Source organism: Gorilla gorilla, chromosome 16 (assembly GCF_029281585.2).
Source record: "Gorilla gorilla gorilla isolate KB3781 chromosome 16, NHGRI_mGorGor1-v2.1_pri, whole genome shotgun sequence".
Classification (NCBI taxonomy): domain Eukaryota; kingdom Metazoa; phylum Chordata; class Mammalia; order Primates; family Hominidae; genus Gorilla; species Gorilla gorilla.
This window is the reverse complement of record NC_073240.2, coordinates 89987487-90128178: the sequence shown is the minus strand read 5'-3', so window position 1 is coordinate 90128178 and position 140692 is coordinate 89987487. Positions and strand designations below refer to the sequence as shown.

The window sequence follows — 140692 nt, the reverse complement described above, 5'->3', positions numbered from 1 at the left end:
TCTCCTGCCTCAGCCTCCTGAGCAGCTGGGACTACAGGCACCCACCACCATGCTCGGCTAATTTTTTTTTTGTATTTTTAGTAGAGACGAGGTTTCACTGTGTTAGCCAGGATGGTCTCGATCTCCTGACCTCGTGATCCGCCTGCCTCGGCCTCCTAAAATGTTGGGATTACAGGCATGAGCCACCACGCCCAGTACCCCCTTCTGAATATTTTAAGAAGGGCATCTTGCCAGTGGACTCTAGTCCCAACTTAGGTCTCAACACAGCTAGGAGGGGAGATGTGTGACTGTTCTATTTTGTTTGTTGGCTAGTCTGACTTAAACACTTATTACTATTACTATTGTTATTATTTTTTGAGACAGTCTCGCTCTGTTGCCCAGGCTGGAGTGCAGTGGTGCAATCGTGGCTCACTGCAGCCTCGACCTCTTGAGATCAAGCGATCTTCCCACCTCAGCCTCCTGAGTAGCTGGGACTACAGGCATGCGCCTGGAATATTCTTGTATTTCTTTTTTCGTAGAAACAGGGTTTTGCCATGTTGCCCAGGAAGGTCTCGAACTCTTGAGCTTAAGTGATCCGCCTACCTCGGCCTCCCCAAGAGCTGGCATTACAGGCTTGAGTCACCGCTCCCGGCCTGAAGCATTATTATTATTATTATTATTATTATTATTATTATTATTATTATTTGAGACGGAGTCTCACTCTGTCACCCAGGCTGGAGTGCAGTGGCATGATCTCGGCTCACTGGGACCTTTGCCGCCTGGGTTCAAGCGATTCTCCTGCCTCAGTCTCCCGAGTAGCTGGGATTACAGGCACCTGCCACTGCGCCTGGCTAATTTTTGTATTTTTAGTAGAGACGGGGTTTCACCATCTTGGCCAGGCTGGTCTTGAACTCCGACCTCAGGTGATCCACGTGCCTCGGCCTCCCAAAGTGCTGGGATTACAGGCGTGAGCCACCGCACCCAGCCAAAACACTATTATTAAAATCACTTATTTGTAAACAGGTAATATTTGCACATGATAAGTACAAATCATTTAGTAAAAAGTCAACGGTGACAGGCTTGCTTTGTTTTATTCCCTTTCGGCAAACAGGTACCCATTTCCTCGCATTTTGTCTATGGTGCCTTTCTTGCAACAAAGGCAGAGATGAATAGCTGCTACAGAGACTCAGGGCACACATATCAGAGAACATTTTCTATTAGGTCCTTTACAGAAACCTTCGCTTTTTTTTTTTTTTTTTTAGTATTTTACCATTTCAGACAATGTTGCTATACTATCTTTGTATATCTGTCATTTTGCACATGGGAGTTTCTGTAGAATGAATCTCTCTATGTGGCAATGCTAGGTCTTAAGGTGTCAGCATTTGTCGTTTTGATAGGTGTTACCAAATAGCCCTCTAGGGAAGTTGAACTAATTTATACTGTCTTCGGCGAAGCATGCTTGGACCTGTTCCCCACAGCCTCCACTAACCTTGTTAACATCTTGATACTTGCCGATCCGAGAAGGGAAACACGATGCTCATTGTAGTTTTAATTTGCATCCATCTGATTATGAGTAAAGAGTTAGCATCTTTTCAAGTCTAAAAATCTTAAAAACAAAACTCCTGAACTTTTCCTGCCCAACAGACTCAAGACTCGTGACCCGGCCGTTGGCACGACGCGGGACGCCGGTGTGGCAGTGGCGGAAGAGGCAGATATCGCGGACCACCCCCGCGCCCCCCAATTCCTTTCAACCAATTCCCTCCCAGCCGCGGAGCTCCGCCCCCAGTCCGCCTCTGGCCAGCTTGGGCGGAGCGCACGGCCAGTGGGAGGCGCTGAGCCGCCTGATTTATTCCGGTACCAGAAGAGAAGGCGCCAGAACCCCGCGGGGTCTGAGCAGCCCAACCTGCCCATTCCAGCGCCCGCGTCCCCGCAGCATGCCGCGCCCCCGTCTGCTGGCCGCGCTGTGCGGCGCGCTGCTCTGCGCCCCCAGCCTCCTCGTCGCCCTGGGTGAGTGGATCGCGCCGCCCTCTGCCCCTCGCCCCTCCTCCCCGCGCTCGGAAGTTTGCCCGGCGCCCGCCCTCCACCTCCACTGTTGACAAACTTAGACAAAGCCCCGGGGACCGGGCCGGGCAGAGGGGCGGCTTCTTCCGCTGCACCCTGGCGGGACAGGGGGATGCGGCCCTGCCGTCTCTGCGCTGGGGCTTTTGGGCTGGGACTCGGGACATCGGGTGACAGCCCTGCCGCCCCCAGGGATGCGGCTTACAGATAATGACAAAGGAATCCGCTGTGTCGGGCCTCTCTTTTCCCTGGTGAAAAATGAGGCCAGGGAACTGCGTTTGACTTTCGAACCCCTTCCACCTGGGAGATTCTAGGACTCTAGTATGGATAAGTCTTGTCTGGATAACTTCGTCCTGGCCATCTCCCTGTCAACTCCAATTGGCTGGACAGTTCATTGGATTTTTGCGCTCCCAATTGTCCGTGCCTGGTCACATAAGGGAAGGGCTGGGGAGTCGGTGCAATGGACGCAGGCCGTAAGCGGGGCCCGCGAGGGGACCCAGAGGCTTCGAGGAACTTGGAAGAGGGCTGCCTGCTGATGGGAGTCTCCTGACTCCCTCCCTCCCGCGGCCTTGGCCGGCTGCTGTATCTTCCCTGGTCCTCCTCCGCCTCCCAGGAGGCCTCCGGCGGCCAGCTGGGCCCCTTGCAGGCTGGACTTGCGGATGCCCCGTGCCATTCACCGTGGAGCGCTGGGAGGGGGTCAGGGCCAGGACTCTTTAGGCGGCCCCTCCATCATTTTCTCATTGAAATGGGATTGACCGAAGCAAGGTAGGTAACAGCTGAGCCCCAGCCCTATGTCCTGTGATCTGCCTGACCCTCGGGGCTAGAGCTTCCAGAGTGCTCCAAGCTCCCAGGAACTTGGGAGCTCCTGGCCCTCCCCGGCCACCATGAAAGACAGCTGGATCTTCATAGCCCCTTTCTACTCTTCCCTGTACCCCCCAACCTGAACTCTGGCCAAATGTTACTGGAAAGTCCCCGAAAGAGCAGGACTCTGAAGTCCCAAAGATGTTTTTATACAGGGTGATCTGGCCTTTTCCAGAAGGAGGAAACACCATACCTATCTTACACACAGGTAACGTGGCTGGGTAGAGTACACCTTTCACTTTCCCTTTTTCCCACTGGACCGTTTTGCCCTGGAGCAGTGTAGGGAGAGGGCCGGTGCAGTTGGGAGGGAAGAGTCCATTCCCAACCGAAGCCTCTGTCTGTGTCAATGCTCGCCCCCGCCTGCCAGGTCAGAGGAAGGATTACCTGCTATTTAAAGCCAATGACTAATAGCTCCTTGGGAGCCACTTTAAGCTCCTGAGGCCCCTGGAGGGGGAGCTCTGAGGGCAGATCGCTCATTAATGGTGTTGTTGCCTTCCCTGGAGTGGGATGAAGGGGCTTTGAGATTTCAGGAGGACTCTCCAGCCTTAGATGGGTGACTCTGAGGGGGAGGCAAAAAGGTTTTTTTTTTCTTTTTTCTTTTTGAGATGGAATCTTGCTGTGTCGCCCAGGCTGGAGTGCAGTGGCGCGGTCTCGGCTCACTACAAGCTTCGCTCGCTGGGTTCATGCCATTCTCTTTCCTCAGCCTCCCAAGTAGCTGGGACTACAGGCACCCGCCACCACGCCCGGCCCGGCTAATTTTTTGTATTTTTAGTAGAGACGGGGTTTCACCGTGTTAGCCAGGATGGTCTGGATCTCCTGACCTCATGATCCTCCCACCTCGGCCTCCCAAAGTGCTGGGATTACAGGTGTGAGCCACCATGCCCGGCCAAGGCAAAAAGATGTCTCATGTCTTGCTCCAAATGACAGATTTGGGTGTAGGGTCTGGGGTAGCCCTTCTGGGATGCTAATGTCGGCTAGAGGACTCCTGTTGGGCCCGACCGACCCACCAGAGTCAAGGGATTGAGGACAGGCCCTCCTGTTCCTTCTCCTGTGTTCTCCACCACCGGGGCTGATAGTGTACATCTGTCATCCAGGTTCCCATCCAGAAGCCCTGGTGGCCTCTCCAGCCCTTGCTCCCTGGTGGTTCTGAAATCACCCTTCCTTTTCACTCCTCTGCCCTGACTTCCTCTCTCACCATGCTCTCCTGCTCTCCACCTTCACCCTCTTCAGTGGGATTTCTGCATTTCAGCCAGAGGGACCTGTCTGCAGCTACCAGATGCTCCCCACCCTGGGGGAGCTCAGCGGCATGTCTGCACATGGGCCTTTTCAGCCTTCTTCATCCCGCAATTGGAACTGACTTTCCCACTCCCATCTCACACTTGAGAATCTCTGTTTCTTGTTTCTTGTTTTTTATTTTATTTTTATTTTTTCTCCCCCCTGGTGGACAATGGTGAGGAGGGTGAAGGAAGGTTAAAAGCCACTGCTCTACGGGATGAAAAACTAAACTTGTCATTCTTCAGATCGCTCCCAGTCTGGCCCCAGCCTACCCTTCCAGCTGCATCTAACTGTGCTCCAACATACCACACCCTCTGTGCATCTGCTTTTCTTGGAACATTCTTTACTCATTGCCCAGTCTGGCACCCCCCTTACTTTGTCTTCTAGACCCAGCTCAAATATTCCCTCCTCTGGGGAACTTCCAATTCCCCAGCAGAAATCATGCCTCCAGTGACGGTCCATGCAGGCTTCTGGAGCATTGGGCAATCTTCCTCATCTGTGGACTTGCTGGCCTCTTTCCCCTTGGCTTCTTGAGGCCTGCGTTGCATCTGATTTCTCTGTCTCAGGGGCCTAGCATGGTCATTGGCCCTCCCAGTGTTTCCTGGATGATCATCGTGCTGTTCCTGAGTCAGGGCTGCCGTTGGAGGTGACATCTGTGACTGCAACGTGTGCCTGAATTGGTGGGCGGAACCTGCTCGATGGGCCAGGACAATGCTTCCTTCCACTGCCCCTGCCTGAAAGTCCTCATGGGCCTCCTTTGCAATCAAACTGCTGCCAAGAGACCTGCCCTGGACCTTGCCTGCCTCTCCAGACCCCAGCTGCCAGCTCTTCCACCAGTGGGCAGTGGTCCCCAGCACCACGGCCATTGTCAGCCAGCACTTTTCTGGACACTCCCAGGCCACTTGGAAAGCTGGGCGCTTCCCTTATGTGGGCCGATTCACCTACACATGGACTCCCTTGGCTCTAGGTGGACTCAGGCTCCCTCCAGCACACTGGGGAAGAGGGAGAGGAAGAGATAATGGGCTGAGTTTGAGTGGAGGGTCCTTTTGGGCTGGACCCATCTGCTACTTCTCACCTGTGTCCCCAGCTCCTTCCTGATCATCTGCTCATCTTACCTGTCTCTGTCCCCAGATATCTGTTCCAAAAACCCCTGCCACAACGGTGGTTTATGCGAGGAGATTTCCCAAGAAGTGCGAGGAGATGTCTTCCCCTCATACACCTGCACGTGCCTTAAGGGCTATGCGGGCAACCACTGTGAGACGAGTGAGTATCTGGGGGTGCTTGTTGCCTGTTTCTAGCAGTAGACCCTGAGCCACAGCCCTGGTGGCATAGGCCATATGCTGGCCTTATTCTCTCCCTGTGATCCCCACCGCAGTGGAGGTGTCAAGGCCTCCTCTGGGGAGACTGAGAGAGAGAGACAGAGCCTCAGTTAGACCGAGGGGGGAAAAGGGTCCTGTTGTTTCTTCCTTCTTTCTGCCTGGCCCTCTTTCCTGAGACTGCCGGCCAGGCCTGATGCTGATGCAGAGGAGTGAGGGGTTGTGGTCACCCTGGAGGTCACGGGAGTGCTGTTTCTTGAGTCACCATGAGCCAGACACACAGCATTAGGGTTAAGTCGCAAGGATTTTTCTACCTAAGAGGGGAAAACAAACACGTTCTTAGTCTTTTGAGGCCCAGGAACTCAGTAAATCAGCCTTGGTTTCAGAGTCTGACAGTTCCTGGCCCAAGTTTGACCTGCAGCCTCATCACAGAGCTCGGGGAGAAGGGAGAGGCCTGGGCCAGCTGAGCCATCCCCACGCGGTCAGGTGGTCAGAGGCCCTGCATGCCCAGAGGGGCTGTCCGCGTGTGACCTGCCTGGTTATCCACTCGGCCACAGAATGGCCCTAGGTGGGGTGGCAACAGCAGTTCCCATGCTGTCCTCCCTCCAGGCCCAGCTGGAGTCCCTCCCACTCAGTGCTCCCACCCCACTAGGACTCCTCATGGGGCAGGCGGGTTGCCCACATGTGGGCCCAGGGATGGGTGGAGCGGGGGTCCTAGGTTTCTGAATCCAGCAGGTCAGTCGCTGAGCATCTTGGGTAGGGGACAGGGGACATCTTGCCCTCCTCAGGGAGATGTGGGGATGGGCTCTGAGGTTTGCTGGCCTCCAGAAGGAGGGGGCGGGGGGCTTGAGCCAGCTGGGTGGCAGCAGGGGCCCTGGGAGAGAGCAGGTCAAGTGAGTAGGATGCCTTTTACCTCCCAAGTGGCCCTGGGGCCTGTGCCTTGGACCCTGCCCTGAGGCCAGATGTGTTTGAGATCCTGGTGGAAGAGTGTGTGTATGGTTTGGGGGACGGGTTGCTAAGGCAATCAGAGCCCTGGGTAGGGCCAGGTGGGGCCACTAACAAGTATCCTGGGAGCTGAGGTAACAGTGAGTGTGCCTGAGTGGGAATTACCCACCCTGACTTCTAGCTTCTGGGCCTGGGATCTTCCCCAGGCTGGATATGGCTACACCCAGGAAGAAGGCAGGGATGACCACACAGCGGAGGAAGCCCTCAGAGGGACCTTCGCAGCTCTTCCTTGCCTTTTACGTGGTATGTTTCCTTGGAGCCAACAAGGACCCTGCGGGCCCAAAGAATGCACATTGGACTCCTTCAGGGTGTGAGCGTGGTGGGGTATGGGGATAGTCCTGGAGGCAGACTGGGGTCAAATCTCAGCTCAGCCACTGGCCGAACTCTGGTCTTGAGGCTCTGGCCTCACTTTGCGCCTTCCCCTCCCTGCTCGAGTGCGCTAACACCGAGCTTGTCTGCGCCTGTGATGTTGGAGGAAGACTAGATCTGTCTGTGGGTTCTCTGCTTGGCAGCTGGAAGGCCCAGGCACACGCTGGGGGGATCCCCAGATGATGAGAGAAGCTTGGCCTGTAGGTGGGCCTGGTAGCTGTCCTGGGTTCCTGGGACCGCACTGTTGGAGTGATGGTGAGGGGGGTGGGGCCTTGGCCATGGGCATGTTCACAGATGGCTGGCTGAGGGCCCACAGGTGGAAGGCGCAAAGAGGGAAAGCAGAATGGCATTTGTGCCCCACCCAGAGAACTCCTGCCAGTGGGATTCTAGAAAACTCCAGGCAGATTAGCTTCTTTCTTTGTGTGCAGTGCTGGTACTGTTCACTGCCATCTGAGGTAGCCCTTCTCCCAAAGCCACCCTCCTGAGGAAGCCAGGGGCTGGGCTGAGGATGGCGTCCCTTCCTGGTGGGGAGGGGGGGACACTGAGGAAGAGGGGGTCACACCGGTATTCTGTGCCACCAGTCTAACCCCTGCACCAGACTGATTGCTGCCAGATGCCCTATATGAACGAGGCCACCTCCCACAGCCTGGGAGGGGACTCTACTTTCCATGAGTGCCAATCACGGCTGTCCCCACCGTGCTACCCTGGCTGGGATCCTCTGGCAGCCCTGGGTCCCGGCCTCCCATGACTCTGCCCACCCCCCTCATCCTCACCACCCCCGGCCACATACCTTTCCTTGGCACCTCGTCCTGGGCACTGCCTTCATTGTCCCTTTGTGGTCTTTGTTCTGAGAGAGGCTCTGAGGTTCTCCCTGGCCCTGGGGCTTAGGCAGAGGTCATACAGTCTTATTTTCTTGTCCGCTGGGTCCCAGCTGGGCCCGGGAACCTGCTGGGGTAGCCACCTGACTGCCACCTCCCTTCCCTCAGAATGTGTCGAGCCACTGGGCATGGAGAATGGGAACATTGCCAACTCACAGATCGCCGCCTCATCTGTGCGTGTAACCTTCTTGGGTTTGCAGCATTGGGTCCCGGAGCTGGCCCGCCTGAACCGTGCAGGCATGGTCAATGCCTGGACACCTAGCAGCAATGATGATAACCCCTGGATCCAGGTATGCCTGGGGATGGCCCTGGGGCGGGGCGATGGAGAGAAGGCTCGATGAATGTTCCTGCATTTGGGGGTTACCCCAGGAGAGTTCATCACTGGGGTTCAGGTGGCAAAGGTAGCAGGTTCCCATGGATGAAGTATCTGTAAGTGGATGGCATCCCTGGGGGAACCTAGTATGGGGTCAGGGTGAGGGGGGAGGAGGCCCCAGGCTGTGGAGGAGCTGTTGGTGCTGGATGAGGCCTCTGGAGGCCTGGGCAGAAGAAGAAAGCCCTTTGTGCGGGCAGTGTGCTCAGCTGCCCCTCCTCTGTTTTGTTTGAGTTGTTCCCCCACCCAGTGGGGGAGTGAAGGGATGGGTCTGCTTGGATCTTGAGTGGAAAGAACCCAGGAGATAAGGGTGCCATCTCCCCTGCCCTGTTTCCAGGTGAACCTGCTGCGGAGGATGTGGGTAACAGGTGTGGTGACACAGGGTGCCAGCCGCTTGGCCAGTCATGAGTACCTGAAGGCCTTCAAGGTGGCCTACAGCCTTAATGGACACGAATTCGATTTCATCCATGATGTTAATAAAAAACACAAGGTAGGTCTTGTTGGGGCCTGAAAGAAGGGCTGTGGTCCATACCCCCTAAGGTTCTAGCATTGACTGAGGACCCCCAGCGAGTCCAGAGAACCCTGGGTGATTGGCTATGATGTGGGTCTTTGGGTGCATCTTGGCTTCTAGAAATTGGGAAACCCAGACTGTGTCCATGTTCTGTGGTTTATAAGCAATAGTCCCACTTTAGAGATGAGACTAGTGAGATTCAAAATGGTACAGTGACCTGTTGAGGGTGATAGTGGTGGAGGAGCTGGGTTTCATTCTGAGCCTTCAGGGGTACACGTACAGTTGTGTAGATTGTATACTGCTCAAGGATGTCATTGCTAAGCAGGCACCATTCACAGTACAGGCATTGTACATTTGTGGAACTCTGTCAGAAAATTGTCATAATAAACTATTTGAGAAAGGAGTGCCTTTTCCTAATTTGCAAAGAGGTACCCTGTAGGTTACAGGTGGCCCTGTGTCAGCTATAGGGGTTTATGCCCAGGCTCCATGATGATTAAGGAAAGTGAGAGGAGAATCTTTGTGGAGGGCCGTGGGGTGGCCAAAGGAGAGGCTGCTGTGTGAGCCTCTGCTGGCTCTTCCAAGTCCTCTTCACCCTCCCAGCCCCACCTCTGCCTCCCAGGTCTGAAGAGGAAGATGAGGTAACCCCAGGGAGAGGGACTGCTCAGATAGACCCCCTTCTCCAGTCTTGTCCCTTCCCTCCTAGGAGTTTGTGGGTAACTGGAACAAAAACGCGGTACATGTCAACCTGTTTGAGACCCCTGTGGAGGCTCAGTACGTGAGATTGTACCCCACGAGCTGCCACACGGCCTGTACTCTGCGCTTTGAGCTACTGGGCTGTGAGCTGAACGGTGAGTGCTGGGGGTGCGGGTAGGGGGGCTCTATTGGCCAATCCTAGGAGGTGGCCCTCCCTGCTGCCTCTTTTCTCAGCCAAACTGAGCTGGGTAGGGCAGCAACAAGGCCCGGGGACCAGGCTTCACTCGGGCAATGCACTCTAGGGGGTCACCTGGCCATAGCAGCCCCACCCAGGTGTTTGCTGTCTGCCAACCCATGACCCAGGGCATTCTGATTGATAGAGAAAAAGACATCAGTTTTCAAAGTATTTTCCCTTCTTCTGGTTGGCTCCTCTCCTGTAGCTTCTAGAACATGTAGCGTTAGGTGTGTTTGGCAGATGTCAACTTTACGAGGGCAGAGAATCTGTCTGTTTTGTTTGCTTCGGTATTCCCAGTGCCTAGAATGGTGTCTGGTTTATAGGTACTCAATAAATATTTGATGAATGAGTGAATGAATGAATGAGGGGCGTGGGGCCCCGATGAATGATTTATTAAGGGTACACATCTGGTAGGTATTAAGACTTGGTCTAGATCTCTGGGCTCCCGACCACACCCATCCAGAGCTTTCCCTGCCAAACTCTTAGAGTCTGCACTCCAGAGAAACACAGGGGCTTCTCACAGGGCTTGGACCTGGTGCTTCCTGCTGCCTTTTCCAAAGAGATTCCCAGATGAAGAGGTGGGGAGACCGTAAAGGGACAGATTTCTGCAGAGCCAGGAGACAGCCTGGGCGAGGTCAGCGTGCCGGATTTGGGCTGACAGACATTAACTGTCTCAGCCCAGCTCAACCCAGCTTTCCTGAGGTCTGGGTATTTCTCTCTCTTTGCAGCCACAATGCCACCTGCTGGCCATCAGTGGAACTGTAGGGCTCGCTAAGCAGAGCTGCAGAGTGGAGGTTCTTATCTTACCCGCTGGCGTTTTTATCTTACCTGCCCTCCTGTGCCCCGCCTTTCCCCTCTGTGACACCTCTTCCTGTTGTCTCATTTCAGACACCACCCAAATACCCCTCAGAGCTGAGTTCAGTGCCTGGCTGGGTTCAGTGTTTTTAGTATGAACTTGAGTGGGTATGCTTCCTCCACCAGGGGCCCTTTGGAGCCGTGTTGTTTCAGTAGGGAGTATAAGACTTTGCCTTCTGCTGGAACGAAATGTAGGCTACTGGGAAAGGACAGAGCCAGGTCTGTGTGCCTCTCCCTGGAGTCCCTGACACTTGCTGTTTTGGCTTGAAGCCTTTGGCCATTAAAGTTGCCTGTATCCAGGCATGACTGGCCCCTGCTCAGGGCCAAGAGAGGGTGAGTCTTGCAGACCAAGGAAGCCCAGGTACCCTGTCTGCTTCCTTCAGGGTCTGGACCACTCCTTTCCCTATAGGCCTTCCAGTCGGCTGGAGAGTGTTGGTGCGTGTGTGCATGTGTGCATGTGTGTGGGTGGGGCTGAGGTCTGGGGGTACCTGGGATTCCACAAGGGATTCCTCTTTGCAGGCATATGGTGTCTTTGGTGAATTAGTTATTTAATTCAATGGATGTTTATTAAGATATTGATTAAGCCCCTCCTGGGTGCTTGGCTCTAGGGAATGATTCCTTGACCTCATGGAATTTGCATTGTAGCGAGGGAGGCAGACTTGAGGCAAGGAGCGGATGACAGAGAGCAGTAACAGCTCTGAAGAAAAGCTAGAGGCTGACGAGATGACCATGACTTGGGGTGAGGGGAGAGAGCAAGACAAGGACTGCTCTGTCGGGAAGGCCTTTGACTGGGGGCCTGAATGATGGAGAGCCAGCCACATGAAAAACTTAAAAACAGCACTGCAAAAAGAGCACTGCAGGCAAGGAATTGGTAAATGCAAAGGCCCTGGGGCATGTTGAAGGGTGGAAGGAAGGCCAGTGGAGCTGGAGCCAAGAGATGGAGGGGCAGCTTGGTGGGTGAAGAGCCCCAGGGACCTGCAGTGTAATCACCTAGGAGCTTCTTAGAAATGCAGACTGAGGCCGGGTGCGGTGGCTTACGCCTGTAATCCCAGCACTTTGGGAGGCCAAGGCAAGCGGATCACCTGAGGTCAGGAGATCAAGACCAGCTTGGCCAACATGGCGAAACCCCGTCTCTACTAAAAAAAATACAAAAATTAGCCGGGCGTGGTGGCAGGTGCCTGTAATCCCAGCTACTAGGGAGGCTGAGGCAGGATAATTGCCTGAACCCGGTCAGAAGGTGGAGGTTGCAGTGAGCCGAGATCATGCCACTGCACTCCAGCCTGGGTGACAGAGTGAGACTGTGTCTCAAACAAACAAACAAAAAAACAAAAAAAAGAAATACAGACTGAAAGCCCCAGCCTAGACTTGCTGAAACATAAGCTTTTTTTTTTTTTAATCTAGATCCCCAGGTGATCTGTGAGAATTACTCCCCTAGTATCTCACTTTATAGATGGGGAGACTGAGAGCCAGAGAGAGGAAGGGACTTCCTAGAGTGCTGGAGCTGACAGTCCTGTCCCTGCCCTGGTGTCCCTTCCAACTGCATTTTACCAGAAAGGCTGTCTGACTTCCTGGGGAGGCTGAGAGTGAGGAGGGTATGAACCACTAGAAGCAGATGATCTGTAGAGGGGTCTGCGTTGAGCACATTGTGCAGAATTGGTGTCCTCTGCAAAGCTGCCCAGGTTTTAGCCTGCCTCAGGCCTCTCCTCTTCTGGGGCCAAGGGACAACCAGCTCTCAGCCCGGGAGCCTCTCTTTGAGGGGGAACATGGTGGTTCCCTGGTGCATCACCATCAGGAGACGATGGTACCATCGGCAGGCATTGTCAACACACCCTGGAGGCAAATGTCTTGAGTGGTGAGAGTACAGGTGGGCAGTGATATAACTTAGCTGGCTCCCAGTACTCTTGAGTGGTGAGAGTATTGGAGGGCAGTGATATAACTTAGCTGGCTCCCAGAGGGCAGGAGGCTCTCCAGTCCCACCGTCCACTCCTGCCTCCCTCAATTCCCCAGAGGGATAGACACTTGTGGAGTGAGGATTCTTCTAGGTGGGAGACACCACCATCATTCTCTTGGGAGTTGTATCTCTTGCCCATCCCCAACTGTTCTATCCATACGCAGGTGCAGACACAAGTGCAAGGCAGCCCAGCACATTCCTGAGTGTTTGGGGCAGGGCTGAGTGAAACAAAGGCCAGCTTCCTGGGCCAGCCCTCACAGGCCTGTGTGACAGCATCCCCAGAACATTTGAGTGTGCGAAGGCCCTCTGGGAGACACTAAGTCAGGGGGCTTCTGGGGAATGGAAATAGAGATGTCTCTGTGCCCCAGGAGTTGTCTGATTTCTCTAACTGCCAGCTGCTGGAGGGCAGGGATGTTGTCCTGTTCATCACTGGGTCGCCACCAGGCAGGCCTTCATCATCTAGCTGGGATGTGTAGCTGGTAGAGGTGACATCATAGTGTGACATTAGGAGTTTGTATGTGACTTGAGCATGATGCTTAATGTCTTTCAGTTTTCTCATCTGTAGAATGGGCTTACTAATTTCTACTTCATTTAGTGTTTTTCTTTTCTTTTCTTTTTTTTTTTTTTGGTGGCAGGTTAAATGACTGAAGTAAGCACTGAATAAACAAGGTGGTTGTTATTAAAGTAGATAGTGACTGTGCCATGGGACGGATGGGAGGCCGAGGCGATGGGGGCAGTGCTGTGAGTCCAGAAGAGGAAGAAATCCTGCCCAAGTGAAGTAGTCAGGGCAGACTTCTTGGAGGAGGTGTCTCCAAAGTCAAGCATTGAAGGAGGGCAGGAGGTGGTGGAGCAGGGGCCTTCCCTGGTGCAGAGGAGAAGGGTGGTGAGTGGGAGGTGTTGGGTGATCTGTGAGGAGCTGAGCCCGGCTGGTTGAGGTGAGGAGGTGGTGGGGTCGGCAGTGAGAAGGTCGCACAGTTGGCCCTGCAAGGCGGATGGAGCTGCTTTCTGTTGCCCAAGAGCGTGACAGGGGCTGGTCAGGATCCACAGAGTTCTTTCTGCTTCATCGCCTTGTGCTCCTGCCCCTGGGAGCTGTGGATCCCAGATCCAGATGACAGCCCACCTTGCTGGCAGGATGCGCCAATCCCCTGGGCCTGAAGAATAACAGCATCCCTGACAAGCAGATCACGGCCTCCAGCAGCTACAAGACCTGGGGCTTGCATCTCTTCAGCTGGAACCCCTTCTATGCACGGCTGGACAAGCAGGGCAACTTCAACGCCTGGGTTGCGGGGAGCTATGGTAACGATCAGTGGCTGCAGGTGGGTCAGCCTTCTTGGGATGTGGGGCTGGGGTTGGGTGGGATGAGGTGGGACTGCCAGATCTTTGACCTCTCTCCAGCCCAGGCTTCTCTTCTGCTCCCCAAAAGAGTTCTGGAAAAGCCTTGTTTTTCTTCGGCTTTTCTTTCTTCTTCCCACCTGTACTCCCTTCTCTTGATCCTGCTTCTACCAAGGTGGAGAAAGCATGTGTGTGTGTGTGTGGATGTGTGTGTGTGTGAATGTGTGCGTGTGAATGTGTGTGTGAGTGTGTGAATGTGTGAATGTGTGTGTGTGTGAATGTGTGCATGAATGTGCGTGAATGTGTGTGAATGTGTGCGTGTGAATGCGTGCATGTGAATGTGTGTGTGTGAATGTGTATGTGTGAATGTGTGTGAATGTGTGTGTGAATGTGTGTGTGTGAATGTGTGTGTGTGTGTATGTGTGTGTGTGTGAATGTGTGTGTGTATGTGTGTACACAAGAGGAGAGCCATTCCATGGGCTGCCACAGGATTGACAAGGCTCAGCCTATGGACAGCAGGGCGGAGGCGGAAGAGGGAGACATGACCCAGGCATCTTGGGACCTCTCCCTTGAGCACAGCATACATATTCTCTGACTCAGTGTCTAAGAAGCCACCATGTGACAGCCCTTGTCTGTCATTGAAACTAGGAAACAAAAGAGAGCCATGGAAAACCAGAGCTTGTTTTATAGATGAGGAAGCCGAGAGCTGGCAGGACGATGATCTGCCTAGTACCCACCTGCTGGCTGGCAGTGAGTTGGGTTTACACCTGGATGTTGGGGAACTGTGTGTCCAGGTGCAGCTGGCAGGTTCTCCAGGGAGGTCAGGGACCGGAGACAGGAGGTCTGTCTCAGGGCCCCATGGAGCACACTGCGGAGCTGGATTCCCTGAGGAGCTGCCTGTCTGTGGACACCCTCAGGACCAGTGTCAGGCTGTGGGCGGCGCCGCAGGGAGCCTCTAGAGCAGTTCATGCCCCTCCAGGCTGTGGCCTCTCCTGTCCTTCTTCCCATCACAGTGCAGTGCAGGTCTCAGGGAGGGGTGGTTGGCGTGGAGTTGGCCAGGGCCCAGACCCTATGAGCTTTATAGCAGTGAGGTACCGAACACCATGTGTGGCAAAGTAGGTGGTATTACTTATGCCCCCCCACCGCTCTTTTTTTTTTTTTTCTGAGACAGAGCCTTGCTCTGTCACCCAGGCTGGAGTGCAGTGGCGCCATCTCGGCTCACCGCAACCTCCGCCTCCCAGGTTCAAGCGGTTCTTCTGACTCAGCCTCCCTAGTAGCTGGGATTACAGGCAGCCACCATCATGCCCAGCTAATTTTTTGTATTTTTAGTAGAGACGGGGTTTCACCATGTTGGTCAGGCTGGTCTCGAACTCCTGACCTCAGGTGATCCACCTGCCTCAAGTCTCTCCCAAAGTGTTGGGATTATAGGCATGAGACACCATGTCCGGCCTTATGCCCATTTTATAGCCAAAGAAACTGAGGCTCACCCAAGTAGTTTTTTTCAAAACTAGAATTCATGCCTCAGTGTGTCTGCCTCTTTTCACCTTACTGGAGATGGTCCAAGCAGAGAAAATGTGGTTGGTTTCTTCTGTAGGTGGACCTGGGCTCCCTGAAGGAGGTGACAGGCATCATCACCCAGGGGGCCCGTAACTTTGGCTCTGTCCAGTTTGTGGCATCCTACAAGGTTGCCTACAGTAATGACAGTGCGAACTGGACTGAGTACCAGGACCCCAGGACTGGCAGCAGTAAGGTGGGTGTCTGTCCAGCTGCCCACCCTTTGCCATTCCTTCATTACTTCCCTGGGAGTTTGGCCTGGGGCTCTAAGGGGAGGGGGGCTGGCTTGGGGTCCTCCTGACACCCGCTCTGCCTCTAGATCTTCCCTGGCAACTGGGACAACCACTCCCACAAGAAGAACTTGTTTGAGACGCCCATCCTGGCTCGCTATGTGCGCATCCTGCCTGTAGCCTGGCACAACCGCATCGCCCTGCGCCTGGAGCTGCTGGGCTGTTAGTGGCCACCTGCCACCCCCAGGTCTTCCTGCTTTCCATGGGCCCGCTGCCTCTTGGCTTCTCAGCCCCTTTAAATCACCATAGGGCTGGGGACCGGGGAAGGGGAGGGTGTTCAGAGGCAGCACCACCACACAGTCACCCCTCCCTCCCTCTTTCTCACCCTCCACCTCTCACGGGCCCTGCCCCAGCCCCTAACCCCCGTCCCCTAACCCCCAGTCCTCACTGTCCTGTTTTCTTAGGCACTGAGGGATCTGAGTAGGTCTGGGATGGACAGGAAAGGGCAAAGCAGGGCGTGTGGTTTCCCTGCCCCTGTCCGGACCGCCGATCCCAGGCGCGTGTGTCTCTGTCTCTCCTAGCCCCTCTCTCACACATCACATTCCCATGGTGGCCTCAAGAAAGGCCCGGAAGCGCCAGGCTGGAGATAACAGCCTCTTGCCCGTCGGCCCTGCATCGGCCCTGGGGTACCATGTGGCCACAACTGCTGTGGCCCCCTGTCCCCAAGACACTTCCCCTTGTCTCCCTGGTTACCTCTCGCCCCTTGTCCTGAAGCCCAGTGACACAGAAGGGGGTGGGGCGGGTCTATGGGGAGAAAGGGAGCGAGGTCAGAGGAGGGCATGGGTTGGCAGGGTGGGCGTTTGGGGCCCTCTATGCTGGCTTTTCACCCCAGAGGACACAGGCAGCTTCCAAAATATATTTATCTTCTTCACGGGAACTCTTGGTGTGGTTCGTTATTGTTTCATGGGAATGGGATTTAAATTGCGCTGGTTTCCCCATCCCCCACCTGTGGTCCTCCCTGAGCCCCAGCTTGCTTGCTTGCTTTTTTTTTTTTTGAGATGGAGTCTTGCTCTGTCGCCAGGCTGGAGTGCAGTGGTGTGATCTCGGCTCATTGCAATCTCTGCCTCCTGGGTTCAAGCATTTCTCCTACCTCAGCCTCCCAAATAGCTGGGACTATAGGTGCACACCACCATGCCCAGCTAATTTTTGTATTTTTAGTAGAGACAGGGTTTCACCGTGTTGGCCAGGATTGTCTCAATCTCTTGACCTTGTGATCCACCTGCCTCGGCCTCCCAAAGTGCTGGGATTACAGGTGTGAGCCACCGTGCCCAGCCCCATCTTTCTTTATGTCACCTGCCTGACTACACATAGCTTCATAGCAGGAGGCTGGAGGCTTTGGTCCAGGGCGGCCTGAAGGAAGTCAGGACTTCCAGGTCCTCAAAACCTGACTTCCCCTCTTCCCTCTGCTTTCTACCTCCATGCCCTCTGGCCCTGAGCCCCACAACTGCTGCCTGGTCAGGGGCCCAGTGAGTGCTGGCAGACACTGTCTCCTGAATGCTTTTGCTCCCTTCCTGCCAGGAAGACTGGCTGGGGCAGCTGGTTTTCCCCTTCAGCAGTTTCCATTCTCTCTGCAACTGGAGTGGTGGGCTGGAGAAACTATAAGAAACTCAGTGAACCTGGGTGCCAGAACTGCGGGAGTTCCTGGGGTGGGTGCAGAGTGGGACTGGAGGAGGGGGCCGGGGCTCTGCCAAGTGGGCATGAGGCCTCCTGCCTGAACACACTGGTTCCTGGTAGGCCACTGGTGTGTGTGCTCCAGGGATACCCTCTCTGCCCTCCCCTGTGTGGGGGTCATCAAGAAGTGGGGGTGGGCCTTGCGGGCCAGTGTCTTGGCGATCTGGGAGGGTGACTTGCAGGCAGAGGCTTGGCTAGCTTGGGAAGGGGTGTAGGAAAAACCACCCTCTTTGTCAAGGTGAATTTTTCCAAACTTTGGGAGCCGTGCTGTGTTCTGCAGGCAGGGGGTGCATCTGAGCAGCAGGAGGTGGGGCTGCCTCTGAGCAGCAGGAGGTGGGGCCGCAGGGCTGCCAAAGGGAGGGCGTGGCTTTGCTGGAACCACATCAGGGAAATGTGTCTGGAAGTGGTTCCTTTCTGAGATCTGCGGTTGCTGGGCTCCTGGGCCTAGCAGGGTCTGAATAAAAGGCCCAGGCCGTGGTCTTCGTAGGAATTGAGGATGGGGGACTCCCTTCCCATGGGGGTCCCTTGGCCTACTGCTTCCCGTTTCAGAGCTCTCTTCTGTGGAGCGGTGTGGACTGGGTTTAGAGCCAAGTCTTTCTGGGTGCTTTCAAGCCTCAGGTCTCCCTCCCGGGGGAGTTTCCTGCCCTGAACCCCTGTTCCAGCATACCCTGGGGATAAACAGACAGTGGGAGAAGCATCTCTGCTCTGGGATGGGTTGGCCACAGCCTTCTAAAAGTCCCCCTCCTGGGACCCTGGAGTGGAGTCCCCTCACTCCTGACCCCCTCCTTCCTTCCTTGGCTTCTCTCCCTCAGCAGTGTCTTCCATTTGCCCAGCTTTTACCATCACCCCTACACATTGACTTTTTTCTGCCCCACGGCAAGGCAGAGGGTGAGCGTTCAGATTCCACCTGCTGGCTACCCCTACCCCTGGCTGGCATGTTCAACTCGACTTAACTGTAACAAAATGTGCTCTCCCTACTGTCCATCCTCTCCCCTGTCGGGAACCTGCAGAGGGACCTACCTTGGCTCCCCTTTGCCCATCAAGCCTGGCGTTCCTTTTAGGTGCAGTTTACCTGTTGATCACAGTTCTTTGTGCTCCAATGTGCCCCTGGCTGTGTGTAACACACACACATGCACACACACACACACTCATGGGCCAACTTGAGCTGTGTTTAGGAAGAGGCTCTGAGCTCTGTGACCCTGTGACTCTTTGACCCTTCCCCCAGCCAAAGCTGAAGGACCTCCTTAGTCTTTTCTGCTGAGGAAACATCGGGCTGTCCAGGCCAGGGCTCCCTTTGGTCTGGACAGGAAAGAAAACACCCTGTCCAAACAGAGGCATCCTGAGTGGCTGCCTGGATGGCTGTGCTGATTAGCAGGATTCCGAAGGGAGGCCCACCCCTGTTGGAGGACCACTCAGAAGCCTGATTGCCCCTGCAGGCTGCAGAGGCATCCCACCCTGTGTCTCCCCTCCCAGCCAGGGCCACTCATTCAAGCCCCATGTGCTGGGGATAGCACCTGCTATGTGCCTGACAGTGAGTTAGGAATCTGGCCAGCGTTTCATGATGGCCAAACTCAGGGGCATGAGGACATCAGCAACCCCTTGCTTTTTTTTTTTTTTTTTTTTTTTTTTTGAGACGGAGTTTTGCTCTTGTTGCCCAGGCTGGAGCACAATGTCATGATCTCAGCTCACTGCAACCTCCGCCTCCTGGGTTCAAGCAATTCTCCTGCCTCAGCCTCCCAAGTAGCTGGGATTACAGGCATGCTCCACCACGCCCAGCTAATTTTGTATTTTTAGTAGGGACAGGGTTTCACCATGTTGCCCAGGCTGGTCTTGAACTCCTGACCTCAGGTGATCCACCGGCCTCCACCTCCCAAAGTGCTGGGGTTACAAGCATGAGCCACTCACTGCACCTGGCCTCACCCCCTTGCTTTCTATTTGGAAAAGAAAGTAATACAGAAGTCTCGCCCCTTCCACAATCAAAGGTGGGGAGCAGCCTTAGCCCCTAGCAGAATGCTGGACAGGGGCTTCCCCTGCTTACTCCCACTGTTTTTGGTATACCAGGCTTTCTAAGGGGATCCCCCCTCCCCAAACTCTCCTATTCCACCCCTACTCTCCTTTCTCAAGACGTGAGGGCCTCAACTCTTGCACACCCCCTTTGCGGTGGTTCCCAGCGAGTCTGGAGACCGCTCAAGCCTGCAGCAACTCCTCCCTTCGAGCCCAGCCCTTGGGAGGGAAAGGTGCGCGTGTTCCTTTAAGGGGCTGGTCTGGCGGGAGCGCGGGGGTTTTTCTGCTGCCGCTTCCTTTCTGCCCTTTTAATTTCCCCGAAATCAGACTGCTGCCTTGGACCGGGACAGCTCGCGGCCCCCGAGAGCTCTAGCTGTCGAGGAGCTGCCTGGGGACGGTACGTGGCTCAGGGGTCGCTGGGCTTCTGGGGCTGTGTGCGGGCCGCGTTCCTCTCTTACCGCTTTGGGTGCCCTGCGGGTCCCCACACCTCCCGGGCAGGGTCCGGGGAAGGGGCAGGAGGCGTGGGCCGGGCACTGAGGAGGCCCGGGCTGAGATGGGCTGTGATCGCGGGCGAGGGGCGCCCGGGGCACAAGTGGGGAGGGAGCGGCGCGGGGGTGCGGGCGCCGGACCCTCGCGCCGGACCCTCGTGCCCACCGTGAGGGAGCAGAGTCCGAGCGGACCCCGTGGCCTCCGAGACCACCGTCCGCCTCCAGCCCCCTTCCTGCCAGGGTCCGCTTGGCTCTCTCCCCTGTCGTCTGTCCAGGGTCGGCTGCCTCCAGTGCCGTCCGCGGCGCCCCAGGCCCTGCCCCTGGGTATCTGTTGGATGCTCCGGGGGCCGCGGGAGTCCTGGGAGGGGCTGAGGGCAACCTGCGAGGCGGCTGGCGGACCTGCGCCTCTGGACCGCAGCTGGCCGGCTCTGGGCGCCCTGGGGCAAAGGCAACTGATGCCTATGGGTTCCAGACCTCGCTCACCGGGGTTCCTGCCCCAGGGACAGCGAGGCCAGAAGGGTAGGGAGGGTGGAGGGCAGAGCCCTGGGTGGGAGATGGCGACCCTCAGGGAGAAACGTAGGCTTGTGCGCAGCCAGTATGGAAACAGCACGGCACTTGGACCCAGTCCTGCCACCAGCTCGTTGGGTGGCCACAGGCAGCCTGTAAACCTGTTGGGACCTTGGTGTCCAGCGCTGACCCGCGGGAGTGCCTGTGCTCCCTGGAGCAGGGGGCGGCGATTGAGAGGGGCCCTGGCTTCTCTCCCTCGACGCCGCCCGGGCCAGCGGATTGGGAATGCTGGTAGGAAACACCTCCGGTTTTCATTCTCCTGGGGGCTGCAGGTTTCAAAGGCGGAGATCAAGCCTTGTGCAAACAGGGACAGGGATGTCAAATTTCTCGCTGGGAGCAGCCCTCGTGCAGACCTCGCAGGCGATGCTGCCTCCTGCTGGTACCTAGGGGACTTGTACTCACGGACGGCCCAGTGCGGACATGCACCTGGCAGGGAGGTGGCACCCACCCTCCCTCCAAGCCCAGGCTTATTGTTCTTGGGTGGAGGGGTCCCTAGGCTAGGGGCGCCTGGGAAAAGCAAAGGGCTGGTCATCAGGAAACCTGAACTTTCTCTAAGTTCGAGATATTTGACAAAGATAACGCCTTGGGTAGTTCACTGACCTCCACCCTCTTGGCCTCAGTTTCCTCAACTGTGAAGAGGAGGCAGTGGTGACCACTTTGTCTCGTAGGCAGTGAGAGAGGAGAAAGAGCCACTGAGATGGTGTAAGACTTCACTGTGTGAACTGCTCACCAGAGTAGTTACAGGTCATATTTTCCCAGTGCTTGCTCCTTATCAAGCATCAAGCAGTATTTTCAGTGCTCTGCAGCTATTCTCTCCCTTAATCTTCACGAGAGTGTTTTCTGTTTGGTATTGTCGTGACTGCCCCCTCCCAACTTTTTTTTTTTTTGAGATGGAGTCTCGCTCTTCTTGCCCAGACTGGAGTGCAATGGCTCAATCTCGGCTCACTGCAACCTCCGCCTCCTGGGTTCAAGCGATTCTTCTGCCTCAGCCTCCCAAGTAGCTGGGACTACAAGCGCCCATCACCACGCTCGGCTAATTTTTGTATTTTTAGTAGAGATGGGGTTTCACCGTGTTGGCCAGGCTAGTCTTGAACTCTTGACCTCAGGTGATCGCCCACCTCAGCCTCCCAAAGTGCAGTGATAACAGGCATGAGGCACTGTGCCTGGCTTGTGACCCCCATTTTAAAGATGAAGAAACTGAGGCTCAGAGAGGTGCAGCGACTTGTCCAATGACAGAGGGTTAGTAAGTGGGTGGAGCCAGAACTGAATGCAGGCAGCCAGTCTGCTTCTAGAGCCTGAAATCTTTGCCATGTTCATTTGTTGAGCACCTGCTACAGGCCAGGGACCAGACATCATACATCTTCTATAATTGTCACCACAGCCCATTTTTTTTTTTTTTTTGAGCTGGAGTCTTGCTCTGTCGGCCAGTCTGGAGTGCAGTGGTGTGGTCTTGGCTCACTGCAACTTCCGCCTCCTGGGTTCAAACAATTCTCTTGCCTTAGCCACCCCAGTAGCTGGGATTACAGGCATCTGCCACCACACCCAGCTAAATTTTGTATTTTTAGTAGAGATGAGGGTTTCACTGTGTTGGCCAGGCCAGTCTCGAACTCCTGACCTCAGGTGATCCACCCCCTCAGCTTCCCAAAATGCTGTAGGATTACAGGTGTGAGCCACCGCACCCGGCCTTAAGTTCCTTTTTTTTACAGATGAGGAAATGGAGGCACAGAGAGGTGAACTTGCCCGAAGTCACTCAGCAGGATGCAGTGTGTCCAGCTCCAATACCGAGCCCAGGTCTCAGTGCCCAGGCAGGACTCCAGAAGATTTGGGGAGCTATCCACTGCCAAGGTGACTGAGCTGGACTTGGTCTTGGGCCTTCCAGCTGGTGGCACCTCTGTGGTGGTCCTGAGGAGTTGGTGGCTGGATAGCCATGGTAGGGGAGCAGAGGCTACCCATCCCTCCCCTCAGTGGTATTGGTCAGGGATGGTCAGAGATGGACCTGGGGCAAGGCGGCAACCAAGTGGCAATTGCCACTCCCGACTCCCACACAGGACTCTGTCCTGTGCACTGACCTTAGCATTCAAGGCTGTGGTTGTCCTCAGCCCCTGAGTTCTCCTTTAGTCTTCTCTGGAGACAGGAAATTTTCTGTTCAGAGAGGTCAAATGACTTTCCCAGGGTCACCCAGCTAGCAGGTGGCAGAGCCAAGACCCAACATCAATGAGTTTAACTTGAAACCTTGGGCCTGTGTGCTGCTCCTCTCTCAGAGAGGCCTGGAAAATGGCCAGCTTCCTCCTAGCCTTTCGTTCTTGGGCACAGGGCTGATCTTTTCTTATAATTCCTTTTGTGTTTCTTTTCTTTTTTTTTTTTGAGATGCAATTTCACTCTGTCGCCCAGGCTGGAGTGCAAAGGTATGATCTCGGCTCACTGCAACCTCTGCCTCCCAGGTTCAAGCAATTCTCCTGCCTCAGCCTCTGGAGTAGCTGGGATTACAGGCACCCACCACCACACCCATCTGTTTTTTATATTTTTAGTAGAGACGGGGTTTCACCATGTTGGCCAAGCTGGTCTCAAACTCCTGACCTCAGGTGATCTACCCTCCTTGGCCTCCAAAGTGCTGGGATAACAAGTGTAAGCCACTGTGCCTGGCTAATTCCTTTTGATTTTCTTGGCATCCCCCTCAATGTGAGGTTACATTACTGCTGAGTTAGCATCCAACAGAGAGAGGTGTTACTGATGTCACTTAGTGGCAGAAACGCCTGCATTTGTTTACCCTTAGGAAGCCCTTTCTCACTAGGGAGCATTTGTGCTAGATGAGCCGCTGTAAGAGGCTGGAAACATTATAAGCAGCAGCTGGGAGCCCCTCTGCTCAAGGAGACTCTAGGTGCCCAGGGACAGCGGGGAGCCCAGGACATCAAGCTCAACATGAAGTCTTGGCCCCACTTCCCTCCTGGTTCCAGGTGTGGAGCCTGAAGGAAGGAAGAGAGGAAACGAACTCTTACAAGGGTTTGCTCTGGGCCACCGGGCTGTGTGTGCCACACAATCACCTCCCTGAATTTGGCGTGGTTCCAGGCTTTGGGGCTGGAGTGGGTTCGAATCCTAGCTCTGCCACTTCCTAGCTGGATGACCTTGGGCATATGACTTAGTCTCTCTGTGCCTTGGTTTTTCCGTCTGCAAAATGGGAACACTACTAGGCTCACATGTCAGGGTAGTGGTAAGGATTAAATGAGAGATACCAGGTGTGGTGGCTCATGCCTGTAATACCAGCACTTTGGGAGGCGGAGGCGGGCAGAACGATTAAGCCCAGGAGTTTGAGACCAGCCTGGGCAACATGGTGAAACCCCATCTCTACTAGAAATACAAAGAATTAGCTGGGTGTAGTGGCACACACCTGTAATTCCAGCTACTTGGGAGGCTGAGGCAGGAGATTCATTTGAACCCAGGAGGCGGAGGTTGCTATGAGCCGAGATCGCACCACTGCACTCCAGCCTGGGCGACAGAGTGAGACTTGGCCTCAAAACAAAAACAAAAATAAAATAAATGAGAAAGTAAGTGCTCAGCTGTTAATACTTTTATACTGATCATAGTAATGCTGTGGTGTGTGTATTTGTTAGGACAAGTGAGGCTAAGCTGTGTTGACAAAGAGATGCAGGCCGGGCGCGGTGGCTCACGCCTGTAATCCCAGCACTTTGGGAGGCCGAGGTGGGCGGATCACCTGAGGTCAGGAGTTCAAGACTAGCTTGGCCAACATGGCGAAACCCCGTCTTTACTAAAAAATTACAAAAATTAGCCGCGTGTGGTCGCAGGTGCCTGTAATCTCAGCTACTCAGGAGGCTGAGGCAGGGAGAATTGCTTGAATCTGGGAGCAGAGGTTGCAGTGAGCCGAGATTGCACCATTGCACTCCAGCCTGGGCAACAGAGTGAGACTTCGTCTCAAAAAAAAAAAAAAAAAGATGCAAAAAAGTGGTGGCTTACATATGATAGGACTCTGTTTCTCTCTCATAGGACAGTGCAAGTGGAGGAGGTCCAGGGCTGATGGGCAGCTCTGCCATTCAATCTGTGGTTTCCATCTCTGACTCTAAGCTGGATACTGTGGTTTCCAGAAGGTTGGGGGAAGGAATACCAGGGAAGGGCATCTGTAATTGTTTTAACTGCCAGACCTGGATGTGGCATGTTATTTCTGCTTGCTGCCATTGATGAGAACTGAGTCACATAGCTCTCCTAGCTGCGAGGGAGGCTGGAAATGCAGTCTTCAGCTGAGCGGTCATGCACGCATCTAGACCTCTGTTACTTTAGGAGAAAACTAGAATGCATTGGCGAGAAATATACCAGGGTGAGTTTTATGATCTCCATTTCGCAACCGAGGAAACTTGCCCAGAATCTCGCAGTGAATAAATAGTAGAGGTGGGATTTGAACTCTGATCTTCCAGTTCCCAAACTCTGTACCAGGTTGCCCCGTTGTGCTTAGGCCTCCCAGTTCTCCATCACCAAGGGGCCTTACAGGTGTCAACAGGAGAATGAATTCCTCTTGGACAAGAAGTGGGGCTTCAGAGTTGGTAGTCTCCTGGCTGCAGTGCACAGCACAGATGGCAGGTCTGGGCCTTGGGATTTCTGTGGTGTCTAAGAGAATGGTGGATTCGGCCTCTCAACTTTCTTTACATCCATTCTCTCCAGCAAGAGCTCCTAACTGTTCTGGAAACAAGAATGTTTCCTCCACAATCCCATCACTCTAACAAGCCAATGCTGTGTGTGTCTGCCTGCCTTCTTTCCTCCCTCCTTCCCTTTCCTTCCTTCCTTCTTTCCTTCCTCCCTCCCTCCCTCCCTTCCTTCTTTCCTTCCTTCCTTTCTCCCTTCTGTCCTCCCTCCCTTCCTCTTTAAGTGTTTCCTCCTCTTCTGGGGCCTGTACACAGGCATTCACAAGACCACATGGTTGCAATCATAGCAGAGGCAATTGTATGTTCTGCTTTGTCTATTTTAACTCACACCCTAAGCATTCTTCCACGTTGCTACATGATAATCATAGTTATGTTTGCAGCTGCCTGCTGTCATTCTGGTCTTGCTGCCCCCAGGTCTACCTTCCACTCAGCCCCTGCAGGGAAGTGTCTTAAGATGTGAGTCTGATCCTGTGACTTCTCTGCTTAAAGCCATCACTGGCCTCCAGGACAAAGGATAGACTTCTGGCCAGGTGTGGTGGCTCATGCCTGTAATCCCAGCACTTTGGGAGGCCGAGGTGGGCGGATCACTTGAGGCCAGGAGTTCGAGACCAGCCTGGCCAACATGGTGAAACCCCGTCTCTACAAAAAATACAAAAATTAATGGGGCATGTCGGCGCATGCCTGTAATCCCAGCTACTCGGGAGGCTGAGGCATGAGAATCACTTGAACCCAGGAGACGGAGGTTGCAGTGAGCTCAGATCTTGCCACTGCACTCCAGCTTGGACAACAGAGTGAGATTCTATCTTTAAAAAAAAACAAAACAGGATATGCTTCTGGGCCTGACACCCAACGCATCCAGACGCTGGCCCTGGTGACCCCCTTACCTCCTCTCCCCCATGCAGCCAGGGTCTTGGCAGGAAGCAGAATTCAGCCCAGATGATTCCAATAAAGAGACTTTAATGGAGGAATGACTTCTAGAGAGTAGGGTGAGGGGACCCAACAAGGAAGTGGGGGACGCAGAGACCAGCAGCAGCAGCAGACACTCTATGGCAGAGGCACTGGGGTGGCAAGGGAGCTGGGAAGCAATGCCCCGTCTTCCTCCTCTTCCCTCTCTGCCATCTTCTCTGCGTGCCTCCCATTGGCTCAATCCCACTGGAAGCCAGAGGGCCTGGGGAACTGGGATAACAGGGACCAATACATGTCAGAGAAGGACAGACGATGGACCTGGTGGGTGTGTGGGGCAAATGGAGGACCTCCTGTATACCCCCAGCACCCCCAGTCTTGGGACTCTTGCTGGCATCTGCACCTTTGTAGTGGCAGTGCCCTACTGGATAAACCTGTCAGTCCTTCTCCACCTGGCAAACTCCTGCACCTTCAGTCTCATTTGGACATTCCCGTTTCTGTACCTCCATCGTGGTACTCAACACACAGCAATCAAGACTGCCTGCCCACGACTCTGCCCCCTCCCTGGACCAAGCTCCTTCAAGGAGTGACCCCATCTTTTAATTGTTGAGAGCACGCAGTAAATGGCAGGTGAGTAGGGCTAGGGTGACATGAGTGAGGCAGTAGCCCTTGGTGTGAGATTTAAGCGGGGTAGGAAGGGAGTTTACTAGAAATCTTAGTAATCAAGACAAAATATTTGAATACAATATTTAAAAAAAAATCAAATCATCAAACTACAGCCCATGGGTTGGCTACCTCTTTTGAGCACCCACCCAAACTGGAATAGCTCCCAAGACCTCTAGCATGGTGTTCAAAAATTATTTTTGAGTTGGGCGCAGTGCCTTATGCCTGTAATCCCAGCACTTTGGGAGGCCGAGGCGGGCGGATCACTAGGTCAGGAGATTGAGACCATCCTGGCTAACGCGGTGAAACCCCGTCTCTACTAAAAATACAAAAAATTAGCTGAGCTTGGTGGCACGCACCTGTAGTCCCAGCTACTAGGGAGGCTGAGGAAGGAGAATTTCTTGAACCCAGGAGGTGGAGGTTGCAGTGAGCAACCTCCACTCCAGCCTGGGCGACAGAGCGAGACTCCGTCTCAAAAAAAAAAAAAAAAGGGTTCACAATGCAGGACTCATCTTTACTTAACATACCCTCTATTCACCCTGATATTTTCTATTCTAGTCTAGTTTATTTGGCATCATTAAAAAGTGCTGCTCATACCTTTCTTTTCTTTTCTTTCTTTTTTCTTTTTTTTGAGATAGAGTTTCACTCTTGTTGCCCAGGCTGGAGTGCAATGGCGTGATCTTGGCTCACCACAACCTCCGCCTCCTGGGTTCAAGCGATTCTCCTGCCTCAGCCTCCCGAGTAGCTGGGATTACAGGCATGTGCCATCATGCCTGGATAATTTTGTATTTTTAGTAGAGACGGGGTTTCTCCATGTTGGCCAGGCTGGTCTCAAACTCCCGACCTCAGGTGATCCGCCCGCCTCAGCCTCCCAAAGTGCTGGGATTATAAGCGTGAGCCACCATGCCCAGCCTGCCCATAACCTTTCAAATTCTGGCTTGAAAAACATTGAGCCTGTCATATCATCCTGCTTAATTTTCTCTGCTGTCTTTTAGCTGCCTGATACTTCCTTCTTATGATTTGTCTCTTTGCTGATCTCCCATCTTGCCTTCGGGGTACAGCTCCCTGAAAGCAGGAACCTCATCTAGCTTGTCACTGCTGTCTTCTTAGCTCCGGGAACAGTGTCTGGCACGCAGGCGGCAGGTGTCCCGCAGTGAGCTGTTGAGCAAGCGGGTGAGTGGTGTTGGAGCAGAGGGGATGTGGGCCCTGGAAGCCAGGCTTTTCTAATTGCCTTGTTTTCCTCCCCTTCCCAGTTTGCCCTGGGGCCCCAGCCTGGCCCGGGTCACCCTGGCATGAGGAGATGGGCCTGTTGCTCCTGGTCCCGTTGCTCCTGCTGCCCGGCTCCTACGGACTGCCCTTCTACAATGGCTTCTACTACTCCAACAGCGCCAATGACCAGAACCCAGGCAACGGTCATGGCAAAGGTAGGCGACCTCCTGCACCCGGCTCTTTGCTCCCCTGGGTGACCTAGACCTCCTTGGCTCTTGCTGTGATCTGCGGGTTCCAGGCTGGGACAGAGACAGCAGCCCTGTTCCAGCAGGGCCCTTGTAGTGGACCATCTTGCTTCTCAGACAGAGGAAGGGGTGATTTCATTTTCCTGTGTTCACCAGCCCCTTCGTCATGGGGCCCAATTCACTTAGGCTTTTTACTTTCCCTAAAAGTCTTGCCAGTTGTTCAAGGTCCAGCTTGAATGTGTCCTCCCCTGGTCCCCCCAGTGGAAAGGGGACCTGGGGTCGAATAAATGTGAGTTTGAATGTTTTTTTTTTGTTTGTTTTTGAGATAAAGTCTCACTCTGTTGCTGAGGCTGGAGTGCAATGGCATGATCTCGGCTCATTGCAACCTCTGCCTCCTGGGTTCAAGCGATTCTCCTGCCTCGGCCTCCCAAGTAGCTGGGATTACAAGCATGTGCCACCATGCCTGGCTACTTTTTGTATTTTTAGTAGAGAGGGGGTTTCACCATGTTGGCCAGGCTGGTCTTGAGCTCCTGACCTCAGGTGATCCACCTGCCTCGACCTCCCAAATTGCTGGGATTACAGGCATAAGCCACCATGCCTGGCCCGAGTTTGAATCTTATAATTCTACCTCTTACTAGCTGTGTGGCCTTGGGCAGGGAACGTTTTAAAGTAGCAGTTATTGTGCACCCATCATGGGTTGGGCGCGCTTCTAGATATTTTGCATATGTCGTCTCCTGTAATCACAAAAGCCCTGATGTAGGCAAGGGTGAAAATATACATTTTTTTTTTTTTTTTAAGATGGAGTCTCACTTTGTTGTCCAGGCTGGAGTGCAGTGGCGCGATCTTGGCTCACTGCAGCCTCTGCCTCCCGGGTTCAAGCGATTCTTCTGCCTCAGCCTCCCAAGCAGCTGGGATTACAGGCATCTGCCACCACACCTGGCTAATTTTTGTACTTTTAGTAGAAATGGGGGTTTCTCCATGTTGGCCAGGCTGGTCCTGAACTCTTGACCTCAGGTGATCCACCCGCCTCAGCCTCCCAAAATGCTGGGATTACAGGTGTGAGCCAATGAGCCTTGCCGAAAATACACATTTTTAACCATTAGTGCAGCACGGGTGCTGACCAGGCTGAATTGATGCTGCCTGCCCTCACAGCCTGAAAGTAGATTCTATTATCATCCCTTCTCATAGATGAGCAAACTAGGCTCAGAGAGTTGATCCAGTTGTCCAGGTCAAACAGCTATTAAAAAGACAAAGCTGAGGGCTGGGTGCAGTGGCTCATGCCTATAATCCCAGCACTTTGGGAGACTGAGGTGGGTGGATCACTTGAGGTCAGGAGTTCGAGGCCAGCCTGGCCAACATACCGAAACCCTCTACTAAAAATACAAAAAATTGGCCAGGCGCAGTGACTCACACCTGTAATCCCAGCACTTTAGGAGGCCGAGGTGGATGGATCACGAGGTCAAGAGATCAAGACCATTCTGACCAACTTGGTGAAATCCTGTCTCTACTAAAAATACAAAAGTAGCCAGGCATGGTGGCAGGTGCCTTTAATCCCAGCTACTCAGGAGGCTGAGGCAGGAGAATTGCTTGAACCTGGGAGGCAGAGGTTGCAATGAGCTGAGATCATGCCACTGCACTCTAGCCTGAACGACAAAGTGAGACTCCGTCTCAAAAAAACCCACAAAAAACAAAAAATTAGCCGGGTGTGGTGGCGTGCACCTGTAATCCCAGCTACTCAGGAGGCTGAGGCATGAGAATTGCTTGAACCTGGGAGGAGGAGGTTGCAGTAAGCTGAGATCACGCCACTGCACTCCAGCCTGGGTGACAGAGCGAGACTCTGCCTCAAAAACAACAACAACAAACTTGTTCCACTTGTTTGTGGAAGGAACGAACCAGATTGCTGGTCTCAGTAATAGCCAGCACCTGCCATGAAGAGCTCACAGCCTGGTTCAGAGACGATACATGAGCCTGCAAGTGCAGGGCTGGGTGTTTCTCACCTTTCCCTCTGCCTTTGAGTAGATGATTCTGCCTGCAGAGGCATTTTCCCTCTTTTGATTAGTCTCCTAGGTCAGCTGTAACAAATTAACACAAACTTGGTGGCTTGAAACAACAGAAATGTATTCTCTCACTACTTTAGGCACCAGAAATCCAAAATTAGTTTCACTGTGCAGAAATCGAGGTGCGGATAGGACTGTACCTCCTGTGGCTCTTGGGGAGAATCTGTTCTTGCCTTGCCTCTTCCGGTTCTGGTGGCTGCTGGCATTCCTTGGCTGTAGCTGCCTCACTCCAGTCTCTGCCTTCATGGTCACGTGGCCTTCTCCTCTTTTATATGCAAATCTCCCTCTGCCTCCCTCTAAACAGGTACTTGCGCATTTGCATTTAGGGCCCACCTGGAAAATTCAGGCTACCCTCCCCATCTCGACATCCTTAGTTTAACCTCATCTGCAAAGTCCATTTTGCTACATAAGGTAATGTTCACAAGTTCTAGGGATTAGGATTTAGGGTATTTTGGGAGGCCATTATTTAGCCGACCACACCCTTTTCCTTCAGAATTTATTTTGTTGTACAAGCACTACTTTATTTATTTATTTATTTATCGAGACAGAGTCTCGCTCTGTCACCTGGGCTGGAGTGCAGTGGCGCAATCTCGGCTCACTGCAAGCTCTGCCTCCTGGGTTCACGCCATTCTCCTGCCTCAGCCTCCCGAGTAGCTGGGACTACAGGCATCTGACACCACGCCTGGCTAATTTTTTGTATTTTTAGTGGAGATGGGGTTTCACCGTGTTAGCCAGGATGGTCTCGATCTCCTGACCGCCTGATCCGCCCGCCTTGGTCTCCCAAAGTGCTGGGATTACAGGCGTGAGCCACCGCGCCCGGCCTACAAGCACTACTTTAATGAGATTTGCGGAATTTAAAAAACTTAAACTTCCTACTCATAGTTTCACTACACTACCAGGCCAACATTTCATTTTTCTCTTTCCCTTTTGTCCCTGAATATGTAAGCAAAGTCATATATAATCCCCGCACCCAGGGGAACCACTGTTAACTTTTTAGGTATCTCTTTCTAGCCTTTTCTTTTTTTTTTTTTTGAGACAGGGTCTCACTCTGTCACACCAGTGCAGTGGTGTGATCTCGGCTCACTGCAACTTCTGCCTCCTGGGCTCAAGAGATCCTTCCACTTTAGCCTCCTGAGTTAGCTGAGACTACAGGCGTGCACCACTGTGCCCAGCTAATTTTTGTATTTTTAGTAGAGATGGGGCTTCACCGTATTGGCCACGCTAGTCTCGAACTCGTGGCCTCAAGTGATCTGCCCGCCTCGGCCTCCCAAAGTGCTAGGATTACAGGCATGAGCCACTGCACCTAGTTGAGCCATTCTCAGCTAGGAGAATGATTTAGAAAACTTTCTCCAACAAAAACCAGCTCATGTCATACATGTGATTTTTGTATTCTCCCTTATCACCTCATAGAATAGAACTCGTTTTCTAAGTCAATGAATGAATGTACATCTACCAGATTATTTTACATGGCTGTATAGTATTTTATCATATGGATGTACATTTTCATTTTATTCAGGTTAAAGCTTCAAAGGTAGTTTACTTAAGAGAGTTGGGAAGAACCAAGGAAGTGGCCTCTAAATGATAGCCCTGCTTCATATCTATTGGACACTTTCTGTGTGCCAGGTGTCCTGACTTACCTGATTTGAACCTTACCACAGCCCTCTGTAGGGACTGTAATTAACCCATTCTACAAATGGGGAAGCTGAGTCTTGACTTCCCTGGATTACACAGCTGGGAAAAGGTGGAACGAAGGGCAAGCCCGAATTGCCTGACTCCAAACCTCTGTACCTACTGCCTCTGCAGAGCAGGACAGCTCTAATCTGAATGAGCCTGAAAGTCCCCTGGAGGCTGGACCCCATTCCCAGAGTCTCTGAGGCACTGGGACCCCACAATGTGCATTTCTGACAAATTCCTGGTGATGCTAATGCTGCTGGCCCGAGGGCCACACTTGGAGACTTCTGCATATGGCAATCTGCTACATTAGGTATAGCTCTTTTTTAGCATGATTCCTCTACAGGGAACCTCCCTGTCTGTCTCCTGCTTACCCATGAGGCTGTCCCCTTGCCTCCACCTTTTTAATTAATTAACTTGTTTTTATTTTGTTTTCTGCAACAGAGTCTTGCTCTGTCACCCAGTTTGGAATGCAGTGGTGCGATCATGACTCACTGCAGCCTTGACTTCTGGGCTGAAACAATACTCCCACCTCAGCCTCCCGAGTAGCTGGGACCACAAGCGTCTACCACCATACTCAGCTAGTTTTAAAAATTTTTTTGTAGAGACAGGGTCTCACTTTGTTGCCCAGGCTGGTCTCAAACTCCTGGGCTGAAGCAATCCTCCTGTCCTGGCCTCTCAAAGTGTTGGGATTATAAGCGTGAACCACCGTGCCTGGCCTCTGTCCCCACCTTGAGTAAATCAAGCATGTCTTGAAGTCTAGACCCAAGAGAATGAATCAGTGAGGTCCCAACAGGGGCTCCCAAGTTAAAGATGAGGCAGCCTTAGCCTATGAACTTGATTCTTTTGTTGCATGTTGAGTTCTGTGTGTATTTGTAACTCTGAGCCATGAGCGTAGTCTCCTTTAGAAGTTCTGCCCTTAGCTCAGTAGGCTGCTCTGTATTTGGGAAGAGTTATGGTGGACAGCTCGACCAGAGAGTAAAGCCAGGGCTGTGCTGTCCTCTGGCCAGTGTGGTGGGGAAGGAAACTCCGACGGATCCCTATCAGGGCCGCTTGTCCTGGCCATGTACCTCATGTGGGGTGGCTCTTGTTGCCTGCTCCATTGGTTAGATTTTATGCATAGCAAACCACCCAAAACTTAGTGACTTCTTTAGGATGACAGCCATTTGTTTAGCTCATGATTCTGTGGGTCAGCATTTTGGAGTGGGCTCCATTTCTTCAGGTCTTGCGGTTGGGTCTTGCAGATGTGCCTGCCCGTGGTGGGCAGGTCAGCTGGGGGCTGGTTGCTGTAGGATGGCCTCAGCTGGGGCGCCCTGTCTCTGTTCTGTGTACTCTCTCATCCTCTAGCAGGCAAGCCTGGCCATGTGCTCGTGGTGGCTGGCAAAGTCCTAAAAAAAGAGTGGAAGCAGCAAGGCCCCCTGGGACCTATGCTCAGAGCAGGCATGATGGATAACAGTCACTTCCAAGGCATTCAGTTGGTCAAGCAAGTGGCAAGGCCAGCACAGATTCAAGGTGGTGGGGGAATAAATGTCATCTCTTGATGGAAGGAGATGCAAAGTCACATTGCAGAGCATGTGGATACAGGGAGGGGTGGAGCATGGTGGCCATTTTTGCAATCTGAGCCTGGAGGAGCCCTGGATGAGGGTGTGCGGTGGCCCTTGCAGGGGTACAGATGTGCTGCAGCAGGTCTCATCTGCACACTCTCTCTCCCCCAAGACCTCCTCAATGGAGTGAAGCTGGTGGTAGAGACACCCGAGGAGACCCTGTTCACCTACCAAGGGGCCAGTGTGATCCTGCCCTGCCGCTACCGCTACGAGCCGGCCCTGGTCTCCCCGCGGCGCGTGCGCATCAAATGGTGGAAGCTGTCGGAGAACGGGGCCCCAGAGAAGGACGTGCTGGTGGCCATCGGGCTGAGGCATCGCTCCTTTGGGGACTACCAAGGCCGCGTGCACCTGCGGCAGGACAAGGAGCATGACGTCTCGCTGGAGATCCAGGATCTGCGGCTGGAGGACTATGGGCGTTACCGCTGTGAGGTCATTGATGGGCTGGAGGATGAAAGCGGTCTGGTGGAGCTGGAGCTGCGGGGTGAGACCCTAACGGGGACTGGGTGACACTGGGACCTGAGAGCAGAGGGGAGAGGACCAGAGAAAACATCCAGACCTCTGTGCTTTAGACATTTAAAAGTACTTAATTCTCAAAACAACCCTCATGGAAGCTACTGTTGTGACCCCCATTTTACAGGTGAGAAAACTGAGGCACAGAGAGGTCAAGTAACTTACCTAAGGTCATACAGCTTGTAAACGACAGAGCTGGGGTCTGAACCCAAGCACCCAGCCTCTAGAATCTGTTCCCCTCTACCCGCTGTAAATCACATCTCATTCAGAGAGAGGAAAACCAGAGCTGGTCCCACAGCTTATTAGAGACAGAGCTGAGATTTAAGCAAGGTTAGCGGGTAACACAAGCAAATGAGGCAGCCCACTGTGAGATGATGGGAGTGGTGGGGACTGGGCATACTCCTGAGCCTTTGTCCTGTCCCCAGGGAGCTCCCACACTACTCAGGCCCAGCTGATGATGCCACGCCAGAATGCAGACCCCACTGCCACATTTTCTGGCTTGACAAGATAAGCTTATATTTTTATGTGAGATCTCCTGATTTTTATGTAAAAACCTCCTTTTTAAAAACAAAACAGAACAAAAAACAAACAAAAAGCCCCCCCCAAAACCAAAAACAAAAACCTAGTGCTGTCCAAACCAGCCACACCCTGCAAGCCGGATCTTGTATGTGGGGTCACTGTTTGATCTTTAATTTGTATTTACCTTCTCTGTCTCTAGGATGGGGCTGTGTGTCCTCACATCTCTCCCACATGTTAGGGAGGCAGTTCAGGGATAGAAGAAGGTGACCTGACTTTAGCCCCAGCCCTTCCCAGCTATGACATCTGGGTAAATGCCTCATCCCCCTTACAGCCCTGGGCCTCTCAGGTGTAAAATGGGGTATCACAATCTTTCCTCCTTTACCTCCCTCAGAGGCAATGAGGATAAGATGTATGTCCTTAAAATGCGTTCTCCGTCTTTGCCACCAGTGTCCACATGGCTTACATGGTGGCTCAGAGGGGCCGCATTCCTCATTCTTGAAGTTGGGATGGCAGTGGAGTTGGGGAGAACCTGCAAGAGTCATTGGTCTGGGGTCTGCAGGGGCAGCCTAGAGAAACAGGGAGCCCTCACCCCATTCCCGGGGCTTCAAGGGCTAGGAATTTGGGGTGGAACCAGGCATGAAATAGTCCCCCTGCAAACACACGTAGAGGCTGCAAGCTGATTGTCAGGGCCCATGGGCTTCTCTGCCACCCAACCTGGCTTTGCCCAGGTGCCTGGCTTCGGCCCTGGCGAGATTGGAGGTTTGGGGCTCAGGCTGTTCCTGGGTCCTTGGCCACAGGGAGGAGATTCCAAAGTGTCCTTCCCAGACCCCTACGGTCACCTCCACTCCTTAAGGTTTCATTGACTTGGTAGAGACTACATCTCAGAAGTTTAAAAACTTTTTATTAGAGTAAAATTTCAAACACGAACATATCTTTTGAGGGCCTGTGGCCCCTATCAGACCCTGGCCACAAGGAGAGAAACCGCCTGCCCCAGACCTCCCTGCCCTTGAGCCTCCTTTATGGAAGGCCCTTCCCCAACCCTCTCCCCACGGCCTCTAGGGCCTCTCCTTCTCCTGAAAATCATCTGCCACACGTGGAAAGTTCCTTGCATTTTCCTAGGAAATTTCCACATTCATAATAACATAGACGATCGGGTCCCAGCTAACGAGTGGGGAGCTGGGAGTCAAACCTGGCCCCTAGAGCCCAAAGCCTGGGCCTGTCTGGAGAAGATGGCACAGCCTCACTGGGGGTCTGGCGACAGCCTTGCGGATTAGGTTGGGGACATTGTTGGGGACATTAATGGACTAATTAATTACCTTAACTCATGGATGTTTTCTGAGTACTGCTGTGAACCAGCTGAGTCCCAGGAGAGAGGCGGCAATGGACAGGAGGTCAGAGGTTTGCTGAGTTTTTCTGAGGGATGGTGTATGTGTGTGTGTTGCAGGCAGCACATGTCCCAGTGAAGGTGGGAGGAGAGCGGGATGTCCAGCCAGCTAGGCCCCTGGCCACCCCTTAAGCTCCTCTTTCCTCCCCCTGCAGGTGTGGTCTTTCCTTACCAGTCCCCCAACGGGCGCTACCAGTTCAACTTCCACGAGGGCCAGCAGGTCTGTGCAGAGCAAGGTGCGGTGGTGGCCTCCTTTGAGCAGCTCTTCCGGGCCTGGGAGGAGGGCCTGGACTGGTGCAACGCGGGCTGGCTGCAGGATGCCACGGTGCAGTACCCCATCATGTTGCCCCGGCAGCCGTGCGGTGGCCCGGGCCTGGCACCTGGCGTGCGAAGCTACGGCCCCCGCCACCGCCGCCTGCACCGCTATGATGTATTCTGCTTCGCTACTGCCCTCAAGGGTGAGTGGAATAGCCAAGCGCGGGCCTGTGCGTTTGGTGGCCACCCGGGACCTGTGAGAGGGCAGCTTCTGGGGAGCTCTGGCCCCCTCTGCTGGCTCTGCTGGTACTGCCACCTGGAGGCCAAGAGCACCAGCCACCCTAGAAGCAGCATCTGGTTGAGTTTTGAGTGCTTTGCTGCTGCTGCGTTATGCAGGGCATAAATCATTGGTTTCTTCATTCATCAAATGTTTACTGAGTGCCTACCATATGCTGGGGCCTAGACTAGGCTCTCGGGAATCACAGACGAATAAAACACAGCCTGTCTTCACAAAGCAGCTCATTTCGTAGGAGGATGAGCAAGTAAAAACAGAAACTGGTTCAGTGTCATATGCCAAGCCCTTGGAAAAGTGTCTGACACATAGTAGGTGTTCAGTAAATGACCGAATGGGCAAGAGACTCTGACTGGTCCAGCCTAGGTGGGGTGCCCACCCACCTAAATAGGGAAGGGTGGTGGGGGAGTGCAGACATGACTGGAGGGACCTGGGTTCTATGGCAGGTGGGACAGAGCTCTCTGGGACAGGGTAAAGATTAGAAAGTGTTCTCTGCAGATGCCTGCAGTATGGTAGCTCTCTGGGCTCAGACGGGTCTTTGAGGCTGGCATCTCTGCAGACCCCGCTGTGCTCTCTGGCTGCCCCCTGCGCTGTCTGGCACTCACGCCCCCTTTCCCCCAGGGCGGGTGTATTACCTGGAGCACCCCAAGAAGCTGACACTGACAGAGGCAAGGGAGGCCTGCCAGGAAGATGATGCCATGATCGCCAAGGTGGGACAGCTCTTTGCCGCCTGGAAGTTCCACGGCCTGGACCGCTGCGACGCTGGCTGGCTGGCAGATGGCAGCATCCGCTACCCTGTGGTTCACCCGCATCCTAACTGTGGGCCCCCAGAGCCTGGGGTCCGAAGCTTTGGCTTCCCCGACCCGCAGAGCCGCTTGTACGGTGTTTACTGCTACCGCCAGCACTAGGACCTGGGGCCCTCTCCTGTCGCAGTCCCTCACTGGCTGTGTATTTATTGAGTGGTTCGTTTTCCCTTGTGGGTTGGAGCCATTTTAACTGTTTTTATACTTCTCAATTTAAATTTTCTTTAAACATTTTTTTACTATTTTTTGTAAAGCAAACAGAACCCAATGCCTCCCTTTGCTCGTGGACACCCCACTCCAGGAATCATGCCTGCTCCCCTGGGCCATTTGCGGTTTTGTGGGCTTCCGGAGGGTTCCCTGCCATCCAGGCTGGTCTCCCTCCCTTAAGGAGGTTGGTGCCCAGAGTGGGCGGTGGCCTGTCCAGAATGCCGCCGGGAGTCCGGGCATGGTGGGCACAGTTCTCCCTGCCCCTCAGCCTGGGGGAAGAAGAGGGCCTCGGGGGCCTCCGGAGCTGGGCTTTGGGCCTCTCCTGCCCACCTCTACTTCTCTGTGAAGCTGCTGACCCCAGTCTGCCCACTGAGGGGCTAGGGCTGGAAGCCAGTTCTAGGCTTCCAGGTGAAATCTGAGGGAAGGAAGAAATTCCCCTCCCCGTTCCCCTTCCCCTCTCGGTTCCAAAGAATCTGTTTTGTTGTCATTTGTTTCTCCTGTTTCCCTGTGTGGGGAGGGGCCCTCAGGTGTGTGTACTTTGGACAATAAATGGTGCTATGACTGCCTTCCGCCATCCCCAGCCCTTTTCTGTGTCTCCATCTCGTTCGGTCTCAGGGCGCAGCCCCCTGCCTGGTGGGTGTGGTGGGGGCAGTTCTAGCCCAGGCTTCATAGGTTGGCTGGGTCAGGTCCCTGGGGTGAACAGGGAACTCTGCGGGCTGGTTCTAGCCTTGCCTGCTCATTGGTTCGCCCGGTCCTGGGTGCTGGCCTAGTGGCAGAGGACCTGGCTTGTGTCTTCACCATCCCCACCCCTTGGCAGTGTGTCTGTCTGTGTGAGGCTCAGCCGAAGAGCCAGAGGTGTCTCTCAGAAGATAGAGGAGGCTCCGCCCTCCAGAGGACCTCAGAGGCCAGGGATCTAGGGGCCAGTGCTCCGTGTGCCTCACCCTCTGCCTCCCACTCCCACCCCCGCCTCGGGAAACTTGACTTGTTGCCTTGCGCAGGAACGCCTCTGCCACTCACCAACCAGTTATTCCATCGGTTCTTCCCTTAGCTCAGTGCTCCCCATAGTGTGGTCGGCAGCATCAGCATCACTGGTTGTTAGAAGTGCAAATTCTAGGGCCCCACCAGAGACCTGCTGAGTCAGAAAGTCTTGGGTGTGGACCGGCACCCTCTGTTGTCACCAAGCCCTTTAGGTGATTCTGATCACGTTCAAGTTTGAAAACCACTGACAGTTGCACCACCAACTAATCAGTTAATAGTTAATGAAGTAATGATTGAGCACCTACTATGTGACCAGTGCTGTACACTCTACTTTGGCCCACTGTTCTTTCTAGAGGTAGAGATGCAAGTATATATATATACGAACAAACAACTGTACACACGCCCACGCCTGAAAAGATACCAGGACCCAGGAACTCACACTGGCCTGCAAGAACCAACACACACACATTCACACAGACTCAATGGCGTGTCCAGTGACTGTGATGAGGGAGGTGTCTGAGGAGGTGGCAGTGGTGGAAGGACACTGCCTGGCATGCGTGTGTGGGCTCAACTCTCAAGGTTTGTCAGGGGAATCTGTAAACAATTGGAATTGTTTTCATTGCTATTCTACAGTGTACTTTATTTTTTTTTATTTATTTTTATTTTTTTGACAGAGTCTTGCTCTGTTGCCCAGGCTGGAATGCAGTGGTGCAATCTTGGCTCACGGCTCACTGCAACCTCCACCTGCCAGGTTCAAGCAATTCTCCTGCCTCAGCCTCCCGAGTAGCTGGGATTACAGGTGCATGCTGCCATGCATGGCCAATTTTTGTATTTTTTTAGTAGAGACAGGGTTTCACCATGTTTGCCAGGCTGGTCTTGAATTCTTGACCTTGTGATCCACTGGCCTCGGCCTCCCAAAGTGCTGGGATTCCAGGCATGAGCCACTGTGCCCGGTCTCTATAGTGTACTTAAGGGCAGAATGCCCAGACCTTTTTGCTAGTAGCTGGCAAGCAGTTTACCTTGAAAATGTGTAAGCAAGATTCACTGTTCTCAGACTGTCTGCAGTTTGTTTTTTCCTTCCCTTCTTATAAATCCTGATTTTTGCCTCTGTTCTTGGATTCAGTCTACCAACCCACCAGAGCAGTGTGATCACAAAGAACCAAAGCATGCAAGGTGGCCAGATGTCTTGCTTGAGTTGCTCTTTGACAGTGCCCACTTGTAAATCCATACGGCACCCACTGACTGACGCACGTCACACGTGACAGGCACAGCCAGGTACACACATGTAGAGACATATCACATGTGCTTACATGCAGATCATCTACCAAACACATTGGGACCCTAGGAAAAATAAAGCACAACAGATGTGACCGTCCCAGGCGCTCTGAACAGACCAGAGTCACAGAGTCACACCAATTTGAGATCATTTGATCAAAACCTGTCTCCACTGCCACCATTCCTAAGAGCCCCTTTGAGGGACTCCGGGTCATGATTGCCTTCTTCTTAAATTAAAAGAGGGAAAAGAAAAGAGATCTCTTCCAATGTCTTTATTATTATTATAATATTATAATCTTCAGTTTTCAAAAATATAAATAGGTGCACGGAACCCTGGTGCCTGCACGGTCCCGGGGGCGGGGGTGGGGAGGGGAGAAGGTTGGGTGGCACCCCCACTGGGCAGGAAGTGCCCCCAGCAGCCCTGCCGAGTTGCCACCTGTTAGGGTGGCAGACCCAGGTGAGAGAGAGGACACTGGAAGAGGGACCCTTGGAGGGAACCCAACTCCCAGGCAGCGGAGGTCCCTCTGATGGCTCTCCCCTGCCGGCTTACCCTCGGCAGGAGGAAGGAACCCACCCCTCTCCCCCAAGGCTTTTCCCTCATACAGATGGTGTAGCCCTCCTGGCTCCTTCTCATCCAATACATTCAGCTGCGGTTCCGAGTTCTTCATGCTCTCAGGCCTCTGCCCCTTCCAGCTCCTTTGGAGCCCTCCTCCCTCCTCCCTAGCTCTCCCTGGAGGTGAAATAACCAACGATTGCACTGCTCTTGGATAAAGTCAGGAAACAAAAATAATCTTCTTTATTTAACTTAACCCCTCCCCTTCTCCCCCTGTCCCTGCACTGGTCCCTGGAAAGGCACGATGGGAAATTGAAGAAATGTCTCTAAACTCAGTCCACGGGTTATAATAAGTTTGCTTTGCTTTGGCATTCGGCGGACAAATTAGATGCGGTTTTGCTGATTTGGAGGGGTGAGTGGGTGCATACACAATGTGGGATTTATTTTTTTCCTTCTTTAATGGGATTCCTTATATGACAAAAAGCGACAAGAAGAGGACACCATCTGGGTGGGATGCACGTCAGCCTGGCAGGCTCCTGGGCTCAGCGTCCTGGGTGCGTCCTGGAAGCTCTTCTCAGTGGGCTGTGCTGGGGCGGCTCCTCCGAGGGTGCCGTGAGCTCCGCTTCTGTAGTCTGCGTTTGTAGGTGGTGGCTAGGGCGAAAGGGAGATGGAAAAATATCAGTGGACCTGGAAAGAAAGTGGGGCGAGCCTAGGCTCTCCCCAGACTACCCTCTCTCCCTTGTGGAAACCAGGACTCAGGCGCCTGAGGCTTTATCAGCTTTCCTGATTTTGATTTTTCTTGGACTTTCCGGCTTTTTCTCCTTCATCCTCCAAGTGAGCCCTCTCCTGGGACAAGTACGTGGCCCTTCTAAGGGCAGTGGTCAGCTATTTGTGACTGAGCAGCCCCCTGACCTCCCTTCCCTTGCTCAACCCTGTGGACGGTGCAGGGACCCCAGGAGAGGGGATGGGGGGAAGGCTGTGCTGGCAGAATCTAACCCTGTGCTCAGCGAGGATGGCCGGGGTGATGCTCACGGTCTGTGCAGGTGATCCGAGGCTCCTCCCAGTGCCCACTGGGCTGGCACCGGATGGTGGGCATGTGGCGCTGGACAAACCCCTCTGTGCACTGGTACCGCACCAGGGAATTGATCTCATACCGGTCCTTCTTCTGCCCGAAGGTCCTGGCATGCTCCACCACAGGGGGCTCTCCACAGGCCACTGAGGGGCAAACACCCTTTATAAAGGGTCTCATAGGGTCTCCTGGGATGACCTATGCTGGTTGTGACCCGAGGCACTGTGGGGGACACAGCCTCAACACCTGACAGTGAGCCCTGGACGTTTTCATGCAGCGCTAAGAATCTGGAAGCCGCTGGCTCTAACATCTGGGTTCCTCAACAATTTAGAACAGCAGGAAGGGAATACAAACGGGGCGGTCTTTAAAGGGATGAAGAAAAGATGAAAGGGAGGTAGAAAGGTGTGGAGGGCGAGAGCCAGGCAGACTCAGGCTTCTTGATGAAAACATCCAGTTCAGGGGAAAATCAGACTGAAAGGAGGCCTGGGGGACACAAGGTGGTGAGCAGGGGCAGTGGGGTGCATCCTACCAGCACCTCAATGTCCACAGACTGAAAGCCAAAGGATCGAGGCCTGACAACTATGACTCTGTGATTGATGGCCTTGGGAATCCCAAAGACAGGGAGGCTCCCCATCTGGGGTCCCTTGTGGGTAACTCTGCTGCTGCTATCCAAGGGACTGTGTGGAGTGTGGAGTGGGGGTCCTGTCTTCTAGCCTGTGACCTCCATGTGCTCGCTGTCCCTGCAAACGGTCCCTGGCAGTGAGCTTGCCCTTGCCATTGGCCCTGGGATGCTGGTGCTAGGAGGGACCCCTAGGTCAGCTCCAGTCTGCTTTATGGACAAGTGAGGAGACACCAGCAGCCAGAAGACAAGGGACTCACCCCAGGCCACACAGCAAGAGCCTCACCTGTAGCTGGAGGTCTTGATCCTATCCTCCCCTGACCCCTCCCAGGTGCCAGCTTACCTGTGCCCTTTTTACACGTGAAGGGGAGGTGGTAATTGCAGGGAACATCATTCCACTCGCCCTTCTCGTGCCAGATCATCACCACACAGTCCTCTCCAGCGGCAAAAAAGTTGTCAGGCTGGTTGGGGCGCCAGTTCTCAAATTGCTGTGGGTGGGAGTGGGGAAGGAGTAAGGAGAGGGCAGGACAGTGCGGGTTGGCCAGCTCCGACTGTCTTCCCCGTGGAGCCTCTTCATCACCTCCTTTCTCTTTTAGCCCCAACTTCAGGCTCATCTGATAGCAGCATAAAAACTGCTGGGAATCTGATCAGGGCTGTTCTAGGGGCCATGGAACCCGGTGGCCCTCTAGGGAATCAGTCACACAGCCTGGCTCAGGTCCTTCTCAGGAGCTCAGAACCCCCAGGACTCACAGCCTCTGTACATGAGCTGATTCCACACCTCTTATCCAGAAGGGCCAACCAGGGCTGACCACATTGGGTAGGGATGGATGGTAGGAACACGGCTCTTAAGTCCAGCTTCTGCCCACCAAGAAGTCCTCCCAAGACTTATCCTTCCAGCCTTGCTTCAGGACAAAGAGAATCACTGGGTGCCCGTACCATTCACTTGGCATCTATGTTGCTTTCTGTCTGTCTCCTTGAGTAGACTCGAGTTCAATGTGGGCAAGAAACCTCTCTAAAGCTTCCGTATACTCCTCATGGTGGTGGCTGTTATTCCTTCATTTCCTTCCTGGCTCCTTGCCTCATGCCATCATTAGCTCAATCTGTCCAGCCCCGGGCTGGGTTCCAGAGGCAGAGATGAAGGAGATAATCCCTGCCCTCAAGGGTTCCCGGTCCAGCAGCTGGTAAGCGGCTGTCTGCATGGGGTTTGAATGCATCTCTCTCCAGCGGTCTCTATCCCACTCCCTGTCCTCTGGGCCACCAGCTGTGCCTACAGCAGAACTCACCATGGGGTGTCCATCTGACCAGCGGAAGTCCCCTTCGATGGTCCTGTCGTTCAGGCCGATCCACTGGTAGTCTTGGGCATTGTCTGGGGAAAGGGTGAGGGTGTCAGGCTTCACACTGGACACCCTGAGGGTGTCTGAGAAACTTGAGCTCACGGAGGCAGAGGGGATGGAGGAGGAAAGGAGGTGGGTGGGCTCCTAGGAGCAAGCCACATGTTTCTCAGGTCCTCACAAGAGGCTCAGCACGTGCATGTCTGGAGTGCACTTTGGGCCACCTCTCCAAGCTGGCATGGACAGGTGACAGCCATAGCTTAGTCTTGGGCTGACTCTGGCTGGCAATGGGTCTGCCCTGGCTGCAGCCACAGCTTCTGGCCCCAAAGACCGTTGTCTTCTCTCTGGGAGCTCAGACAGTGGGAACACTGTTCCCCCTCCCCCAGGTCCCTGTCCTGCAGTCTCACGAGGCCCAAATCTGCTGCCTTCTGAAAGGTGAGGCCCTTTGTCTACACCGCCACTCTCATCTCAGGCTCCAGAGGCCCCGTCGCACTCACTGTTGACAAACTCCTGCTCCTCAGGGGTGACGATGCTGCTCAGGTGTGACTGCTGCTCCCGACACCGGCGCTCAGCATCCACCCAGGTCTCGCGGTCCGGGAAGTGGCGGTAACAGTGGCCCTGGTACTTGTTCCAGCCCTCCTCACATACCTCCTGGTCTGCAACACAGGTCAGGGGCTTGAAGGGAGGGGCAGAGGCCACCAGGGGATGGCAGATGCTGCCAGTCTTATGGCATAGGTTCCTGCATTCACCCCACCTTCCATGCTGTGCCCTCAAGGGAAGGGAGAGGCACAGCTGGAGGGGTTCAGGCTGGAAACTGGTCTGGTCCCTGGGAGCCTCTGCACATGCTTCTACTCTGGAAAATGCCAGGGGCCCTTTCCTTCCCTGATGCCACGCCCTCCCCCCTCACCCTCTCCCAAGCTTTCCTCCTCTTGATGCCTGCTCTGGTGGGCTGGGAGAGGTCAGCAGGCCAGTTAAAAAGAGGTGGGAAGGTGGGAGGTCTTGAGATTTAAGGCAAAACATGGTTCTGGGGCTCTGGGGGGCTCCAGGGAGAGAGGGAGTGGAGCTGTGGGGAAGTGTGTGGAGGCAGTGGAAGCTGGTAGCGCTGGGGCATGGAGCGGAGCTGGCAGTTTCCTTCCTGCAGAACCTTGGGTGGGAACAGAGGAGCAGAAATAAGTCTGCTTGGGGTCTAGAGAAGACTCAGAGCTCTAAGGCTGTTGATCAGAGTTGGCTTTCGTTAAGCACACTGTGCCTGCCTCTTGCGGGGGTCAGATAGCCCACTGGGGGTCTGGGATCCAGGGCCCTGGCTTTTTATTTTGGGGGTGAATGGGAAGAGGGGAGGAGCTTCTCTCCTCACAAACCTAAATTCGTAATGGGTTCTCAGTCTGGAGAAGGGGCTGGCTTGGAGTTCTTGGACAGCCTAGGGGACAGGCGGAGCCATGCTGAGCTGGCTCACTCAGCTTTGAGAGAGCTCATTCTTAGTGTCTCCTCTCAACCTCGCCTTCAGTGACATCATGTTGATAGCTTTAAACTGGCCCTGGTGGAAGCATTTACACCTCAAGAATTGGCAGATGATACAATCAGGGCTCCTTTCTCCTCTATGAGAGCTGGTTGTTAAACATCTGCCAGCACAGTGTGGGACAGAGTGAATTTCAAGGCCCCCCTTCTTCCTTCTTCCCCTGGGATGTCCCAGGTGGAGGGCCACAAACCCCTCAGGCTGCATGGTGGTCTCCCTGATTGGGTGCCACCATACTCTGGCTGTCCTGGAATGGAAGGACCAGTACCCGAGGGGAAGGAGTCTTAGGCTGAAGGGGTGGATGCTTGGCAAAGTGGGGGAGAGACAGTTGGGGACAGTGGAGGGAGAGCAGAACAGGGGGTCAGCAGCTTGAGAAGAAAGAGCAGAGCTGTAGGAGGGGCCGTGGAGGCCTCTGGTGCCTCAGCTATGAACGCCTTCCCCAAGGGGTGAGGCTGCAGTCTGGAAAGAGGTGGAGAGGCCTCAGACTAGCTCAGCACTCTGAAGAGGCCAGAGATATCATCTTAGGGCTGACTTAGGGGATCAGTTTTTGGCCCCTTCAGTGGCTAAGGGCTGAGCTGGGCAGGCAGAGCTGGAGGGTGCAACTTCTCTGGGAGGTGGGTATGGGAGGGCAGGGCTGTGCAGGCTGAAGATTCTTAGGAAACAGAAACAATTCCAGACTGAAAGAGGTAACAGGGACAGAGCCAAGGCAGGAGGCACCGTGGAGTGGTGAGGACTCAGGATTGGAATGGGAGAGGAGATGCAGCCCTGCTTAGCTGGGCCCCCAGGCCCAGGGCTGAGCTGGGTGGCTCTGTCACCATCTCTCTGCCCCATCAGGGTACAGAGCCCTGTGAGGGTCCTGCCTCCATTCCAGCAAAGCCCACTTTTCCAGTCTGGAACCAAATAGCTGTTGTCGGCATGGAAGTCCCAGACTCTTAAACCCTGTGGCAAATGTTGTAGTATCATGGGGAGAAAATCCTTGTAGTCTCTGCTTCCACCCCAGCCAAGACCCCATACACCAATTTCTTGGGGTCTTGGGGTGAGGATGGAGGGTGGGAGGCTGCAAGGGAGTAGGAGTGTCCAGGCCTTTTTTTTCCCAAAAGTCTTAAGTTCCTCTACCAGTCTGTAACCTTGGCAGTGCCTCAAAGGAATATGAAACCCAAAACTACCTCCTCACACTGCTTAGGACCAAAGGGAGACTTCCCAGGAGTTTCACCTGCTTTCTGGAAGTTTCTGGGTATCCAACTTGAGAGTTCATTGAAAAGGATTTTAAGCCCCTACACACTTCCAGTTCTGTCTGGGCCACTGAGACAAGAATCCAAAGGTCTCATCTCCCCTTTTCTGAGCTGGGAAATCCCCGAGATCCAGGAGGCTGGTGGGGAGACTAGGAAGCACGAAAGGTGAGAGAGCTGAGGGTTCAGTCTGTCCCTGGGAGGGTTCCTGGTGCACAGCTCCTTTTGGTAGAAGTGGTGCAGAAACAGAGAGGTTGGCAAGGCCCAAGAGAGGTAACTCAGCTCCTCCCCCTTGTAACACAGTTCTGTTCTCTCTGGCCACCCTTTGCCTTGCACAAGGGAGGGAGAAAGGAAGCACAGGCTGGCATGGCATTGCCATGGCAGCTGTCACAATAGTGATGAGAAGAAGGTGACATGCAGCAGTCCTTGCTCATGCATGACTTGAGCATGCTGATGACACGGGAGATCTCAGGCAGACCAACCACAGCTCTCGCCCCAGGAGAAGAGAAAGGCAGCTTGGCCAATGTGGCACAGTGGCTCCCAGTGCCATGAAGGAACCACAAAGGTCCCATGCCCATGACCACACTGAGAAGATCCGTGGCTGTCATCTGGAATGAGAACCAATTACTCCCACCCCATAGGTTCCTTCAAGACAAGTGCTCAGAATCAGCCCTGTCCTCTTAGTCTGAACCATACACCAACCTCGGTGGTGGCATCAGTAGGTCTGGAAGCCCTGGAGAAAGTAAGATCAGCCAGTGCTCCAGAAAAGGGTTTTCAAGGAGGAGAGCAAGAAAAAGAGTGGGAATCAGTGGGGCAGAATTTTCAGTTGTGGCCCCTGAAATGGCTCTCCAGATGAACCTCGGGGGCCCCAGCCAGGGCCTGGAGCCTGTTGTTAGGAGGGAAAGGTGAGGGAGGAGGAGGGGGTGCAGCAGTTAGTAACATTAGCTGAAGCCGAGACGGCCGTACCAATCTCACACAGGTCCCCTTCGTAGCTGGGAAGGCATAAGCATGTGAAAGAGTCGATGGCATCCACGCAGGTGGCTCCATTCAGACAAGGGCTTGAGAGGCACTCATCAATGTCTGCAAGAAACCAAGGGCCACCATTAGGACTCCTGCCGGCAACTCCGGCCTCACAAGCACTGTGGCCTCCTTTTGAGTGGCCAGTCCTGCTGCTCTCCAGACCCCTGGGAGGGAACTGGCTGGTTTTCCTGAGAACTGTTGCTGCTGCTGCTGCTGCTGCCATCTTGGAGTGCTGAAGCAAAGATCCAGACAAGGGTTTTCTTGGGCGTGTGTGATTCTTGATTGGTAAACTTGGAGCACTGGAGCCGGATTTCCCAGTGGTTTGAAGAGATCTGATATGTCTAAAACCAAATGTCTTCGTGATGGTGAACATAGAGTTCCTCTGAGATGCCTTCTCTTGTGAATATTTTGAGAGACCATGGATTCTGAAGTGGTTATGAACGTGGTGGTGAGCAAGGAAACTGAAGTCAAGTTCTTGAAGCTTGGTTAGAGGTCTTTCTTTTCCTGGCTTCCTTTGTAGTTATGACCCAGAGAAAGAGGGCAAGGCTGTGTGGGGCTAGAATGAATGACCTCGAAATGGTCTGAAGAGTGTAGATCCATATGAAAATGGCAGCATGGGATGTTTGCGTGAGACCCATCAGAGTTCTTGGGCTGCAGACATCTTTGTCTTCAGTAGATATGATTTTAGAATCTCTTATAAAAATGAAGCCTGAATCTTTCTCTCGGGAGAGGGATGGAAACCCTGTCCAACATTTCCCCATATAATCTCCTTTCAGCTTAAGGCCCCAGAAGGTGGCTATCTCCAGGGAGACACAAGTTCTAGAGGGACTCCATCCTGGCCAGTGGGAGACAAGCGTTCAGAGCTACAGAGGTGGTTAGCAAGTGGCCGCACAACAGCACTGGCACCAGTCTGGGATACAGGCACATCCCCATCCTCTGCCTCTTTTCAGATAGGCTCTTCTTCTCTTCTGTTCTTCTGGTCCTGAGATATCCTTTCTGATCAAACTTCTTTGTGGTACTTGAATTGGTAAGTCATTGGCCATTGCCTCAAATTTTCATGAATTAGCCAAGGTGAGAACTAAATCTCCTCATCTGGCCTTTCTGCATCTTGCTGAGAAACCAGAAGACCTGGGAGATCTCTTCTGCTTTCTTTGTATTTGTACTTCAAAGGTTCCTGCTGTTTTATCTCCCCACTTGGTTTCCTCCCCTGGGAACATGATAAATGCTATTATGAAGCTCCTCTTGCCAGGAGATCAGTAAAATTCTGCAGTGAGTGGGTTCCACTGGCTATGGGGCACCATGACATTGGTTTGAAGATACTGAGCCTCAGTATGTGCAGCTGTGTTCACACAACCTTCCAGATCCAATGACATGTCTGTAGGTGGGCTCTGCAGGACAGCGAAGCCCTGTGGTGGGAATAGGATCTCAGAGTCCTAAACATGTGCCAAGACTTAGTTCTTGCCTCCCATAAGAGCAGACCAGACCTTAAAGTCAACCTTCTGATGAGATGGTAAAGGCGGTTTCCTCTGAGTCCTTACGCTGGTGCATAGTAGACATCTTCTAGGCCAGAGGAGGATTTGTGCAACAGGTGGCCTGAAAATCCCCAGCTCTCAGGCATCTTGCTCATCCACGAAGCCCCTAATCTCCAGTTGTTGGGCATCTCTTTCTTCCCATGAAGTCTTTAACTTCATCTCAGGGGGGGCACACCATAGACTAGAACCAACAGTTCCAAGTTGGAACTGTTCCAAGCAAACCCAAAATGCACGGAGGAAGAGACTGAAATCCCAGCATGCACTTGGATTCCCAGCATGCCCCAGGATTCCCAGCAGCAGCAGTAGCAGCAATAGGTCAGGCCAGTTGGCAGGGCGGAAGCTGGGGGCGGCTCTCCTGCATGTTGTCTTTTGTCCATTAGCGTCATTATGGGAGATGGGAAGCACTGGGCAAGGGGAATTAAGCAAATGTAGGTGCTAAAGCAGTTGTACAGAGCAGGGAACAGGAGTGGCCTCTGGGGAGAAGAATAAAACATCAACCCTGGGGCCTCTGGCTGCCCATGGGAGAAAGGGCAGGAAAGGAAAGACACCCCAGCGGAGGTCAGGCTGGGGGGTATCCAGTTGTCTCAGAGGCTGATCGCACAAAACCTGCTCCCAGGCTGCCCGAGTTGGGGTGAGGGGTAGCGTTGCTTTCTTTCTGTGTTTGACCAGGGCACAAAATCTGAGAAGGCTGCGGGGACTGAAGGAACAAATTCCGGGGCTCAGAATTTTTTTTTTTCACGGCCCTGGATTTACAGATGAGGAGGGAAAGAAGGGCCACGATCCTGAAAGTCAGAAAACCTGTGTTTGCAGTCAGGGTAGTTTGGAGAGGCTGAGTCAGCATCTTCAGCAGCGGGCAGAAGGCCAGGTGTCCGGTGTGGGGCTTTCTTATTAGTTGTTTTGGCCTGTGGTGCCTCATCTCCTCTTGTTCTGGCTGGAAGGGCCGTTCTGGCCCTGCATGGCCCACCTCTTTCTGAGAAGGGCAATTAGGACATCTCATGCCTTCTGGAACTGATAGAGGAGTTGGGCTGGGCCCTGCTGTGAATGCAGAGTGATGGATCCTGGATAAGGAGCTTGCAAGTGGAGGGAGGGAAGGGCTTTGGGCAATGGGCAGGCTTCATAGGGAAAGAGAGGAAAGGGAGGAAACCAGTAACTCTCAAGAACCTCCTGTGAGCCAAGTGCTGACTCACACACGTTCTCCTTCATTATCCTTCCAATGGCCAGGTGGCAAGATATCACTATGCCATCTACAGGTGAGAAAACATGTGAATTCTTTAACATGTTTGAGATGTAAAAACAAAACAGAAAAGAAAGAAAGAAAGAACAGAAAGAAAACAAGTGAGGTGACTTGCCCAACCTGGGTGCTGGGGAGACAGAGTGGAAGAGATGGAGGAGTCAGGAAATGAGACTGGAAGTTGGCTTCTGCCCCACGTGGAGGGAGAGAGACACTGGAGTCCTGGACTGTCAGCACCTCCTTACCATTGCTGCTACAGCTACCCAGGGTTCACTCATCATCACTGAGCAGGGACTCTGGGGAGCATCAGGATTCTCAGGGTCCTCTTCCCACTACTATAACCAAAAGGGCTGGTTTGTTCCTGAACAAGGCCCTCCAGCAATATCTCTAACTTGGGAGAGAAAATAACTGAGAGCCCCTGATAAAGGCCAGGGGAGTAGAGATAGTTGCAAAGCATCACGTGGTTGTCTGAATTGGAGACGTCAGGCCTCCACCTTGAAAAGATCTTGTCCAGCTTTTGCCTAGGTCACAGCCCAGGACCTCCAAGTGAGTGAGAGTTTATTTGCTCATAAAAAATGCTGAACGAAGAGCAATGCAGGTGCTAAAACTCAAATGATACTGAACTAAAAGGGTTGCCACTCATAAAGACTACAATATGAATGGAACTCCTCAAGCTGTTCAGTACATACTTGTGCAGCTGTATGTGGTGACTCTAGACATAACTTTCCTGGGCAAGGATGGGGGAAACCTCTTAAGAAATACAGATAAAATTTCTCAATTCAATGGATGCTCTGCATGTTGCAAAGACCTAGGATCAATGAAGATGAACAGACCTGAGTAGATACACTAACTTTCTGGTTGTCTCTTACACAAATGAAAGAGGGATTATAAAAGCATATTTACCAGTCCTAATTTGCTTTTAAGATAAAATAATTAAATTAAAAATATAGGCCCAGCGCAGTGGCTCACACTTGTAATCCCAGCACTTTGGGAGGCCGAGGCGGGTGGATCAGAAGGTCAGGAGTTCAAGATCAGCCTGGCCAACATAGTGAAATCCCATCTACTAAATATACAAAAAATTAGGCAGGCGTGGTGATGTGTGCCTGTAATCCCAGCTACTCGGGAGGCTGAGGCAGGAGAATCGCTTGAACCCAGGAGGTGTAGCTTGCAGTGAGGGGAGATTGTGCCACTGCACTCCAGCCTGCATGACAGTGCGAGACTCCGTCTTGAAAAAAAAAAAAAGATTATAACATATGCTATCATTATTTGTACTATTTCAAATCTTTTGTATTTTAAAGGTTGATCTTGAATATAACTTTAATATCTTGCTTTTTTTTTGAGACAGGGTCTCACTCTGTCACCCAGGCTGGAATGCAGTGGCACGACCATGGCTCACTACAGTCTCAACATCCTGGGCTCAAGTGAAACTCCTACCTTAGCTTCCCAAGTAGCTGGGACTAAAGGCATGTGCCACCATACCCAGCTAATTAAAAAAATATATTTTTTGTAGCAATGGGATCCCACTGTGTTGCCCAGGCTGGTCTTGAACTCCTGGGCTCAAGTGATCCTCCTGCCTCGGCCTCCCAAAGTTCTGGGATTACAGGTGTGCACCACTGTGCCCAACAATATCTTGCTTCTTAAATCAATCAGTTGCCTGTTAAAATCTGCCCAGGAACTTTTTGGTTAAGTCAAGAAGGCATACTTTGCATTTTCACTTGCAACCCTATATTTTCATTTGCTTTGAAAACATTTCTTTCCCAAGGACAGAGGTTTCACTGAAATTCAAACATCTCTCCTAGAGGAAGAGAGAGTGGAAGGTCATAGATCAGAGCTTCAAACCTAGAAACTGAAAAATAGCAGTAAGATAGGAAGGAAACTGATTCAGTTTAAGGTCATGCCCTCCTAACAGAGGAGATAAGAGAAGGCTACATAGCACCAGTGATGACTGGAAATTGGATGTGAGATCTGGTTAGAACAGTATTTTTCATCCTTGGCTGGCTGGCACATTAGAATTACTGGAGTAGTTTTTAAAAATATTCCTATTTAAAGATTTTTTAAAAATACCAATGCTGAAGTTCCTCTTTAGACCAACGGAATCAGACTATCTCAGAGTGGGGCCCAGGCATGATGCTTTTTAAAAGCACTCCAGGTGATTCTAAGCTGCAGCCAGGATAGAAACCTTAGAGTCTGAAGCCTAATTCCCTTGGGTGATGTCAGTAATGGAAGTGGGGAAAGACGCTACTGCTTTTGAAGTGGGTCAGAATAGAATAGTCTTGCTTTTAATTACTAAATAATCTGAGTATTCATTAAACAGATCTTGACTTTTTTTTTTTTTTTAATGGAGATTGGTTTTCACTATGTTGCCCAGGCTGGTCTCGAACTCCTGAGCTCAAGTGATCCGCCCACTTTAGCCTCACAGGTGTGAGCCAGCATGCCCAACCTAGATCTTAATTTTGAAGTCAAAAGTACTGATCGCTAACTTATCAGTTATCGATCAGTAACTTATAATAACTTATCAAGAACTTATTTATGGAAGATTGACTAAAAAAGATGACAGTAATTGTCAATTTTTTTTAAGGACTAAATACAGCTTCTGACCCTCTTGACCAGGTGGAAGTTTTCCCTGAGGATTCAAATATTACTGCAGGAATCATGCTGCATTTTACTCCTTATGGCCCCCCGAGGATACTGATCCATGGTCTTGTTTTTTTTTTTTTTTTTTGAGACAGAGTGTCACTCTGTCACCCAGGCTGGAGTGCAGTGCAACAATCTCGGCTCACTGCAACCTCCGCCTCCTGGGTTCAAGCAGTTCTCCTGCCTCAGCCTCCCGAGTAGCTAGGACTACAGGCGTGCACCACCACACCCAGCTAATTTTTGTATTTTTAGTAGAGATGGGGTTTCACCATATTGATCAGGCTGCTTTCGAACTCCTGACCTCAGGCAATCCATCTGCCTTGGCCTCCCAAAGTGCTGGGATTACAGGCATGAGCCACTGCACCTGGCCGATCCGTGGTCTTTTTAACAACCTGTAGTTCCTGATTCTGGTGCAAGACAATGGTGGGTCACCCGTGGAGACTGGCCACTATCTGCAGTCCTTCTGGAAGCACTTGAACCTTGAGCTAAGTTGAACAAGAGTGACCTGGGACCCCAAGGTACGGTCATGGGAAAAGAGACCCAGGTTTTGTGCTGGGCTGATTCCCACCACTCACTCTTTGGAGATGCTAAAGCTTCTCTTAGCCAGTAGAGTGAGAGATGGGGAAAGGGAAGCAATTTGTATTAAATGCCTCTTCTGACCAGATGCTGTACATGGATGATCTTCACCCTCGCAGCAGCGGTTCTCAGCCCTGGCTGCACATTGGAGTCGCCTGGGAGTTTTAAAAACCTCAATGCCAAGGCCACAGAACCACTTCAATCACAATCTGTGGGGGGTAGATCTCAGGCATCATAATTTTTCAAAGCTGAGAACCATTACCGTCGATCCCTGTTTACAACTGAGGAAAATGAAGGCTGGGCTGCACGTTTTGAATCCGACCACCTTGGATTCCCAGCTCCTCCCCACTCTGGCTCCCCTGAAGTCCAGCTTCAGTTTTTTGAGACCAGCAACTGGCTGTTATGTTCAAGAGGGAGTTTCTTATTTAGCCGAGTGTGTTAAACATGTGAAGTAAGGTCTTGATTCTTGATTCAATCCACTTACTCAGTATAGTTAGGCAAATTACTTAACTCCTCTGAGTTCCAGTCTCAAATGGGGGTAGTTACCAAGCTGCTTACAGAGCCGTCTGGGGAGAAATGGTGGGAACAAAAGCCCTTTGGAAATATACATGATCACAGAAAGGCTGTCCTTACAGCAGAATAGTTACGGCCCACTGACACTTACTTCTACTAATTTCAGGGCTGCCAAGAACATGAGCCTTGCTTTGACTTCTGATGCTAGTGTCAGATTTTTGCCTCAAGTATCAGGTTGAGAAGGATTTCCCAAGAGTGGAGTCACCCATCAGGGGTGAGTGATGGTGGGGTGCAGCTACAGTCCCTGGGGTCACTATGGCCCAGTGGAAATGCTGTCCCCTTCTGCAGTAAGCCCGGGACCTTCCCAGGATAGCCCACCCTCTCTGTCCTTGCAGCCCACACGTTGGGGAATGAGTGAATAAATATCTACCCTAACGCCTGTTTATATATACATATATAGTTACTGCATATGTACCATGTATACAGCATGTTTATATTGTATGATATATAATAATATATAATGATGTATTAATTTGCGTGTATATTAATATGTATAGACACAGAATTCTTCTCTGTGTTTGATGTAAAGGCTATCGAAGGATAATTGCCCAACATGAGGTTTACGTGGAAATGATTGTTTTTCTCCAGGATTCATTTTTTCATTTTTGCACATGTCCTAGGAGTGACCCCTTTTATGAAAGACCCTAGGTCTCTGATTCTTGACCTAGGAGGGAGGCTAGGGATAAGGGCACTGGGGTAGTGGGAGAACTAACGAAAGAACATGAGCTTAGTGGTAACCGGGCATTTCTTTCCTCAAGGTGGTGATGTTGATGAGATGAGATGAGATGTCCTCATGACCACGGGCCTCCCGTGTGTCCGTGGAACAGCAGGTAGATTCTAACCATCTCCTTCCGGGGTCCACCTCAGATCAGAGGGTCCCCAGCCTCTCCACCCATCCCACAGGCTGCTTCACCCATAGCTAAGGACAAACAGGCTCATGGTGGGTGCCTGGGCAGACGCGCTGCTGGGTTACAGCTGCCCTACAGCCACGAATCCCTGTGCTGGATGATTACCGCTGTTTGTGTCATTTCCTTCAGGGCAAGAAGGGGACCCAAACCCCATGCAGACCCAAGCACGGAGGCAACTTGGTGGGGTTCACTCTGCACGATACAAGACGGCCCCACTCAGAGACTCCTCACCAGCAGCGGAGAGGTGTGACCGCTGCATTTAGTACTCACCCCATGCTCAATATTTCTTTGAAGTCTCATCTCCAAAATTCAAGCACATTTTTCATTCCACTCCTACAATAGTCATTGGCTTGATATAAAAATACTTACCAACTTAATTACTTGACTCTTTTCTCCTACACCTAGACATTCGAGAAAGATAAGCCATGTCTGTCCTGTGGTTTCTGCCCCTGACATGTCATCATGCAGCTCCTTCCCAGCCTGAGAAGCCTGAGGCTCAGTGGACCTTGGTTGCCTCCTCCCACCTGGGGACCCTTTGGGGGATGAAGAAGTCTGTCCAGCGCCTCCGCCCTCACTCTCCATGGCCAATGAGGGCCTTACCTATGTTACAGTGCTCGCCAGTGTAGCCAGGGGGGCACAGGCATATGACGTGTCCCTCTGTCTCCTTGCAGGTCCCAGCTCCACAGGGCTCCTCTGCACATGACCTGGCGGGGGCTGCAACCCCCAGGGGAGAGGTTGAGCGTCAAGAACACATTCACCTGGCTACCATGGCCTCCAAGACCTCAAAGTTGGGGCATGAGGTTCCTGAAGTCCACAAGGCTGGCTTTGGGTCAGCACTTTTCTGAGGCCTCTGTCCCTCCTGGGCACCTGGCCCACAGCATCGGGGGGAGCTCTCTAGCTGTGAAAGCTCTCTCAGCACAAAGGAAGGTACAAGGGACCCCAGAGCAAAAAAAAAAAAAAAAAAAAAACAACAAAGGAAAATCAGCTACCGCTACCAATGCCCACTGCCCGGCACTTGGAGTTATGTCACGGTGAGACAATGATGATAGTACAAGAGCCCCTTTGTACACGGATGGGGTTGGGGATGCAGAATCTAAAACCAGATAGCCAAATGACACTTCATAGTTCCTTAAGTTGTGCAGGTTTTAACCCTGCACAAAATAAATATTCAGACATAAACACCATCAGCAGATTTACTCTCTCATCTTACACTCACTCCAGGGCAGGGTGCATGAGCAGAATTTCTAGCACTATCTAAACAGTCATCCTTCTCTCCCTGTGCCAAGTACAGATAGGTGAATTCACGTGTAAAAACTCACGGACTGTAACTCCGCTGTAACGATAACATCACTAATCTTTATAAGTGTGCACTGTATGCAGAGTGTGATGCTAAGTGCTTGCTTTATCTATCTATGTTTATATTCTGCTTAATCTTCCCTGGTAGAGTATTATCCTACTCTTACGTTACAGATGAGGCTCAGAGAGGGGAAGACTATTGCCTGAGGCTGCACAGCTAACCTTTGGTGGAGTTGTTCTTGGAACCTTAAAGCTATGCTGCCTCCTTCTGTGCTACAGTTGGCTACAGTCTGAACTACCTAAGCACATTTAAAGGGGGAAAAAAAATCACAATACCTGCAGCAGTTGATTCTGATTCACGTTTCCATTCTGGAGAAGCTGGGATGGAAGCATCTGTTGGGGAGGTGGCTGTTTCGACTTTGTGAGTCTCTTCTCCTGAGTTCAGGAGGCTTGAGGACTCAATTTCTAGATGCGTCTCTGCAGGGCGCTGGGTCTGCTGGGTCCACTCAGACTCTGGGATGCTGGTGCTGATGACAACGCCCAGCCGCGAGCTGTGACCAGACAGGTCTCCGCTGATTTCAGTCCTGTCTCCAGAAGCCGTGGGAGTGGCTGAAGGCAAGCCTGGTGCCTCTGTCCCCATATCATTGGTGGTGGTGGATTCTCCACTCACTTCTGGGGCAGCGGACGCCTCGCCTTCTTGAAATGTCAAAGTACTGCCGCTCACTCCTAGGCCAGAGGATCTCTCGAGGTCAGCTTTGTGGAATGCAGAGGTGGTTTCACTCAGATCAGGGGACCCAGAATCTTCTCTGCTGGCCTCAGGGGCGGCAGATGCCCCGAACCCAGCTTCAGGATAGGCGGACGTCTCACTGCTAGATTCTGGGACTGATGATACTTCTACTCCAGACCCAGGGAGCACTGGGGTAGCTCCACTAACATCCCCAGCTGTGGAGACTTCTCCACTGGACTCAAAAAGCTGGGGTGTGTGTGTCACAGGGGGCCTTTGGCCTAGTTCCTGAGAAATAGTTGGTTCAGTAACACCCTCCACGAACTCAGAAGTGATTAAAGTAACTTCTGGAAGTCCTGAGGCCTCTCCACTGGTGCCCATGGCTACAGAGGATTCTCCACTTACATTGGTGGTGCTGGCAAAATCCCCACTAAAATATGGAGTACCTGGTGGCTCTCCGCTGGGCTCTACCAGCCCGGACTGCAGCCCACTTAGGTCCAGAAATCCAGAATGCTCCCCAGACATGTCTGGTGCTCCAGAATGAGCACCACTGAGTTCTAAAATGCCAGAAGGCCCTTCTCCTGCCTCTTGGGCTGTTGGAGCCTGGGTTACAGATTCCACCAAAGTTCTGTCTACAAGAGAGACAGTGGGGAAACTAGATGGAGTTCCACTGCCATAATATGCTCCCGAGGGCAGGCTGCTCCCAGTCTCAGCTCTGGAGGATTCTCCACTGACCTCAGCTATGCCACTTGGTAGGCCACTGAATTCTGGAGTCTGGGATGTAAACCCACTGGAATCGACTGTTCCAGAAAACTGTCCACTGACATCCACCATCCCAGGTTTGCCTGACAGATCTGCCTCTCCGGAAGGGAGGCCACTGAGTTCCACAGACCCTAAGCCTTCTTCTTCTTTAAATGTAGTAGGGGCCACTTCAACCAAACTGGTGTCCACAAATGTAATCCCAGAAGATTCACCGCTGCCACTCGTGGCACCAGAAACCAGGTCAGGGACTCCTGATGTTGCCCCACTGAACCCTGGTAACCCTGAAGGCTGCCCACTGAGATCAGGGACCCCGGATGTTTCTCCACTCAGACCAGTTATGCCAAAGGGTTGACTAGTGCCATAAAGAACTCCAGATGCTTCTCCACTAACACCTGGTTGTCCAGAGGACAGCCCGCTAAGCTCAGTCACTCCAGATGTTTCCCCACTAGTGTCAGGAAACCCTGATGGCTGTCCACTGACACCAAAGAGTCCAGGTATTTCCCCACTGACATCAGGAGACCCAGATGCTTGGCCACTGAGTTCAGTTCCTGAAGGGAGTCCACTAGCTCTCCCACTAATGTCCAGCTCACTGGAGGGCAGTCCAGATATTTCTCCTGCACCACTGATGCCAATGGTTCCCCTCCCTTCCAGTTCACTTGCAGTGGAGGCTGTGACCACTTCCACCAATGTAGAATCCACTAGGGAAACAGTTGGGAATCCAGATGGAAGTCCACTAAAGTCAGGCAGGCCAGAGGGTGGGCCACTTCCAAGGTCCACCCCAGAATACTCACCACTAAATCCAGAGGGAAGATCACTTGTTTCTGGAGCTTGCCCACTTCCTAGAGTTCCAGAAGGCAGTTTGCCCAAGTCCAAGTCTCCAGAAGCTGAACCCACCAAGTCTTCTTTTCCAGAAGGCAACCCACTGAGGTCCTCAGCTCCAGAAGCTGAAGTCTCTAGACCCTCCCTTCCAGAAGGAAGCCCACTGAGGTCAGTCCCTACTTCAGAAGCAGAGGTCTCTAGACCTTCTCCTCCAGAAGGAAGTCCACTGAGGTCCCCAACTCCAGAGGCAGAAATCTCTAGAACTTCTTCTCCAGAAGGGAGCCTGCTGAGGTCCTCTACTCCAGAAGCAGAGGTCTCTAGACCTTCTCCTGAAGGAAGTTCACTGACATCCTCTATTCCAGAGGCAGAAGTCTCTACAACCTCTCCAGAAGGAAGCCCGCTGATGCTGATGTCCTCTACTCCAGAGGCAGAAATCTCTAGAACTTCTCCTCCAGAAGGAAGTCCACTGAGGTCCCCTACTGCAGAGGTAGAAGTCTCTAGAACTTCTCCAGAAGGAAGCCTGCTGATGTCCTCTACTCCAGGGGCAGTAGTCTCTAGAACTTCTCCAGAAGGAAGCCCACTGATCTCCTCTACTCCAGGGGCAGTAGTCTCTAGAACTTCTCCAGAAGGAAGCCCGCTGATCTCCTCTACTCCAGGGGCAGTAGTCTCTAGAACTTCTTCAGAAGGAAGCCCGCTGATCTCCTCTACTCCAGGGGCAGTAGTCTCTAGAACTTCTCCAGAAGGAAGCCCGCTGATCTCCTCTACTCCAGGGGCAGTAGTCTCTAGAACTTCTCCAGAAGGGAGCCCGCTGATGTCCTCTACTCCAGGGGCAGTAGTCTCTAGAACTTCTCCAGAAGGCAGCCCGCTGATCTCCTCTACTCCAGGGGCGGTAGTCTCTAGAACTTCTCCAGAAGGAAGCCCGCTGATCTCCTCTACTCCAGGGGCAGTAGTCTCTAGAACTTCTCCAGAAGGAAGCCCGCTGATCTCCTCTACTCCAGGGGCAGTAGTCTCTAGAACTTCTCCAGAAGGAAGCCCGCTGATCTCCTCTACTCCAGGGGCAGTAGTCTCTAGAACTTCTCCAGAAGGAAGCCCGCTGATCTCCTCTACTCCAGGGGCAGTAGTCTCTAGAACTTCTCCAGAAGGAAGCCCGCTGATCTCCTCTACTCCAGGGGCAGTAGTCTCTAGAACTTCTCCAGAAGGAAGCCCGCTGATCTCCTCTACTCCAGGGGCAGTAGTCTCTAGAACTTCTCCAGAAGGAAGCCCGCTGATCTCCTCTACTCCAGGGGCAGTAGTCTCTAGAACTTCTCCAGAAGGAAGCCCGCTGATCTCCTCTACTCCAGGGGCAGTAGTCTCTAGAACTTCTCCAGAAGGAAGCCCGCTGATCTCCTCTACTCCAGGGGCAGTAGTCTCTAGAACTTCTCCAGAAGGAAGCCCGCTGATCTCCTCTACTCCAGGGGCAGTAGTCTCTAGAACTTCTCCAGAAGGAAGCCCGCTGATGTCCTCTACTCCAGGGGCAGTAGTCTCTAGAACTTCTCCAGAAGGAAGCCCACTGAGGTCTCCTACTCCAAAGGCAGAGGTCTCTAGAACTTCTCCAGAAGGAAGTCCACTGAGATCCCCAACTCCAGAGGCAGAGCCCTCTAGGATCTCAGCTCCAGAGGGCAGTTCACCAACCGTAGGAGTGCTGGACCACTCAATTCTCTCTTCATCCCCTGAGGCTAGTCCACTTTCCACAGGCAGGCCTGAGCCCACTGTGGAAGTAAGACCACTGGAGTCAAGGTCTCCAGAGGGCAATTCACTTGCCCTGTCCCCTGACAGCTGCCCACTGAAGTCAAGGTGTCCTGAAACATCTCCACTGCCTATGAAGTCACCACTGACATCAGGGGCCCCAGATTCCTCTCCAGAGCTGGGCAGCTCAGTCCAGCTGGGCACAGGGGGTAAAGGTGTATACGGCTCTTCTGAGGCTGATGGTTCCTCTGAGGGGGATGGCTCCTTGGAGGGGAATGGCTCCTCTGAGGGGAACAGCTCCACTGAGGGGAATGGCCTCACTGAGGGGAATGGTTCCTCTGAGGGGGATGGCTCCTCCGAGGGGAATGGCACCTCTGAGGGGGATGGTTCCTCTGAGGCAGAGGGCACTTCAGTTGCAGAAGGGCCTTCTGTACTTTCCTCTGTTGCTGCGCCAGTGGGAGGCCAAGTAGGAAGGATCCCTGTAGGAAAGAAGGAAGAAAGATGAAATGTGGGTTTATTAACTCTGCCCCATTTTAAGCTCATATGTAGAATCTAAACTCCATTCTTTCCACAGTAAAATTTTTCTCTCAAGAGCTCAGCAACGTGTCCAAATGCTTTCTAATGGAACTGTGTAAAGTGTCTTGGAAATGAAGAAAGGAAAGAAGGAAGGAAGGAAGTATAGGGAGAAAAGAAGGCAGAAGGACAGGGAGAAAGGAAGGAGGGAGGTAGGGAACCGGGAAGCTCCCCCAAGTGCCCACAGGGCCATGGGCTACACAGGTTGTACTTTGTGTGAGATGCGGGGGCCACCATCCACACAACCCACTGGATGTGGGGGCCTGCCCACCAGTGAAGACCACCAAGGTCATCCTGCAAGTACTTCCACATTACCATCTCATTGATTTGGTCCCATGGTTTTCAAAGCTTGGACTCGCAGCAAGAGCACCCTCTGGGAGCTTGAATAGAAAAGCAAATTCCTAGACCTCACCCCAGCCCCACTGATGACCTCACCCCAGCCCCACTGATTCAGCAACTCTGGGAAAAAGTCTGGCATACTGTGTTTTAGCAAGCCCTCCTTGTGATGCTGGGGCTCACTTCAGTGTAAGAACTGTTCATTTTAAGCCATCCTTCTGAGGAAGAAAGGGCCAGGTGGTGATGTTTGTAAACATACAGTGACTTTTTCCAGTTCTGAGAACTCTGTTACAGACAATTTGAAAAACAGAGAAATGAAAAAAGGAAACCCCACAATTCTAACTAATCAAGCCTACATTCTTTGCTTCAGCTCTTCTTTCCTTTGGCATTTGAAAAACAGCCACACTGCATTTTAACCTTGTATGTACTTTGGGGCCTACTTCCCAGATGGGGCCCCTGAGCACTGAGGGTGCTGGGTCCACTGGGCAGGTTTAGTTTGTTCTGGCTGAGAGGAGAATCTTAGAGAGGGAGGTGGGGCATGAAGCATAGCAGTGGTGCCATGAAAAAAAAAAAAAAAAAAAAAAAGCTAGTTGGGCAGGACCCGAAAAAGATTCTTTTTATTTTGATAGGTATGTATGTATGTACGTATGTATGTATGTATGTATGTATCTATCTATCATCTATCTATTTATCTATGAAACACATCAGGATGACCATTTGCAGTCATAATATAACAGTTCCCTCTTAAATAAATTTACATTTCTTTCTTTTTTTTGGAGAAAGGGTCTTGCTCTGTTGCCCAGGCTGCAGTGTGGTGGCACCATCTTGGCTCACTGCAACCTCCACCTCCTGGGTTCAAGTGATCCTCATGGCTCAGCCTCCCGAGTAGCTGGGACTACAGGTGCGTGCCACCACACCTGGCTAATTTTTGTATTTTTAGTAGACACTGGGTTTTGCCATGTTGGCCAGGCTGGTCTTCAACTCCTGGCCTCAAGTGGTCCTCCCACCTTGGCCTCCCAAAGTGCTGGGATTACAGGTGTAAGCCACCATACTCAGCCCTACATTTCTTTTTTTTAAAGCAAGTCAACTTAAAGAAAAATACATGGAGCAAATGACAGTGCAAGTGGTTCCCAGATATGGCTGAAATCAGCAAGGTGGTCAGGAACTGAAGTCTAGAAAACATTTCTACAGGGCTGCTGGAGCCTCTTTCCCACTGGTAACTCCCCACTAGTGGTTGCCAGAGTCCTGTGCAAAGTCATACCCTGATGCCAAAGAGGACTCAGTCATTCTTCTCCTGGTGAAGGGCGAGGAAGGTCACAGGCAGGTGTGGCTGCTGGGTGAGGCTGCTAGGCCAGACTCTCCCCTGCTCTACAGAGGCATCCTAACCTTCTGATATGGAGGGAGGCCAGGCTTTGCATCTCCAATGCCCAGAAGAGCACCTGACACCACCAAATTGCTCTGGAACCATGCACAGAATGCTGATGCATAGTTGGATGAGTTAGTGGGAGCTAGGATATACTCCTTTTTTCAGATGCACATACCCCCAGGGAAACTGACTCTACCAGGTATACACACATACTACTGTATATTGTTTTAAATCAAGCTTTCCCCAGTTGGAAGCTGCTAGATATTAACAATGCTCTGTGGGAGTGGGGGGAGGCTCTGTGGTTCATCTGGGACACACTACATCTATCACCTCCTCTTGGAGACTTACAGTGCACATTAGCATATTCAAGGCTCTGAGAAGGTCTGCAGTGAGGAAACCTGTTAATCTCTGTAAGCCAGCATTTCCCAAACTTTAGTGGCCACAAAACACTTTATCCAACAAGGTTTAGGGACTGCTGCTTTCATCCTGTTAAGTCTTATCTGGTTTAATTGTGACAGAGTTCAGGAAGTTCTGCCTGAGGAGGCCTGGCCCAGAAGAGGGAAATGGAAGGAGGAGAAAGGCAAGGAGACAGGTCACAGTCAGACTTCCAACAGTAACCCCCTCCCTGGTTCTTTCTCCTCTATTAGAGATCCTCCCACAAGAGAGGGAGGGTAAGGGTGTCAGTGCAGGAGGACAAGGTAACTGAGGGCCCTCTCATCAGCACAGTCCTGGGCATTTGGGGGTTCATGCAAGGGAAATAAGGGCCAGAAAAGTAAATGTGTAATAAAAAAATTTTATGAACAAGGCTGTTTTTGTCACTCTGGGGCAGGTCCTAGAGGCCAGCTGAGGTGGCTGAAGTTGCCCATAGCAGCACACCCAGCCAGTGTCAGGGCTGGGGAAACAGCACAAATCCCAGGGAGGGAACCCCCCCCACCCCACCAGGCACACTGTAGGCAGACAGGGGTATGCAGCTTCAGGGTGTGCCCCAGAACCCAAGCCATACCAACCTGGCAGTGGGGATGTGCCCACTGGGGTATAGGCTGGTTCCCATTCTGTCTGGTTTTCTGGCTCGGTGGTGAACTCTAGGATGGCCGTAGTCTCCCGTGAGGGTACAGCAGTTGTCTCCTCTTCTGCGGGGACAGCAGCCACACCAGGAACCACTTGGGTCGCGATCCACTCCTCCACACCAGAGGGTGATGTGGGTGTGCCACCCTCTTCTTCTCCCGGAGAAGGAACCACTGAAATGCCTAAAGGAGATGTGGGTGGTCAGAGTGAGTCCCTCTCTTACCAGTGACCCGTCCTTGGCTGGCCCTTCTTGAGGGGAGCTAGGGGACTCTGAGGTGGGCCAGGCCCCACCTCCTAGTTCAGCAGATGGCTGTTTGCCTTCTCGCTTAGTAAGAGCCATCGGCACCAATGATATAATATCCATATGCACCATCAGCACTTTAGTTCCGGTGATCTGGGGCATCTTCCCCGCAGAATCGACCATATATGCTGGGCATTGCTCTAAAGCCTTGTGTATATAAAATCACTCTATCTCACAACAGCTTTATGAGAGAGATATGATTATCTCATTTTACAGATGGGGAAACTGAGGCACAGAGTTACATGATTTGCCCAGAGTCAATGGCTTACAAATGTCAGATCTAGTCTTTGAATTCAAGCATCTGGTGCCAGACTCCACGCTCTCAACTACTGAACAACGCTGTCGACCTTGGGGACAGGGATTATGTTCCAAGTGTGTCAGGACCAAAAATAGGAGGATGGTACTTCAATTCCATGAAACCATCTCGGCATTTGAAAGCGTGAAGGCAGGATTCATGGGCTGGGGGTAACTGTACTGGTGTGGGGGAAACCAGCAGTGGGCTTGGTCAGCAAGGAAGCTGAACTGTGCAGGATAATACACAAGGCTGAGTTCACGGAGGGTCAGGGGTGGGAGGCTGGGGGCAGCATGGCTGGGAAATTTCTGGGAGGTTAACTGGCTTGGTTTCTACTTCCCAGAGCAGGGAGAGGGGCACTGGGACAAGAGCCTCATCAAAGCCTCTGGGAGAGAATTGGACTTGACTTATTGAGGCTGGCTGAACTTTGAATTTTTTTTTTTTTTTTTTTTTTTGAGACGGAGTCTTGCTCTGCTGCCCAGGCTGGAGTAGAGCAGAATAATCTCGGCTCACTGCAACCTCCGCCTCCTGGGTTCAGGCGATTCTCCTGCCTCAGCCTCCCTAGTAGCTAGGATTACAGGTGCACACCACCAAACTCGGCTAATTTTTGCACTTTTTTTAGTAGAGACAGGGTTTCACCATGTTGGCCAGGCTGATCTCGAACTCCTAACCTCAAGTGATCCGCCCGCCTTGGCCTCCCAAAGTGCTGGGATTACAGGCATAAGCCACTGCTCCTGGCCTTGAATGGGGTTTTAAAAGGTGACCCTGGATGTCTGGGAAACTTGGGGACACTCAAGTTTTTTTCCCCTTAAGTTTATTTGAGAATAATTCTAGATTCACAGGAAGTTGCAAAGACACTCAGTTTTGATGCAAACTATCTAAAACATGGCACAGGCTGTTATTACAATCTACATTCTGGTCCATGCACCCAGACCCTCCATGGACTCTGCAGGAACTCATCCAGAGCCCAGCAATTCCATGGCTATGCCCTGGCCATGCTTACTATATTGCTTGATGACATCACTCTCAGAAGTCCAGTGGTTGAAATGGTTGAAAGTGATGGTTGAAATGGTAGCATATCCATAGCATAGGTCAACAAAAAACTTAAACCACCAGTGCTTAGTGAAGAATAATAGAATAATTTGACTAAACTCATCACAAAAATATTTGCAAGCAGGAGAGAATTTGACAAGAGTGTACAAATTACAGGTTGTACAAAATAAAGCTATATATTATAGCTTTACATATATATATGTATGTGAAATAAAGCTAACATTTATTGAGCATTTACTGTGTCCCAGGCACTATACCAAAGGCACCACGTGCACTTAATTAATTCTTGCAGCTCTCTCTGAAGTAGGAACCATTATAGCTCCATTTTCACACAGCTATTAAGCAGCAGAGCCATAACTCAAATTCAGGTCTGCTTCATTTCTAGTAGACATAAATACCAGCTCAAGTTCTTATTTATCTCTACTTGTCTCTGGGGAACTTTAGAAGGATGACCTTGCCTTGGGGTCAAAGCCTGCGTTGTGCTGGTTTCAGAGCTGGCTCTGCCCCAGAGGGACTGACATTTTCTTGCTCTGATGGATGGGTTACTGGGTGGTGGCAGGATCCGGTGAACCCAGGGGGGTCCTCTCCAGACAAAAGGGGCTGTTGGAGCCGAAGTGAGGCTGCATACCTCGGAAGCAGAAGGCATGGTGCCGGGACAGTGGGTCTGGGAGGCCCGTCTGGTTAGGGTAGAGGTAGACCGTTCTCACGCCTGGCTTGTCCCCACCGCAGGCAGGCCTTGGGGTGACGATGGGGTAGCGGAGGCTGCCGTCGGCCAGCCAGCCGGCATAGCACTTGTCCAGGCCGCGGCTCCAGGCGGCGTATAGCTGGCCCGTGGTGGCCAGCGTGGCATTGTGAGATTCACAGAACTCCAGTGCTTCCTGGAAGGTGAACTGCTCAAGGCGTGTGGCGAAGAACACCTCCCCTGGGGGCAGAGGCAAGGGGTAGAATATGACCCCCCCACACTTAGGCCAGGTCAATCCCTGCCCACCCAGGACAGAGTTCCTCTAACCCTCCTCACCAGGGCTAAGACCAGCCCAGCTCCATCACCCCTTTTTTGACCACTCCCCCTTAGATTTTCTGGGACCCTGGGAAATAGGTGACCACCGCTCTGGTTTGTACTGGACTGGGGTTTCCTGGGACGTAGGACTTTCGGTGCCAAAAAAGTCAAAATTCCCATCAAACTGGGCCGAGTTGTTTCCACAACAACTTCTCCTCCGTCCCTCTTTTCTGGATTCTCCACTCACACTTAGGCACCCCCTCCCTTGGCTAAGCGAGGCAGCTCGCCTGGGCCCCCTCCAATCCCTTTGCACCCCTACACCACTGCACTTATCACTGTGACTGCTGTGGACGTGCTCACCCCACACCCTGGGAACTCATCCAGGGCAGGGGCTGGGTCCCAGCACCTAGCAATGTACCTGATACCTATCCGGTTCAGGGGGAGGAGGGCTTACACTTACTGAACACCTACTTTTGCCAAGGACTTTTCATACATATCTCATTTAATGCTCAAAAAAACCTCTGATGTACATATAAATCAGCTCCATTTTATAGATGAAGGAGCTGAGGTCTAGAGAGGTTAAGTGACTTGCCCAGGGTCTTGAAACAAGTGAGTGGCAATGCCGAAATCTTTCTGGAACACCAGCATTTCCAAAATTGCGTTCAGTGGAAATTTGGTAATTTTCATGGAAATTAAAAGAAATGAAATAAAACAAAATAAAGGTCTGTGGTTAAAAATTGGGCAATGCTGAGTTAAAGAGAGTTAAGGAAGTTTTTCTTTTTCTTTCTTTTTAAATAAGTAGAGACCGGATTTGGCCATGTTGCCCAGGCTGGTCTCGAACTCCTGGGCTAGAGCAATCCACCCACATTGAGGCACCTCTGCCTCCCAAAGTGCTAGGATTACAGGTGTGAGCCACTGTGCCCAGCCTAAAGAGGTTTTTTGTTTTTGTTTTTACTGCAGGACTTCTCAGTGCCTTTGATTTGTGCCCAGGCATTGGGACTCTCCAAGAAGGAGTTGGTGTATATAGCGTTTATTTATAATAAACTGAGATTTACCCACAAACCTCACTGCTTTTTAAAGGGACTGATGCTCCCCTGCAATGCCGGAGGAGACCACATGAAACATTCAGTAGGAGAGCAGGCACTAGATCTGAGGGAGGGGCTGGGGGCCTTCCTTTTTCAGCAGGACCCTTTCCCACCTGGAAAGCTGGGTGGGATCAGGGGTGGGTGGGTGGTAACCCCCTCTCTTCTTTGTATCGCCCTGTCAGCTCCCTGCCCACCCCCTGCCCATCTAGGGCCCGAAATGTGAGAATGTGGCTTGTACCCTCAAGTCTGTCCACAAAGCAGTAGACATCATAGGTCTCTGTTGATGGGCGCACGCCATAGGTCCTGACCCCTGGGCTGCTGTTCTTGTCACCCACGCATGGGGTCCGTGGGCTCACAATGGGGTATCTGCAAAGGAGAGTGGGAGGAGAAGATGAAGGCCTGTTCCAGGGACTGGTAGATGCATGGCCCTGGGCTGAGGCCAGAGGGTACTCAGGGACTTGGACATGTCTTCAGTTGTCTGGTGGTATTCAAACCAGGAAAAAGCCCCTTATGCAGCAAGTTCTCCGAGCAGCCTGGGGGAAGGGTCTGGTGGCTCCTGGGGGATTTCTGGCTTCAGGAGAGAGCAGCTGCATGGAAGGGCACTGGGTCAGGCTGGAGGGGAACGAGGCACTTGAGGAGGGGGCTGCTGCCTCTGTCTGATGGGGAGAAATGACCAAGAACTGAACATTACTCGGTGCCCTTCACCACCCTTTCGGGATATGCCTCAGTTGAGTCACTGATTCATTCATTAACCCACAAGGTATTGGGTGCTCAGTGTGCTGGAGGCGGTGTCAGGCTGTGGCTCCTTAAGCCTGACCTCTTCAATTGGGTTTGGGCTGGGCGAGGAGCATGGCTTCACCTGACGGTCTGGTCCTGCAGCCAGCCGGCGTCACACTGCTCATAGCCTGCTTCGTAGGCAGCCTGGAGCTGCTCCGGCAAGGCAATGACCGCCCCCGTGCGCAGGCAGGCCTGCTGTGCCTCCTCAAAGGTCAGCGAGTAGCGGGTGGGTCCGGGGCGGTAGTGGAAGACGACCCCTGGGTGGGGAGGAGAGAGCGGTCAGGTTCAGGGACCCACAGTGTGCAGTTCCCAAGGCTCCATGGGCACAGAGGGGGGCCAACTCCTGCTGCCTGACATATTGGATTTATCTGGGCAATGCAGGCTGAAATCCCACTTGGTAGCCACGTGGGTGTGATGGTGGATGGCAGCGTCCATCTGCCCCTGCCCTGCGTGGGAACCCCACCAAGGCCATTACGGAACAAGGCCACACCAGAATGTCCTTGTTCATAGACTTGAGTTTGGGAAGCACTGGGCTCTATGCTACCTGACATCCCATTTTCACACATGTATTAAGCACCTAGAACACTGTCATCTTAGAATAGGAGTTGGAAGCGTTTTCTGGAAAGAGCCGAATGGTAAATATTTTAGGCTTTGTGGGCTATGTGGCTTCTGTTACAACTACAGTTATCCTTCGGGATCCAGGATCTCCTCAGATACCAAAATCTGCAGTCTCAAGTCCCTGATATAAAAGTGTAGTATTTGTATAAAAGCATCTCTAGATTACCTATAAAACCTGATACAACGTCAATGCTATGTAAGTAGTGGTTATACTGTATTGTTTTAAATCTGTATTACTTTTATTGTTGTATTGTTATGTTATTGTTTCTTTTCTTTTGGAATATTTTCCATCCACGGTTGGTTGAATCCAGACATGAAGGACTGACTGTATTCAACCCCGCTGTGATTGTCCTCAGTTAGTCATAGACAACTTGTCCACAGATGGCTATGGCTTTGTTCCAATCAAACTTTATTTGTGGACATTGAAATTTGAATTTTATATAATTTTCATGTGTCACAAAATATTATTTTTCTTTTGACTTTTTGCCCCTAACTATTTAAGAATGTAAAAATCATTCTTAAGTCATGGGCCATATGAGAACAGCTAACCCCAGCCCACTGGCCACAGTTTGCTGGCCTTTGTCCTGGGAGGTCAGAGCAGTGAGAGGCCTCAGGGGTCATCCAAGGCAGTGGTTTTCTAGTGGCTCTGTTTTGTTGGGGTGTCTGATGGGGCAAGGAGGGGCCCTGGACAGAAGGAGCCCGGTTGTTCTCCACGCTACTTCCCTTAGAACTGTGTGGCACATGTGCCTGCTTGATACAGAGACTGGATTCCACATATGACCTCATTTGAAATAAATCCCTGGTGGCAAGAGTGTGGACCTGACTAGTCTGGCCTATTGTTTTTGTTCCACAGATGAGGAGAATAAGGTCTGAGAGGAGAGAACATTGTCCCACGTGCCAGGTTAAGTAGAAGGTACAGCCTTCAACTGCGGGAATCCCTTCCCTGCAGGCCAAGTTCTCTCCACCTGCCCCTGGATGCACCCACGGGCAGCTACTTACCCCCTGGCAAATGCGGCTGCCCAGGGACAGCGGTCACCTGCACGACGAGGTCCTCACTGGTGAATGCCGTGGCAGGGCCCAGGCCAGGTGTGGGAAAGCCCCAGGGCCTGGTGGCCTCTCCAGTCTCATTCTCAACCTCAGGGAAGGCAGTGGCCCCTATTTCAGGGGCAAACGTGAAGGGCTCCTCGGGTTCCAGGGGACTGGGGGAGACCTCGAAGATGGGCTTTACAGTAAGGATCACGCTGCCTCGGGCTTCACCCTCAGTGATGTTTCGAGGCAGTGGCAGCTCCATGTCAGGCCAGGTCACTGTCTGGACGGTGATGTCCTCCTCACCCCCCACTCCAAAGAAGTTTTCTGGGATGTCCACAAAGTCTTCACCTAGGGGAGGGGCAAAGACAAGCTTTAGCCTCTCAGCCTGGGACCGGCTTGAGGGGGATGAGGAGTGGGCTGGAGATGAGCATGGCTCCTCCTCCTTCCCTGCTGGGGCAGGAGGGCACCACTGTGTGCCAGGCACCTTGCCAAGCCCATTTCAGGGGTACTCAGCTATCGGCATTCATTGTAGGAGTCCCCACAGTTTCAAGATTGCAAGAGTGCAAGAGCTATCAGAGGGCAAGATATTGACCAATGAGCTGACGGCTCATAAAGATCAGTTCCCACCCCAACAGCCCTTCCTGCTCAACACAGCTGCCGCTTCACTCGTCTCATGAGCACCTTACCAACCATCTGATGCTGTAACTATCCAACAGGACCAGGTAAGTCAGTTATAAGGAGAAATCAGAAAATCTTGCAGAAAGTGCAGTTTGTGAAGTTGATGAAGGTGGCTTTGGAGAACTGCCTGTCTCATAGTCATGGAAAAATGAGGGTCCCATGAGAGTGATACTACTTCCAAAAGAGTGGTTAGAATACCAAAAGGTTAAGAGAGGCTTCGAGGGGGAAATCCCAGCTATTAACCCTCTTCCTGTAAGATCAGGTTGTGGAAATGAAACGTGTAATGAGTAGTCATTGTGTTATCATCACTTAGGACATAAAAGTTTTGCAACTCCTCATTCACGTGATGCATTGTTTCTTCCTCCAAGAATTAGCATGTAATTATAATTATAACCCAAAATGTGTTAAATGTAAGATAAAAACTTATTTGAACATTTTGGTCTAATTTTTCAAAATAAAGTCCCCATCAAACTTTCCCCTACTCTTTTCAATAACATTTTGTGGCCGGGCGTGGTGGCTCACGCATGCAACCCCAGCACTTTGGGAGGCTGAGGTGGGTGGATCACCTGAGGTCAGGAGTTCAAGACCAGCCTGGTCAACATGGTGAAACCCATCTCTACTAAAAATAGAAAATTAGCTGGGCATGATGGTGCACACCTGTAATCCCAATCTACCTGGGAGGCTGAGGCAGAAGAATCGTTTGAACCTGGGAGATGGAGGTTGCAATGAGCTGAAATAGCACCACTGCACTCCAGCCTGGGTGACAGAGTGAGATTCTGTCTCAACAATAATAATAATAATAATAAAGTAAAATGACATTTTGCCCAGCCTGGGCAACATGACAAGACCCCATCTCTACCAAAAAAAAAAAAAATTAGCAAAGCATGGTGGTGCCTGTATTCCCAGTTTCATGGGGGGCTGAGGCAGGAGGATTGCTTGAGCCCAGGAGGCTAAGGCTGCAGTAAGCTATGATTGCACCACTGAACTCCTGCCTGGATGACAGAGTGAGACCCTGTCTCAAAGAAAAACAAAAAAACAAAACACAACAAGACCCATTTTGACCCTCCTTTTAGACATATTCAATTTAAAAAGGCAGATAGCAGCACCCTCCCATGGGTGCCAGGGTCACATGTCAGACCCCCAACATCTTCGCAGGCGGGCACCCCATCTCCCCACTAGACAGATGAGAAGAGTGAGGTTCACAGCCTTGACTTTGCCAGGGTTGCACAATAGTAGGTGACAGAGCTTTGATTCAAACTGGAGAAAACAGTTTGGAGGCTTTTAAGCCTCGTCTGTGCTGATCCGATGAGACAGAGCTAGATACGCTGCAGTCTCAAGAGTCTCTACCTTAGTGCTTCCTAGGAACCAGTGAAAATGGAGGGGTGTCCTAAAAACATGGGGTTCAGGTACCCAGTGGCCCCTTCAAGGGCAAAAACCAACCCTCTCTTTCCAAGATCCCCTCTTCCCTCTAGGACCCCATTTTAGTGGCATGAACTCCCTTCCCACCACCAGCCGTGCCCCACCTGTGTAGCAGATGGCGTCGTAGCGGGATGAGGGGTCGGGGTAGCCCGTCTGGTTGGCGTGCACGTAGACGGTCCTCACGCCCAGGAGGTTGCCACCGCAGTTGGGCCGGGCCTTGGAGATGGGGTAGCGCACGCTGCGGTCGGCCAGCCAGCCGGCGCTGCACATGTCCATGCCAGCCTGCCAGGCCAGGTAGAGCTGGCCCGTGGTGGCCAGCCGGGCACCCAGCCGCCGGCACTCATTGGCTGCTTCCTGGAAGGTGAACTTCTCTGGAGATGTTGCATAAAAGACCTCACCTGTGAAGGACACAGCCATCTGGGTAAGGGTCTTCTCCCCCTCCCCCTGCTCTGCATCCCCAGAGAGATCCACACTTTTCCACGAGGTCTTGGGAGTCCTTTAACTTCCCAAAGCCCTGGTCCCATATGTCTGCATCTCAGATCTTGCCCTTCATTGCTTATTTCTGGGCTTTTGTGTAGGATGACATCAATTTCCTAAAACAAGGGGACCAAGAAACAAGCAGCAAAAGTGGCAGGGAGATTGGGCAAAGGGTGGAGCAAACTTGAAATCTGGGAGGAAAATTCTGCTCAAAAGCCTCTTTGCTCCATTTGCATTCCACCACAGGGGGATCTTTCCTAGGAGTTAAGCATTGCCTACTCAAGGCAAATCCTTTTAAAAAACTCAAATTTTCCTGGGAAAAGCAGGCATCAGACCTTGAGCCCTTGGAGCAGTGGTTCCCAAACTGGGGTCTCTAGACCCTGAAGAGTCCGTAAGAGCATCATTTGAGGACCACGAGCTTAAAAAAAATTTCCCAAAATCTAACAAGGTTGTGTCAGGGGTAAGGGTAAGGGGTGAGGGTGGGGGCGGAGGGCATCCACTCACAGGGGTGGTTCTGGCTACCCCTGCTCAGTGGCAGCTCTAACTGGCAGTTCTATTTGTCTTTGGTTAGCCAAATGTGGGAACACACAAATAACTTGTTACCTAATAGGCAGGTTTGCCCCCTGGGGTGTGAATGCGGCAAGGGGGCTACGGTGGTGAGAAAGCCTGGCCGGGGCCCCTCACCCAGAAAGTGCCAGTTGTCAGCTCTTCTCCCCAGCCTGGAGGAGCTGTGGGCACTGTGCGCAGGTGGGGGGGAGGGGGGGCGGGCAGGGAGGGAGGAGATAGACATTGCAGATTCTGGAAAGTATGAAGGAGTATATGGGTGCAGATGGGGGAAAGGGTGTCATCCACGTGCGTGGGTAACTCTGTGACCAAAACTGGTGCCCTTTACAAAACAGAAAAAGCCCAGGTTCCTCTCCGCTGCCCCCAGCTCTGTCCAGGAACAGAGCTGGGGCTGCCCACAGGGACTCTGGGAGAGGGCGGCTGGGTGGCCAGCTGCCCTGGGAGCTTCGTTGCTGGTGTAGTGTCGCTTGGGAGGGTAAGGCTGGGCTGGACTTTGACAGCATGGTGGACCTTAGAACAGGGATGTGCTTGTCACAGCAGCCAGGGTCTCAGCTGGGAGGGGCAATCCCAGGTGAGAAACCTCCTGTGACATGTGCTCTTGGGTCCAGTGGCGACACTAGACATTTTGCAGATGTTGGGGCCACTGAGACCCTCTCCACGGTGGAGTGCGAGGGGTGCAGACCCGTAGGCCTCAGCCCACCTCCCTCCATGGCAGAGGAGGACAGAGTGAGTCAGGCCCTGAGCTGGCAGCCTGTGTGATCTCAAGTGTCAGTGGGGAGATGGGGAGGGGAAGGTGGCCTTGGGAAGGGAGCTGGGTGCCTCCCAGTGGGCAGGGCAGCTCACCCTCCATCTCCTCGGCGAAGCAGTACACATCATAGGTCTCGTTGGTGTCTCGGATGCCATACGTCCTCACACCAGGAAACTCATCCTTGTCTCCATAGCAGCCTTCCCGGGGAGTGTGGATGGGGTATCTGCCAGGAAGCCGAAATGGAGGTGTGACACTCAGGGGACAAAGGGAAGCCCATGGCCTCTGCCTTTGAATCCTCCTCCCATGGGAGGAAACAGCAACTTAATATTGCATTTGACCATGTCTCTTCTGAATATGTCAACTGCCTATCTGTTTTTACAGTGAATCATGATTAAAGGCAGCCCCCACTACTGAATATTTAGTGGTACAAAACACACTTTCTCTATCAGGGGCTCACATATTTTTTTTCTATAAAAGGCAAGATAGTAAATATTTTAGGTTTTGCATAGTCTCTGTGGTGACCACTCAACTGCCACTGTAGCGTGAAGCACCCACAGATATGCAAATGCGTGTGACTGTGTCCCAATAAAACTTTATTTACAGAAGCAAGGGGTGGGTTGGACTTGGCCTCTGGGCCATAGTTTGTTAGGCCTCACTCTATATCATTTGAGTCTCATGTCAACCCAGAGAGGTAGGTGCTATCATCAATCTACTTTACACTTGAAGAAACTGGGGCTCAGAGGTGTTAAATGATTTGTCCACAGTCACGCAGCTTCCAAGTGCCAGAGCTGGAATTTGAGTCCGGTTCTTTTTTTTTTTTGAGATGGAATCTCGCTCTGTCACCTAGGCTGGAGTGCAGTGGCGCAATCTTGGCTCACTGCAAGCTCCACCTCCAGGGTTCACGCCATTCTCCTGCCTCAGCCTCCCGAGTAGCTGGGACTACAGGAGCCCACCACCACGCCCAGCTAATTTTTTGTATTTTTTAGTAGAGATGGGGTTTCACCATGTTAGCTAGGATGGTCTCGATCTCCTGACCTCGTGATCTGCCCGCCTTGGCCTCCCAAAGTGCTGGGATTACAGGCATGAGCCACTGCGCCTGGCTGAGTCCAGTTCTTTATGCCCCCAGGTGTGGGCTCTTGCTCTATGCTAGAGTATTATCTCATCTTTTTTTTTTTTTTATGGCTATAGTTTTTGTATCCTAAGATCTGTTTTCCTACCCCGAGACTGCAAAGACATTTTCCTTCCTGAGGCTTTGTGTTTCTGGCTGTTGGAGCTATGATGCTCCTGAAATGGGTGATATCATCTTGCCTTCAGAGTGCATTGAGATCCCTGGAGGGCAGGGTCTATCTGGACTGCTCTGCACCTCACTCCTCAGCAACTACGCTCAGGGAAGGATGTACCAAGGGGTTCAATTTATATCTTGCCTTATTAAAAACAAAAAGGATGGAAGGTTGTTTACAAAAATACAGAAGACACCAAAGTTTAAAAGTGAGGAAATCATGGCAAAGAAAAAAATGGGTAGGAAAAATAATGACATGTAGGGCAAGGTTGCTAGCAGTCCCCCATCCCATTTGCAAGACAGAATCACAATAACAAGGGTTTGGTATGGGTCATTGAGCTGCTGTTTGGCCAAGGTATGACCACGGCCTCTATCCTAGGCTGGCCACAGTGTCATGCTGGCACCAGCTCAGTGCTGGCCAACGTTCCACCCAGCACCCGCCCCACTCCCCTGTGGCTGCTGACTCCTGGCCCCCACTAGCTGATGGGCTAGGGCTCACCTGACAGTCTGGTCAGCCAGCCAGCCGGCGTCACACTGGTGGAAGCCGTCTTCGTAGGCGGCCTGCAGCTGCTCAGGCGTGGCAATGATGGCACTGTTCTGCAGGCAGGCCCGCTGCGCCCTGTCAAAGTCGAGGGTGTAGCGTGTAGAGATGGCTCTGTAATGGAACACGATGCCTGCAAGACACATACACGCCCACAAGCGGAAGAGCTGGTCAGGCACAGTCTCTGATCACCGAGGCCCTCACAGAATTATGGCAATAGTCAAAGGGACCTTAGGGAACTGGCTGGTCTGGGCTGATGCATGACTCCCTGTACACCTTTGCACATGATCCTTCTGAATTTGCTGGAACACCCTGTAATGGGGAGCTCACTACTTTATAAGGCATTCCTTTTTAAAGACTTATGATAATCCTGATAATGAGAAAGTTCTTTGAATTAAACTAAAATCTGCCTCGTTATAATTTTTTCTTATCACTCCAAGACCCCCATATTGCATTAAGAGAAAGAGACACTCAGGACGCCCTGCACCCTCAGCCCAGGGCCACCCTAGTGGAAACCCCATTTAAGGTGTGCCCAGGAGTGAACTGTCTTTGACAGAGTCTCCCACTGTACCTCCCCCTGGGAAAAATCTGGTGTTGACCAAAGTCCTGAAGCTAACCAAAGACCTGACTGTGTTCTCCTTGGGCCATGGAGAGAAAGAGACCAGGGAGTCTTCAGCCCTGGAACTGAGAATAAGAGTGGAGAGGGGGAGGGAAAAGACACCAGGATGAACTGTCAGGAGACTGCTCTGACTCATTTCCAGGGTAACCTCAGGCAAGTCACTTGCCCTCAGTTTGCTTGTCTGTAAAATGGGCACGATCACAAGGCCCACCGGATCACAGGATTCTTGGGAAGCACGAACTGTCAGTTACCTGTGACCACAGCCAGGAAGTATTTAATGCTCCGTAAGTCCAGAGAGAATGATATTACCAGCTCCATGTCACAGAGGAAGCAGCTGAAGTTAAGTAACTTGGCTGAGGTGCGTGGAGGAGCTGGTTTGAAGGCCAGCCTGCCTGCGCCTGCACTGCGGAGACTGCTCTGGTTCTTTCTGTGGGTGAAGAAGCGTCTGTCCCTGTGGGAGGCTCTCACCTTTCACCACGACCTCCAGGGTGGCCTCGCTGTCCTCGATGCCATGCATCACCTCGCAGCGGTAGACCCCAGAGTCATTGGAGTGCAGGCTCTGGATTTCCAAGGTGGCGTCAGTGGGGATGGCCGGGTAGTTGGGCAGCGAGACCTTGTCCTGGTAGGCACTGTTGACCCGCACGCGCCCTTCAGTGGCCACCAGCAGCACTACCTCCTTCTCCTTGGACACACGGCTCCACTTGATTCTTGGGGCCAGGGGGGCGGTAGAAGGGGCGGTGGTCACAGGGTGCATGGGGTCGATGAAATAGCAGGGGATGGTGAGGGAGGTCCCCAGGAGGACCCTCAGCGGGGACGGTTGGGGGATGCTGACACTCAGCGAGTTGTCATGGTCTGTGTGGGAGAGGTGGGGTAGAAGAGAGACCTGTTAGTGCCTAGAGAGAACCACCCTGCCTCCCCATCCATCCTTCCAGCAATGCACTCTCCTGAGAGAGCGAAATCCAATGAGTGTGTCTGTCTCTATGATGGGGATGCTCCCGTGTCATGTGGGAATTCCCAGAAAGGCTTGCCACGCCCTTTCCAGAGCAGTGTTCCTCAAGACCCCTGGCCTCTGCACCTTGAGACAGAAACTATGGAGCTAGAAAAGGATTCCAGAGGAGGGAGGGGAGACGTCAGAGTCAGGACCGACTCCCTGTTTCTCAAACTGGGGTACTGCAGTGGGCATCAAAGCATGGAATAAAACAGGACCCATCCCCTTGGAGTGACAGCTTAACTCAAAGATTTTGGGAAAAATTATGTTTGGGTAGAAAAGTAATCTACGCAATTTTAAAGCTGAGACAGAAAACTTCTAAGATGTGTCCCATTTGGGGAGGTCTGCTTTGGGTGCGAGCCTGATTTTGCCACTGGGACAAGTCACTCTCTTCTGCTGTTTGGGAGTCAGGGGACTCGGGTGGAGAAGCATCCAAGAAGATCAGACATTTTGGTGTGCAAACAGTCAGATGCAGGAGAGGTGATGGGATAGGATCAGACTCCAAACATGTTAATATAATGGAGAGTGTCAATAGAGGAGGTGCAACGAGCTTACCAAATCTTGTTAGAAGTAAAAGATCTGCTGGGAATGGGGAAAAAAAAAACAAAAACAAAACAGCTTTCCAAAAAAAAAAAAAATAGCACCTTTCATGGAGACTCATACATTTATGAAACCTGTTCTTTCAGGAGAGCCTACAGGTTGAAATAAAAAATGTTTCAGATATTTGTGGGTTGTAGACACATTACAGGGCAAGGGGAGGGGAGCGAGGAATGCTTAGAGTCCAGGCCTTAACCTTCTGATGTCCTGGACAGTCCCACCGGCCCCTTCCACAGGCATCTTCCTCCGAGCGCTGGGCCCTTGCACCCTGGACATGGCTTGGTTCTAGCAGTAGTGGTTCTCAGGGGAGAACTGAAAGGGACTGTCGTGCCCAGCTCCGCAGTTTTTAAAGCCCCACTCAAACCTAATGAACTGGTTTCCCTGTGTGGGCAGACCACCCCGGGCTACACCCAGGGGCTGCATGGCTGTGGGTCTCCCAGCAACAGTACAAATGAAGGCCCTTGTCCCATATGTCTATGGATGCAAAAGTTGTAAATCAGGCCAACAGATTGTTAAGTTCTATGTCCTATCTTCCTATTTGACCATGGTACCTTTCAAAATGACCTGAAAGAACAGATTTAAATTCACAATTCTTGGATTCCTTGGTGTTTTGCCTTGGGCTGTAGTGGCCGGGTGGGAGCATGGGGAGCTGGGCCGCCTTCTTTTTCCCACACTGACTGCACTGTGAGGGGGTCTCATGCGCTGCTGTGCTTATCTCAGCCCCACAGCCCTGCTCTGCCCACACCCGATACAAACAGCCACTCCTTGGCCCCTCCCTTGGGCCCAGGGTGGCTCCCACCAGGGGTATGGTGTCCCCGTAGGAGGATGGACCCATGCAGGCCCTGGATGTGGCCTGGGCCCACTTGGAGAGGAAATTCTGGGCATCCTGGGACCCCAGAATGTGCTCTAAAGGGGAAGTGCAGATTTGGGCGGACACATTGGCCCTGCTGACTCCCCTTCCTTTGGAGAGGGTTGAGGCTGGAGGATGGCCAGTGGAGGCCTCTAAAATACACAGCCAAGAGCAGAGTCCTCTCTTGTCTGGGCCTAGGGGAGACATACCTTCCCTTCTGGGGTCAAGCCCATCCTGGGGTCAGTGGAAGTTTTGCTCATTTGGTCCAATGCTGGATTAGCAGTAGACCCAGTGCCTTCCACATGCACGAGACCAGGCTGGGGCTTCCCGAGGATGGTTTGCAGAAAAGGCAAAGACCTGTCTGATTCCCTGGGGCTTTTCTCTGGCTGTCTCCCAAGTGACCTTTCTTCTTTGGTGCTCCAGCCGATCCTCCCTCAATGGCCCTTTCTCCACTGGTTTGTCTATGTCCTGCCCCTCCTGCAAGCTCAGTGCACAGCAGTCCTCACTGAGATCCATGGAGGGAAGGAGGGCACCTGCCGGGAGCTCTCCCTACCAGCTGTCGGGGCTTGAGGGCAGTCAGGAGCAGTGTTATCTGAGCGAGGCTCCTGCAAGAGTGTGCCCGTGCATGGGTGCTGTCCCATCACAGTTATGCATGCATCAATAGGGGAAGGGCAGGGCCAGGAAAAGTCCAGGAAAGGGGAAATTATATCCCTGGGACCAGTAGCACTAGGTTCAGTACCCAGTACTCAAACCCAGTACTCATGCCTACTGAATACGTGAAACATGTATAGGAATGTCCTCACCTGAAGTTTCTACAGTGACAGCTGCAGTGATGACCCTCAGAGTCACGAAAACCCAGAGTAAAGTGGTCATAGTTCACCTGGAAGAGGGGAGGCAGAGGCGTTATTTAGACAGTGAAGGCATGGTGAGGTCAAGCAGAGTCATGTGACATATGATGCAAAGTGATAATTCCACACCCAAGGACCTGGAATCATCTCCAGAGAAGGAGGCTGCACGTGGTTTGTGAGATATTTTCTTAAAAAATCCCTCCCTCACAAAACCTTCACAGGTTTCTCAGTTTAATTCCAGGCATTAGGCTAATAAACCTAACCTCCCATCTTTCAGCCAGTGAAGTCTCATCTGAATGAGTTCCTGTGATGGTTAATTTTATGAGTCAACTTGACTGGGCCGGGGCACCCAGACATTTGGCCAAGCATTGTTCTGGGTGTGTCTGTGAGGGTGTTTCTGGATGAGATTGACATTGGAATTGGTAGACTGAATAAAGCAGATGGTCCTCCCTAATGTGGGAGGGTCTAGTCCAATCAGTTGAAGACTGAATAGAGAGAAAAGACTGACCTGTCCTGAGAAAGAGAGAATTCTTTGTGCTTGATGGCCTTTGAGCTAGAACATTGCTTTTTCTTCCCTTTGGACTTGAATTGAAACACCTGCTCTTCCTAGGTCTCAAGCTTACTGACTTTCAAACTGAAACTACTCCAATCATTTCATTTAGGTCTCAAGCCTTCAAACTTGGACTAGAATTACACCACCAGGTCTCCTGGTCTAGCTTACCAACTTATCATGCAGACCTTGGGACTTGCCAGCCTCTATAATTGCATGAACCCATTCCTTATAATAATTCTCTCTCTCTCTGTCTCTCTCGTGTGTGTGTGTGTGTGTGTGTGTATGTGTGTGTCTGTGTGCGTATGTGTGTGTCTGTGTGCATGTGTCCTGTTGGTTTGTTTCCTTGGAGAACCCTGACTAATACAGTCCTTCAGGCCCAGAGAAGTGATGAGTTGCTCAACATCCCTAATGAAACCTGGGCCTGCCACCAACTTCAAATCCGGAGATCACGTGTGTTTTAGAATGGACTAGCCTCCAAGGTTTCAGGCAAGGTTTAGGGGCCTGGTTCATGTCAGGGAAAAGATATTCACCTAGAGAGCTCTTGAGGAGGTTATGGGATGAACGGATTAATATTTTAGGAGAGAAATTAGACCTAGGAAGCTGTAGCTCTCCTGCTAGATCAATGACTTCATGTGGATTAGAAAGACAAACCTTCCTTATCGTCATCTGCTGGAAAGCTGTCATAATAAGTACACAGGTCTGTGACAACCGCAGTGTAAAGGTGCACAATTGGAACCCTGACTCCAGCATAGGTGGACCCAAGAGAATGTACAGGAGACCCATCAGAGCAGCGCTCTCAACCTCAGCTGCACACTGAAATCACCTGGGCTTCAGCCTGGACCGCAGGATTTTTAGAGCTTGGAAGGTTCTAAGGTGCAGCCAAGATGGAGCACCGCTGGCCTAGACACGTGCAGTCCCATTACAGACACCTCCTGTGACCTTCCCTCCACGGTGCATGCCTGGTGATGTTCCCCGAGTTGTTCTGTTGGATGGACTTGCATCAGCACCTACCCTGCCCTTTTGGTTTAAGAAGTGCTTGCATCACAGAGGGAGGGAACCTTGGAGCGGATGGAGGATCTGGGACTAAAGAAAAGAGTGGAGCTTTCAGCAACTCTCGCCCGTGGCATTCCCAGACCTTTGCTCTATCAGAGTCCAGTGGCCCAGCAGGTGTCGCTCTTGGCTCAGTCACCACCGGCTGGGGCCGGATGGATTTGGGGATGAGGGGGGCACCCCAGGAGTCCCTAGGCTCAGGAGGGGTGTTGGGAGGGCACTGGTGTTCCCATCCAGGAACGCCAGGAGCAGGGGCAGGGTGGGCCCAGGACTCCGAGTGACCCTTTCTTCCTGTTGATTGAGTGTGACATCTTTCTACCACCCATGCTACATATAAGAGTCACCCCAGAAATGAAAGGGCTGTCTGTGGGTGCTGCTGGGGGTATGGCGTGAATGCATGAGGCACGTCATCCTCACACTGGAGAAAGTCTGGAAAATCCCAAAGTTCTGAGAAGTAGCCCCTGTGTCTCCCTAGGGATTTTTCTACCTAGATGCTGCCTTTTAAAGAAAAGTCTCTGGCTGCAGGCTGTGGCACCATGAGGGGCTCTCGTTCAAGCCCCATGTGACCAGTTGCGGCTGGGAAATAGTTCCCCAGAGGGCAGAGGGCAAAGTGTCTTCTCCACTCTGGGGAGGGGTCTAGACTTTCCGGCTCCTCTCTTCCCAGAGCCTTAGGGATTCGTGTTCAGACACAAGGCCCGCCTGTTCTTCCCTCAGAACACCCTTCATTGGGAGGTTGTGTGTATGTTTTCGGAGCTGTGTTTCTTCCCTCACTCTCTGAACAAGCTGGACATTGTCCGGGGTTGTAGGAGTGCTCTGTGGGGCTTGGACGGCTTGGTTTCTCTCCCTGGCCTAGACCAGGAAATGGGAAGGAATGAAAAGAGGTGGGGAGGAGGAGAGTGGGGGTAGGGGGATGGGGTGGAGTGGGCAGAGAAACTAATTTTATTTCTTTTTTTTTTTTAAAGACAAACTTTGGAATAGAAATATCGCAATAAATATGCTCTTGTGTTTGTGTGTGTTTTCTCAGCTGTAAAGAAAATAGGGAGAAATTCCATTCTGTCTGGCTTCCAAGTGTGTCCAGGACTCACTGAGCCTTTTATGCGAGAAGACTGACTTTGGCAGCCCCGAGTCCCAGCACGGCCCTGTCAACAGGGAGGCCTTTCTCCATGGGAAGCTGAATTAGGTGCTGACAGGGCGACAGCATAGGTGAGGCAGAGGAAGGGGACGGGGAGCCTGAAATGAAGTGGAGAGGGGAGTTGGGGAGCAGGAAGGGGATGCTGGGTGAAGGCCGGGTGAGAGTCATGTGGTTTGGGTTCATCACCAAGGAATTGACTTTCTCAGAGAGCATTATGTGGAGATTTGGTAGGGGAAAGTGAGATGCTTTTAGCTTGAGCTGAGGCTATGTGTCTGTGTGAGCATGCGTGCATGTGTCCAGGTTGCAGACAAGGAAAACTTCACCTCCTCATCAGCCAAACTCTACCCCATGGTTGTCTACCTGGCCAAGGTCTTGGCCTGGATTCCATCAAATTATGGGATTGAACAGGCAGCTCACCCACTCTCCCTGAATGCGTCTTCCAGCAACATGTGCAGTGGAGACCCCTCCTCGACCTGGGTGGACGCCTACTGCTTAATAATCCAGGACCTGCCCCACGGCTATTTCAAAGACTGAGTGAGATAATGTGACTGCCATCGTCCCTCCTCCAGGCCGGACACTGTTTCTTTGGCTCTGCACCCAGCACAGGCTCTGGCACTCAGCAAGCATCCATCAGTGTAACTTTCCTCCCACCTCCCTGGTTGTCAGGCCTGAGTGAGCCTCTCAGAACTGGGGGATTGGAAGAGAGTTTAGTGGTTGTAGAGAGGCTTCCTGTCCCAGGATGAGGGTTGGACCAGATGACTTTCCATAAATAATAAAACTGCATTCATTTCAAACACAACATTATCATACTACCAAATATTTGGAAAATAGGACAATGGGGAAAAAAATGACCATCATCTACAATCCGAATCCTCATTATTAGTGTTTTGATAGTTTGCCTTCTAGTCATCCAGGCTAGAGTGCAGTGGCATGATCTCGGCTCACTGCAACCTCTGCCTCCCAGGTTCAAGCAATTGTCCTGCCTCAACCATCGAGTAGTTGAGACTACGGATGTGTGCCACCATACCTGGCTAATTTTTGTATTTTTTGGTAGAGACATGGTTTCACCATGTTGGGCAGGCTGGTCTCGAACTCCTGTCCTCAAGTGATCCACCCACTTTGGCCTCCCAAAGTGCTGGGATTACAGGTGTGAGCCACGGTACCTGGCCATTCTAGTCTTTTTTTTTTTTTTTTTTTAAGGTATCTACTTGTGTTTTTCTGTAATTGCAATCTTTTTGCATGCTATTTGTCTTTTCCACATAATACGATGGACCACACAACTTCTTTTTTTTCATTCCTTCACTACTGATGATCATGATGCTTTACAATCATGACCTCCCTGGCATGAATCCTGTATATACAGCTCAGCCAGGTGGTCTTTGGCCTCTGATTGCATGGTAGGTGCTCATTCCATCACAAGGTGGCCCATTCCTTGGCTGAGCAGCTCCAATTGTACTCAAGAACTTTCAAGATTGAGTCAAAATGGCTCACCCACATTATAATTTACATCCAAGAGTTCCACCATCAGAAGCCACCCAAAACACATCCCCTCCTCTTTCATGGGACTCATGGTGAATCTTCAGAGGTCCAATCTGCTTCCTGCCTGCTGTTCCTCCATGGAGACATTCCTGGCCCCTCCAACCAACGCTTCCTCCTGTGACGGCCTTCTGGACCTCTCTTTACCCCCTGGAGCCACAGAAGGTCTAAGCTGTGAGAGACCTTAGTGAACATCAAGCCTAACTTCTTCATTTTACAGATGAAGAAACTGAGGCCCAAGGAGGAGGCTGAGTTGCTCAAGGTCATATGGTACGTTGGAAGTGGAGCCCAAACCAGAACTCAGTGCCAGGGGGCCTGGCCCTCATAATTCCCAGCATTAATGAACTTCACAAGGTAGCTGCTGTGTCTGTCTTGTTCCCCACTGTCTCCCTGGCACCCAATGTAGTGTGTGGCACAAAGAGAGGAAATTGCTGAATGAATGAATGGACAAATGGCAGCCCGTACGTCTTAGAAGTAATCTCCTTCAACCCTAGGCCTTGGGGGGAGGAGGGCTGAGGATGGGACTAGAGGCTCACATGTGATGAGCACCTGGGTGGTGCCCAGCCAAATGAGGTAGACCACTCCCACTTCACATTCAGTAAGTCTCAGCTAGAGACACGCTGCTTCCTTGTGATGTGCATGGCTGTATTGATTAATGATAGCGCTGCAGTGCAGCATGTGATTTTGGGAAGGTCACAGGCCATGTGCGGCCCAGAGGAGGAACAATCAGGGTCACCCCTTCCCAGGGCTCCAAGGAGAACCAGTGTTATGCTACAGCCAATTGGCACCAGCCGGCCAGAGCCCATTTTATGCATCTCTTTCCAATTTTGTGTTCGGTGAATCACACTGGTAGTTTGAAACTGGTTATGATGGATATCAGCAGACACTATCAACGAGGTGAGACTTCTTCTTTTTCTTTTTCTTTCTTTTCCTTTTTGAGAGTGGATTTACCAGCATACTACTGGAAGTAACTACAGCCATGGGCCACATAACATTTCAGTCAACAACAAACTGTACCCACGAAGATAGTCCTGTAAGATTCTAATGCGGCTGACAAACGCCGATCACCTGGTGATCACCTGCTGACGCTGCAGCCATCGTAACGTCATAGTGCAATTACTTCATTTAGTTTTACAAATTTAGTGTAGCCTAAGTGTACAGTGTCTATAAAGCCTACACCAGTGTACAGAAATGTACTAGGCCTTCGCATTCACTCACCACTCAGTCACTCACCCATCCAGAGCAACTTCCAGTCCTGCAAGCTCTGTTCATGGTAAATGCCCTATAGCTGTACCATTGTTTATCTTTTATACAGGATTTTTACTATATCTTTTATAGGTTTAGATAGGTTTAGATACACAAAGGGAAGTATTTGTGTATACACAAAGGGAAGTATTTGTGTATCTAAACCTATCTACACATACAAAAGGTACAGTAAAAATACAGTATTCAGTACAGTAACATGCTGTATGGGTGTGTCACCTAGGAGCACTAGGTTATACCATATGGCCTAGGAGTGTAGTAGGCTGTACCATCCAGGTTTGTGTAAGTACACTTTAGTGGAGGGGTCTCCACTGCACATGTTGGTGGATGACAAAATTGCCTAAGAATGCATTTCTCAGAACGCATCCCTGTTAAATGTTGCATGACTATAATAGTAAATAAAGAAACGGGCTGGGGAAGGATAATGAGCACTTTTCTTTCCTTTGAATGAAGCCTCATTCTCCATTCATTGTGCTGTCCTCCATGTGTCCCTGGGGACATTGAGGCTGGCCCTAAAACCAAGGCCAGTTTGCCAGCCCTAGGGTATGGTCAGGAAATGTTCATCTCCATGTCACCTACCCTGGCCCAGCGTGAGTCCACATCAGTGTAGACTCAGCAAATGTTTGCTGGCTACGTGAACGCCCACCCTCCCCTCCCAGATCCTGCAGGCCTCCTCCCTGAAACCTCACCAGGCCTTGGCCCTGGGTTGTATTCCCCCCAGCTATGACTTTCTACACGCTGTTTAGCACCCAATTTTTCTTCTGTTGTTTTATGTGTGCTAACTTTGTCTCATCACGCAGACTGCAACCTCCTAGAGGCTGAAAATCAAGTCTTAAATGAAAACAAAATCCCTTTATGCTAACTCACACAGTACCAGGAATAACACAAAATGGTATTTGACACCTCCTTGTTAGATGAGCAAGTAGACGTTGGGGTTTGGTAGACTGGTAGACCAGTAAGATTTGCCTGCGACCAGGTGGCTCTGTGTCCCTGACTTAAGTCCTAGAAGATGGATTCGAAAGGACCAAGGTCCCCCATTCCTGTTGTCACCAGCCACCAGCACATCACTTATTTGCTGCCTAATCTCCCAATAGCACCTCTTCTCTTGTCACTCGCTCATGAACAAGATCATCCTGATAGCTGTGCATAAACGCAGTAGCATATGCACTTGAGGCTGGGATTTCAAACCCAGCATAGGGAAAAGGCCAGGGACCCTACACCAAGAGCACATCTGGCCAGAGTCACCCCAACTGCAGCTGTTAACTTCCCACATATTCTAAACAGACGTGGTGGGATGGTATAGAAACGGGAAGCCAGGAAGCTGATTTCAGTCCCAGCTCTGTCCTAACTCACCAGGAAACTCATGTAAGGCCTCAGTTTACCGTTTTCCCTTCTGTAAATTGGGATCATCATGCAAGCGTCACCCCCAGGGAAATTGTGAAGGTAATTTTTGTAGATGCCAATACTCTTTTGATATTTCCTCCTCTTTCTCTTCTCCCCATCTTCTTCAACACCTTGTCTTTTTCCATATCTTTGATTTCCTTTTTCCAAATTTGTTACTTGCTCTGTCATCACTGAAGCATCTTAAATCAAATTCCATGTGTTTTTCTCCATTCTGGGCAAGTGTGTAGGTCCTGTGAAACAGGCAGTTGGCAGCAGGGTGCGGAGTGCTGGAGATAAACCCTTCAAGGCCATACTTTTGTCTAGGAGTGGCCTTGAGCAGCTCTGTGCTAAGACAGAGGGGCCCAGTGAAGGGAAAGAAAGGTTTTTCCTTGGAGTTGCTTCTAGCTTAGTGGGTGCAGACAAACCTGTATCCAGAGATAGCAGACATGAGTGAGTCGGCTCTGGGTCCTAACCTTGGCCCTGATTAAAACGGCTGCCTGACCCTGAGCCTCGGATTTTCCATCTCTGAAATGGGGGCATGTTGGGAGAATTAACTCTGGAGTTCCCTGAGATTCCAAATGCCAGCTCCACGCAGTGCAGAGAAGAGTTCCACCTTTTTAACTTCTGGGGACAGAAGGAACTGCATCTCCACCCTCTCAGCCTCCCTCGTGGCCAGGGACCTGCTCACTGCTTGCTGTTCTGCTGCAACATCCAGGGCAATGCACGAGGGTTTTGCTTGCCTATTGAGCACATTCTCTGGGAAGGTCCAGCATATTCAGAAAGATGCCCCCATGCCCTCACTGTGCTAGGGAGGAAAAGGCAGAAAGGAGAGTTGTGAGGTTGGGAGGGTGGTGCACACATCTAACAGAAGTGAGGGGAGGCTCTCTGGGGAGCAAAAAAAGGCTCGGGTAGTGGAGCTGCGAGAAAAGAAAATAAGAAACTGAGAAATGACACCATGGAGAGTGTCATACCTGCAGGTTGTACTTGTTACCTGACTGCCGATGTGGCACGGGTTTTATCCCCTGGCAGTGCCCTATTTGAATCTGGGGCTAGGGTCTGGCCCTGTCCTTTCTCTCCCTTCTTTTGCTCACACAGTTCCGTTCCTTCAAAAAACTCTCTCTCTTTAGCTCGATGTCTGACCTAATCCCACCTTCCTTGAGGCCCCATGCAAATGCCACCACCTGGAAACCTCCCCCAGCCTGAAACTCTCTCCTGTCTGCCCGTGTCCTTTGTCATTTCTTGTTATTATGACCAACTTATTAGCAGACTCATCCTGCCTTGTGGCTTCTTTCCCACTTTTGTTTCAAACTACTAGGCCAACCACTTAAGGGATGTGTGCATGGGTGGGTGCGATGGCCAGGGTGGGAGCAGGCCTGGTGCAACAGAAAGAGCATGATTGGGAGTCAGACAGATGTGGCTGAATCGCAGCTCTGACACTTTCCTGCGAGCATATGACCTTGGCTCAATTATTTAACCTCTCGAGGCTCAATTTCCATACCTCTAAAGTGCTGATAAGATAGGATCTATCAAATAGCACAGGACGCTGCAGGACTTAAATGAGAGATGCTGACTTGGCCTCCTTCCTCAAGGTTTGTCTGGCTGGTTCCTCCCTCACTGAGGAGCAAGAACACCTGCATTGTGTATGCCCCTCACTGCATTTCACCTAATATGGATACACCAAGCACCTACTATGGGCACTGAGGCAGGTCTTAGCACACAGTAGCCACCCACCTAATGGGTGCTAGCCTGATAAAAAGTGCCACTCACATGCAATTTGCATCTATATCGAATTTAAATGATGGTCCAAGTGAATGGGGCACTGAGGTCAGTTTCTGCACAAAGTAGCCACCCAACTAATGGGTGCTAGCCTGATAAGAAACACCACCCAAATACAATTTGCATCTGTATCTAATTTAAATGATGCTGTAAGTGAATGGTCATTTGTTCTGCAATGATAGCAAACAATGGGGCCCCCCACCCCACCAACTATTTTAGCCTAGGGATCTTTCCTCTATTCACCCCAGGACTAGGATGTGAGTTCAAATAAAACTGTGGACTGTAAAGGAAGAAACTAATCTGCCACTGCCGTCTCCACGGCTTGCCACAGAGCTCTTGGAGCTTCTCTGTGGTCAGGGAGGGCAGTCATCCCCTCTCTATCTTCAGGCAACAGTGGGCATTTTATAGCCAGAATCCACTTATGCCATGGCTTCAGGAACAATCTAGGGGCCATCTTTAGGAAGGGCCTGCTGTATGTCAGGAACTCCTCTCTGAGATGTACATGTGCCGTTTCTTATCCTTAGAACAATCTTCATAGGAAGTAAGACAATGGCTCAGAGAGGTTAGACAATGTGCCCAAAGTCACACAGATAGTGAGTGGCTGAGTTTGGTTTGGAATCCAGGTCCTGTGGCTACAATGCTATGGTTTTCTCAGCATTTCCAGTCCCTTTACGTTCATTAGCTTTACTCATTAATTCCATTATTCAGTCAACAAACACATTTCAAGGGGGAGACAACATACTAGGTAACAAATATAAATCAAGGGGGATATGGGGAATGTTCTCATTGGAATTTCAGATCCGGAAAGTTTTAGGGGTTGGTAGATGGGAAAATGCATCACTAATTAGTTCACGAGAGAGGGAAACCCAAATCTCTTCCAGTTCTGCCCAGGAATATGGGCAGAGTGCCTGGAATATGGGCAGGGTTGGTGGGATCTTGCCAATGAGTAACACAGGGTCCATTTTGGAGGAGGGGGTTCCCAACTGGGAGTCCTGATCCACTCTTGGACCTTCCATCCACAGGGCAGGGCCCTGCTGGGGCTCTGAGTCCTGGCTTTCCCTGTGTCTCCAGGGGTCCCCTGCAAAGCTGGCTCCTACAGCCCAGCATGGTGGCTCTTCCACAGTGTCCTTCAGGCAAATTTCCCAGGGGCTCCAAAAAAAAAAAAAGAAAAAAAAGGCCACTATACAAATGCCCTGCTGCGTGGCAGGGCTACAGACAGTCCTATTAACTTCCTCCAGGGGTTTTTAGGATGAGCTTTTTCAAGAGCTCTAATCAAGTCATTTCTGATTAAATGGGCTATGTCTCAGCCAGTACCTACAAAAGCGTGATCATCATCTGCTCAAAAATATCTGGATTCCTACTAGTCAACCTGTGGGTAGTCAGTAGAGCCCCCCCCCCTACGTGAGCTGAGTCTCTAACCTTTTCTAAAGTCCCACCCTACCACGAGAGACCGCGTACCTCTGGCACTTGGAAGAGCTGACCAACTCTTGCTGCTTCCTGTGTTGCTGATCACAGAGGGACAGGGAGAGGGGTGTTTTGAAGCCTCTTCGAAACTTCAGCTTCAGAAATCAGCCCAAGGAGCTGTTTCTGCCACTGCCAGTCCGAAGCCAATCTCACTGTCCTGACCAGGAACCAGGCGGATGCTGGTCAAACAATAAAAACAGAGCTGGCCTTGGTTTGCCGAAGGCCTGTGTGAGCTTTTAGGTGAAGGTTCTGCCTGCTTCTGGAGGTGGGGGTGGGCACAGTAGGAAGTGGAAGGAGCAGGCTGGGGTTTAGGACATGTAGCACAGAAATACTTGAAAAGATGACATCAATTTCTCCCCTCTCTGGCCTCTCTGTCGTGATTCCCTTCACTCACTGATATATGTCCCTGCTAGTAATACCTCTTTGACTTGGACCTGTTGGGACAAGGGATATGCTGTTCTTCATCCTCTCTCTGAGGTCCACTTTGGACCCAGTCTCTATGCAGTTTCCTGAATAGCCTCTTCTCAAGCCTCTTGGGAGATAACATGGTATACTAGAAGGTGGGTATCTTAAGAACACAACCTGAATTCATACCTTTGACTCATAATGTGCTATCTAGGTGAATTTGGGCAAGTTTCTTGGTATCTTTGGCCAGAATTTTCATAGGTGAGGCCTCTGGAAATTACTTATTTCCAGTTAGGAGAAGAGATACAGAGTGATGATTCCTTGTGGCAACTTACTTGGAACTTCCTCTTATTCCCTCCAAGTCACCCACCAGAAGTCCTCGTGTTCCCTGGGTAGTCTGATCCTGCTGGAGGGGGTGGGAGCAAAGGGAGCTTGGCCTATGGACTTCATGGCAGAAAAGGATGAATGTTCTTGGAGAAAAATCCAGCTCCTTCCCAGGGCCTGTGAGGCCCCACATGATCCGCTCCTGCTCCTGCTCAGACCACTATTCCCCAAACCCTCAACCCTGCCACATTCTAGCTGTGCCTTGACCACACGAGCTGATTTTATCCTAAGGGTTTTGTGCTTGCTCTTTCTTCTTCCAGCACACACTTCTGGATCTTTCCCTCGCTGGCCATTGTCATTCTAGCCTGTTTTAATGTCCCTTCCTTGACCACCCTGCTCCCCTATCCCTCCCTCCCTATCACGTTACCCTGTTAAAGTCTATTTATAGTTTTTTTTTTTTTTTTTTTTTTGACAGAGTCTCGCTCTGTCAGCCAGTCTAGAGTGCAGTGGTGCTGAAGGCCTGTCAGATCTTCGCTCACTGTAACCTCCACCTCCCGGGCTCAAGCAATTCTCCTGCGTCAGCCTCCCAAGTAGCTGGGATTACAGGTGTGTGCTACCATGTCTGGCTAATTTTTGTATTTTTAGTAGAGATGGGGTTTCACCATGCTGGCCAGGCTGTTCTTGAACTCCTGACCTCAGGTAGTCCGTTTGACTTGGCTTCCCAAAATGCTGGGATTATAGGCATGAGCCACCACACCCGGCCGATAGCATCATTATTATTTGAAATTATTGTCCTTTTTTGTTTGTTCGTTCACTGTCTGTTTCAGCTACTTGAATATACACCCCATGAGGGCAGGGAGTTTTATTGGTTTTTCTCACTGCTGTATTTCCGGTGCCTAGAACAGTGCTTGGCACATAGTAGGTGCTCAACAAGTATTTGTTGAATGAATGAATGCCTCTTAATCACTAGGCAATGTCCCTTTGTATTAGGTTTGGAAGTAGAAGGAGTGTTAATCTTTTTGTTGTTGTTGTTGTTGTTGTTTTTTTGAGATGGAGTCTCGCTCTGTCACCCGGGAGTACAGTGGCGCAATCTTGGCTTACTGCAAGCTCTGCCTCCTGGGTTCATGCCATTCTCCTGCCTCAGCCTCCTGAGTAGCTGGGACTACAGGTGCCTGCCACCACGCCCGGCTAATTTTTTGTATTTTTAGTAGAGACGGGGTTTCACTGTGTTAGCCAGGATGGTCTTGATCTCCTCATCTCGTGATCTGCCTGCCTCGGCCTCCCAGAGTTCTGGGATTACAGGCGTGAGCCACTGCGCCCAGGCAGGAGTGTTAATCTTAAGACCGATCATAACTGTTGAGTGTCACCTGATCTCACAGTCTTCCTGCCTCAGCCTTAGAACACATAAGAAGCCCCAGGAAGGAGGGTAGCTCTGAGTAGAGCTGTCAGGGGTAGCCGGGAGCACACACACGGCCCATGGAAATATCCATTCTCACTCCTTTTCTGCTAAAAGAGGTGCAAGAGTGGAGAAGGATGGGCCTGGGCCACCAAGCAGGGAGTAGTAGGTGACCCCAGAGACATCCAGGGACAAAACAGAACTCAGAGCTGAGCTGTGTGCTGAATGAAGGCTGCATCTCCAAGAGGCTGGGAGTGATGCTGAGTCCAGGTACCAGAAAGGAAGGCTAGTGGTGCTTCCTAAGGATGGGGTGGCTGCAGCCGTGGATGGCCCCAAAGCATGTGCCTGGAGAAGGGTGGGCATGTGAAGGATGAATTTGGCTGAACACCATCAGCCTTTTCCCACGATTCTTACCCCTCCCTACTCTCAATTGCAAATTCCCAGGAAAACCAGTTTAAAGTGGAGAAGCACTGGGCATGATTAATGCTCCTGCTTCACTCACCCAGGGACACTCAGCTTTGCCCTGTTCTGTGAGAAAAAAAAAAAAGAAAAAAAAAACCACCAAAAAACCAAAACTAGTACCAGGGACCAGCCCCTTCCTGTTCTCAGCCTTCTGCTCCAGTCCAAGCACTTGGAAGTTTTCTCTGCATTAATTTCAGACTTTCTGTAAATATCAGACCTGAGTTTTTGGAAAGGAGTATACTTCAGCCCAAAGTTTCCAGCAGGCGCAAGCACCTTTCCTGGGCAGGGATCTTGGGCCAAGAGCTAAATTCCCTTTACTTGGCGCTGACTGCCAACCCTGCAGGACAGAGAGATGTTTCCTCTATGAGAAGGGGCTGGGGGACCCAGTGTGATGCTTCAGTAGCCTCCCTGTGTGGAAATTGAGCCCAGGTTTAAAAAGTGACCTCCAGTAAATGTGTCTGGCAGCTGAGGGTCCTGATGGAAATGCCTGCTTGCCAGAAAGGGCCATCAGATGTGTGGAGTTATAGGTGAATTTCTGGACAAAGCAAGGGCCAGGTGCCTGGGATGTGGCTGTAGGGAAACAAGGGGTGACCAGTCCAATCCTTTCAGTTTTGGGGACAGATGCTCTGGTTCTTGGAGTTTAGTCCTTGGATCTAGTCAAAGGTAAGAAAGGAGATGGGTTATCTGTAGTCCAACCTCATTATTTGGACCCTAATTGCAACCCCTGATTCCAGGGTCTGGGAAGGACCTCACCTCATAGAACACATGTAGTTAGCGGCCAGGCGTGGTGGCTCACGCCTGTAATCCCAGCACTTTGGGAGGCCGAGGCGGGCAGATCACCTGAGGTCAGGAGTTCGAGACTAGCCTCAACATGGAGAAACCCCGTCTCTACTAAAAATACAAAAAATTAGCCAGGCATGGTGGTGCATGCCCGTAATCCCAGCTACTTGGGAGGCTGAGGCAGGAGAATTGCTTGAACCTGGGAGGCGGAGGTTGCAGTGAGCCAAGATCACGCCATTGCACTCCAGCCTGGGCAACAAGAGCGAAACTCCATCTCAAAAAAAAAAAATGTAGTTAGCTCCTTGGATCATGGTTCTCTTTGAGAGCTGATGGAAGCTATGGACACAGTTCTTAGGAAATAGTGCCCACACTCCTGGGATTTTGTGTATGATTTCAGGGCATTCACAGAGCAGTCGTTCTGTGCAGCAAAGGATTAACTTTGCCCGAAGAAAGGTTGGGCCCTTGACCCTGGCTGCCAGGAGGCAACCTCTAAGCCCTTGGAATGTCCTGTCTAATAAGAATCTGTTTATGTGGGAGGCTTGGGCCATGCTGGATGGCCTAGGCTAATGGTGTGATGTACGGTGGGGACCTTGGGGCACAAGGTATCAACCTGACCTCTGGAGGGGCTGGAGACTAAGGTCAGCCATGTCTATATGACCACACCGCAGTATAACCCCTGAATACCAAGGCTCAGGTGAGCTTCCCCGGTTAGCAAGACTCTGTGTATGTTGCACATATTATTTCTGGGAGAAGGCAATGCTGTCTGCATGACTCCTCTAGAAGAGGACAACTGGAAGCTCATGCCTGGTCTCTCCTGGCCCCTGCCCTTTGTGCCTCTTCCCTTTGCTGATTTTCATCTGTATCCTTTTGCTGTAATAAACCGTAACTGTGAGTGTAACAGTTTTGCTGAGTTCTGTGAGCCCTTCTAGCAAATTACTGAACCAGAGGGTGGTCTTGGACACCTCCCACCCTGATCCATGAGGTCAGTACATCCTGGCCAGGATGGTTCAGTGTTGGCTGAGTGGACAGTGAACAAGACCTCTTCATCCCACGGGCATCCTTCAGTGACACTGCTTTCCCTCCTTGGGACAGCCTTCTTTCTGGACCTCACATGGCAGGAATAATTGCCTTTCATCCAGAAAAGTTCCAAGCACTTCTTGCCTTCCCTCCTCTTTCCTTTCCTCTGTCAAACACTCACCATATGGAAGACTCTGTAGCAGGTGCTGACAGGGATCTATAGATGGACCAGCTGTGAATCTACCCCCAGGGGCTCACTGTGTGAGGCAGGGATGCAATGGGGGAATAAATCCTACAATATTGGGAGGCCAAAGCCAGAGGATTGCTTGAGCCCAGGAGTTCGAGACCAGCCTGAACAACATAGGGAGACCATCCCCGACAACTTAGGGAGACCACCCCCCATCCCCCAACCCTTCCCCCTGTCTCTACAACACTAGCCAGCCATGGTGGTATGCAACTGTGGTTCCAGCTACTTGGGAGGCTGAGGTAGGAGGATCGCATGAGCCTGGGAGGTCAAGGCTGCAGTGAACCCTGGTTGTGCCACTGATATAGTTTGGCTGTGTCTCCACCCAAATCTCATTTTCAATTGTAGTTCCCATAATTCCCATATATCGTGGGAGGGACCCAGTGGGAGGTAATTGAATCATGGGGGTGATTACCCTCATGTTGTTCTCTTGATAGTGATGAGTTCTCATGAAGTCTGATAGTTTTATAAGGGGCTTTTCCCCCTTTGCTCGGCACTTCTCCTTCCTGCCATCATGTGAAGAAGGATGTGTTTCCTTCCCCTTCCACCATGATTGTATGCTTCCTGAGGCCTTCCCAGCTGTGCTAAACTGTGAGTCATTTAAACCTCTTTCCTTTATAAATTACCCAGTCTTGGGTATGTCTTTATTAGCAGCGTGAGAATGGACTAATGCAACCACTTCACCCCAGCCTGGGCAATGGAGAAAGACCTTATCTCAAAAAAAATCCTACAATACAAGGAGAGCCCTTCTCAATGAGAGGCAGAGAGAGCGGGCTCTGGGAGTTGAGAGGATGCAGAATCTGCATCATCTGATTTGGGAGACCTGGGAGAGCTTCAAAAAAGAGGTAGGATTTGAGTTGAGCCTTGATGGACAGGTACCATATAGACATATAGAGGTGGGGAAAGGGCCTTCTAAGAGTAAGAGACTGAACACACAAGGCAGGGAGAAAGGAGCAGGTCCAAGTGGTGTAGCATCAAATAAAGTTAGAAGCAAAGCGGGGCCAGATTCTGAAGAGGCCTCCATGATTGGGCTATAGAAATTGACTTCATTCTGTAGGTGATGAAGAGGCTCTCAGGGTTTCAAGGAATGACTCAGGTATGTATCAGGGAGAAACTACAGTCCGCACGATCTTTGGTGGTGGGCCCTTCCTCCATGAAGTCCCCCATCATGTTCCCATTATGATCCAGTTTGCCCTCCTCGATCACAGCAGGAGCATGTGCTGCCTGTAGCCCCTGTCTGCCTCTGCAAGGAGACTGACTGGGAGGAGCATGCACTGGGTTTTATTCATCCTTGGGTCTGTAACTCATCTGTGAGCACCTATCACAACTACGTCCTCTAAAAATTGCATATATCCAGGCTTGAGTCCATGCCAGGCACGGTGCCCAGCAGCATTTTGAACATAAGCCTCATCTCGTTTAATGCTCACAATAGTCCTGGGAGGGGCACACTGTGATTAGCCCTATTTTAGAACCAAGGGGACAGAGGCTCAGAGGGGGTAAATAACTTATCTCATCTCCCTCAGCCAGTGAGTGGTAGAGCCAGAATTCAAACCCGGATTGGTCTGACTCCAAAAGCTGGGCTCTCAACTAGTTCCCTGCTTCCCATGTGTGTGTCAGGGATGATGCTAGGGGCTGAAGATAGTACCCCTTGTAGGTTTGTTCTAGTCCTCAAAGGGCCTTTGATAACTGTGCCCCCAGATTATTTTTTTTTAATTAAAAAATGTTTTTTAGAGATAGGGTCTTGCTCTGTCACCCAGGCTGGAGTGCAGTGGCGAGATCATAGCTCACTGCAGCCTCCAATTCCTGGGTTCAAGTGATCTTCCTGTCCCAGCCTCCTGAGTAGCTGGAACTACAGGTGTGAGCCACCACACCAAGCTATTTTTTTTTTTTTTGTAGAAACGAGAGTCTCATTACGTTGCCCAGGCTGCTCTCAGACTTCTGACTTCAAGCAATCCCCCCACCTCAACCTTCCAAAGTGTTGGGATTACAGGCATGAGTCCATGAATCCAGCCAACTCCAGATTCATTTAAATCATGGATTCAATTAACAGACATTTTCTCAGTGCCTGCTACAGAAGGGTTCTCCACATGGAGTGAGTTCAGCATCAGATTTGACTCAAAGAACCAAGGTTCCACAGGGCTGCAGAATAAGGCCTCCAACCCCAGAAGAGGAGAGACTTGCTCCCTAAGCCCCTCAAAGACCTCCCTCTAACAGCCTACCTGTCCCAGAGCAGTCACTGAAGAGCTGCAAAACCTTGACATGATGTCGCCCCCCGACACTTTGTTTCCTTCCTTTCCAGCTGTCTCTGGCATGTCCCCAGTTCTCTGCCAGCCTGTACTGGCTGTGTGACTGTCCCCTGCAAGGCTGTCAGGATTATAGTGCTTAATAGCCTCCCAACAGGATGCCAGAGCAGCTGCCCTCACAAAAGTGCCTTCTGGGGACTCATGCTGTCTGCTGCCTCTCAGTTCCTTCCAGTCAGGGTTTCTCCAAAGACATTATCCTCACTAGGAAGCTACCTCTCCTTACTTTAAAAAATTGATTATGTTTTCTCCTAAATTGTGGTAAAATATACATAACATAAAATTTATCATCTTAATCTTCTAAAAATGTACAGTTCAGTGGCATCGCGTATTCACATTGTTATGCAACCATTATCACCATCCATCTCCAGAATGCTTTTCACCATGCCAAACTGAATTTCTTCATGGGGTTGGCCCCTAAAGCTCCACACAAGTCAGAAACCAGGTACGATCAAAATTCCCCTTGAAAATCTTGGAGGAAGGCACCATATTGGAGACCCCCATGTTATCTTCCAATGAGTCCAACACAACCATCTGCCTTCCATTGCTGAGTCAGACTATTGGGTATTTGAGTGGCCAATAAATTAATTGGCTTGCTATGAGGGCCATATCGTGTGAGAAATAAATATCATCAAACACCAGACACATGCTTGGTGCCTCAAGATGCTCACACCATAAGAGAAACAAGGGAACTGGGGCCAACCCTGGGAATGGCAAATTTGGGTCTCTTGTCTCTGGCTCACTGAGGACACATACCTACCAGGAGGAGAACCTGCGGAATTTCTCACTAAAGTATTCTTTCTCCCAATGGCACACCACTGCATTGCAGCTGAACCTCAAATCCACTCAGACTTGGTGGGAGCAACTGTGCAGATTTTCCCTTATGGAAGAATGCACTCACAGTTGTGTTATCAGATGCAGTGCTGGGGCAAAGAACTAGGGCTCTTTGCATTCTACTGACAAGTACTTTTCATTGCAGACATGCCTTTCTCCTACCTAGACTGTGGGCTCCCTGAGAGCAGAGAAAACTTCTATCCCTTCTTTTCTATCCCTTCCTGTGTCTAGTAGAGAGCCTGGCACATAGAATAGTCAAGTAAGGAAAACTGTTTACTGACTTGGAAACATGTTCATGCTATATCATTAAGCACAAAAAGTAAACCGCAAAATAACACATAGAATACAATTCAATTCTATTTTTCTGTATATCTATTCAGTGGGAAAAAGACAGGAAAGACAGAAATTTAACTCTGGTTATCTTTGGGTGGTAAGTCTATAGTATATTTTTATTTTCTCTTTTTTTTCCTTTTCCTTTTCTTTTTCTTTTTTTTTTTTTTCAGAGTCTCACTCTGTTGCGCAGTCTGGAGTGCAGTGGCGTGATCTGGGCTCACTGCAACCTCCGCCTCCCAGGCTCAAGCAATCCTCCCACCTCAGCCTCCTGAATAGCTGGGACTATAGGCATGCACCACTATGCCTGGCTAATTTTTGTATTTTTTGTAGAGACAGGGTTTCACCATGTTTCTCAGGCTGGTCTTGAACTCCTGAGCTCAAGTGATCTGCCTGCTTTGGCTTCCCAAAGTCCTGGGATTACAGGCATGAGCCACCGTGCCTGGCCAATTTTTTTTTTTTCTATCTTGAACCTTTATATTTCCTAAATTTTCTATGATGTCCTTTATTATTTTTAAATGAAATCTGTCTCTAAAAATAAAGTGAATTTTATATCCTTAAAAAAAAAATCTACATTTGGCCAGGCACAGTGGCTCATGCCTATAATCCCAGCACTTTGGGAGGCCAAGGTGGGTAGCTCATGAGGTCAGGAGAGCAAGACCATTCTAGCTAACACAGTGAAACCCTACCTCTACTAAAAATACAAAAAAATTAGTCGGGTGTGGTGGCACACACCTGTAGTCACAGCTACTCGGGAGGCCGAGGCAGAAGAATTGCTTGAACCCGGGAGGCAGAGGTTGCAGCGAGCCAAGATCACACCACTGCACTCCAGCCTGGGTGACAAATCAAGGCTCTGTCTCAAAGACAAAAACAAAAACAAAAACAAAAACAAAAACAAAACTACATTCAAGACAATCACAGGAGAAAATAGATTCCAGCCTTGGAAGGTCATTAGGAGAGCAGGAGTTTTATGTAAAGCCAAAGGGCTCCCCAGTGACCAAGGAGGCAGCCGACTGGGGATAGAAGGGGAAGGAAAGTCTCAGTGGGGAAGGGAGTAGGCTCCTGGTGTGTTAAAACTCTTGAGAATCAGATGGTGGGAAACAGAATTTTCTTCTGTTACTGTGTTCAACAGATTTGGGGTTCAAAGTTTTTCTCGCTCACAGCCTCTGTCTCCTGAAGGTGGCTCTGACTCTGAGCTGAAGGAATCCATATGAAGTTCTTGGGCATGGTGCGTTGAAATAAACAGGAGCTTACACACATACCTTGATCCATGGGGCCCATTCTGGGTAACAGGCCTCTTTGCTTCTTTTTCTTATGGTAGATATCAGGGTATGTGAGTAAAGACTGAGAAATTTGCCTTTTCTCTAAGCATGGAACAGCCAGGCAACCATGAACTTTGGAATCAGAGTCATGAGTTCAAGTCCTGGTCCTACCACTTACAAGCTATGTCTCAGTGTTGTTATCTATAAAATGGGAATAATTAGACCTACTTCATCGAGCTTTCTGCTGCTTCAGTGTGAAGTATGTGCACACCAGATTTCAGCTCAGATCATACAATGGCATTCATACACTTTCTACTCAACCTGCCCAGTCTCTAGTTAGCATAAAAGCACTGACCGATGGGAGAATACATCATTTGTTTAATCCATCTCCCCCAAGAGAATGACTTCCCTGAAATCCCTTTGATGAAGCACAGGTCTAAATACATTGACAGCAAGTCAATAAAGGGTGTTATATGTTGAACTGAGTCCCTCCCACCAAAAAAAGATACCTTACGTCTAAGCCTGAACCCCCATTGCCTGTGAACGTGACCTTATTTGGAAACAAGGTCTTTGCAGATGTAATCAAGTTAAGATGAGGTTGTTAGGATGGGCCCTTAGTCCAGTATAGCTGGTGTCCTTATTGGAGGGGAAGATGTCTTTGTGGAAACACAGACACACAGGGAGATCACCAAGTGACAGCCGAGGCAGAGATGGGAGTGACGCAGCTGCAAGCCAAGGAACACCAAAGATTGACAGCCGCCACCAGAAGCCAGGAAGGGGCGAGGAAGGATTTCCCATAGGTTTCAGAGGGAGCATGGCCCTGCCAATGGCTTGATTTCAGACTTCTGGCCTCCAAGACTGTGAGACTATAAATGTCTATTGTTTTAAGCTACTCAGTTTGTGGCACTTTGTTATGGCAGGCCTAGGAAATGAATACAAGGTAACTTTTTATTATAACACTACTACTAATCTAAAAAGTTCTTTATAAACAACAGTCCCCAATCTTACTTGGTAGTCAACCTCAGGGTCGCTTAGATTTCTCAGGAAAACTATTTCCTATGTCTGATCTCAATGGCTCCTTCTTTTTTTTTTTTTTTTTTAATCATTGCAGAACATTTCATGTCTTGAAATTGTTCTTGATGGTTTTTTTTTTCTTCTAGACCTTTCTCTTCTGCACTTCTACTTTTTTTTTTTCTTGAGTTGGAGTCTCGCTCTGTCACCCAGGCTGGAGTGCAGTGGCATGATCTCAGTTCACTGTAACCTCCTCCTCCTGGGTTCAAGCAGTTCTCGTACCTTAGTCTCCCAAGTAGCTGGGATTACAGGTGCTGGCTGCCTCACCCAGTTAATTTTTATATTTTTAGTAGAGACGAGGTTTCACCATGTTGCCCAAGCTGGTCTCAAACTCCTGACCTCAAGTGATCCTCCCACCTCGGCCTCTCAAAGTGCTGGGATTACAGGCATGAGCCACTGCGCCTGGTCTTGCCCTTCTACTTGGAATCCAATCTTTGTGGCTTTCTTGGCCTGGCTTCCTGACCCTCAAGCTACCACAGGACCTCCCCTTCCATTCCCACTGATACACAACGTGGGCTCTCTATTTCTAGTGGAACCGGGAGAGGGGAGAACCATATTCCAGATCCTCCCTTTTATTAAGGAAAAACCAAGAAGTGAATGTTTTTTCCGGATTTCTGTCCTGTCTGGACTCAGAGCATCTTTTTTTTTTTTTTTTTCTGGGGTCCACACAGGACAAGAAAAACCAAAGTTTCAGCTGGAGGTAGAACTGAGTCTGTTCAGCCACCTTAACCGGCTGAGAACCACCAAAGGTTCTTCTGGTACATTTAGGATTCCCCACTCCCTAGTCCCAGGAGAGGAGGACAGGGGATGGAGGCAGAGTTCGGTAGGGCCAGAGGCAGCCCCCAGCCCTGCACCAGCACCTCCCGCCTCACAAGCCTCCTGATAGCATGGACATGCTGGCTAGCAGCTATGACACCTGAAGAGGAGTTCTTGTTGATCCAGCCTTTGTAGTACAACATCTGTAGCACAGTCCCAGAGAATGGTTGAAGGAGTCGGGTACAATCAATTGCAAAGGCTGCACACTCGCACAACTCGAGGAGTCGCTATTCCCATGGACCACGATGGAATGGCGCCCTCTGGAGTGATGCATTGTGGGAGCCCTGTGTACAACAGAACCTGCCACACTTTCCAGGCCTATCAGGAGCCAGCCCTGGCTTTCGTCATCTGTCCTGTCCCTCAGCTAGCTTCAGGGTGGCAGACAGCATGTGGCTCTTCTTGCATTCCTGAGGCCCCTTTCTGCTCCAGGATGGTAAGACTATCTTAAGAGCATAAGTAGGCAGAAAAGCAGCCGAGAAACTTCAGTTTGGGCAAGAGGAGGCAGTCATGATCATCCAAAAATTCAGGTTCAGAGATACCAGGAATGGGTCTGGGAATATTCATGATTTACAGCAGTTACTGTTTTGAGAGCCCTTGCTCTGTGGGAGGTACTGTAGTTTAGCTATATTATCTCATTTTACCCTCCCAACAAATCTATCGGGAAGGAGTCATTATACCCAATTCACAGATGAGGAAAACGAGGCACAGCAAGACTAATCAACTCTGTCAAGGTCACACTGCTGATGAGGGGTGGCTGCTGACGAAGTCACTTTGGTGAGCTTGGAGCCCTTCTATCCCATCCACTCCTGGAAGACAATGGCTGAATGGATTCTTTTGTGAGTCTAAGCACTAGATGTCATCAGGAGGAAACTAGGAATAAATATGTAGGTACCAATGTGCCAGAGTCACCATCACAACTGAGGAGAGACCAGAGGGAGCTGGAGGGTCAGGGGAGGCCCCCAGGGCATGGAGCTGGAGAGGACAGAAGCAGATGAGTCTGGAGGTGAGGTGACAGATATTCAGTGTGGACCCCAGTGGCTGAGAAGAGGTGCTCACTGAGATCTACAAAGTCACAAAGGCTGAGTAGCCAGGGAGACCACATCTTATTCTCCATCCTAGCCCCACTGCCTGACCTGCTTCCTACTGTGACACAGAGGTGCTAGGACCCTGCGGCTCAAGAGATGTAAAGGAAATGAGGTGAAAGATGGCCCTGGCACATGCTGGGTAGCCCAGTAGTGATAAGGCCCCAAAGGTGGTAGCACCTAAAAATATACATTTATTCCTAAAAGCAGCTCCTCCCTGACGATGTTTGAGTCATCACGAACTACTGAGAGAAGCTGGGGAGATGTGGGGTTGGCATATGGAAGTGGCCATCCCTCTCCTCAGTTGGGTCACTGGTGGCAGAACATGAGCTGGCCCAGGTGGTGGCCATTCTGACTGTGCAGAGTCCCTGAGCCATGGTCACAGTAAAGACATATTCAATTCTGAGTCCCAGATTTCCTATATATGACAAAAGCAGAGTGCAACATATCAGTGGCTTTCAAAAGACAGAAAACTGGAGATGTTCTAATAGAATCTGGCTGTACCCTTCTTGACCCACCTCTCTAGCCCCCATGGAGTATCATAGACTGACCCCCGCAGACTCTGAAGCATGGTTTGAAAAGCTCTGAAGTTATTTGTCCAGCCAACAAACTTTTCCTGACCACCTACTGTGTGCCAAGCATTTCCTAGGTGCTGGAGACACAGAGTGACCAAGACAGATGGGGCTCATGTCCCATGCAGCTTTTGCTGCATGGAGATTTCCAAGGTCCATCAGCATATTAAGAAGGGACCCAAAATTAACTAGGGTTAATTTTGTTCAACCTTGACTTTCTCTGAGGGATGAGATCCTTTTCACCTACAAAGCCTGTTGCTGGCCTTGGAAGGCGTGTTCTATAGAAACCATCTTGGAGAACCAAGGGAGAAAAGGTCTCTGTCTCAGGAAGGGAAGTGGAGACAGGAGAAACTGGCCATGACCTCCTCTCTCCCCTTGGTGGAGTGAGAAGGAGTGCTCTTTGTGGAGCTCAGGAGGGCAGAGAATCACCAAGGAAACTGACCAGCCAGAATTTCTAGATAATGATAAGTTAAAGAAAAATGCAGGGGATGGGAGTGGGGGTGTTTGTTTTCTTTAAATCAGATGGGCACAAAAAAAAAAGCTTCCCAAGAGGAGGTGACATTTGAACTTGCATGACCAGAATGAACCAGCCATGTAAAGCCCTGTGGGAAGAGCACCTGGGCAGGGGGACCGAGAGGGCAAAAGTCCTGAAGGAAGTGAAAGGCCAGGGGCTGCAGGGAGGTGGAGGAGGGGAGAATGATGTGAGGAGGAGGGGATACCAGCCAGCCTGGGGGTCTGTGGGCCAAGGCTAGGGATTGGGCTTGATTTTAAGTGAGACAGGACCATCTCTAAGGTCTTCTAAATGCCTCTGCAATCCCCAGGGGGCTGAGGGGAAATATGCAAATAACCTTGATCAATTGCTCTGTGAATCGAAGGGCGAGTCATTCCGCGCAGTACTTGCAGTGACTTAGGAGGGGGTGGGAGTCCTGTTTTCCAACCGCTGAAGCATCAGCCTTATCTGGTGTACATAAATCTTGCTGACCCTGCTGCGCACAAACCTGGGAGTCCCTGGGTCACTGAGAAGGCAGATCCAGAGAGGAGGGCAGATGGGGAGGGCCTAGATGGGGCTGCAGGAGGCCGAGGCGCTAACCCCAGGGCTAGGCTCCTCCTTCGCTAATGAAGCCATCCCCACTCCTAACCCTCCTCCCGCTCAGGAGTGGGTGTGAAGGCAATCTAAGCAATCAGGTCTCCCATACCAGGTGACTGTCTGTCAAAATATTAACAAGTCACAACAGAGACCCACATGGGTTGCGTTTAGGAAACAAGTGGGAATCTCAGAACAAGGCTGCTTTAGGGGGAATAGATAACCTGGGGATGGGGGAGAACAAAGCACCTGGCTGGGTCACGTGAGTCTGGGGTGGGGGTGATGCCCATGGATGGGGCAGTGAAGTCAGGCGACAGAGACAAGCATGCAAGCAGGGCACCTCTTTACTCAGCTCCAGGGGCTGCTGTTCACCCCCATTGGTGCTAGTCCAAGTCTTCCAGGGGACGGGCACCCACTGGAGTCACCCAACAGGCCAGGGAACAACAGAGGGTTAGGCCCTCAGCTCACATAGGGGAGGCAGGTGGCCAGGTTTGGACAGGGAACAAGTGGAGAGGCAGGAATCCCCTGGGGTCAGAGCCCCACCCCACCCCACAGTGAACTCCACTGAATGTTCTATCTACCTCATTGTTGTCTTCTAATCCAGAGAAAAAGGAAGAAAATGAGTACCCAGCATGGCCAGCCTTTAGAGGGAAGGTTACAGATGTGAGATGTGGGGCTTGGAGAGCGCTTGCTGGGTCAGTGAGTTCATATGAGATTTAGGATTTTAAGCCCTACTGGTGGGGTCTCCCCTTGCCCCTTGGCCTGGGTGCAGCTGCTGTATTCCTGCTGCAGGCTCAACCTGGGCCAGTGCCTAGATTAGCATCTTTTTAGGCTCAAGTCCCTCCATCTGCTTTAGGAAAAAAAAGCTTCACGGTCAAATTCAGTTTGAAAAACTTGGTGATTTCCAAGGTCCATCAGCATATTGAGAAGCCCTGCAGGGAAGAGACCCAAAATTAACTAGGGTTAATTTTGTTCATCCTTGACTTTCTCTGAGGGATGAGATCCTTTTCACCTACAAAGCCTGTTGCTGGCCTTGGAAGGCGTGTTCTATACAAACCACCTTGGAGAACCAAGGGAGGAAGGGCCCCTGTCTCAGGCAGGGAAGTGGAGACAGGAGAAGCTGGCCATGACCTTCTCACTTCCCTAAAGGACAAACTGGGGGCAGTGGCTGTAGTCCTGCCCTTGGGGAAGGAAGAGAGCAAGTGGCCCAAGAAGCAGGGCTAGAGAGAAGAGCTTAGAACCAAATACACTCTGAGGAACTGTTTTGGGCTTTAAACTAGGAGTTGACAAACTAGACCACAATGGAATCACCTGGGGCAATTTTGAAAACCACAGATTCCCCGCCTCCAAGCCCCCATCTCACTGAAGCAGAATCTCTTGCAGCACATTAGGGCTTCAGCCACCCGTATTTTTGAAAAGCTCCTTAGATGCAGCTAATTTTAGGGACTGAAGGCTAACTCTAATGACACCTCCAGTCCTCCTTTTCAGTGTCTTGTGACGTTGAAAAACATTTACTACATTCCTGCCTGAGTCATCCTAGAATCCAGGCTTCCCCTGAGCCATCTGGATATGCAGGTCAAAGTGAGATGGGCTGGAGGGGAGACAGGGAGCATGTGCTTGGGGAGGGATGGAGTAAGGGGAGGGTCAGGCCAAGGGTCCAGACTTTGCTGGGAAAAATCCCCTACACAGGAACCGAGGCGGCGGCTGAGGCGAGAAGGCCAGGTTTTCTGAGGGAGATGGGAGGCTGAACTCTGACTTGCCTTACACATTTCTCTTCTAGAGGTTTTTTCCCCCCTCAAAATTAGCCCTGGAAACAGCGAGGACATGGAGGGACAGAGCCAGAAGGTGTCCCAAGGGTGGACAATGGGTAACCCAAGGACCAAATCTGTTTAGAGTTGGGTTCTGATTGGATGTCACAGCGTTGCTGTGATCTGACGCTTCCCTTTACTGGCTGGAATGGGACTTGCATGGTGTGAAGGGAGGAGCCTCAGAAGCCTGGGTGCAAGAGCAGCCTGTGAACCCCCATCCAAGTGTCCTCCGCTCTCTGGGACTCAGCCTCCCCCTCTGCATAATGAAGAAGACGCTGTGGTGACCCATAAATCCCTTTCTGCTCCAGTGTTTTATGACTCTGTAAAATAGAAGCTCAGGAAAGCTTGACAGTTTACCCAAATCCACCCCTTTGGCTAGTGGCTTTTAGTTAGGCCTTACTTTATCATGACTTCAACTCCATTTTACAGATAGGAAAGTGGAGGTATTCAATGACATGGCTGCATTGAGATAAATCTCCAGGGTCCTGATCCTCATTTGGTCCTCTTTTCAGTAGCTGGGCTCACCTCAGCTCTGGAGAACCCCCACCCCTCTACCTCCCACTCCCCATGGGGATGCCCCTGTGGGGCTGTCACGGTGCAGCTGCTGTATCTGCAGTGCTCTCTGGAGGATGCAGCTGCCCGGTGCTGCAACCTGATGCAGCACGTTCTGGGAACCAGAGGTCCCTGCATCTTGCAAAGGATGGAGGAGTGACAAAGTGAAGGATTGCCCAACTGGGTATTGTTGGTGCTCTCTTTGTCAAGAACTGAAAAGAATTTATAGTATTATGGTTCATTCAACTAGTCTATTGTATGTGCCTGGCCCTGGGTTAGGGACAGGGCACACCAGACACCAAAGGTGCCTGCATCGGCTTCAAGGCACCCCCACAGGCCTCCTTTGGAGGTCCTGACTGGATCTTGGCCCATGAGGGCAGGCTTAGCATCTCCGTGTTATAAATAAAGAACCTTAGGCTGAGAGGTGAAGCAGTTTCCCCTAGGTCATATGGCCATCAGTGCCCAGTCCATGTGACTCCAAGTGCAGTACTCCTCCCACCACACACACTGGAGGGAGATGCTCACACCACCCACTGCCCCTCCCCCAAGCAGAGGGAATACTATGGCAACCCAGCCCCAAAGAGCAGCCTTCTTTGGCTTCCTGATCACACGTGTGGATGCTGTAATTTTCCATAATGGGGACTTTAAAAGCCTCAAATATACTAATAACAGTTGCCATTTTATTGTATGTCTAATTTGTGCCAGGTCCTTTATTTGCTTTCAAACCTTCACAACTGTACCATGAGTCCATCTCACGGAAACAGAAACGCAGTGAGGCTCAGAGAGGATAACTGACTTACCCAAGGGGATACAGCTAGGATTTCAACCTCAGTCTGGCCCAGCAAAGCCCACATTTTTTCTAATTTACCATGGGGGCTCGGACTTTTCTTTTCCTTTTCATTTATTGTCTCCTCTGCACTGCCTACCTAACTCTCCTTCTTGTCCTATCCCCTCTTTTCCAGTTGCCGTGCCCAGTTGGGCATGGCCTGGCCCGTGAACTAAATGAAGGTCTGCAGCAGGGTGTCTCAGCCTTGGGACTATTGACATTTTGGGCCAGATAATTCTCTATTGTGCATGTATGTGGGCGGGGGCTGTGCTGTACACTGTAAGATGTTTCACAGTACCCCTGGCTCTATCCATGAGACGCTAGCAGCAAGCACCTCACTCTCCAGTGGTGACAACAAAAAATGTCTCCAGACATGGCCAAATGTTCCCCGGGGAAGGGGGGCAAAATAGCCCCAGGTGACAGCCACTGCTGTATAGAAATGAGGGGCCAGGTTCAGGTTGGTTACAGTCCGTCTTCCCCATTAGACTGTAAGTAGGTGGAGGGCAGGAAGAGTGAGTTGATTTATTCACTGCTATATTATCCATGCCTAGCACAGTGCCTGGCATGTAGCAAGTGCTGCTGAAAGAATGAATGAATGAATGAATGAATGATCTCTGGGAAGATGACATATTCTGTGATGAGAACCTGAAGGTCTAGATCCCTGTCCAGATTCTTACCAACCTGCTCTGGGGCAGCAGCCTGGGGCATATCCTTCCCCTCTTTGGGCCTAGGTCCCTTTTGCGATCTCTTAAATGAGGACCATCACAGGCCTGGAAGGCCCTGGGCATCTGTGATCTGGGGACTGCCAGAGACCAGGGAGCTGAGGGAGGCTGTCTCCCAGGTCAGGCATTGCAGATCTGCCATGTCCTGTGTTTCTCCTTCTTACCCTCACCCCTCAAGTCAAATCAATTACAGAGAGACAGGCACCCCTGCCCCCACATACACCAAAATAGTGACCTACACAGAAGAGGTGGCTCCTTTTTTGAGTGTGTATCTTAAGAGGAAAAACATGTAACCTCAAAGGTAACCAAATATCCAAATCGTGATGCCCAGCATCACACACCCCAAATCCACCTATTCATGAGTTTAACAAAAAGCTTCTTTAGGATACACTGTAAGGCCATTGAGAGGGAGAGAAGTCACCTCTCACAGGCCTGGCCAGCCCGCAGGGCCCGCCCTCCCAGCATGCATGCACACACACACACACACACACACACACACACACACACACTCCACCACTTACAAGGAGGCTCTGAGTTTTTAAAAGTAAACTCCACTGTTTCCGTTCTTGCCCTGGATTCAACTTTTGAAAAAAGAAACCGTTTTACCGTTTTCCCTACAAATTCCCCCTCTCTGGCCCTCCTCTCGCCTGCACTCCCGCTCCTTCTCCAGCCCTGCCCTTGTTCTGCCGGCCTCCCAGTGGCCCTTCTTCAACTGCGTCCAGGGGCCCAGAATCCCTCGCAGGGATGGCTGTGTCCTGTTGGATCTGGGGGAAGGAGAGCAGCCACTCCCAAAGTAGCTGTCACAGAAACGGGCCCTTCGTCCCATTGAAGGGGCTTCCTTTAAGTTATCAGGGCGGCAGCGCGGCTACCATCAGGACAGGAAGCATGGCCACGAGGCCAGGCCGTTGACAGCAGGAGAGGAAGGCTCCTGTTCCCAAGATGTGCTCCCGATCCCCTTTCCCAGGGCAGCTGCTGGCCTGTCCCCTCCCCTGCTCTACTTATAAGCAGACCTGTCCTCCATGCCCTGCTTCCTCTCTGACTCTGGGTCCTCTTCCTTGAACTTGCCTTTCCCCAACTCCAGCTTCCATCTCAGCTGCCTTGACTCCCCAGCACTTGGTGCAGTGGCAGCAAGAATGCCCCAGCACCTGCCACCTAGGGCCACAATGCTGAAATTTCTGAGACAGAAACATCATTGGGACCAATATAGTAAAAAAAAATAAATAAAAATATATGCAAATATAAAATTTGTATATATTTGCATATATACATTTATATTATAAACACACATACCCTTATAGAGGGCTTCAAAATAAATAACAGAAACAAAAGTTTCCAGAAACAATACTTACCTTTGCTACATAGGAGGCACTATGAGATTATCTAGTATTTCCTATTTTATTAAGAACCCTGCTAAATTGATTTCACAACCTGCAGTTGGACAAATCTGGTGCTAGACATCCCTGCAGCAGCAGAGACAGACTCAAAGTGGGACTCTAGGCAGGGTCTCATGGGCTTCCTTTGGCTCAGCTGAGGTCCTCCTAAGGGCCCAATAAGAAGGGTCTTGGGAGGAACCCAGTTCTAGAAGGCATCATTAAAAAGAAATTCACTGGCCGGGCATGGTGGCTCACGCCTGTAATCCCAGCATTTTGGGAGGCTGAGGCAGGCGATCACCTGAGGTCAGAAGTTCGAGACCAGCCTGGCCAACATGGTGAAATCTCGTCTGTACTAAAAATACAAAAATTAGCCGGGCGTGGTAGTACACAAGTAACCCCAGCTACTCGGGGTGGTACACAAGTAACTCAGCTACTGAGGCACAAGAATCACTTGAACCTGGGAGGCGGAGGTTGCAGTGAGCCAACATTGGGCCACTGCACTCTAGCCTGGATGACAGAGCAAGACTCCCATCTTAAAAAAAAAAAAAAAAATTCACACCAAAAGTTAGGACACATAGTCTCTTATCAAGAGAAAATATTTGAAATTTTTGCTATCCATAACTTGGGGTTTGTGACCCACAAGGGGGCTTAGGAGCTGTCAGAGGAGAGGAATTAAAGTTTGTGGTGCTTGCTGAGAGCTGGACAAGGCACCCACTTTATGTCTTTTAATCTTCACAAAAATCTCTTATTGGAGGATTTTCTCCCCTTTTTAGAGAAGAGGAAATGAAGCCTCTGGGAGGCTCAGTACCCTTATCAAAGCCATGTAGCCTGCGAGTGGCTGAGCTGGAATTTGAATCCCAGTCTTCCTTGCATGCAGGCTGTCCACCCTCCTGGCTCTTGCCCACTGTCTCAGGAGGTGAGCTCTCTCTTGGAGCTCCCTCTCTAATTGGGGAGGGGGCATAAGAGGAGGAGAATGCTCTGCCTCGGCATGCAGGGGTGAGTGGCTGCCTGGGATCGGGCGTGTGGGTGTGAGAGAGATGGGGAACAGGGGCAAGAGGTGTGCCTGGGTGTGAGGAGGGCTTCCGAACATTAAACAAAATGTTCCCATTTAAGTATGATTGTCAGTGAATATTCTAGAAAAAGAAAAACATTCATTTACTACTAGAATTAAGAATGATAATAGTAATATTAATAATATGAAACTGTTACTGAGTACTTGCCCAGTGCCAGTCACTACGCTAAGCCCTTTGCTTGGGTCATCTCATATCTGCTGTTTATTGAGTACCCGCTGTGGGCCAGCATTGAGCACAGAGCCTGGCACCTAGGTGGCATTCAGCAGATATTGGAGAATGAATGAAAATACCAGGCACAGCACTAGAAACTACACGTAAGAATATCTAAATTAAACACAGCTCAAGGTAACCTGTGGAATTCCAGCATCTCGCTAAGAGATATTTTCTTCCTTTGGACAATTTCTTCTTCTGAAACTTTTTATACTGGGGAGATCTACTATTCTGCAATCTTTCTTTCAGGTTAGAACCTCTCCTCCCCACTGCCGCTCAATGCTTCCTCCCCCAACAAGCTTCAGGGTTTTCTTCCCCATTGCCTTTCCATTTCCTGCAGTTTCTCCCTGGAGCCTGTGATTGACAAGCCAACACTCCTAAACTGTATATTCATAGTGCCTCCAAACCCACCTTGCCCAGGGTGCATGAGCAACCTGATTGCTCCTTGTCCATGGCAACCCAGGACAAGAAAGAGAGACAAGGATTAGAACCCAAGAATTCTGGACTCTTAAATCAGGACGAGGGACCGACTATGGCCTCAGAAAACCTGGATTCTAGTTCTGCCCTTGCCCCTAAGTCACAGTTCAACCTTCAGAAATCCATTGCACCTTTCTGGGTCCACTTGCCCTCCTCTTCAGACGAAGTGGGTGAATTTTCAAGGTCCAGAGTCCCCTCTAAACTGTCAGACTCCCACCCACTGCAGCACCCAGGACCCCAAAACACCGTGCTAACCCAATTCAGCTTTGTATTTTCCTCCTGGCAGCCACCCCCACAGAACCAGAATTTACACATCAGTCAACATGCTGGAACTCCAGCTTCTTCATGGTGAAACCCTAGTAGGATCCTGTCAGAACCCAGCTCATGACTGAAAGGAGGATAATGATGGAAAAGTTTGGGTTGGATCCTGTTTCACAACCAGAGACAAGCCCCCACCCCCGCAGCTTGCTCTGCCTAGAGTGTGGTTCAGTTGACATACTGACAGCCTCCAACCCAGCCCCTGGGTTGGAAAGGGCTCCTGCTCCACCAGCATTGGCTTCGTTTGAAGAGGAACCCACAGACGGAAAAACCGCTCGTGGTCGTGTGTCCTCAACTCCCCTCCCCTTTCTTCCTTGAGAAATGCCCCTTCTTGGTTGGACACCCGTGTGTTCAGGGCACTGCTCTCCTCTCCCCTGCTGGCAGTTCAGTAGCTCTGTCCCAGGTTCTGCCACTCTCCCCTGGGCAGACTCTTCAGGCACTCTGGTCCCTGAAGTAAGCCAAGTGGCTAAGGATGGACTATCTAGCCTCGGCTTAGGACCCGCTGTGTCCCTGACATAGTGTCCATATGATTTCATTTATGCTTCCAGACCCCGCGAAGGCCTTTCCCTTCTCGGCTGACAGAGGGCAGGCAGGCCAAGGCTCAGGAAGGTGAAGCACACCTTCCAGCTCAAAAGTAGCACCTCGGGGATTTGAACCCACATTCCCTTGACTCTGAAGCTGCTACTCTGTCAACCATGGGTCTTTCCAGACCCTAGGATTTAAAATCACATGGGGGTTTGGAGAAAAGGCTCCCTTGTTCCTTCATCCTGGCGGACTAGGAGACAAGTGCCCCTCCTCACGTGTTCCTTTGCCCCATTCACTGAGTCTGCAACAGCCAAAAAGTTTGCTCAACTCCACCGCGGACGCAGCCGGTGGATGTGCTGCGCCCCCGGCACACATAGCTCTAGGGCGGAGACCAAAGGAGTGCAGCCCCCAGCCCCGGGCGTGCAGCCTCAGCCCCGTTCCTGGCTCGCCGGGCGCCCTGGGAGAGCCTCGCTCTGGAGGGAAGGAGACAGTTACCTTGAAGAGTTGGACTCCCTTCTCCAAGAACTTCAGTCCCACACACCTGGCGAGGCAGCTGGGGGCTCCTGGGGCCGGGAGGCCCGGGTCTCGCTGCGTAGCGAGGGAGACGCTCTGCGCGGGCGCTGCGCACCCCTCCTCCTGCCGGCGTCCTGTCCGCAGGTCCCCTCGGGCTGTGGCCGCAGCGGCAACTGCTGGGTTGCGGAGTCCTGGCTGGCTGAGGGAATGGACACTGAAAGGTGCCCGGAGACCCTGGCACCCGCGTCAGATGCCGGCCGGCGAGGGTGCTGAGAGAGAGAGACCTTGAGCAGCGCTGCGCGCGTCCTCAGCTCTGCGAGCCCCCTCTGGAGCGGCGGGGAGGTAGGTGGGCGGGCGGGCGGGCATGGCGCGCTGTGACACATACATAGGGACGGGCGGGGGAGGGGAGGGCCCGTGAGGTGTGGGGGCGGGAGGGGGCGAGCGCAAAGGGAAACCCCACCCCCGGGGACCGAGGGGCGGCCGACAGGGGGAGGGGAAGGCAGAGGCGTCTGGAGCGCGCTGGACCCTGGCTCCGGACCGGCGCGCCGAAGGGGAAGCCGCCCTGCGCTCAGGGCGCGAGAGGAGCGCTCCCCGGGGCGGCGCGGACCCGGCAGCTCCGGGGCTGGCGGGAGGAAGGCGGCGCGAGAAGGGCTGGAGGGCCCGCGTCTGCATTGCGGTCGGCAGCTCCGCAGTCGGAGGGGCCCAGGAGGGCTGCACCCTCAGAGTATACCCAAGTGCCCGGACTCTGAGGCCGCCGCGGCCGGACAGGGCTCCCGGGCGCCCGGCGGGGGTCTGCAGCTGAGGCTGGGCACGACGCGATCTAAGGAGGGTGCAGCCCCCTACTGTCGGCCACGATTTGGAACGACCCTCACCGAGGAGCTGGCTGAAAGTTTTTTTGGGGGTGGCGTACACCGGGATGGCAGGGGATGGTGGAGAGGGGGAGGTAAGGCGTCAGCGGGGAGACGCACGGGGAGCTGCGAGTCTCTGGGTCTTCAAATTCCCCGGGAGAGACCAAGGACGTCTCATATGAAGCAGGAATTCTCCAGTGTCTCTACAGTACTCTTTAATACTGTTTCCGGGAAAAGGAGAAAAAGAACTAGCAGCTTTTGAATCCCTCCTATGAGCCCGTTGTGTAACATACATTAACATTTCATTTAATTTTTCCAAAGAGCCCAACAAGGTAAATATGGCAACTTCCCACCTGCCCCTAACCAAAGATGTGAAAACTGAGGCTCAGAAAGTGGTGGAGATCCCTCTTTAAGGTGGGACTGAGTTCGAGTCCAAGGTCTTGTGCTCTCTGCTACACAGGCTGCTGGTTGAGCCACAGCACCTTCGGAGGACTCAAGCTGGCTGGTGACCTTCAGAGTTCTAGTGGAGGAAGCTGGTGGTGCTTCACACCAGGATGTGGTGGCCACAGTCAGGATGGTGGTGGAAGCTTCCTGACCCTCTCATTGGGCAAGAAGAGGAAGAAGTGGAATCTTTCGGGACTCCCCACTACAGAGATAATAGACCACACTTTAATCAGTTCCTTGATGAAAAGGAACTGAAGTGCCTCGGTTTCCCCAGGGCGACTCCACTGGAATTATGTGGTTATTTTACTGGCCATCTCTGCCTGGGGGCGGGACTGGCCCTGGCCCAGCACATGCTCTGTGAGCCGCCTGTCTCTCCCCTGTCCAGGGCAGTGAAGCCCCGTCGGAGGGAGCATAGTGCCCACTCTACCCACCCACCTCTCAGAGCAATGGCTAAAGTGTTCCAGTGGTTGGCCATTCTTGATTTCACCCTTTTTTTACCTGAGCGTATTGAGTCAGGTCTGCAAGTCTTGAAGCATTTAGGACACAGACAAAATGCTGGTGACCGAAGCCCCTTAGGGGGTGATAGTGGCTTCTCTCACAGATAAAGAAATGAGATGAGGCCGGGCGCAGTGGCTCACGCCTGTAATCCCAGCACTTTGGGGGACCGAGGCGGGCGGATCACGAGGTCAGGAGATGGAGACCATCCTGGCTAACACGGTGAAACCCCCGTCTGTACTAAAAATACAAAAAAATTAGCCGGGCGTGGCGGCGGGCGCCTGTAGTCCCAGCTACTGGGGAGGCTGAGGCAGGAGAATGGCGTGAACCCGGGAGGCGGAGCTTGCAGTGAGCTGAGATCGCGCCACTGCACTCCAGCCTGGGCGACAGAGCAAGACTCCGTCTAAAAAAAAAAAAAAAGAGACGAAATCTTAATAGTTACTGGCCTCAATGCCTGGATCAGGGAGAAATGACCCTCTGGGAAAAAAACAGTCCCTGAAATTCCAACGAGGTCATGGATTCTCATGCCTGTGTTTACCTGATGCCTTGTGGGAGAACAAATTGCTCTCATTTGTAAAATGGGGTCATGTCAACATTCATCCTAGGGCAGGTGGGGTTAATGAAGAACAAGCCAAGGGCAATATTAATTAGGCGATTTATCTCTGTATTGAAGGGAACAAATGTTTATTGATCATCTGGTTTTGTAATGAGTCTTAAGAAACATGTATTGGGCACCTATTATGTGTCAGATGCTGCTTGGTACAGCAGCCTCTCAGATGGATGCCATTCCCATTTACACACTAAGAAACCAAGACTCAGAGGCCACCAAGGTAGTGAATGGGATTGGAGTACAGGCTGGTATGAATTCGCACTCCCTACCCCTAAAGGACACAAAAAACCCAGGATGATGGCAACGCATTTGGACACTTTAAAGACAGTATTCAGCGAGTCAAAGGACATGCGTGTCAGAAGGCCCTTGGTGGCATACACAGGCTCTTCCTGTCCAACTCAGGAGCTCTGTTCCGGTGTAATATTTCTGAAGCTGGTCATCCCTCTTCTGCTAGAATACTTTACAGTTGCCTAATGCCTTTTCCAGGCTGCCTGATGCAATCTGCTGTAAACTGGCAATTTCTAACCTCTTGCTGCTCAGAGTATGTTCTATAGACTGGCAGTGTCACCTGGAAGCTTATTCAAAATGCAGAATGCCAGGTTCCCCAGACCTACTGACTCACAATCTGCATTTTAACAAGATCCCTCCCGTGTTGTATATGCCTGCTGAAGTTTGAGAAGCACTGTGCTGACATCATTCAGCAGGTTCTACTCATTCAATCACAAATCACAGAATAAGAGAATCTCAGAGCTGGGAAGAGCTCTTGGAGAACTTTAAGGACACCCCTCCATAGAGTATGTCAGTCCTGTCCATGATGTTTCCCTCAAGTAGGACATCAGACTCTGCTTGGATGTGGCCATGAGTTTGACTCCCTTCTGAGGCCACATCCAATTTTTTCACATGGTTCTAGTATTTAGGCAGCTTTCAGCTTTCACAGAAGCTCATGCCCAATACTGTGGATTCAGCAGTGAACAAGACAGGCCCATTTCCATCCCCCCAACCCTAACCTGTCCCAGGACCTCCTGCCACATGAGAAACCTTTCTGTGTTTGGAATCAGTGATCTCAAGTCTCTCCCTTCTCCCTTTTGGATTGGGTCCAGAGGAGAGCTCACCTCAATAACCTGGGTCCTGTGCTTCTGGTAATGCAGCCAACATTTATGTGCTCTTATGACAGCCTCATCATGACTCATTTGGAGCCTGCAGCCAGCTCAGACTTCCTTTTCACATGTGCTTCTGCCACCTAGCATCTCCTTTGGCTTATCCTGGTACAATGGGTTTTTCCAATCCAAGTGTGGGGCTTCATTTTTGCTTCTTTTAAACATTACACTAACTAATTCAGTTTACTACTTCAGATCATCTTGGATTCTGACTCTATTATTCTATGTGTTTGCCATTCCTCTTAGCAGCAGACATTCTACAAAGCTAACTAGTGTGCCACTTCTATGTTTTCATTCAGGCTGTTCATAAAAATATTGCCTGGGACGGAGATTAGAGCTGAGTTCTAGAGCAGAGCACCAGAGACAGCCCTCCTGGAATGAATGACATAATTGGATATTCCAGTTATAATGGCTGTGTAACAAATCACCTCAAAACTGAGTGTCTTAAAACAATAGTTATTTAATATCTCTCATGCTTTCTATGGATCAGGAATTTGGGAGAAACTTCGCCAGGCAGTTGTGGCTTGGACTAGCTCATGAAGTTGTAGTCAGATGTCAGTTACAGCTGCAGTCAGCTGAAGGCTTGACTGGGGCTTGAGGATCCATGTCCAAGGTGGGTCGCTCACGTGATTGGTGAATTGGTGCTGGCTGCTGGCAGTGACACAGTGAGTGCAGTGTTTCTGTGTCATAGGTTTGGAAGTCCCACACACGGCCAGCCCTGAACTAGTGTGGGAGGGTCATACAGGGTGTGAATACCAGGGGATGGGGATCACTGGGGGCATCTTGGAGGCTGACTTCTACACTCCATTAAACTAACTCATAGAGCATGGCCAGTCCCCCGATCCATCTGACTGTATTACCATGGAGTGCTTATTTCTGTCCCGTACATGGAGACGCCATGAAGGTACCTTGCTAAGTCCCAATATAAGGTGCTTGCAGAATTCCTCTGAAGCATTCATTCCAAACTCTTTTACAAGCAAGTGGCCTAATTCTGCTCTCTAGAGCAACACAGTCTGCCCCCATTTCAACAGGGGCATCCTCCAGTTAGTGCAGGAGGGTTCTCACATCACCCTTCATGTCTCTCCTCACAGGGTCTTTGACCGTTTCCCAAGGGAGTGTTCTTCTGGAGTTTGCTTCTGGATTCCTCACTCTCTGCGAACCTTGTTTGTGGATGCCCCTCAAAAATGCAATGCCCGGCATTAGATGCACAAGCCCAGGTGTGGACTGATTAGAGGGGAGCCAGGACAACTCTTTTCTCTAACCATTTGGGTATTCTGCTCCTACCGGTATGGCCAAACATCGTTGAGTTTCAGAACTACATCTCACTGTTGCTTGATATTTAATCTTGCAGGTTATTAAAATGAAGACTGTTTCCATGCTGGCCCCCATGAAAGGGATTCCTGTGTATCTCAAGCAACAAAGAGAGCTGTGGAGCAAGGAGATTCCCTGTGTAATCGGGAGCATTGGATGTGAATCCCAGGTCTGGCATGGGAACCTTGGGTGAGTTTCTTAACCTCTCTGGATTTTGGTTTCACATCTGTAAAATGGAGCTATCTTATGGAATTGTTGTGAGAATTAAAATAAGATATGGAATGTCAGCCCCTAGTAACTGATCTGGCTCAAAGTGCAAGGATGGTTAATTTTCTTCCGTCCCCCTAGCCCCCACAATTTGGTGTGCCTGAGTAAGTACATTCTCTCCTGTGTGCTGTTTTCTGTGTTTGTAAAAGAAGCTAAAAATACCCACCTCATAGGAGTGTGGCAACGATGAATACTATATGTAATATGTGTAGAGAACGTTGTGATCCTTTTTGGAAGCAAAGGGCCATAGAAACATGATATAGAAAAGCCTTCTTATAGCAGAACTGGGCCAGGGAGTGGAGTCTAGTGAGAACTAGTGGAACACTTGAAAAGTGCTGTTTTATTACTTTAACACTGTACAAGTGGCAAAGTAGGAGGGAAATGTTATAATAAAGAACATGGAGACAGTTAATGAAACACTCACAAGCCTCCACGGGTCTGTGTGGAATAATGACATACAGTAACGGGAAAGTGCTGTGTCACCAAAGACATAGAAATTGAAGGGCACGTTTAAGGAAACTCTTAAAGCTTCAGTTTCAATTTTTTTTTCTGAATTCATAGCAGATTCTTATTTTTAGTAAAACCCTGCCATTTATAAAAGAGGAAATTATGGCAAGCATTTTATTCATTACTCACTAGTGTTTTTTTTTATCATTGAGAATACTCAGTGAGTGATGCTGAGTGGAATGTTACGTATCACCATCAACATCAGCATCCATCCCATCACCATCATCACAACCACCACCACCACCACCATCATCATCATCATCATCATCATCATCATCAACAGTTTTTTCCAAGCAAGTCTGGAATAAGAAGAGAAGTAGGAGGATTTAGGCTTTGTACTTCCTGGCAGCCGCAGCCCCTGAGGCTCATGCGATCCTGCTCACCTTCTCTCCCTGACCCCGAACCCTAAGGGGCTCCCGCACTCCAGATCGTAGCTGGCTCTTCTCTATTCTTTTCCTTATTCCAGCCATTAGAGTCTTTTGGGACTGGTTTCTCAACCTTTGTCACATTGGGCTTGATATTTTTAGTTTCTTTCAGTAGTAAATATTAGATTATTCAGAAAAATTGTTGTCCCAGATTTCCACACATGATGGTATAGATACAGAATATACACTTATAAAATAAGCAAAAATAATATCTCATGAACGTTTGCTAGAATTGAAATAGAAGAGGTGCAGGCAGCAACCCCATAGCTTAAAAGTGATCTGCTAAGATGTGGGCATGACTTTTCCCCACAAAACTTGGCACTCATTTGATATTATAGTGCGGGGGAATAGTCTTCCTGACATTTTAGTGGTTGTTATTGCTGTATTTTTTTTTTTAGGGCATATTTTTTTAAGAGGAGAAAATGAAGAATATGTAAGGAAAAAAATCAGTACTTAGCTGGGTTACCTTTTATTCTTAGGACATTTACTTGTTAGCATTAAAGTCTTAAAATAGTCATCTACCAATTACATTACCAACAGGCGTTTCCAAAATGCTGAGAGTACTCTATCTAGTCTCAAATTCTCAAGTTCAAAAAAATGGAATGCCGGTTCCTCCATGGGCTGACACAGCCTCATTATTATGGCCATATTTATTTACTTACTTATTGTGGTAAAATATACATAACATAAAATTCATCATTTAAACCATTTTAAGAGTACAGTTCAGTGCCATTAAGTACATTCACATTGTTATATAATCATCACTACTATCCATCTTCAAAACTTTTTTTATCTTCTGCAATGAAAACTATGTACCCATTTAATAGTAATTCCTAATTACCCCTACCCTCTGCCCGTAGCCACCACCATTCTACTTTCTGTCTCTATGAGTTTAACTACTGTCAGTACCTTATGTAAGTGGATTAGCGCCAAATTTGTCTTTTTGCGATTGGCTTAGTCACTTAGCATCATGTCTTCCAGGTTCAGTCATATTGCAGCATATGTCAGGATTTTCTTCCCTTTAGGGTAACACTTATTGAGCTCTTACTGCCTACCGGGCCTTGTGCTATGCGCTTCAACAGACCTCACAATCACCCTATGAGGTAGGGAGTCTCACTAACTCTATTTCACAGATGAAGAAACTGAAGACAGGAATGTTTAGAAAGCTGCCTGATATGGTTTAGCTCTGTGTCCCCACCCAAAACTCATGTTGAATTGTAATTCCCAATGTTGGGGGAGGGACCTGGTGGAAGGTGATTGGATCGTGGGGGTGGATTTCCCGCTTGCTGTTCTCGTGATAGTGAGTGAGTTCTCACAAGATCTGATGGTTTAAAAGCGTGTAGCACCTCCCCCTGCACGCTCTCTCCTGCTCTGCAATGGTCAGCTGTGCTTGCTTCCCCTTCGCCTTCCACTATGACTGTAAGTTTCCTGAGGCCTTCCCAGTCATGCTACCTGTACAGCCTGCAGAACCGTGAGTGAATTAAACCTCTTTTCTTCATAAGTTACCCAGTCTCAGGTAGTTCTTTACAGCAGTATGAAAACAGACTAATACAGTGCTCTGCTAGTTAGTAATGGTTGCTAACTAGTAGAAGCAGGGTTCTAACCCAGGCCACCTGGTTCCAGAGCCTTCATACTTTACAACTTTTAGGCCAGGTGCGGTGGCTCAAGCCTGTAATCCCAGCACTTTGGGAGGCCGAGGCGGGTGGATCACCTGAGGTCAGGAGTTCAAGACCCGCCTGACCAACATGGAGAACCCTCGTCTCTACTAAAAATACAAAATTAGCCAGGCATGGTGCCGCATGCCTGTAATCCCAGCTACTCAGGAGGCTGAGGTGGGAGAATCGCTTGAGCCTGGTGGGGCAGAGGTTGCGGTGAGCCAAGATCGTGCCATTGCACTCCAGCCTGGGCAACAAGAGCAACACTACATCTCAAAATAACAACCATTTACTGAGTACTTACTACATACCAGGGACTAAGCTAGGCACTGTGCCAACACATTTCCCTCCCTCTCTTCCTTTCTTTTATAATATGTGATATATATAAAGTGCATCTTAAGTGTACAACTCAGTGAACAACATTGTAGTCACACCCAGGTCAGTATGAAGAACCTTTCTAGCTCCTTTGAAGATCCCCCCACCCCAGGGCGACCACTATTCTGACCTGACTGATAGATCAATTTTGTCTATTTTTGAACTTGATTGGATGTTATTTTCCCAGGTGTACTCCTTTGGGTCTGCCTTTCACTCAAACTGGAGGTTGTAAGTCCCATTCATAGGGCAGCACTAACTACCCAGCTCCCACTGAATGTTGGCACCAGGAACTCAGGCTCACTGTTGCTACATCATGTTGTTTCTGTAGTAGCAGTAGTTATTATTTTTTCTTTGGGAAACCAAACATCTGGATTTTTATGTAAAATCAGATGATGATTAATTTAAAAATTTAAAATATGGTATGTGCCAACACATTGAAGGGTACGTGCAATGACTGCATCTGCAGGTGGTGAAATAATTCTATGGTGACGGCAGTGAGAGTGGACAGGAAGGGACAGGAATCACGGATGGCCTCGAACTTCTGAACCTGAATGATTGACAGAGGTGGAGTTGCTGCAACAGCAACAGGAAAGTGGGGAACTGGGAAGCAGCTGGCTTGGGGACAAAAGATGGAGCGGGAAGTGCTTGGCTTGGGGAGAAAAGACGGAGAGTTTAGTTGTAAACAAGTTGGGGTTTTAGAGGTAGAGGGACATCCAGGGAGAGGCAGCCAAACAGCAGAGAAAGGTGGGTCTGGAGTTCAGGGAAATTATTAACAAAAGATAAGAATGGAGCATTAAGCCAGGTGCGGTGACTCTCGCCTGTAATCCCAGCACTTTGGGAGGCCAAGGTGGGTGGGTTTCTTGAGCCCAGGAGTTGGAGACCAGCCTGGGCAACAGGCAAACCCCATCTCTACAAAAAATACAAAAATTAGCCAGGCATGTTGGTGTGCGCCTGTAGTCCCAGCTATTCGGGGGTGCTGCGGTCGGAGAATTACTTGAGCTTGGGAGGTCAAGGCTGCAGTAAGCAGAAATCATGCTACTGCACTCCAGCCTGGGTGACAGGGTAAGATTCTGCCTTAAAAAAAAAAAAAAAAAAAAAAAAGAAGAATGGAGCATTACATTGTATTCAACAAATGCTAAAATATATCTTAATTGCTTACTAATCAAGGGAGAAAATGGAAGCGGCAGAAAAGATGAAGAAAGGGAGGCTATTGGACAAAAATGTAAGGATGCTGAGAGAAACAGAGAGATCTAGAAACATAGGGAGGGAATGCCAGAGACCCTCACACACCCAAGAAAAGGTGCTACGTGTGAGGAGGTTCTAGAGAAAAAGAAATCGAGACATTGTCAAGCCACGAACTTTCATCGGGCAGACAGCTAGAGTTTAATTGCATGACAGCTGCATCTTGTGGCTTCTAGGACTTTGTGGCCAATGAACTTCATAAACAGTTGCATTTTTGCAGCTCTGTGCATCAGTGAGGCTGGAGCTTCTTGGCGCTTACTCCCAGACCCAGGGAAATGAGATCAACTACAAACTTGGGGATCAGGTCCACCCTGAAGTCCCATATCAAGTCAGAAGTCCAACCCCCTAAAAGTGATGCCAACCTTCCTGAGGATCCCTGGCTTAATAAGGGTCTTGTGTAGCCTGGTCTGGAATGTACAGGGCCGTTAGAGCCAGTTTAACCTTTGAAGGATGAAGGCAAAGAGAGGAGATATGTGTTGAAATTCCCTCAGCAGGAAGATACTTTCTTGTTACCCCTTCTTGCCTCCTGTTTTACACAGTTGGAGAGATAGCACCAATTTGTCCTGCTGTATTGCCTATAGAGTAAAACCCTCCACCAGGTTTAAGTTGTGTGTGTGTTAAAGAAACAGTAGGCATACAGCTATCAAAGGGACACGTGCAATGTAATTAGGAAGCAAAAAATTGACAAATCAGAGTGACTTAAAGCCTCTTAAAACCCCATCTCCACAAAAAATACAAAAATTAGCCAGGGGTAGTGGCGCATGCCTGTAGTCCCAGCTATTCAGGGGACTGAGGTGGGAGAATTATTTGAGCTTAGGAGGTTAAGGCTGCAGTAAGCAGAGATCGTGCCTCTGCATCCCAGCCTGTGTGTCCAGAGTGAGATTCTGGACAGATATTGGACATTTTTGTCCAATAGCCTCCTTTTCTTCAGCTTTTCTGCCTCTTAAAGTCTTAATGAGCAAATACGTAAGAAAATTAATACCCAGCAAAACTCACTGATAAACTGGAGACAGATGGCAGATATGGAGTAGAGAATGGCTAGATTGGAGTGGGGCTAATCAGGTAAGGCTAAGAGAGCAAGAAAAGTCCATGAATTACTTGGGGCATAAATAAGTAGAAATGACACCGGAGGGGCAGAAGGGCTTCCTCCCAAAGCACTCCCAGTCTGAAAATCAGTTTTTCCCTCTGCCCAGGTGAGCTGGGTCTCACTCCCTGTCTGAATCTCACACGCATGCATTTTCTCCTTATCCCTGCCCCCTCTGCATGCCAAGGTTGGAAACGCGGCTTTTCCAGAGTCAAAAGTCAGAACACAAGGCACCTATTCACCCTGCTGGGTTTGAAATTCTCCTCCGAAATTCCTTTAACGGCAACGCCTTCTCTCAAGTACTCTGTGCATCTTTTCAAATTTCAGACATAAACAGCGCCGTGGCCCCGCCTGGCAACCCCCTCTCACTCTCCTGATAAAAATAGAAAGGGCTGAGGTGGGAAAAGCCGTGGGCACAGTGGGGGTTTTGTGGATCAGCTGTTTGCACGAGTGTTCCTGACCCTCTTTGCCTATTTTGGGGAGGGGTGTCTCCGGGGGGAGCTTCGAGCTGGATTCCCGGAGGATTTGTCATCTCTGGCACCTTGGCCCTTCCATTCTGGACTTGAGACACATCTCTGTGGTTGTGTGTTTAACTCCGTGTCCCAGGGAGAAACACGTTTACCTGTGGTTATTGGCTTGGGTGTCAACTCCGGTAGTTGTGGGGGATGGAAACGGTGGGGAAGGAGCGCAGGGGAGTGTTGTTTGCACAAGCCATTGGCATGGAAACCTTTGCTGGACCCTCAGTTGTGCATGGTGGTATGAGTTTAAGTCAAGACAGGCACCACGACCCCATGATCAGGTGAAGGGCTTTTGGAGAGTTCGTTCCTGCTGTACAGGAGAGGGTGAGTGAGAAGTAGTAAACTGGCAAGTTTGCTGAGCTGGGGCTGATGAGAGCTGTTGTAGTCCCAACCACATCATTTACCAGGGATTTGAGCTTGGGCCTCAGTTTCCTCTTCAGTGAAAGGAAAATTGCAGTATGCCCATTGAAAGATGTAAGATGAGATCCTGTCGCTTCTCTGCTTGTAACCACCTTGTGGATTGGGGTTGCACTCAGGACACCAACCATAAGGCCTGAGTGACCTGGCCCTGCCTGCCTCCCCCCTCATCTCCTTCATCTCCATACCCATCTCCCTTGCACTTCCCCTTGCTCTTTTCAGGATAGCACCACCTCATCTTCACATTGTCCTTTAAATATCAGAAGCCTTCCCTGACCCACCCCCACCTCTCCTCTGCCTCCGTCAACCTCTGTTACAGTGCCTTCATCCCTCCTAGCCCAGATCAGTTTGCTATTCACTGGTTTACTGTCCTCCTCCCTCACTCACCAGATTGTGAGCTTCATGAGGGCAGAGACACATGTGCCCAGCTCCCATCACAGTGGGTGACACATGCAGTCCCTCAATGAATATTTGTTGAATGAATGAATAGGTCTATTTTGTTCTCTTTGTGTGCCCTGTGTCTGGTACATTTAGATACTCTGTGGGTGAATCATAATAACTCACATGCACTGGGCACCATGCTAGGCGTTGTTCACTTTATGTCTAGCAACTCATTCAGTAACCATAGCAACGTGATGGTTTGTTAATACCCATCACAAATCACTCCTTTTTGGTTTTATTTGTTTGTTTGTTTTGTTTTGTTTTGTTTTGAGACGGAGTCTCCCTCTGTCGCCCAGGCTGGAGTGCAGTAGCGCAATCTCAGCTCACTGTAATCTCTGCCTTCTGGGTTCAAGCAATTCTCTGCCTCAGCCTCCCGAGTACCTGGGATTACAGGCGCCCGCCACCATGCCTGGCTACTTTTTGTATTTTTAGTAGAGACGAGGCTCTCTAAATGTTGGCCAGGCTGGGTCTCGAACTCCTGACCTCATGATCCACCCGCCTCAGCCTCCCAAAGTGCTGGGATTATAGGCGTGAGCCACCGGGCCCAGCCACATTGCTGTTTTATACAAAAAGTAAGCAGAGGTCCAGAAAGGTGAAGCAGCTTGCTTAAGATCACACTGCTAGCAAGTGGCAGAGCTGAGACTCAACACCAGGCAATTTGGTTCCAGAACCTGTACCTTTAATCCCTCACCATCCTGCATGAGTCACGGAGTCAGTGAAGGAGAATGACTAGCTCATTGCAGGTCTCATAAACGTTCATTTATTTCTTCTCCCCTCCCTACTCACTTGATTGAAAAGATCAAGTTTGGTCATTCTGAGATGTAGTAAAGATGAGGTAAAGTATATAATGGGAATGGGTAGGGAACACATGGGAACTCCAGGGGTGGATGGATGAGGTCTTAGTAATATTTAGCCAGCCTCTATCCATTAGGGGATGGTGGGGTTGGGAGCTGTTTCAATGACAGAAGAGAAGGATGATTCTATAGGCAAAGGCCATGGCCTGAGGCTTGAGCTCACAACGGTTGGGAGAAAGGAAGAAGGCTAGAAGCCACATTCTTCATGACATAGCAAGTTACAGAGTTGATGGGAGAACTACAGTCACACTAGGATTCATGGGGACATGAGGCTGAAGACAGTGCCCCAAGGGAGACTTCAGATGAAGACCCACAGGCAGGAGCTCTCCGTGGCCGAAGAGAAACCACGGAAGAGGCCAAGTTGGTCTGTCTTTAGTCGAAGCAGGCAAGAAGTGCTAGTACTTTGGAGTCTGATGTCAGACACCAGTTCCTGTGTCACAGCTCAACTCCTGGGACTCCATGGACAAGCTGGGCTTTGCCTCCTATAGCAGTCTAACCCTCACCCTGACCCCCACTGGAATCCACTGAATCCCGAAGAGCTGGCATCTTAGGCTCAGAGAACATCATCCACTTGGAGTCCACACTGGTTTGGCTTCTGAGGCACCTTTCTCTTTTGTTGTGTTAGGACTGAGGCAATGGCTTGGACCCAAAGTCAGAAGTAGGCGATAGGGAAATAAGGTTAGAGGGGGTCCCTGGAATTGGGTGATACTGAACACGTGCAGCTCTGGTTGGCCTTTGACTCATATTCCAGTGAGGACAGGCTGGGTTATGCTGCAGTAATAACAGCCCCCAAATCTCAGTGACTTGAAATAACAAAGATGTCATTCTTGCCCATACTCATGGCCAAGAGAAAAGGCTGGGAGCTTTGCACCAGGTCAACATCATCCTCACTCCAGCACAGGCTGACTGGAGCAGCCACCATCTGGAACACTGCTGGTTGCCATGGCAGAGGGAAAGAGAACTCTGGATGCTCATGCATCAGCAAGTAAATGCTCCAGCCCAGAGGTGGCACATGACACTTCTGGTTAGAACTCATTGGCTGGAACTAGCCATATGACTCCATCCAACTAATGTGGAAGAGAAAGTGCAATCCTATGTGTCATGTTAGTGAAAAGCTGAAATATTGTGAACAGCCTCAACTGCTATCTCTAGTCAGTTTCCCAGTGGCAGAATAAGGTTTGGGCTCCACTTGGCTATTTCAGTCACTGGGTTCCCTTCTTTAGGGGTCCGAATATTCCCAGTGTATGTGAGGGTCATAATGGTGCACTGTGAGGCCTGGCTGACCCCATCACTGGGTCCCTGCTGCCAGAATAGCCCATCACACCCTGATGGGGGACCTGGACCTTTGGTGGAGCCCCATTTAGTGCCCAGTTTGCCCATGGTCTAGGCAAAGAGAGGAGGGCAGCCTCCTTCCTGTGACTGTTCCACACCAGGGCTTAAGACATGTTCTAGTTCGAAATCTTTCAGTTAAGGTGGTGGGTTCAGGGAGCTTGCCAGGGTGAGGTTTCCTCCTAGTCCTAGGATTGTTAGCTCCTCAGAAAGCCCCATTCCTCCTCCCAGTTTTATTCCTTGTCTCCTGGGACCAGATATTGGAGACCACCAAGCTTTCCAAAAGGCAGAGGCATCACGAAGAGGTGGTTGTGAGCCTGCAGGCTGCAACCTTCGCATCTTGGGACCCTGTACAGGCATAACTACCCATCTAACCAATGGGGAGCTCTCCTCACTCCATGAGGATGGATGCAGGCAAAGAATGGAGAATCTCATTGTGAGAACAAAGAAACCCACCCAGAGGCATTCGTGGAGTACACAGGGCTCAACATGCCGGTCATGGCTTGTAAATAGCTCTGGGAAGTCTGCCCTTCCTCACTTGGCAAAGGAGGGAGTGGTAGAGCTACTTACTGGGAGTTGGGGAAGAAAAAAGCTAAGAGATTCCAAGTTGTCTGTCTTATGCAAGGCACATAGGACCAAATCCAGGGACTTGTGCTGGGATCAGAGTCTGAGAAGGTTTAAATTGCTTCATTTTTGGTCCGGAGAGGCCCTGGGGCCTTGGCCTGGGTCCATCCTTGTGAGTTCAGGAGTTGAGTAGTGATTGCCTAGGAAGAGCCAGGGATGGGGAATGGAGGTGGGGCTGAGGAACCAGGTCATAGGAGAAGGCCTAACCACCAACAGTGTGCCTCTGCTGTGGAGGGCAGGGACCACCTGGAAAGCCCATAGAACTAGATGGAACTTGATGGATATTTGAATTATGTCCAGATTCAGGCTATTATGAATAAAGCTGTTATGAACAAGCGTGTGTGTGTGTATTTTTATTTCTCTTCGGTGATTGTTAGTTTATATGATAAGTATATCATATAAACATAGTACATATCTATGTACTGTATTTCTGTAGAAGTTTAAGAGAAACCAGAGTCAGAAAAGACACAGAAGGGACCAAGGAATCGGGTCAAAGAGGTTGAGTCCTTGGAATTTGAATGTCTGGCTGGAGCTGTGGATTGGGATCTGGGGGTGGAATAGTCAAGAGAAGGGACAACCAGGCTGGTTCTCTGCAGAAGTAGCCTCCCCAGGGTGCCTTACTGAAGGCCAAGTCTTGTTTTGGGGGCTTTGCTGATGAAGAATCTAGGGAAGGGATTGGCATGGCCCAGCATGGGCAAAAGACAGAAAGACAGGAGGCAGGGAAGAATGCCTGGAGAGAGGCCATCCTAAGTAAGCTTGACTCAGATAGGGAGGACCAAGGGGAGGACAGAGGACTCAGGGAGGACCAAGAGGACATGAACAGGAGGCAGCTGGTGTTGACCGTTCCATGTGTCAAAATCCTGCTCCATCATCAGGGCCCAGCTCGAATGCTGTCCCATCCAGAGAGCTGTTGCCAGTCTCTGGGTCAAAATTCACCTTCCTCTGTGATTCTATACCTGTCAGTTCTTGTCATAGCTGCGTTGGGCTGGAGGGAGTTGTGGGCATGTGTCTTTCAACAGCCTGAACTTACAGTGGGCAGGACTTCACTGCAGGACATCCCCAGCTCTGCACCTGGCACTTGGGTATTTGTGGAACCAAAGGGAAGGCAGCAGGATGTGATGGGCCCTTTCTTCAACTTCCAGAGCACTCTTTCTCCAGTGAGGTTCCAGGACCACCTCCTGAACAGGCACCTGGGCTGTTTATTTAAAATGCACCCTAGACTTGTCAAATGGGACTTTCCAAGTTTGGTCCCCCAAATCTACATTTTTTTTTGCTTTCTTTTAAAATGAATTATATTTGTGTATAATAAAATACACTCATTGTAAGGGTACAGTTTGATGAGTGTTGATAAACTTACACAGTCATGGAACCATCACCACCATCATAACGTAGAGGACTTCCTTCCCACCAGAAAGTTCCCTCATGCCATTTTGCAGTCAGTCACCTCCACCTCCTTGGCCCCAGGCAACCACTGCCTTTTGTTACAGCAGATTAGTCTTATTCCTTCTAGAATTTCATGTAAATGATATCATTCAATGTAGTGAGTTGAATCGTGGCCCCGAAGATATGTCCTGCTCCTGGAATCTGTAAATGTCACCTTCTTTGAAAAAAGTGTCTTTGCAGATGAAATTAAATTCAGGATTTTGAGATGAGGAGATAATTCTAGACTATCCAGGTGGGCCCTAAATGCCATCATAAGTGCCCTTATAAGAGAGAGGTAGAGGGAGGGTCAATACCACACACAGAGAAAGGATAGGCTATGTAAAGATGGAGGTGGAGACTGGAGTGATGCAGCCACAAGCTAAGGAATGCCAAGGAAGGCTGCAGCCACCAGAAGTCGGAAGAGGCAAAGAACAGGTTCTCCTCCACAGCCTCCAGAAGCAATGTGGCCCTGCTGACACCTTGATTTTGGACTTCTGGCCTCCAGAATGGAGAGAATAAATTCCTGTTGTTTTTAGCCAATAACAGTGTGGTTGTTACAGCAGCCCCAGGAAGCTAATACATACTGTATGCAAGTACTGTATTTCCTGCATCTAATTTCTTTTCCTCAGCTGGATTTTAATATTCTTCCATATTATATGTATCTATAGTTCATTTTTAAATTACTGAGTAGTATTTCATTGTATGGATATCACAATTCACTTACTGATTTCACCTGTTGATGGATATTTGAATTATGTCCAGATTCAGGCTATTATGAATAAAGCTGTTATGAACAAGTTGTGTGTGTGTGTGTGTGTGTATGTGTGTGTATTTTTATTTCTCTTTGGTGATTGTTGGTTTATATGATAAGTATATGTTTAATTTAATATTTTAGTAAGAAACTACCAAATAGTTTTCCAAAGCAATTGTACCATTTTGCATTTACTTCACGTTCTCAGCAATATTTGATTTTGTCAGTCTTTTAAATTTTGGTTACTTGAATGTATTGAGGATTCAATACATTCAATCCTGAATGTATTGAGGATTCAATACATTCAATCCTGAATGTATTGAGGATTCAATACATTCAATCCTGAATGTATTGAGGATTCAATACATTCAATCCTGAATGTATTGAGGATTCAATACATTCAATCCTGAATGTATTGAGGATTCAATACATTCAATCCTGAATGTATTGAGGATTCAATACATTCAATCCTGAATGCATTGAGGATTCAATACATTCAATCCTGAATGCATTGAGGATTCAATACATTCAATCCTGAATGCATTGAGGATTCAATACATTCAATCCTGAATGCATTGAGGATTCAATACATTCAATCCTGAATGCATTGAGGATTCAATACATTCAATCCTGAATGCATTGAGGATTCAATACATTCAATCCTGAATGCATTGAGGATTCAATACATTCAATCCTGAATGCATTGAGGATTCAATACATTCAATCCTGAATGTATTGAGGATTCAATACATTCAATCCTGAATGTATTGAGGATTCAATACATTCAATCCTGAATGTATTGAGGATTCAATACATTCAATCCTGAATGTATTGAGGATTCAATACATTCAATCCTGAATGTATTGAGGATTCAATACATTCAATCCTGAATGTATTGAGGATTCAATACATTCAATCCTGAATGTATTGAGGATTCAATACATTCAATCCTGAATGTATTGAGGATTCAATACATTCAATCCTGAATGTATTGAGGATTCAATACATTCAATCCTGAATGTATTGAGGATTCAATACATTCAATCCTGAATGTATTGAGGATTCAATACATTCAATCCTGAATGTATTGAGGATTCAATACATTCAATCCTGAATGTATTGAGGATTCAATACATTCAATCCTGAATGTATTGAGGATTCAATACATTCAATCCTGAATGTATTGAGGATTTTGAGATGAGGAGATAATTCTAGACTATCCAGGTAGGCCCTAAATGCCATCATAAGTGCCCTTATGTGGTTTTAATTTCTTTTCCTAATGACTAATGGTGTTGAGCATCTTTTGGTGTACTTATTGGCCATTTGTATATCTTCTTATTGAAATATTTGTTAAAATCTTTTGCTCGCTGTGTGTGTGTTGGGGAGAGGGGGTACATTGCTTATCTTCTTGTTGATCTTTAAGAGCTCTTCTTATATTTTGGATACAAGTTCTTTATTGACTACGAGTATTGCAAATACTTTCTATCAGTCTGTGGTTCTCCTTTTTATTTTCTTAATAGTGAATTTTAAAGAGAAGTCTTTAATTCTGATAACATTCAGACTTTCATCTATTTCCCTTTATAATTAGTGGGGTTTTTTGTTCCTACCTAGAAAATCAATGCCATAAAGATTTATTTTTGTGACATCAAGGTCACAAATTTTTTTCTGTTTTCTTTGAGAAGTTTTATAGTTTTAACTTTTGTGTTTAGGTCTATGACCCATTTTGAGTTACTTTTTGTGTTTGGTGTGAGGTAAGAGTTAAGGTTCTTTTTTTCTTACAGATATTCAATTTTCTAGTACCATTTGTACTAGAATTGAGCTAATTTGGAAAAAATTAGCTCTTCCCCATTGAATTGCCTTGGCATCATCGTTGAAAATCAAGATATAGGTCTGTTTCTGGACTCTCTATTCTGTTCTATTAATGTCTATCCTTATACCAATAACACACTCTCTTGATTGTTGTAGGTTTGTATTTTATAGTTTGTCTCAAAATAAGTAGGGTAAGTTCTTTTTCGAAAATTGTTTTGAACATATATTTGTATATAAATTTTTAAATTAGCTTAACAGTTTCTACAAAATGCCTTCTGAGATTTTGATTGGGATTGAGTTGAATACATTTGGGAAAATGGACATTTTAACAAATATGATATGTCTCTCTATTTGTTTAGGTTTGTTTTTTAAAAAATTCTTAGCAGTGTTTTGAAGTTTTCAGAGTATAGACATATTGTATGACCTAAAATTTCAAATGTTGCCTTGACATCTTCAGCCTCACAGGGCCTCAAAGTCCTAACCATGAGTTCCCTTGCTCTACCAGCTATGCCTCCCACCCCACCCAGCAGGAAAGACTCCCTACCTGGCCAGCTTCCCCTGCTAGATCAGCCAGACCAGCTGCACCCCACCAGATCCTCAACCTAACAGGCTTCAGTTCCCTACCAGCCTGTGGACTTGTTCAAACAAATCAATCACATCCTCCTGTGGGGACCAGCGGGTATCTCATCTTCCTTGCTATAAAGCCTGCCTCCCACAGCCCCTGCTGGTTCTCTCTGATTCCAAGTGTCACCCCTGCATGCCCCTGCATGGCATGTGGTGTCCTTCTCTCCTGGGCTGTGAGTCTATGTGACTAAAAAATTGCTGTCATCTCATCTGTTCAGTATTGGGTGTTGCGTGTTTAACCATCTCATACTTTTTTTTTTTTTTTTGAGTTGGGGGTGATGAAGTCTCGCTCTGGGGGATGAAGCCCAGGCTGGAGTGCAGTGGTGCGATCTCAGCTCACTGCAAGCTCCACCTCCTGGGTTCATGCCATTCTCCTGCCTCAGCCTCCCGAGTAGCTGGGACTACAGGCACCCACCACCACGCCTGGCTAATTTTTTGTATTTTTTAGTAGAGATGGGGTTTCACCATGTTAGCCAGGATGGTCTCGATCTCCTGACCTCGTGATCCGCCTGCCTCGGCCTCCCAGAGTGCTGGGATTATAGGCGTGAGCCACCGCACCCGGCCCAACCATGTCATACTCTTTAGGGCCAGGGATCCTTCTCTCACTAACAGGGTAAATAGGAGGCGGTCAGAACAACAGGTCTTATCTGTCTTTTGTTAAATATATCCCTAAAAATATTTATTTTAAAACATTTTGGTAAAATATACATAACATAAAGTTTATCATTTTGACCATTTTTAGTGTACAGCCCCATGGCAGCAAGTACATTCACATTGTTGTGAAACCATCACTATCATCCATCTCCAGAACTTTTTCTTGCAAAACTGAAACTCTGTATTCATTAAACAATAACTCTCCATTCTTCCAGCCTCTGGCAACCACCATTCTACCTTTTGTCTGTGAATCTGACTCTCTAGCCACATCATGTTCATCTGTATTGTAGCATGTGTCAGAATCTTTTTCCTCAATAATATTCCATGGTATGTACGCACCACATTTTATTTATCCACTCATCTCTCAAAGGATCATATTTTTCTGATGCTATTGGATAGTATTACTTTTGAGATTTCTTTTTCCAAATCATTTGTTGCTTAGATCTACATTTTTACTAAGCACCTCTGGTGATTCTTATGCCTGCTAAAGTATGAGAACTTCTGATTGCAGAGCTGTGGTTCTTAATGAGAATATGATTAATAATACCCTAATGCAAGGGCCTCACCTTCAAAGCACCTGACTTAAAGTGTCCCAGTTAAGCCCGCAAACTTGTATATTTTGAAAAAACAAAACTTCCTAGGAGACTAAGAGCTGGTGATTCTTTGCTTAAGAACAGTGGACACATCTCCTATTTTCATTCACGTGTTCATTAGACACATAATGACAAACACTTCTTTTGGGCTCTGAGATACCACAGTCAACAGGGATTAGTAGAGTCAGGTAGATAAACCAATCGGCCATTGCAGCCCCAGGTGTGGGGCGCAGATGAGGGTTGGGAGAGCCTTAGGGGCAGAGTGGGTAAATTTTGTGGTCCTAGCTGTCATTATGGCTGCTGCAGTTTGTGGATCTAAGGGTGCCTCTCTTTGTCCTACAAACATCCCCATGAGACCTGGCTACACTCCCATGCTGGTTGGACTGTGAGCATGAGGTTAAGACTGCATGTTAAGTCCCTACTGTTGTGAACTTACTGGCTTTGTCTTGGGACAGCCACTTCACACTGCCTCCAGATGCCCTGTCCCTAGTGGAAAGTTTTGGTGTCTGGAGGTACAGAGGTGGCAGCTCTGTGGGCTCTGTTGGAGTTCAGTGACCGCTGAGCTGTCCGCATAACTTGGTCTCAGTCCACCTTGCCCTGTTTGTTTGCCGTCTGGGTTGCTTCTCCTCATAGGATTGACTGTTCTTCATGCCCAATTTCACACCACACCTGAAGTCATTTGGCCTTTCTTCCCTGCCCTCCTTCACCTGATCAGTGCTTCTGGGAACGTTGTGCAGTGTGATTGCTCAAAATGTGCAAGCCCAGCTAAACGGCCAAAGCACCCAGGCCCGAGAGGTGTTAACCCAGCTCAGCTTTTGATGGCTTGCTTTCTGGCCTGGGCTAGAGCCTTGCAGTTCTGTAAGGAGAGGGGAACTTTGTTGTTCTCCTCCAAAATGGCCCAGAGACCCCTGAAACTGCCTTTTGGCCTTGGAAGTGGGTGTAGACTGAATGTTGGGAGAAGCAGCTGCTCCTGCTCAGAAACGGCCCTGAAATAGTGGTTCTCAGCCCTGGCTTGCACATACGCAACACCTGGAGAGCTTTTAGAGCCCTTGATGCCCCGGCTGCACCCCAGACCAGCTCAACCAGAATCTCTAGATGTGGGACCCAGGCTGCATGATTTTCAAAGCTCCCTAGGTGATTCCCACATGCTGCTAAGTTTGAGAGCGACTGCTCTAAAGAGGCCAACATCAGTGAGATGAGGTGAGGCAGAGTGGGAGGGTCTAAAACCAATCTTAGTAGTCTTGCCTTCCTGGAAAGAACATTTCTTTCTCCATTTCTTTTTCTGTGTTTAAAATTAGACGGGTATCATTTTGCTTGCTTTAAATGTGTACTCCAGCCCTGACTGATACTCTTACAGTGTTAGGTCCTAGGATCATCACCTTTGGGTGCAAAATATACTCCCTCAGGCAGGGGAACAGGATGCAGAGGGCATTGGATGTGTTTGGCTCTGTGCTTTCAGTGATCAGCACGCTGTCACGATGTTGCAGGATTGGTGACATCTGGTGGAACAGGGAAGTACACTGGACTGTGACTCGGAAGTCTGGTTCTTCTGGGGGCACCACGCTGGAGGCTTTTCCTGTGCCCACCTCACCACTCACGGCCTGATTCTCACGTTGGGCTCATCCTCCTGAGTCCACACCACCCCACAAATTCCGAACGCAGGCACCCTGCTTTTTGACCACAGCCACTTCCCCTTCAGCCCACTTTTAGGCCCTATTCTATACCCTCATTGGGATCTCTGCCTTTTCCTATCTTTCAGCCCTCTCCTTCCCTCTTACCTAGACTATTATTCCAATAACACTTTCGCCAGCCCCCTAAACTCCTGCACTCCTCCTACATTTTGTAGGGAGATTTGAGCCTGTAGATTACAATTCTGCAACTTCCAAACCCACCTGTGCCCTCACTCATCCTCTCCTTCACCTTTCTATTACCATAGTGGAGCCTCTGTCCTTCCCTCCCAGGCTAATTCTCCACCTCACTGGGGTGCCTGCGCTTTCCCCTTCTGTGTAGTCTCAGAACCTCACACTCATGACCTCTCTCTCTTTTGTATATTCATCCACTGGCTCTCATCTCCATCATTCTATTGAAACAGCTCTGGCTGATGCTGCTTGTAACTTCTGAGTTACTAAATCTGATGGATTTTTCACTCTTTGTTTGCCTGCCCTCTTGACCTCTCAGCAGCATGAGGCACAGATGATCACTCCAAAGCTCCCTCCTTTGGCTCTCTCCCGGTTTCCGTTTAACTCCGTGTGCACTCTTCCTTAGTTGCTTTTGTGGACTCATTCTTTTCTCACAAGCCATTAAATATAAACATTTTCTAGGCTGGGTCCTAGGTGCCTTTATTTTTCTGCTCATAGCTATTTACACCCTGAATCTTAATTATTTTATTTTATTTTATTTTTTTGAGACAGTGTCTCGCTCTGTTGCCCAGGCTGGAGTGCAGTGACATAGTCATATGTCACTGCAGCCTCAACCTCCCCAGGCTCTGGTGATCCTCCCACCTCAGCCTCCTGAGTAGCTGGAACTATAGGCACACGCCACCATACCTGGCTAATATTTTCATAATTTTTGTAGAGATGGGGTTTTGCCATGTTGCCCAGGCTGATCTTGAATTTCTGTGCTCAAGGGATCTTCCCGCCTTTGCCTCCCAAAGTGCTGGGATTACAGGCGTGAGCCACCATGCCCGGCCCTGAACACTAATAATTACTGAGTCCTAGGTGTTGCACATATTTCATCTCTAGTCTAGATATTTCTTTTGAGCTTCCTTTTGAGTTGGATAACTACTCCTTTGTCCTGTTTGTCTTTAAAATTGTGATAAAAATGTGAACATAAAATTTACCATCTTAACCATTTCTGAGCATACAGTTCAGTAGTTTTAAGTATAGTCACAGTGTTGTGCGATCAATCTCCAGAACTTTTCCTCTTGCAAAATGGAAACTCTGTACCCATTAAACAACATTTATTTCCCCCTCCTTTCCCTAGCCCCTGCAGCCACCGCTCTATTTTCTCTATGAATCTGACTACCCTAGGTACTTCACATAAATGGAATCATAGAGTATTGGTCTTTTTGTGGCTGTCTTATGTCACTTAGCATGATGCCCTCAATGTTTATTCATGTTGTAGCATTTATCAGAATTTCTTTCCTTTTTAAGCTTAATAATATTCTATCATATTTATATACCACATTTGGTTATCCATTCATTAGTGGATAGACACTTGGGTTGCATCCACCTCTTGGCTATTATGAATAGTGCTGTTATGAATATGGGTAGGAAAATACCTCTTTGAGATCCTGCTTTTAATTATTTTGGATATTTACCCAGAAGTAGAGTTGCCGGATCACATAGCAATTTTATCTTTACTTATTTGATAGCCATGCTGTTTTCCACAGCAGCTGCACCATTTCATATTCTCACCAACAGTGCACAAGCATTTCAATTTCTTCACATCCTTGCTAACACTCGTTATTTTCTGTTTTTTGATTGTACCCATCCTAATGGGTGTGAGGTGACGTCTTAATGTAATTTTGATTTGCATTTCACTAGTGATTAGTGACATCGAGCATCTTTTCATATGCTTGTTGGCCATTTGTTTATGTTTTGGAGAAATACCCATTCAAGTCTTTGCCCACTAAAAAAAATTAGATTATCTGTTTTTTGTTGTTGTTGAGTTGTAGGAGTTCTTTATTTATGCTGGATATTAATCCCTTATCAGATATATGAGTTGCAAACGTTTTCTCCCATTCCATAGGTTGTCTTTTCACTCTGCTAATTGTGTCCTTTGATGTTCAGAAGTGTTCAATTCTGATATAGTCTGATTTGTCTATTTTTACTTTTGTTGCCAATACTTTTGGTGTCGCATCCAGGGAATCCTTTCCAAGTCCAGTGTCATGAGGTTATTCTTCCCTACTTTTTCTTCTAAGAGTTTTATAGTTTCAGGTCTTAGGTATAGGTCTTTGATCTATATTGAGTTAATTTTTGTTTATAATTAGAAATATATAATTATTTTAATAATTTAATAATTATAAACTATTATAAAATAATTAAAATTTTATAATAATAAACAAATATTTTGTTTGTAATTACAAATACAGCTTCATTCCTTTGTATGCGGATATCCAGTTTTTACAACACTGTGTGTTGAAGAGACTATCCTTTTGAATGGTCTTGGTGCCCTTGTCAAAAATCATTTGACCATATTTTTGAGGGTTTGTTTCTGTGCTCTTTATTCTATTCCATTGGTTCTATATGTCTGTCTTTTTTTTTTTTTTTTTGACATGGAGTCTTGCTCTGTGGCCCAGGCTGGAATGCAATGGTGCGATCTCGCCTTACTGCAACCTCCACCTCCTGGGTTCAAGAGATTCTTCTGCCTCAGCCTCCCAAGTAGCTGAGATTACAGGCACCCACCACTACACCCAGCTAATTTTTTTGTATTATTACTAGAGACGAGGTTTCACCATGTTGGCCAGGCTGGTTTCAAACTCCTGACCTCAAGTGAGCCACCCTCCTTGGCCTCCCAAAGTGCTAGGATTACAGGTGTGAGCCACCGTGCCTGGCCTCTATATGTCTGTCTTTAGCCAGTTCCACACAGTTCTGATTACTACAGACTTGTGATAAGTTCCTCCTTGTCCTTTTCAAAAAATTTCGGTTTTTATTGTTTTCACAGATGTGTGTGTGTTTGTATGTATCTGTGTGTGAATAAACTTTAAGGAGTTCATTATTTTTAATAATAACAATAACAATAAAGAAGGCCTTAATATCCTTCCTTCCAAATCAGATCTTGCCCCCCTCCATTTTTTTGCTCCCCAGAGGCAACTACTTCAACTCTTCCATCTTTTTCATTTAAATTCATATGCACATATTTATATAATATGTACATAGTGATGCTTTTTGGTTTTTAGGTTTTATGCATTTTCTCTTCTCACTGTGTTAAAGTGGAAGATTCAGCTCTCTTTCACCAAAGGCCTTCAGTATGTGCACACTTTCTGTCCTCTTTCTTCTCCTGATAAAGTTAAACCATAATTCTGGATAGGTCAGTGTCCAGCATCACTATGACTATGTAAGTGTGTGTCACAGCTGAGCCATGTAGTACACTATCATATATTTACATTTCTTGCAGAACTTTCCCCCTTCAACTTAACAGTTCTTTTGTTTTTGTTTTTTGAGATGAAGTCTCACTCTGTCGCCCAAGCTGGAGTGTAGTGGCACGATCTCGGTTCACTGAAACCTCCATCTCCTGGGTTCAAGCAATTCTCCTGCCTCAGCCTCCCCAGATAGCTGAGACTACAGGTACTCACCACCACGCCTGGCTGATTTTTGTATTTTTAGTAGAGATGGGGTTTTACCATGTTGGCCAGGCTGGTCTCGAACTCCTGACCTCAGGTGATCCGCCCGCCTTGGCCTCCCAAAGTGCTGGGATTACAAGCGTGAGCCACCCAACCTGGCCTTAACAGTATTTTTATTTGTTTTCTGTGTATGTATCATTAATTTAACCCCAGAGGGTGCCTGGTGAGCCCTCTTGGCTCAACCCTGCAGGCCATGTGGAAGCCTGTGGTTTGGAGATGGGTCATATGTCCTGAACAGGGCAGCTTCCTTCTCTGGGAGAAGGCTTGGTCACAGGGAGGTGACTGAAAGTAACATCGCTGATGGAGCTCTTTCTACATATAAGGTGCTGGGCTAGGGTGACAGGAATATATATGACATTATTCCCTATACTGGGACTTATAATCGAGTGACAGATATTGAGGCCATCATTCCAATATGAGGCAAAGTTTGATAAGAACCATAGGAGAGACTGCAAATTTAAGAGAGACAGGTTAGGAAAGTAAATTCTAATTAGAGGACTCAAGGCGGTTCTGGTGTGTAAGCTGAATTAAGATTTCCGTGGGAGGATTGTTGGTGCAGAAAGAAGGAAGAAGCAGTGGTATAGAAATAAAGAAATACAGTGTGGGTTCAGGGAAAGGCAACAGGCTCAGCATAGGCACAGTATGTGATGTGTGTGGATGCATCATAAAAATAAGAGCTAATATGTATTGGGTATCTCTATGCTAGGCGCTGAGCTTAGCCTTTCATAGGCACTGCACGCGTGGCTCTCAAAATGTCATCACCTGGGAACTTGTTAGAACTTCAGATCCTTGAGCCCTACCCAGACATGCTGAATCACAAACTCTGGGAGTGGGGCCCAGCAATCTGTGTTTTAACACATCCTGAAGATGATTCTGATGCATACTAAACTTTGAGAACCATAGCACTGTACAATTTGATCTTTAAAACAGTGTCATAGCTAGACACTCATACCCCCACTTGATAGGTGAGGAAGCTGTCTCAGAGTGAGTAGGTAACTTGCACAAGGTCCAATGGGGTGCTGGAGCCAGCTTGCAATGGCCCTTGAGAGCCAGTTGTGAGCTTCTCTTCCCAACTCTGAATATAGTGATATCACATTGGTAGCCTAAAATCAGCCATGGTAGAAATATTTATATCATAGAACTTGGCAAATGCTAGGACTGATTGGACTTCACGTCCACCCTGAGAGCCTGTTAAACACTCACCAGTGGCCGGGTGCAGTGGCTCACGTCTGTAATCCCAGCACTTTGGGAGGCCAAGGCGGGCAGATCACCTGAGGCCAGGAGTTTGAGACCAGAGACCAGCCTGGTCAACGTGGTGAAACCCCGTCTCTACTAAAAATACAAAATTTAGCTGGGTGTGGTGGCGTGCATGCCTGTAATCCCAACTACTCAGGAGGCTGAGGCAGGAGAATCTCTTGAACCGGGAGGCAGAGGTTGCAGTGAGCCGAAATTGTGCCACTCCACTGCAGTCTGGGCGATAGAGTAAGACTCCTTCACAAAACAAAACAAAACAAAAAAACACTCACCAGCATATTACTGCTCAGATCCCTCAGTTGATAAGCTCTTGGTACAAGTGGGTTTTGGACCAGTTAAACCTAGTGTCTGAATGCATGCTCTTAACCATTAGGTTAAACTTATTCTGGAAGTCTGGAAAGACAGGCTGAGGTCATAAGGTAGAAATCTTTAAATGCATGTCAAAATTTTGGGCTTTATTCTGTACACACTGGATTTTTCAGAGTTTTGAATAGATAAGTGATATGATTGTATGTTTAGGCAAGAGAACTAAATTGTTGGCTGTGGCTTTTCAATTTGCAAATGTGGTGAAAAAAAATGGGATGGGAGTCAAAATAGTTGTACTTCATAGAGAAAAGCCTCAACAACCGTGGGTTGCCCAATTGCAGAAGAGGCTGTTAAGCACTGCAGAGCAGATGCCTCATGCCTCACAAAGCTTCCTTGTTCTTCAGGAGAAAGGTCCCCTGTCCCTCACTCTCACCGTCTGCCACAGCATGTATGGGCCTTAACACTGCAGCTGTTGGCCAGCATTGTCCCAGAAGTCCTTGGTCCAGGTCAGGATTCACTCTGCAACCACTGTAGCAGACCTCTTGGTACCTACCCACATTCATTCCTCCTTCCTCAGGGAGCCTGAGAGTTTTCAGGCATCCCTCACATTAAGGCAGCCATGTGCTTCCCATGTATGGTGGGGGCTGGACCCACCTCTGGCCCTAGAGGGTGAATCCTGATTGGATTTTAAGCCAGTGGTTCTCAAACCTTTTTGGTCTCTGACTATTTTTTTTTTTTTTTTGAGATATAGTTTTGCTATTGTCACCCAGGCTGGAGTGCAATGGCATGGTCACGGCTTACTGCAACCTCCACCTCCCAGGTTCAACTGATTCTTCTGCCTCAGCCTCCCAAGTAGCTGGGATTACAGGTGCATGCCACCCCGCCTGGCTTCAAGTGATTCTCCTGCCTCAGCCTCCCAAGTAGCTGGGACTACAGGTGTGTGCCACCACGCCTAGCTAATTTTTGTATTTTTAGTAGAGACAAGGTTTCATCATGTTGGCCAGGATGGTCTTGATCTCTTGACCTCATGATCCTCCCACCTCAGCCTCCCAAAGTGCTGGGATTACAGGTATGAGCCACTGCACCCAGCCTGTCAGTGGTTCCTTGAAACAACAGGGTCACTTTGTTCATTTTCAAGAAAATGTCTGCCAAATACTCAGGTTTAAATAACTACAGTTGGTCAATTGTTCTTTCATGTAAAAATGATGTTTTCTGAAAAAAGTGGCTAGTTTAGTTGGTAACTTAATTGCTCCAATGCCTTTGCTCTCGATAACTCTTGTACTTTGATACAGCAGATGTGTTTTATGCTTTCACGCATTTTTCTTTTTCATCGCACAAGACATTCCAAAGTAATGTTGAAAGAAGACATATGTTTTTAAGTGTTGAGATCTAGTTAAATGAATAATTCTTACTGCTTCATCAAGGACATTCTAAAATAGAACTGGTTTTTTATATTTATTTATTTATTTGTCTGTTTACTGTGAGTGCATGGCAGTGAACTATCCAATGACTATGAGGACAGCTACCACTGCCTTGATGCTAAGGCCTCAGCAGTGTCATCCACCATTGCTTTTACAGCCTTTGTGCGCATATCAATACAGTTGATCTAGGATAGATCATAAGATTCAAAAATGTTCCTCAATACTTTGCCTATTTCAGCACCACTTGTGTTTGTTGCCAAGTGTTACATAAAAGAAGATCTTCAATGATTAGTTAGTGCTGATATGGGACAAATACAAGCAAAACAGTCAATCCGGCCACATCTGTACACTCATCCAGTTGTTAAGGCAAAAGTACAATTCTGCCAATGAGAGATTAACTCAGTCTTCATGTTCACAGATAAATCTTTGATTTGGCAAGTTGCGTTAGCATTGGGAAGTGGTAGTGCTGTTATTTATTTTACTGAGTTTGTACTCAGCAGGCATTCAGCAGTGTCATCTGTATGAGAGATTTTATTAGTTAATGTAATTTGATTGCTTATGCTTCTGTGACTTTTTCATTTCTAGCTTGAAAAGATGTAAAAAACTTTTGGCTTTTTAAGGGCTCATAACATCTAAGTTTAAAACGTTTAATTCCTTTTTTATAATAATGGATATTTA

General features: G+C 50.0%; 3 protein-coding genes and 1 long non-coding RNA gene across 8 annotated transcripts; 3 read left to right on the top strand and 1 right to left on the bottom strand.

Annotated features, from left to right (window-relative positions):
* Positions 1-1626: 1626 nt before the first annotated feature.
* On the top strand, positions 1627-16409 carry MFGE8 (milk fat globule EGF and factor V/VIII domain containing). The gene is made up of 8 exons (XM_004056727.4): positions 1627-1986; positions 5305-5436; positions 7850-8031; positions 8449-8601; positions 9326-9470; positions 13488-13672; positions 15283-15438; positions 15562-16409. The coding sequence occupies exons 1-8, from the start codon at positions 1914-1916 to the stop codon at positions 15697-15699; spliced, it is 1164 nt and encodes a 387-aa protein (XP_004056775.1). The 5' UTR covers positions 1627-1913; the 3' UTR covers positions 15700-16409.
* Positions 16410-19415: 3006 nt separating this feature from the next.
* Positions 19416-37807, top strand: HAPLN3 (hyaluronan and proteoglycan link protein 3). 3 transcript variants are annotated; one of them, XM_019010827.3, is made up of 6 exons: positions 19435-19604; positions 27588-27650; positions 27731-27901; positions 33376-33744; positions 35832-36134; positions 36845-37807. In XM_019010827.3, the coding sequence occupies exons 3-6, from the start codon at positions 27778-27780 to the stop codon at positions 37129-37131; spliced, it is 1083 nt and encodes a 360-aa protein (XP_018866372.2). In that variant the 5' UTR covers positions 19435-19604; positions 27588-27650; positions 27731-27777; the 3' UTR covers positions 37132-37807. The 3 variants fall into 3 exon arrangements, with proteins under 3 accessions (XP_004056778.3, XP_018866372.2, XP_055218907.2); XM_004056730.4 differs by lacking the exon at positions 27588-27650 and having other exon boundaries at positions 19416-19604; XM_055362932.2 differs by lacking the exons at positions 19435-19604; positions 27588-27650 and adding an exon at positions 21923-22107.
* Positions 37808-40254: 2447 nt separating this feature from the next.
* On the bottom strand, positions 40255-111569 carry ACAN (aggrecan). Of its 3 annotated transcripts, XM_055362929.2 has the most exons (19): positions 111216-111355; positions 78656-78732; positions 75886-76269; positions 74757-74931; positions 73074-73201; positions 71294-71587; positions 69063-69440; positions 67528-67702; positions 66907-67034; positions 65215-65508; positions 62883-63122; positions 55907-60079; positions 54875-54988; positions 46767-46880; positions 43556-43714; positions 43011-43093; positions 42071-42215; positions 41072-41254; positions 40255-40690 (listed from the first exon to the last, which is right to left on the bottom strand). In XM_055362929.2, the coding sequence occupies exons 2-19, from the start codon at positions 78723-78725 to the stop codon at positions 40614-40616; spliced, it is 7314 nt and encodes a 2437-aa protein (XP_055218904.2). In that variant the 5' UTR covers positions 78726-78732; positions 111216-111355; the 3' UTR covers positions 40255-40613. The 3 variants fall into 3 exon arrangements, with proteins under 3 accessions (XP_055218904.2, XP_018865821.4, XP_063554885.1); XM_019010276.4 differs by lacking the exon at positions 46767-46880 and having other exon boundaries at positions 111216-111569; XM_063698815.1 differs by lacking the exons at positions 46767-46880; positions 54875-54988.
* LOC129526943 (uncharacterized) lies at positions 111074-118802 on the top strand. The gene is made up of 4 exons (XR_008671757.2): positions 111074-111575; positions 115879-116004; positions 116139-116287; positions 117034-118802. It is a non-coding gene; the product is annotated as an uncharacterized lncRNA (long non-coding RNA).
* The last annotated feature ends 21890 nt before the right edge of the window (positions 118803-140692 follow it).

What these genes read in the sequence shown, in the direction of transcription:
- HAPLN3 (XM_055362932.2), top strand. Translation starts at nt 21,969, where the DNA reads ATGAGGAAATGGAGGCACAGAGAGGTGAACTTGCCCGAAGTCACTCAG. An exon ending in GGGAGCTATCCACTGCCAAG is followed by an intron (nt 22,108 to 27,730) that starts GTGACTGAGCTG and finishes TCCCCTTCCCAG; the next exon opens with TTTGCCCTGGGGCCCCAGCC. An exon ending in AGGCAACGGTCATGGCAAAG is followed by an intron (nt 27,902 to 33,375) that starts GTAGGCGACCTC and finishes CTCTCCCCCAAG; the next exon opens with ACCTCCTCAATGGAGTGAAG.
- ACAN (XM_055362929.2), bottom strand. Translation starts at nt 78,725, where the DNA reads ATGACCACTTTACTCTGGGTTTTCGTGACTCTGAGGGTCATCACTGCA. An exon ending in GGGCACATCCCCACTGCCAG is followed by an intron (nt 60,080 to 62,882) that starts GTTGGTATGGCT and finishes TCTTTCCTACAG; the next exon opens with GGATCCTTCCTACTTGGCCT. An exon ending in TCGGATCACCTGCACAGACC is followed by an intron (nt 40,691 to 41,071) that starts GTGAGCATCACC and finishes CTTTCGCCCTAG; the next exon opens with CCACCACCTACAAACGCAGA.
- MFGE8 (XM_004056727.4), top strand. Translation starts at nt 1,914, where the DNA reads ATGCCGCGCCCCCGTCTGCTGGCCGCGCTGTGCGGCGCGCTGCTCTGC. An exon ending in ATGATAACCCCTGGATCCAG is followed by an intron (nt 8,032 to 8,448) that starts GTATGCCTGGGG and finishes CCCTGTTTCCAG; the next exon opens with GTGAACCTGCTGCGGAGGAT. An exon ending in ATGTTAATAAAAAACACAAG is followed by an intron (nt 8,602 to 9,325) that starts GTAGGTCTTGTT and finishes CTTCCCTCCTAG; the next exon opens with GAGTTTGTGGGTAACTGGAA.